Below are 144,179 nucleotides of genomic sequence, written 5' to 3'. Positions count from 1 at the left end.
ACGTTGTTCAATTAAAATGATACATATGGAAATTAAAATCGTGTTATACATTCTTTGATGATATGTATTATAATTCACAATTTTGTATTATCACTTATTACTCATCAGTTATCATTAGGTACCTAATAATAGTTATTAATTATTATATTATTATAGGAATCGACTAACGAGAATATAATATCATAAAACTTGATTAGGTATACCTATTACCCACTGAAAAAAAAAACAGAACTTAACCAATATGAAATGAAAATAAGGATATTATTAAAATGTTATTTGACGTAGTTTATGTATCTATGGGGTATTGTATTTTATAAAATCAATGATATTATATAATTTAACAGTTTTACGTTCGGAAACCAAATCAGATATTTTTATGATGACATAATTTATTAATGAGAAGAAATCGTTTATATGTACCTGCAATATTTTACCCAGTAACTAATTCCGTTATTATACACACTCAAAAAAATAGTTAAAATTACCTAGTTTACTTACTTAGTACCTATGCTAAGTTTATTTAAGTTACTAAAATGATAATTGTGCTCTAAACATAATCATATTTATTTATTTCACATATTATTAATTAATAATTTTTAAATTTTAAAATATATATTCATGACTAATGTTAACAATATGGAGTACCCCTATCTATATTAATTTATCTACCTACATAAGTATTAGTTCTTATCTAAAAGTATAGATTGGCACCTATATATATAATTATTAAGTAGGTACTGGTATGAATTATAATTTATAACTTTTAATGTTACTCAAGAAAATTATGTACCTAAATACCTAATTGAAGATATTATCAATTTAATACAAAATTTATAATAAATACCCATATTATAATTTATATTATTGTTGCAGGAAAAAATATCAGCTATTATAGTACTATACCGTGAATAAGAGGATATAAGATAATATAGAAGTCCCTATCAGTGTATTCTTCAACTAAGTTATGTTTTTTATTTAATCTCCAGCTGTTTTTTTTTATAAAATGTAAGTACCTACATCGTGAATATTTGATATTTTTACTTGAGTATAAAAATATATAATATTACATTATTACGTTTTTTACTTAAATGTTTTTTCAGCATAATTAACATGCAAGAACCACCAACTGATTGGCTTATGATCATCGCAATATGTTTCATAACTAGTTGTGTATTAATTGGAGTACTGTGTGTTGTTTGTTGTTTTTGGTCTAAATGCTTACTATTCAATTGTTGTCGACCAAACTATAACAACACTTTTATTATATCTTATGGTAAATATATATTATAAATATACAGTAAAGTAGTGACTCGTGATAACTCAAACCCGATAGCTTTATAATTCAAATTGTTTTTTGTCCCTTGAAGTGTTTTTGTATACAAGTAGGTATGCTTGGAATTTGTTTAAGTAGTTTTTTTCTCCTTTGAGATTTGAGTTATTGAGACTCGACTGTATTTTACAAAAAATAATTATATTTTCAGCTAAAATAATATATATTAGTTTAAGAATGAGTAGGTAGGTACCTATATTATGATCGATATATTTTTAGGTGAGTAGGTAAAAAATAAAGCGGGCTGCCATGGTGTACGGGTACGCTGTTCAAATCTTGACAAAATACGTAAAAGTCACGAAAATGTGCAAATTATTTTGAGTTAGAATTCATAAAAATTTTTCTTTTTAAATTTAAGATTGGAAAACATAGGTAATACAAGATTCGTCATAAGTTTGTCTACCTTTATCAAAAAAAAATCTTTATCTTCAGAAAGTCAAATTAAATGTTTATGAGCGTTTGAAGTTCATATTTTTAGAACATTGGATATTTACTCGATTTCTCATGTAGCGATTTTCTTATTTTGTTGTATAATTGTCAATACATTTTTATTGGTTCGGTAAAAATGTGTGAAAATTTAATACAAAGCTCCTGATGTATTGTTATTATAGTACCTAGTTGAAAAATATTATACTTTTTATAAGCATTTAAAATTTTAACAACATTTAATAATTATTTTGTAGTCGAAAGTTTATAAAATATTCAACTTTTATAGATGAGGATTAAAAATTTAAAACAAGGTTCCACGTAAACAGGTTATATATAAATTATTTTATGCACAATAATATAAATTAATCAAATATACTTAGTAATATCATAGGCTGACTGACCGTCTTCGCTCAGAATCGTTTTTCTTATACAATGATATTTTATCATTGAATTCAGATTTAATACCATCCTTTACAGTGACCCACTTGTAACCTACTGTACAGCAGAGCGACATCCAATTTCCCAACTTGTTTTTGTTTTAGTTTGTATTATTTAGTATGACATGAAACAACATTATAGTAGGCATTTTAAATTTTTATTTTATGTGTTTAATATTTTGAATTGAATTGAATTAATTAATTAAGTTTTATTGATCTTATAAGCATCGGTCACGGCAACTATGGCCATTTACTTCTTTTGTGGGGGGTTACGGTTGCTTGAGTAATACCTGTATGTGTGTCGAGGATTCGTCACTAAAAATCCGGGTGGTCACCTATCCGGGAACTAGCGACACCGGCCGATGCTTGATCGCAGAACACGGGTGTGCACTAAACACCTGGCCCCAATTTTATTTATTTATACTTATTATTTTATTGTTCTGGTTCTTTAAGAAAAATTGGTGAACGTAGTCTTGGTTATTAACAAGGTTGGGCAAGTCAACGATTTTTTTTAACTCGTTAAGTTGTTATTTAAAATAACAAAGTTAAGTAAAGTTAAAAGTTACTCGTATTTTTTTCGTTAACTCATCAAGTTCAAAGTTAACTTTTAAAAAAAAATAACTTAATTTAGTAGTAAGTTAAAATTTGCTAATTTGCAAAAATAAAAATTCCAAACACATAATATCGTTTATTAGATAGTTTTTCCTTACGCTTAAGAAAATTATTTGGGAAATTTAAAATGATACATCAAAGTATAAAAACCTCATTAAAAAATGTGTATTATTCTTCGGACGAAAATTAACTTAATTTAGGTACTTTTGTGAGTTAACATGGAGTTAACACGTTAATCTTGAAAAAAAGTAACTTATTAAGTTAAAAATTAATTTGAAAAAAAAGTAACGAGTTAATTAATTTAACGTTTTAACTTTTAACTTGCAGTTAATGCCCGGCTTTGGTTATTAATGCATTTTGTTAGAATGTCCTTACCAAAGACTGTAACAGTTGGGTTGGTCCTAGTTAAAAAAATCAGTTTCCTGTTCAGTCCATCGCAAGATAATGATAGTTTTTATCAACCGATTCTAAACTTTTGTTTATGCATCTATTTATTACCTTAATTATGTAATAACTTTTTCTAGACAAGCCGGAAGAAGCATTGAATTTACCACCAGAAGACACAAATAACAGTACTTGTTATTCACCCGTACGAATGAAAAAAATTAAAACATTTGATTATTAAATTTTAACGATTTTTAAGGTAAATAAAACAGTTTTGATTCCGATATTCTTAACAATTTATTACTTTCTATGTAAATTGTTTAGTAATTATTAACCTGATCTATTGTACCTATATAATATAATAATAATAATAACATATTGTATACAATTTGTTTTAAAATTTACATTTACAGTAAGATAAATGCTTGTGTTGCTAACATGTGACTTCAAAAAAATTTTTCAAAATGCAACGAATGTTCCTGATCTCAGTATTACATAGTACACATATAAATAATAATAAGACAAGTGAGTTATTTTTTTAATAAGTATAAAATAGGTATATCATTTGTATCCCAAACTTTAGACTTTAAAATTTATAATTTTCTTATAGTTAATAACGTACCGAACTGACTAGGTATAATACGCCGACTGATATGTCATTTTTATCAAAGCTTAGACTAGTATTAGTACAATTGTTCTATTATCCGACTATCCAAGCTGAGGGATACCATTTAGTATTTACGCCAAAAAAAAATTTATCCGTTTTGGGTACAGCTCATTTCCGGTAAATTTATCTGTGTAAACATTTTATTATAACGAATTGGTATTAAATTCATATATTTTAAAGATAAGACCTACGTTAAAATTAAAATTTAAATAAATCAAATATAAACAGTTATTAAATTTTACATGATAATAATATTTTTTTTTAAATCATAGTTAGTATAATTTACGATTTTTTTTCAAATAATCATCAAATATACACATTTTTTATAAATTATAATAAACTAATATATTATTTTCTAAATAATAAATAATTATACAATTATGTTTAAATCATAGTCATTAAATAGGATTATTTAAAAATAGTTATCAATAATACGCATTTTTTTCAATCTACCTGCGCAACAGGTAATGCACAAAACTGAAAACTAAAATCTATAGACTTATAAAAATAACTTAGTTTACTTAGTTATTAGTTATAACTCATAACGTACGTCTTTAAATATTTATTACACCAAGTTGTTATTGTAAAATGTTTACGCAGGTAAATTTGGCCCAAATAGGCTGTCGGAAAAAACATACTTTAACTTTGGCTCAAGTACCCAAAACAAATTAATTTTTTTTTGGCACAAATGGGTAATTTATGAGCTGAGTGTTTGATTCTCATTAAGGTTTTTTTATAAGAATTACTAATTTATATTTATTATACATTTATGCAGTGACATACACAGATATTTTATATGGGAGAGGTTACATAAAATCTATATAATATATAAAAGCTATCTGAACCCGTGCAATCCGTTGCCCGTAAAAATTGCAACTCTTAAAAAAATTATGTTACTTCAACTCCTTTTGGGTGTTACTCGCTACAATAAGTGCAAATCAAGCCACCCTGGTAGGCAATCCGACTACGTTATGTTCAACAATTTGATTTGATTTGATTTAGCTTTTAGCTGATCTTCCCAAATAACCAATGGAAACCAATAATAAATAAATACTAATTTATACTGTAGACTGTAACCAATGGCTACTATTTATAAAATAAATAAAAATACAATTTCCTATTTCCATCGTGAATCTCAAAATCCCTGTTTGAGCATCTCTTTTAATGCGAATTTCGGCAAATCCTTTCTTATTATACGGTTAAAGTGTTAGAGGAACCACTATTGCAAATTTCAAGTTTGTACGTTGAGTAGGTAGTTTTTGAGATACAGTGATCAGTAAGTCAGTTGTATTTGGATTTTATATTTATAGATATCGTGTCACGATATTCGTTAACGCTAATCTAGTAATCTCAAAAACCGATTTTCATGAAATTTTCAATTTTGTAAATGTCTCTTGCTTGCAGGTCCAACTGAGAGGAAGGATAATAGTTACCTCGATAAGTGGCCCTTAATTTTGTTTATTGCAAATTTAAGAAAGGATTTTGAGATTTACGATGGAAATTTTTGTTAATACCACCTATGTTAATATATTTAATATAAATGGTTGCTATTGGTTACATATTTATGTGATATAGTTGCAAGTTGGTTACCTAATTGATTGTTTCTTAAAAGCTCTACATCTACATCCCTGTCCATAATAACATTTATCAAATGGGTTGAGTTAGAGACTAGACTACTAGAGTCAGTGCCCCCGTCCACATTTGTTTTATAAATAATGGTGTCATAAAATAACAGAAAAAATATTATAGTTCTACAAAATGTCTATAGAAAAAAAAATAAACAAGGTTAGGCGGTAAGTGAAAAATACTATGTATTAAATATAATGTTTGATATTTTTTTCAGGATTCAGAAGCCAACTAGCTAGTTATTCAAAAACACACAATATTATAACAATCGATTGATGTATTGATCAACTATGAAGATCTCAGTAGTATAAAATATTTTTATTAGTTAGGTAGGTATTGGTGTATGTTGTATTATACTAGGTACCTACCTACTAATAATGGTTATATTATTATATAGGTTTTCGGTGGCTAGTCAAATGGGGGAATGAAGGGTTTGGATATTAATATTATCATCTTACAACGAACAATTATATTTTTTAATGATCAAATAATGCATGTTAACCTCCCCTCCACAATCGTGACAAAATCATTTGATCGCCACTGGGTACCTATATTGTATAATGCATGCTAGAAAGCCTTGAAGGTTAAAAGGTAAAAATTATTTGATGAAGTTGAAGAGTAATATTTTTTAATCATATAATATTATATTATACCTAATGATATTATATTATTACATTTTTAATAATATTATTCAATTACCTATATACCTATGATAAAAAGTAAAAACAGATTCTGTCTTAATGCTTATATATACTAACTTATAAATATCTTTGTGGTCAATTAAATTAATATTTGTCTAATATTGTCTTAATATTAATTCATTAACATTCATTAGTCAGTCCCAGATTTACTCTAATTACACAAAATAAAATAAAATAAATTTTATTTTTAAATAGCTAACCTACCTATGTAGTTTAGAACAGACTCCATTTATGACTATTAAATTATATTTACTTATTTTTTTAATAAAAAATTAATTATATTAGGTACCTACTTTAGAAGATTTTGTATTTGCCAACTATAGTTTTATTAATTAATGCTATTTTTTAAAACTATACTAAATTTATAATATCATTTATTTTATATGTCTATCTAAATAATAATATCTATTCTGAATAATTGGCGTACATAATCAATGTATATGTATAATATTTCAGGAATTTTCCCAAAGGGTACCTGCGTATTTATATTTAACTTTTTCTATATGTTGCCTTGCTTTATTTTATACTCTTAATAATTTTGCTTCTGTTCAAAAAAAAATTTATATCTTGAAAAAATAAAATGTTTATATAAACTGAATGTTTTACAATAAATGCGTGATATACTAAGACTCTTGCTTATTATTTATTTAAATATGTTAAGATTGTATACTTGTATTTTGTCTAGTTCATGGACTACCTATGCCTTGTGCATATAGTTGTTCAGACATTTTATATTATTATCTGTTCTTTTGCCGGGTCGCATGAACAATTAATTAATTTAATGTCCAATACAATTTAATGGAACAATCATGTTAATTAATGTTAATGTTAAAGTTAATCATGCCATTAAATCATGTTTAAGCGCACTATTGATTCATTAAATGTTTAGTGATTGTTCATGCAACCCGGCGTTAGAGTTGTTATTATTAGCATAAATATACATTTTAATTTATAAAAATGATACCTTGCCCGGCATATGCATACTATTTTATAGTAACTGAATTAAAAAACTATTTACATAGGTTACTATTTATTTATAGGTACTTACTACTTAGCTATAGCTACTGTATGTCTGACTACAGGGGCGGACTGGGACACAGTTGGCTCACTTTTAATGAAAAAAAAATCGGCCCTATAGGTACTACATTACAACTAAAACTTTTAGAACTTTATTTTTGAATTTTGGTAACTCACCAATCACCATAATCAACAGGTAATAAATGTTTTAGATTATGAGCAAAGCGATGAATGTATTGATTTTACAATGATGTGTGTTTTTTTTTAATTTTAATTTTTTTTTGTATCTGTCATCACCTTTTAGGACAGTAAAAGTGCTTGGATTTTCTTCAACAGTAACTTTTCTGATAGGAAAGTGAATCTAGTTGGTACCTACTTTGGTAGTGGGGTCAAAAGTAAAAATTTCCCAGTAGTTTTCAAAAGCGACGTGAAAAACAAAAGAAAAACTAAGGGAAAACGGGAATTTTTACGCAAAATCTGTTTTTGAGAAAATCGATTTTGGTTTTTGGTGCACCTCTAAAACAAATGACCGTATAGGTACATGAAATGTTGACTGAATGTCTATATTAGCATTTTCTATATACCATACAATTTAGAAAATATTTTGACTCTTTTTGAGCTACAAGAAATACAATGGTTAAAGATAAAAACAGTTCATAACTTATGAAACACTATATTTATACTAACTTAACTTATACTAATTTGAAAGACTTAATTGACAAAGCAAATAAAAAAAAAAACAAGACGAAGAATAAAAGAAATTTGAAAAAATAATATGAGCATTGAGCCTCAGTAGTTCGTATTAGAACCGCTAAATAAGGTTTAATACTCATTAGAGTTAGGTATTCAAATTGTGCATCAGTCTTAAAACGTAAAATCGTAAAATCACTGAACGTAATAATCCGGAATGTAAAATTCCAAAAAACAAACAGTAGGCAACACTCAAGAGTTGTACGTACTTATACGAGTGTACCTTTTAATTGAGTAAGTCTCTGTAACGTTCCGGATTATTACGTTCCGTGGTTTTACATTCCGGATTATTACGATCCGAGATTTTACGTTCCGGATTATTTATTTTCCGGACTTCAACCATTCCTGGTTCTAACATTCCGTAATATTATGATCAGGGATTTTACATTCCGGATTATTACGTTCCGGAATTTTTATTTTCCGTGTTTTTATCATTCCGGACAATTACGGCCCACTGACGGTGACAGCGGCAGCCACCGGTGGACGCGGGTCGAGTGTATTAACACTGCTGTGTGAGGTGGTCTGGGGGAATACATTGTTGGAAAATGTGTGTTTTTTTTTTATTTTTATTTTTTTTTGTGTCTTTCACCTTTTAGGACAGTAAAAGTGTTTGGATTTTCTTCAACAGTAACTTTTCTGATAGGAAAGTGAATCTAGTTGGTACTTTGGTACTGGGGTCAAAAGTAAAAATTCCCCAGTAGTTTTCAAAAGCGACGTGAAAAAACAAAAGAAAAATTAAGGAAAAACGGGAATTTTTACGCAAAATCTGTTTTCGAGAGAATCGATTTTGGTTTTTGATGCAACTCTATAACAAATGACCGTAGGTACATGAAATGTTGACTGAATGTCTATATTAGCATTTTCTATATACCATACAATTTTGAAAATATCTTGACTCTTTTTGAACTGTTTACGGACATTGTCAGTTTTTAATTTTTTTTAGTTTTTTTTTCTATAAATGTCAATAAAATTTTATTTGTTGGATAAAAAAGCGTGAAAATTTAATGCAAGGCTCCTGATATATTGTTACAATATAAGTTGAAAAATATTAAAAATACAAAGGCACAATTTTTTTTTATAAGCATTTAAAGTTCAAATTTTAACAAAATTTATAAAATTTAAAATTTAATAATTATTTTGTAGTTAAAAATGTATAAAATGTTCAACTTATATTGCTAAGGATTGAAAATTTAAAACAAGGCTCCACGTAAATAGGTTATATATAAATTATTACTTTATTCACAATAATATCATCAAATATAGTTTGTAATATCATAGGCTGACTCACCGTTTTCGCTCAGAATTGTTTTTCTTATACAATGATATTTTATCATTGAATTCAAATTTAACACCATCCATAAAGTGACCCACTTGTAACCTACTGTACAGCAGAGCGACATCCACTTATCCACCTTTTTTTAAATTAAAATGTATTAGAGGTAGATAATATTAATTCGTTTGTTATTCTTATTGTACTTAAAATCATAAATCATAAATACAATTTATAGTACGAATGTGATAGATAGATAGATCACTTTTACTGATGTACCTACACAATAATTTAAGGAATAATTAATTGTTTAAGTAGGTAACTCTTAGTAAGCTTATTTATAACCATTTATTTAGTTGTAAATGAAGCGACCGATCTCAATGATGATTGTATAGGTCATTGGTCATTGGCAATAAGCATATTTTTTTTTTACATATTTTTAAGTTGAAACTAATTTTTTCGTATTCTAAAGCAGTATATTTTTTGAAGTAGGTACTTCAATATATTAAAATTAAATTTTTAGTATTTCAATGACATCATCGATTTCTTTCCAGGTATTGTCCATTACCGATCCCTTTCACGTCCTTTGGGGAAAAAGTTCGTACAGGACGCTGTTCAGCACACGGGAAAATGGGGGGTGGGAGGGCATAGCCATAACTACATACCGGATAAGAAATAAAACTGTATACTTACTTAAGTTAAATAGTTCAAGGTCTTCAATTCACTTAACTGTCTTAACTTCACTACACTTACACTTCACGCTTCACTAAATTTACATAGGTATCCCTTAGGTCACAACTAAATAATACTGATGAATATACGTCCACGTCGTACCGAACTTCGCCTTTTATACCTTTTAAGATCGACATTTCTAGAACAAACTCAAAAAATAATTATTTTAAAAAGAAAAATTCATTAAAAAACAAATTTTCAAGCTTTCACTTTAGTTTTACCTATAGTTAGTATTGCATGCCCCCAGTATAGGTATATTAGGTGGGGTGCTTTAGAGGCTAAGCCCCCCAAAAAAGTGTCAATAGCCTACTCAAACTCTTCTAATTTTTTTAAGCTTAGACATTATTATTATATTATTGCTGCTAAAGCTCTAGGAGGCTTACCACCTCCACACAAAATCTCGTACGTTATTTGCGCCTATACTCGCCGCTTAACATGATCAAAAATGCAGTTGCGCAATCAGAAATTTGCGTCTGATCTAGAGTCTATAACACTTATTTTAAATTGAGAAATTTGGCGGCAAAATTGAAATAATTTTAAGGGAGCTCTAGTTGGCTCATGGCTTGCCAAGTGGTGGGCCGTGGGAACGATATGCCATTATATAGGCTCGTGTAATACAAAAATTACAGTGACCCACACGGCACCTAATGTACAGCAGAGTAGTACCCACTTGCTCACATTTTTAGGAGGATGTCAGCGCACTATTTGTTTTTTCTCTAGCCCACGCCCAACATTGACAAAACGCATTTACGCAGAATTATTTTTTTTATGTTTTTAAGTAATCAGAGTAATGTTAGAGTAAAATCACCCATTACAACAAAGTTAGATAACAATATTTTTGAGGGAATGTCATATCGATTTGTCTAAATATTGTTTCAAAACAATTTAAACATCATTTAAATGTACAAAATTTTTTTGTTTATTTTGAAAGTCGAAAACAAAGTCAAATAACAATAAAACATAAAATCGATATGTCATTCCCTCAAATATATTATTCTCTATCTTTTTTGTAATGGGTGATTTTACTCTAAGATTACTTAAAAACATAGAAAAAATGATTCTGCGTTATTGCGTTTTGTCTATGCTGCACGTGGGCCAGAGAGAGAAAACAAATAATGCGCTGACATCCTCAGCTAAACATATAGTATTATCATTTATTAAGCTCGAAAATTATTTATCAAAAATTAATTATTATCAAACCACTGTGTATCAAGGTTAGGTTTTTAGGAAATTTAAACTCAAATTTCAGATATTATTTCATATTATAAATTATAATATATATTATATAAATTATTATTATATATTTATATTTATATATATATCTGTGGGACATTTTCACCACATATAAAGTAGAATTTTGGCTGTGAAATATCTGAAATATCATTTTTATTTATTTGATATCACGTATACGAAAAAAGTTCTTGTTGTTTCAAAATCCGTTATTTTTGTGTTATTCAAACTTTTTTTATAGTTCCGATATCGAAAAAATAAAAACGATATTTCAGATATTTCACAGCCAAAGTTCTACTTTATATGTAGTGAACATTTCCCACAGATATATATATATATATTATATATAAATATAAATATATAACAATAATTCATATAATCCTATACTAAAAAATATATATTATAATTTATAATAGTAAGTAATATCTGAAATTTGAGTTTAAATTTCCCGAACACCAAACCTTGGTCCTTGATACCATAGATAATATAAGAATGGATAGGACATGCCTATACCAGTTCCATATGGGGCCGTGTGTTTTTTTGGGGAAGAGAGAACGTAAAGAGAGAAAGACGATATGGGGCTTTTTAAGGATATGTGCAAAACCATTTTATTAAATAATAATGATAACATGATAGTCAGTTATATTTAGATATTTGTCAGTTTTTATTTTGATTGTTGTGTCACTTGTGCCTGGAAAATTACTCTAAACTTTGTTAAATATTTAAAATATTTAAAATATTTATTATTATTTATCAATTATCATATCAATATATGCCCCATATAACCTTAAAAATAGTATCACTAAAGTTTCATGTGATAAGTTCTTATGTCCTATCCATTCTTATATTATCTATGCTTGATACACAGTGGTTTGATAATAATATTGATATCACATAAATGTGATTAGAGAAATATCGTTGGGAAGTAAAGATAATATGCATCGCCCATTTTGCATACTATAATATTATAGACATAATTATTAATATTATATTTTATTTGTTATACATTTATAATATAACCTATCATAGGTTTTGTTATATTTTAGAGTTTCGTCTCATAACAAAATAATCTCTTATGTACTCTATTATTGTTTCATCTTCTTTTTATTTTTGTGGTTCATAGAATGTTCGGATTTCAAATATTCAATTAATGATGCTCTTTTCTATTACCCGATAAATCATGTATTTTTTTTTAAATTGTAATAGGTACCTATAATTATTTACAGTAATTAGTATTTGAACATTATTAGGCATGGATCAGAGTGTATGTTACATTTCTGACAGTCAATTAATCAAAGAATGCTGCAAAATTCCAAATATTTCAAAAAGAGTAAGACCTGATAAGTAAAAATATAAATAATTATTATTATTTTAATTTGAATTATATAGTATTATAAGTGAATAAATATATATCGTTGATTTCAAATTAATTATCATGTTTACTGTTCTAACTGCAATATTTATTCATATATTTACCTAATAACTTACATTCTTAGGCGCTTAATCATGAATGGGATTAACATTTTTCAAATTAGGTACATTTATTTACACACTGAATTGGGAAAAATACAACACTTCATATATTTAAAATATAAAATACATCAAATTTGAAATAGTGAAATAAAAAATTAATAAAATTTTGATGAAGGATGCTGTTAAAAAAAAATTATATTAATAATAACAATTACAATATAGGTATGCATAGTAAATTTAGCAATATTAATGTTTCTTGAAAACAATGATTTAAAAATGAGAGTTTTTCATTATATTTCTCATCTTTGATTTATTATTCTGTTGTTCTATAGGAAAAAATAAAATTTTTTTCTAATTTACATACTTAATATTTTATTGTAAATAATAATTTACATCAATATACATTCTATAACCAACGTTTTATTTTCTTTAATCACACCATTTATTCACCAAAACTAAGTATTTTCATCAAATAAATGTTGTAAGTTATTTTATTTTATAATATATTATTTTACATTTTCAGGCTTATTTAGTTGATAGTCTCATTAAGGCATATCATCTATCTGATCACATGGATGTATTTAAAGTGAATCCTTCGTCATATGAAGATCTTATAGGATTCCATTCTAGTGCATATGTTGATTTCCTAAAAAAATTAAATGACAACAACAGTTCTCTCTCGGATATTGAAGATGAATATGGAATAGGTTATTAATATTATTGAATTATATTGAAAAAATAATAAAAATAACTAATATTATCATCTTTGTACTGAACACTAATATGTAATATTCTAATTACGAGTTGTATTTAAATTGTTTGATACTAAACTATTCTTAACTAAGACCATAAATATTATAACACTTCATAAATTGTTCAAATTATAAACTAATCGCATGCATAATTAATAAATCAATAAATAATTAATTAATATTTTGAAGGAAAATATAAACAGTTTTTTACTATTAGTTATATTAGCCAGATAATTAGATTTAAATTATATTATTAAAATATATATATATATTTTTTAGGTTATGATTGTCCAGTTGTAAAAGATATATGGCAATTCATAACATATATCTCAGGTGCTTCATTAACTGCTGCAAAAGCATTAACAACTATGCAATACAGATATTCTATCAACTGGTGTGGGGGTTGGCATCATGCTCTAAGGTTTAGATATATATACTATTAATCATTGTTAAAAATATACCTTCTTATAACACTTTTTTAATGCAATTTAATTTATGTTTTTCTATTTTTAATAGAGATTCTGCTCAAGGTTTTTGTTATGTAAATGATATAGTTCTTGCCATTGAAATATTAAGAAAAACATTTGGGAAGGTTTTATATATTGATATTGATGTTCATCATGGTAATAATTTTTGTATTCTAATTTATTTTCATGAATATTTCTTCCTTTGTTTATCAATCAATTTCCATATTAATAAAGATTTTGTATTTAGGCAATGGTGTTGAGTATGCATATATGGCTACAGACAAAGTTCTTACGCTTTCATTTCATCAATATGAACCAGGTTTTTATCCTACAAGTGGATCATTGGATGATATCGGAATAGATAAAGGAAAATATTATACTGTAAATGTTCCACTTAAAGAAGGGATAAATGATGATAAATACATAACAATGTTTCAAAAGTAATATGAACAACTTTTCAATTCACAATAATATGTTGAGACTAAAAAAAAATCATGTTTATTTGTTTTATTTAGAATTAGTAATATGGTGAATAGTTCCTATAATCCAAAATGTATTGTTGTCCAATGTGGAGCGGATAGTTTAGTCGGAGACCCAATTGGTGGATTTAACTTGACACCAAAAGCATTAGCGGAATGTGTGAAAAACGTAATGAAATGGGAAAAACCTACATTATTTCTTGGTGGAGGTAATAAATGTTTTAAAAATTTATCAAGTTAATTTTGTACTTAACATGAGTATCAAAAATATAAATTAGTTATTCCATTATTCTGATTACATTTAAACTACCTTTTAATGTACTGATGTTGCAGTGAATCTCTGAATATTAGTGAGGTGTTAGGTAATGTTACTATTTAATATTTGACTTTAAATTTGAAGAAATAATTATCTTTTGGTGTATAATATTTTAGAAATGCTGATTATTACCATTTAAAGTATTTATAATATAGGTATTATGTTTGTTTAAGGAATATTACTTGTTTTTATATTAAAATGTAAAACTTTGTATTAGGCGGATATAATGAAGCAAATGTTGCACGTTGTTGGACATATTTAACTGCAATTATTACTGGACAAGATGATTTATTGTCGAGTGATATACCAGATAATGAGGTAAATGTAAAAATATATATTAGCATAAAAGATATTAAGTTGATTGAAAAATAAAAATAAAAATATGTTTAATCGGTTTTTACCAATGTTTACAAACTTTCACTTTTTACTAATGCCATAATATGATTTATTATAAATAGGGCAGAGGACTTGTAGCTCTAAAAATCACTAAATATGCAATTACTTACGCACTTAAAAATCCTATAATATGTACTTAAAATGTTTTTTAAAATTGCGTATAAAAGTATAAAATATGCTCTAAAAACAAAAAGGACTCAAAATATGCATTTATATGCAAAATAAAATTTCAAAACTACCTTTGTGAAAGCATGAAATGTATTTGTTTCATACTCTGCTTTTTTGTAACTGTAAAAACTAATATGCAAATGCTACAAGTCATTTGCCCTAATTATAAATAATGTCTTGTTATAAGAACTAAATATATTTAAGAATTTTATTTTATTTAAAAACATTAATTATGTTTCAGTATTTTTCGGCTTATGGTCCAGACTTTACTTTTGATATCAATCCAGGAAATCGAAAAGATTTTAATTCATTCAATAATTTGAATCACATTTTCAGTGTTATTGCAAGTAATTATATTTTTTGTACTAATTTTGATTTTATATTAATTATATTTAAAAATCATTAATTTTCTTTATTTTTAAGATAACATGAAAATAGTAAAAGAATTAGTACGCAAGCAGGAAAAATAATTCAAGATTAAAACTGTATTTCTTAAAACAAATAAATATTTTAAAATAAAGTTGTGATATATATGAACATATTACTGTCACATACATTTTTTTTTAATACCCGATTTGATTTTAAATTTTGGTCCAAGACTCGATAAAAGTTAGCCACCCATTTATATTGTATAGAAATATAAAGATTTTATATTAATAACTTTGTCCGTTATAAATTTATCTTAATCACAAATAATACATTTACATTATGTACCTATCCTGCCGTCATAAGCAAAAACACTGTAGGTCACCGGAGAACGATTTTGAGAAAAATGCTTTTTTATGTTTTGTATTTTAATAAAAGTCAGTCTTATGTACTATACATACTCTAATGTTGCTATTATTTTAACAAATGTACAAAGTAACACAGACTTTAGCTGTTTTTATTACAATATTATTATGAATTGTTATTTATTTTATTAAAAAATTAGAAATTACAATATACCTTTAAAATTTATCTTAAAAATGTTTAACCAGTAAGCTGTGTTTTCCAAAAAAGTGGATGACAATTGAGTTTGAAAACAACTTCATCTTTGTAAACCCAACTGCAAAGTTGAGTCGAAACGTTTTGAGTGTTGATGTCCATTTAGTGTTTCTCACTGAATAGGATAGGCGTATGCCAATGGTCCTTCAACAAATGGTTACATTAGACGATGAATATTTACCACAAAATCCAGCAACTGTCATAAGAAAAGTGAAAAAAAAAGAAACCTGAAACTATTATTATAGAAGATTCTGTATCAAATTCTTCTTCTGACTCATTGCCAATAGAATCTACTATTGTTATCTAATATGTGCCCATTCAGAGACCTAAATGTAGTTAAGTGCAATATCAACAAAAATCTAGTAACATTAATAAATAAGAGACAGGCATTTATAATTACCATACTTCGTTCCATTACAAAAATACCTTGTCATAAAAATAAATCTTAATCATGTACCAAAATTATATTGCAGCTTAAGACAATATTGCACGGTTTTATTATTTCCACTGTCACAAGTTGTAAATTTGTAATCACTAAAGTTTTCCATTTTTTTAAAATTATTAATTTAATTTAACATATTTACATTTTTGATGTTGAACAAAATAATATTTTAATATTGTAGAAACCTATTATTTTATAGTTTACTATATTCTTATTATACATTTACTAATTTAGATATAAGATATAATCTTTGACATGTATAATTAATAAAATAGAAAGACAAAATATATAAAAGACTAACAAATAAAGGGTACATAATCAATAATCATAATATTATGTTGCTTACACTACAGCTATTTCCTTATATAGTGGTGCTATGTATAAGCTAGTTTATGTTTAGAAATAATCTTTATTTAAGTAGGTAATTTCATCACATTTATAAATATTGAAAAATATATAACTAAGTTTTTCCAATTTCCATCAAATATTAATTGGAATCTCCTTTATACTAAGTATTATTTTGAAAATTTAAAAACTATTGTTTAAGAATACATTTTGTAAAAACTATATTTATGTTTAAAAGTATTATCTTATAAATAAAATGTTTTTTTTTCATCTAGTCACAAACACCATCACAAAATAAATATTATATATAATTTGTACTAAAACTTGAATTATATTATTTACATTAGTTTAGTAATTTTAGACAAAATCAAACGTTATTGTTATTGTTACTGATTTGTATATTTTATTAATACATATATTCATATTTATTATGGTGACAAAATGTTTTGTTAGTAATTTATTTAGTTTTACCTATTAAAATTTAAGATTATCAAATATTACTTTTTGGTTAAAATTATATATTTTAATTTATAAAATAAAATCCTAGTAATTTGTTTATTGACATTATTAATCATCTTTAAAATAATGGGAATTCAAAAATGATCATAATGAATAGTCATATAAACATAAGTCTTAACAATTTATAGAGATGAAGAGGTTTAAATAGTTCAATGAATATTTTGCATATTATATGGTGTTGTTACTGTTCCAGACTTCCGAATTATAAATATTTTTGTAATTTTGTTGCAATAGTTTTTTCCTGTGATCACCTGGATAGAAGGATTATGTAGCAGTTTAGCACCTTATTGATGGTTGTTAATTGAAAATTGTTGGTATTTTTAAGAAGTCAACTAATGAAACTGTTTATACAGTCCATGTTGAAGAAACACAGCCATTGTGGTTATGTAATAAACAAAGGTCAGCATTATTTTGCAATACCATTATTGATATATTCCTTTCAAATTAAACATAACAAGTAACAACATCAGCTGTCCTTCACTATGGTGTCAAAAAGCAAGACAAGTGCCCTAACATTTAGTTTTTCTATCTTGTACAGTAAATTGTTTTGTTATATAAATATTCAAATTCTGGATAAGTACCTATGGTTATTAGTTAACAATAATTGTTTATATTTTAGTGGTAAATAGTGACTGGCGTGTTCTGGGATTATCACTCATAGAATTTATTAATATTTTCTTTTTAAGGGCAATTTTACATTCGAGAATAGTGACTACTGACTAGCAACATTGAATATAGTTCATGTAAATACTAAATTAACCATTGTAATTACCTATGTACATTTGTCAGTACAACAAAGTAATACGTTGGGGCCAGGTGTGGCTTAATAGTTGTTGGCCTCAGTCACTTACCAGTTCCGAGGTCAAGCATTGGCCGATATAGCTAGTTCCCGGATGGGTGTCCACCCGGATTTTTAGTTACGAATCCTCGACTTACATACACCTGTTCTTCATCCAACTGTAACCCCCTAAAAAATGCTAATGGCCATTGTTGCCAAAAATGTATGATTAATAAGAAAAAAAAATACATTATAAAATATTATAAATATTATAATACATTATAAAATATTATAAATATTATAATACATTTTTTTTTATATTATTATTTATTTTAATTTATAGGTACCTATACTATCTAACTATCTACCTACCTACTATCAAAGGAATAATTTTCCTAAATTAATAATTATTTGAATATTGAACTATCAGATAAAATTGTATGGAAATTGAAAATTCGAAATTATAAAAACTATAAAAGGTTTCGTGTAGGTAGTACCTAGGTACTAGGTACATTATCTCGTAGATGGTTAAAAAATAAAATGTATACCTACAGTATTTTAGTGAAATACCTACGTCAGTATACGAAATAACCAATAGCTGGTGTATACTGTATACTATATTACAGAGAAGATAACAAAGTTGAAAATGTTCAACGAAAAATAATAAAATTGAAGTTTTAGAAGTTTAAGAAAAATGCGTGATTATTGTTATATTATTAGTTTTGAATTTTTGATGGACGGATTTGGGTATATATTATATATCCACCATGCCAATTAAATTATAAATAATAATAATATAATATTAATTCAAAAATTTAACTTTATCAACCTATCAGTGGTTATCAATTACATGCCAACATTTTTTGTATTAATGATAACAAAACAATATTTAATATTATGTGAAAATTAGTGACAGTCATATTATTATCTAATAATATTATTAATATTATTCATAAAAAAATTATATAAAAGTGTAAAACAAGTATTCTATAATGTTCTGTCATTATGTTTGTGCCAGATGTTCTTCAAGATCTTAACATACTCAACTGCTTAATACTTGACTAAATTAACTCCAGATTTTGTGTTCGATTGTGAATACATAAGGTGGCTATTGCAATTTAGTAACAGCTTGTTCATCAACGAACAATATAATATAAGAAAATGCTTTCGAAGTACAAGCCATGGATCAACCCTCATTTAGTTGAAAAAGTGAGTGTTGCTGTCTTTGTTCAGTCATATAATACTTTAAAAAAAATATTAAATACATTAAACTTTCAATTTACGAGTCATGAACAATTTTATTTTAAAAAATGACTAATTATGTATGTTAAATTAAAGCTTAAAAATATATTTCAGAATAAATAAAATGTACTTTAATATTAATTGGTTATAGGACAATTAATATTGCACGTTTTTTTGAATATTTTGTTTGTTTAACATTAAAGACCTTAGTAGGTACATAATCATATTAATGATTATGAATAATAGTTATTTGTATTAACTAACTACAAATAAACTCAATTTTGTTACTATGCAAATAGTTTTGTAAGTACGAATGTACTAGGTACAACAAACCAAAACAGTTTGGATAAAAAGGTTGACATTTATTTAATGATACTTTTAAGTTTTACTTAATAATTTGAATTCATTTTTTATTCAAAATAAAATTTTACTCTATTCAGAATAAAAATGCCCACTTTTGTGCACGCATACTGTGCCATCCGAACAGTTGGACCCCTCAAGTGCTGCCAGGTGATTGGTCGCCAATCGATATTACTCTTTGTTTTCAACGACCACCACCATGTAAACGGAAGGGGCTGCTCGGCGTCGACCAGTTTTTGCCAGTCGAGTGAGCATTTTTATCCTGAATAGAGAGAGTATAGGAACATGATTCAGCCATCATTTCAGAAATATTGTTTATGAATTATTATTCCTATTTTTAAATAAATTAGGTATTTGATTTTTATTTAATAATTAAAAGACTTGACTAACGTGTACTTAATATAATTTAAAAAAATAAAGGTACCCGATAAGGTTGTTGCGATTACTTTATCCTTAATTTTTGTTTTGTTTTTCCCCGCGCTTATGTTAACTATTGAGAATTTAAAATTTTGTCCTTCCGAATGCACCAACTAGATACACTTTCCAACTCTTTCCAACATGGAAAACTTGAAAGGTGAAACACATTTGTAGCTTGAAAAGCATTGTGTAAGATATTCCAAAAAAAAGATGCAAATGCATAATTTATAAAGCATTAAAATAATAATTACATATTTTTGAGTTTGTACTTCGTATGATTATTTATATTAATTTATTTTATTATTATAGGTAATATTACAAAATACAGATTCAGCAATTAAAATATTGACACAAATAAGGTAAATATTACAAATTTGATGGCTCATTTAATTATTCTAAATTCTAAAAATACTATTATTTATATACTTCATAAATGTAAAACTGATGTTCGTCATAATTTATTAAGTAACTTATAAATTTCTTGGACGAACTTGAAAATTCTAATGAGGAAACTACGCTTATTACATGTAAAGCTAATAATTTACTGAATTGTATGTTGAAATTTGAATTTTTAACTATACAAGTTTTGGCAGAATTATTTTCAATTACTTTGCCTCTTCCTAAGTAACTGCAATTTGGAATATTTTCAATTATTGAAAATGGTTAAAACTATTGTAGAAGTGTTTGAAAATAAAATAAAGAATGATGTTCAAAGTTTTAATTTGATTTATACCAAATCATTAACATCAGCCTATATGCATAAGATAGAAGTTGAAAACCCCGAACGCGTTCAAAACAAATTAATCGCCAAAATATATTGTCCAACAACCCAAAAGAATATTTTTGTTTGACCTTATAATTATCATCTTTTAACGCAAAGATACAGATATCAAATAAATTATTAATTTGGCCAAATTCTTTGTTGATGATCTAATTGGCTCTATTGAATAAGTTAGAGGTGTGGTTACTTTGTAGAAACAATTTTGGAAATCCTAATTAGATAATACTGCTATAGAAGCGTTACCCATGCATCTAAATTTTATTCGAATATAAATGAATTGATAAAAATAATTTGAGTTATACCAGTTACCTCTTGCACTGCGGAAAGTACATTTTCCACAACTCGACGAACAAAAATATATTTAAGGTCAACAATAGGAGAAGATAGATTAAATGGACTTTATGCTCCTTGATATTATTAAAATATTACTCCAGAGGATGTTGTTCGAAAAAAAATTTGGCACTAACAAATTAGATAATAGAAAGCTATACCAATTTTTTTTTTGTGCATACTGTTAAAATTTTCTGGATCCGTTCCTAGTAGAGAGTGTCTTCAATAAAAGTCAAATCAAATAGTTTCTACATTAATAAAATAGAACTATATAATATATAAATTTTATAATAAAAATAATTTTTTTTTAATTTAGGTAATTCTAAATATTTAATGATTCATGTTTCATTTTTCAGATATCGATCTGATGATTATCAATATATTCAGAACAGTATTATACCTACAATGCATTTTCAACAATCTTTACCTAGACTTCCAGTTCCAGAATTAAAATCAACTTGTCAACGTTACCTTAAAGCACAACTACCTTTACTTTCCAAAAATGATTATTTGAGAACTAAAGATGTTGTAGAAAATTTTGAACAAAATGATGGACATTTATTACAAGAAATGTTAAAAAAAAAAAATAACTTAAACAAAGATACCAGTTATATTACTAAGGATTGGTTTAATATGTATTTGTCCGAAAGAACCCCATTACCAATTAATTACAATCCATTATTGGTATTTAAACAACTCGATAATGCATATAATAACCAATTACTAAGATCTACTAATTTGTTGATATCATCACTAAGGTGAGAATTAATTTATATAAGTTATTTAAAATAGATACCAATTACAAAATGCTTTTTAAAATTTTAATAATGATTAAATAATATAAATTATATTTATACACATACCTACTGGTAAAATGGATTTAAAAATTGTTTATTATAATGGATAACAAAATTAAAACTTTCGGTACACATTATTTCATGTTTATAATAATAACAATTAAAATAATAGAAAATCAAAAATTATACACTGTTAATTATAATTTATTTTTTGAAATTTTTCGAATTGAAAACTCCTACGATTATCTCGATGCATACTTTTGTACTTGGAAAAACTTCTTTCCACGTCACAAGATACAATTGGTGTATATTTAAAACTTGATAAATCTTCAACTGACAGTTCCTCGTCTTCACCACATTCAGTTACCTCGCCGTTGATTATATCATCGATTTTTTTCAATGTAGAATATCCACGATTTTTTGACAACACATTTGTAAATTTAGATCTAGTGAAATCTATTCCTGGCCCTCCTTCTTCGAATTTAATTTTAATATTTTCTATGAGCAATACACTATTTCTTAAAGTAACATTCGATTTCTCTAGTTTTGTTATTGTATCTATTAAACACTGAAAGTGTGTTGTAATAACGGCGAGCTCATTTTTTAACTATTTATTATGAAATAAACTACGTGCGTTTTTAATACACTTCGCTTCATTTTGGTTTATACTATACTGTTATCTAATGTGGACGTGTTTAGGTAATAATAAATTTACCATTAGAAAATCCAATATTTGTCGTCATTCGTCGGCCGTCGATAACGATGATGTCGATTGACATATGAACTTATCGATGTATAATGTGTTATTTATAAATTATAATCGACAGTAGGTATCTTTACAGACGTAAATTCTATGAATTGTAGAATATGCAACATTTATGCAACTATCAATAAATATGCATTTTCATTCAAATATGCAAAAATATGCAAAAAAAAAATTGAACCATAGAATCTACACATTACGAAACGTCGACATTTATAATCAAAATTATTCTAGGTGAATTGTAGAAGAACATGCATTTGCATATAAATCCGGGCCCTAATTATAATACAAAATTGATCTGTGAAAAATTAAAGGTTTTGAGGTACACTTAGTGCATTGGTAACCACTATAACCACTATATGGGGCATTGAAAATTTTTTCGTGGCAATGCACATTAAAATTTAATTTACTTTGTTGATATATTATTTGCGATAACTATTGCAAGAAATTGAGAGCTTCCATTTAAATAACATCAAATAAAAATAGGGTTAAAGTAGGTAACCACTCTGCTATATAGTAGGTGTCAAGTATATCTTGTCATTGAGTAGGTCACTGTAATGTATGCGTTAAATTTGAATTCAATGATGAGTCATTGTTCACAAAAAAACGTTTCTGAACAAAGACGGTCTGTCAGCCTATATTACTAAGGATATTGTATGATAGATTTATATTGGTATTATAATATCATAGTATTTGATATTACCATTAGAATACAATATAAATAGTCAGCTTAAAATTAATCTAAATACAGTAGAAACCCTATTAACTTTTTGAGTGGCAATATTCAGTATTTTACAGAGAAGTAAGACCTGTGTTGCATATGCTGGTTTTTTGGACGGATAACAGAGACTGGCAGTTAAAAGAGTGACAGTTAATCGAGTTGCTACTATACTTTGAAAATATGATTGCGTATTGTAATATATAATAATAAGCGTAAACATTTGAGGTATCGACAAATATATATTTTAATTCATACAAAATAACTAAAATCGTTATTCTTAAATTAAATTTTGAATTTCGTCTGTACAAAAAATTTTGCAGATATACTTTTTAAAATTTTTTGGTTTCAGTAAGAACTATACTCTATTCAGTATAAGAAAGGTACTGTGCAGCAACCGGTTTTCGTCCGGCGGCAGTTAGATGCTTCTCTTACCTGGTTATGCATTCAGAATGAAGCCACGTGTATGCTCAAACGTCAGCCGCCCAGTACCTTTCTTATTCCTAATAGAGTATATTTAAGCTTTTTGACTGTACAAACAACTTTTTTTAACAACATTCAAAGAAAAAAACTAAAATATATATATAATATAATATATATTTGTGGGATTACACTAAAATTTTTTTTCTTCCTATAATAACAGCTTATGATGAACTTATAAAACTTGTGTAACATTTTCAAATATTACATAATATGAATAACTTACATAATAATTAGTAATTCAAACATTTAAACTTAAAACGCTTGTAAAAAAATATTGTGAATTTATGTTTAATTTTTATTTATTTACATTTTTATTCCAGTAATAACAACTTATAGGGAACTGTGTGTTCAATTTTTAAGTTTTTGAACAAGCAAACTATTTTTTATCAACTTTTATAAATTATAGCAAATAATAAAGAATTTAGCTCAAAAACAATTAAAATATCTTGGAAATTATATGATGCATAGAAAATACTCATATAAATATTTAGTGAACATTTTAAATAGTTAAAAATGTCCCCTTTTTCCAATTATTTTGAATAGTCCTTAGAGTTTTTGATTAGCTATCAGAAACCACCTCAAAGTTGAAAACTGTAATTTTCTAATATGAATCGTGTACACGTACAGCAAAAAAAACTATACATCTTATAAAATCAATACATTCCTCCATCCGCTTAGAATCTAATATCAAATAATAAATAAATACAATTCCTTATTATTATTATATACAAAAATTATTTTTCTTATATTATGCTGAGAAATTTAATGATTTATATAAATTGTTTGTAAAATTAATTATTTATTTAAATTAGTAAGTATATTTAATAAAAAAATGTATGCAAATAATTATCAAAATTAATATAATCTTAGGGAGGACTGCTCATAGATGTGTCTAGGGGTGAGTATCATGTGTGGATATTAGCCCCCCATAATTATTGTTGACTATTTTGTGCATGTAAATAGTAATAACAGTAATAATTTAATGTCTAAAAAATCTAGATGATACTCGTGAATTAATAAGTATAATTCAATGATAATTCAATTATTAACTATATTTGTTAAAAAATAAGTCAATACAAACTACCCTACCCTGTATAATTGTATTTAACTTACCATCAATATGTTGAAACTGTCATAAATATTAAATATGTGTATTATATTATCATTTAAAATTTAGATTTTACAAATCATTAAATGCAAATATATTAGAACCAGAAATTTTTCATATCAGTCCAAAGAAAAGTGATACAATCCAATTTAGAAAATTAATGAAGTATCTTCCAGAATCAATTAGTTGGTATGGAGCCTACATGTATAATGTAAGTGTATTAAAGATTTGATACTGTGTGTAGAGTTGTAGCAAGGTTTATTAGCGCTCCTGGCCATTTAACATATTTCAGCCCTTGTACAATTTTTTAACCCCTTACTCACAACAATACACATGAAAGATTTATATATAAATTATTATCTTATATTTTTAAAAAGTAATAATAACTATATTGATATCTAACACAAATTCACATAACAGTCAATAACAGTTTAATAAAATATATGGTACCAACAAAGTTATGGACTTATTACATTTTCTATAACCAAGTATACAAACGTTATTTGTTTTGTTTTTTGAAAATATTTGTCTTCAAGTTAGATAGTTGTCTTGTTTACAACAATTCACATTACTACTTTTGCTCTTGATATAGGTACAAACAATTAAATTAAATTACAAATTAAAAATTACATAAATATCCATAAATATTGAAAATAATAAAATAAGTTGCCTTAATAAAATACAGAAAAATATTCTTAACAGTGAGTCTTGAGACTAGCAAGGTTACCCAGTCGTAGCACCCTACAAGGTGACAGTGTGAATACACAGAAAAAAAAACAATAAATAAAATATAACAATGGGTTAAGGTGGTGTTACCAGTGGTAAACATAATATTTAATATGCTAAAATATTTTTAGAAAATAAAATGTCCTGATTGAATTTAAGTTTAAATATTTACCAGGCTTAATCATATATCATATCTCTATCTAGCCAGTAGTTGTTCATATTACTCTACTGATCAATATCTGATAAATATCTAACTTTAGCTTATTAAGCGTAGGTTTAAAATAAATAAAATAGATACTTGTTGTGAAGATAAATAGTTAGACTAATATTATTTCTTTTTACTTTACTCCAAATAAGATGTAGGTATATGATTTTTATTTAATGTTTTTTTTTTAATGTGTCAATAAACTAAATGTTTTTACAATATTTAGATTAAAATGTGATCAATAAAAACCAACAAATAGTAAACTTCTGGTATAATATATATTTATTTACATTCTTGCAAATAATCAATTTGTATTAAAACCTTGGTTACAAACTTACAACTTTTATTAATATATAAATATTAGAATTAAGTAAATAAATAAATTAATATATTTTTTTATATAAGTATAATTATAACAATTAACAACTCACCTTAGAATTCCTAGAAGTACTTCCTTTCATGGACTTATATAAAATTATTATAAATATTGAAATATAACTAATACGAGTATCTACCAATCCATAAATATTAGATGGAAATATTAGAGATATAATATTATATATTGACGGAAGTCTTTAAATAAGAAATTTGGAATCCTATTTTCAACTTTAATATGTGCCTAATATTTATTAATAATGTAAATTATGTTTAACTAATATGTTGACTGTTAACGTGTGTGCTGAGGTATAAGAAAAATTATAAACTTTAAATGAAAATAAAAACACATTATCGGCCACTAATAAGTATCACTCGGACATTATTATTATAATAATATAATAACTTCTATAAAATTTAACTATTTAACTATTTTGTGGATATTCTAAATAAAATGTATATTATTAATAATAATATAGGTTAACGTTACATATTTATAACTCACTTTAAAATTAAAATATCGTAAAAAACCAACGAGGGAACACAGATAATGTTGTTAATTAAAAATTTGATGATAGGTCAATTTACTCTATTATCAAAACTGACATCATCCTATTGAAATTAGCGAACGAAAATTTCCTATATCAGACGCATGTAAGACGGAGACAACACATGCGGGTGCGTTGTCCTCTTAACTAATCTCGTTAACTGATAACATATCTGAAAACATATTTTAATTTGCTGTGAAGCTTAGTTAAATACAACTTTCTTACATTTTCATTTAAACTTTTTGAGATTTATGATTAATATGTTGAGCTTTCTAAATTCAAAAAAGTAGAAAACTCATTCTTTAGCGGACTTCATGACAAATTTAAATATGTTTTAAATATATTTTGAAGCTTATATAGGTATTAGTTGGATAGTTATATTTAAGTAGACAGCAGGGATAAAATTCCCTTTAGGTAAAACCATTTTGAGGTGAACAAAATTAACTTATTAATAGATTTAACACAAAACATTACAATATTATAGAGATATTTTTAGTTTTGATTTTGTTACTAGAGTTATCTACCAAGAACTCCACAAGAATTGAGATTATTTAAGTGTTATAGTAATTAAGTTTATTCATGATATTCAAAAAATATGTACCACCTATTATGTGTATTAAGTATTTAAGTGTTATATATTATTATTATAATATGCGCCTTATTCATTAAATATCTATGTTGAGCAATATATATGAGAAATACCTGTATAATTTACTGGTATATTCAGTGTATTATATTGTATTGATATTATTTAACATTTTTCAAAAAAATTGCAGGCTTATCCTTTAGATATGTCTCAGTATACGTCTTTATTTAATAATACTCGAATTCCAATGACTAATCAAGATATCTTACATAATAATACATCTGGAAAACATATTGTTGTTATGAGGCGAGGACATTTTTATAAATTTGATGTTCTGGATAATCAAGGTACTTATTCATAAATTCATAAGTAATAATTTAATTTAATTTGTGATCAATAATTATTGACTAATACTTTTATTTTACATAATATCTACATTTAGGCAATATATTAGAACCTCAGTTATTATTATCCAAAATTCAATATATTTTGAATGATGACATTGCTCCATCTAATCATCCAATTGGCATTTTAACAACCACTGAACGTGATAATTGGGCTGATTTAAGAAATCATCTTATCAAGTTAGGAAATGAAGAGTCGTTACGTATAATAGATGATAGTCTAATTATGATTGCTCTTGATGATGAAAAACCTGGTTCAGATCCAATATCTTGTGTTAAGCAATATCTGCATTCTGACGGAATCAACAGGTTGCAGCAATAATCAATTTAAAAATTATATGTATACAAAAGTTACATGTACATGTCTATTGAGAATATTTAATTACAGGTGGTTTGACAAGTCATTTACATTAATAGTATGTGCTGATGGAACATCAGGATTAAATTTTGAGCATTCGTGGGGCGATGGAGTTGCTGTGTTGAGATATTTTCAAGATATTTCTAAGGATACTACAGACTTTCCAAGATGTCATCCAGAAAATTTAAATCAAGTATTGATATCAGCAGATACATTAGGTGTGAAGAAATTAGGTGAATAATATATGCAGTATTTTGAGTATATACTTTAATACAATTAGTAGTTGTTAAGAAGATGCACCCAGTACCCATGTATTTGTTGTCTCTGTCTTACACATGTACGACATAGCAATTTTTCATTCACTAAGTTCAATGGTGTGCTGTTAGTTTTGATTTTAGAATGAATTCACCTATTATCAAACTTTTAGGTAAGAACATTATCTGTGCTTGAGCATTGGAAATTTTTCAATATTTTAATTTTCAACAAGGTATGAGTATTTTTAATTTGTAGTATTCTTATCTGAAAATTAAAATATTGAAAAATCTCCGACGCTTAAGGACAGATAATGTTCTTACATAAAAATTTAATAATATGTCAATGCATTCTAACATTAAAACTAACAGCACTCAATTGAAACTAGTGAATGAAAATTTGATAAGTCTTGCGTGTGTAAGATGAAGACAACAAATGTATGAGTAGTGTCCCCTTAACACTCCTACTAATACATTAGTTTTCATTGTATAATGCACTGCAATTGATTTACTTTTAATTATAATGCAAGTGTAACTTTGTACTGTGTAAGAAATTTTGAGAAAAGAAAACAGGTATCAGATTGTTGTGTACATTATTAAACTAATTCAATTAATATATGTTATCATAATTTTTTTTTAAATAGTATTACTGTTATTATTTAATTTTATCTATGAACGTTTCACAGTAATAATTCTAATAACGGATTGCATAAATAATAACTAAATATTTAATGAATCAATTTTGTCATTCAACTCGGCATTATAGTGTTATACTTTCAGTATGTTCTCTACTTAATTTTTATAAACATATTTTTTAATAATATTTACCTTAAGTAAAATATTTTTTTAAATTATTGATTGTACATTTTATAGGTTTTTGATTATTTTTAGTAATTGGACTGGATTGTTGAATGTTTGTTGTGTAATCCAAACTGTGATGTCCTGGTATAAAATGGTTTTTTCTCTAAAAATGTTTTTTTAGACATTTAATTAAAAGTTTCTCTAAGAGCTTATACCTACTTGAAAGGAGTGGAATTGATTGGTGGTGGACATGTGACATCATCCAGAGGGTTTCCTGGTTTAAATAACTTGATTATTTGTGCCCATTTCAGTTATTCTGGAACGCATTCTGAGAGCTAAATAGTATCATGGATACATTATGGCCTTGTTTGTAAGCTCAAAGTATTTTTGGACTGGTTTAATTCTTTGTCTGTAGCTTATTTTTAGTTTATGTCATATATTTCTCTGAAAATGTCTAATGGAGTGAAATATTTAATTTATTCACATATTACATTGAGCGATTGAGCTGTTGACATTTCAGTATTTTTGCAATGTCAAGCTTAGAGTCTATAGAGTTTGGTACAAATATATGTTCAAATTGATCAAGATTTGGAGTATATATTTAATCTTTTTCTTGTTTTCTCATTTTCCCCGTTTTCCTTGTGGATAGATGGTACTTTGACACAAGATCTCATATTATGTCTTTTATTTGTTGAAGAGAAAACACTCAGATATGATTTGAACTTTTCATTTTTCATGGAATAATAAATTAGGGAAATATTTTCCCATTATATTAAAATTTATTTATTCTTATGGAAAATAGTATTATAATGTTTTTTTTATGTTAATAATTTATAACCACTCTAATCACAATTTGATGTTGTAGAATTCAATTTGGACGAAAAAATCAAATGTGATATAATAAGAGTAAAGAACGAATTCAAATGTAAATATGAATCTTTGGATATTAATTACTTTGAATTTTTCAATGTTGGTAGAAAGATGTGTAAAAAATTTGGAATAAGTGCAGATTCTTTGATGCAATTATGTTTCCAGGTAAATGCAATACAATTGAACCCATATATGTTTTAATTAAAATCAACTACATAAATAATATAATGTAGTATATAAATTAATTTAAATGTATTTTAGCTAGGCCATTATAAATTGCATAAAAAACATGTTGGTACTTATGAGTCATGTAGTACAGCAGCATTCAAACAAGGACGAACAGAAACTGTAAGACCATGTACTACGAAGACCGCTGTAAGTTTAATTAATAAAATTCTAATTGAAATTAAAAAATATTTATTACACATTTCTGTGTAAAATATTTTTTAGGATTTTTGCTATGCTGTTTCAAGTAATAATAAGCCCTCTGACAATGACTTGGTGAACATGATAAAACAATGTTCGGTTGAACACAGTAAGCTTGTAAAAGAAGCTGCAATGGGTAATATTTTATTGAAAAAATTTAAATTGTTTAATATATTTTATATCTTTTTGTTTTCAGGGCAAGGGTTTGATCGTCATTTATTTGCTCTACGGTTATTAGCTAAAGAAAGCAATTTAAAGATTCCAGACTTGTTCACTGATCCCGCTTATGGTCGGATTAATCATAATATTCTATCTACTTCTAGTCTAACTTCAGATTATGTATGGTTAGGAGGGTTTGGGCCTGTTGTAAAAGATGGTTATGGTATTGGGTAAGTATATCAATAAATTATAATTTTTTCATGATGAACTTGATTTAAATTAATTTAAAATATTGGATTTTTGTATTCTATTTGGACTTCACATTTTAAATTTAGCAAAACTTATGTGGCTATGTTATAAATAATAAATCCACTACTTAAAACTATGTTTTAAATATGTTGCATATTGTTTATACTTCATTCCACATAGTTAAATTTACTTAAAATAGCAATAAGAGTAATGGGAATTTAGTTCCTCGTCATCATTAGTTCAAAAAAAAAGATATTTTGACATTTAATAAACATTTCTTTAATTTTAGATACACAATACTTGAAGACTACTCAGGTGCTATTATTACTAACTACAAGGAACATTCTGATGGAGATACATTCAGATGTGCATTAACTCAGAGTTTAAATCAAATTCTTGATATTTTAAAAACTTAGTTTATTGTACAAATTGATATTTCTTTGTTTGTGTTTAATGTCTTTACTCCTTATTTTCAATGGATTATTATTTTTATCAAATAGTATACATATTTTATACATATTTTCGATCATAAACTAATTTAATATAAATGCATAAATTCCTTCTTGAATAAACCAAGAAAGAACTTTTATACATTATAACTATTTCATTCTAACAATATACCATTAAAGGAAGATTTTTATAATAACTATAACAATACAAATTTGAATCTCTGGCATATAAAATGTAGACATAAATAATAGTATTAAATATCTTTCAATACAAAATACATAATATTTTACAGCATATGATATTAAATTTTGTATGCAATTTGCATATTTATAAGTATTGGACTCTATGTTTGTTTTTTTTTCTAAATATTGTGTATAAAATGAAAATTTATATTTTATGTGTATTGAATAGTTATTATCTGTATTAAGTTTGTTTAAGTAAGACATATTATAAGTTTGAACAATATTTGACCATACTTCATCCCTTTTAAATTAAGGGTCACTGAACAATTTTCATCAGATATTTGAGCTTATTATGTTTTTTCATCAAAACATGCATTAGATATATAAATTTGTTATATTAAATTATAATATTATTTTGATGACATTAGATTCACAAATATTTTTATAAAAAGAATTGTACCTACCATAATATTATTATCATTAGGGCTCGGGATTTTATGAAGTTATTATACTAAAATTATTTATATTTTAATTTTGAACAATGTATGGCATTATAGGTTTTTAATAAAAAAATTATATTAAAAAGATCCACTATATTTTTTATGAACATCTGAAGTTAATTCATCAAAATCACGGACATTTGCAAATGATTTTGACTTAGAAATAAGTTAAAATTTAAAAAGATAGAAGTTAGATAAAAATGTTTCTATTTATATCTAAGGTTTTAAAATTGAATACAAGATTCCTCATAAGTTGTTATAATATCAATCAAACAATTTTAAAGCTACATTGCTATGATTTTTTTTTATATGCATTTTAATTGAATTATTTTGTAGTTAAAAATTAAAAAATGTTAAAGATTAAAAATTCAAAATAAGGTTTATCTGTAATTAGTTCATATTTTAAACAAAAATCTGAAAAAAATAAAAATATATAAATATGCTTTTTTTATAAATATTCAAATTTCAAATTTGGATGAAATAAGATATTTAAACAATGAATTATGTTGTAATTTAAAAATATTGTTCGTGGGTACTTAAGACTTTTATTTAGTTAAATTATATTGTTTACACACAATTACAGTTTGATAGGTATTTTTTTCAGAAATTAATTCTACCCACATTATTATTAATGTCCAATAGTAAAATGAATTAGTTCTAATAGAAGATTTGTCTTCACTTGTTTTTGAACTTGTTTCTTGAATTGTTTTTCGTATATACTGATTTTATATAGTTGAATTAATATTTAACTTATTGATTACAGTGACCCACTTGACACCTATTGTACAACAGAGTGGTACGTGTTTTTTCACCTTTTTACCTTAGGCATTTATAATTTCACCAATAATGGTAAAAATTGGTTTTTCATCTTGAACATTTTCCAGTCTTTTTACCTCTTCTTATACTACACATAAACTTTCAATTAAAGTTAAGTCACAAATTTTGAAATGACATCCACCATAATAAAGTAATTAACAGAAATGTATATACTAATTAATTATTCAAATCATTTTTTTTAAAAAGAATTTCAGCTTTTTCAATACACATTGAAGTAGCTGGATCGAGTTTTTGATTTCTTAGAAGTGTTGGCGATAAAAATTTAACAAAATTTAACCAAGTACTGGAGTACCCCTTCTAGTTACAATTGGTTGTGGAAAAAGGCATAGATCTAGGTACATATTTTAAGATATGTATTTCGATAAGCCTAGAAGCTAAGCTTTTAGAAATGAATTTTTGACTGAAGATATTAATTTATTTATTAGTATGTATGTCCATTGTCCAATGTTTAGCTTTAATATAGTTAATTTACTGTAGTTAGTTAAAAAATCAAAAAATAAAAGCATAGTTATATTTTACAGGAATTTTAGATTCAAATTTGGCCGAAATTACATATTAAAACCAAGAATAATGTTTTTAGTTATTTGTTTTAATTTAAAAATATTATTCGTGGGTAAATGAAATTTTTAGAGTACCTATATTATTATACTTTATACACACAATGACATTTTAAAATGTAATTTTTTTTTGCAAAAAAGAATTTAACCTATTGTAGTTTAGATACTATTGCCTAATACTAAAATTAATTACCTACATTAATCACAATAATATCATAAAATAGGTATATCTACTGTTAAATACTTCTTCAGTTAAAATGTCTTATATGTTTTTATATGATGGGTGTACATCTCTCCCCCCACTAAAAGAGTTTATGTTAAAAGATTAATTTAAGATGATACTAATGTACGGTATGACCGTTGGTTGGAGACCTGCAGCAGAGTGAATTCTCGAGGGTTAGGATAGGTTAGGTAGTTAAAAATAGTTAACAGTAAGTGAGAAGTAGGATAGCTAAATGAGTATATTTACTCCGCCATAAAGTGGACCACGAGCTGAGCTGTGTGTGGAAAAAGAGCAGAATCACGGAACCTTGCGTCGCGCTCACTCACCCAGCAACACAGTGCAAGAAGAGAGTAACGCGTCGGCACCGAGCTGTAAAAAGAGGTATCCGAATTCAAACTTTATACTCAATTAGGTTTCAAGAAAAAAATGTGGTTTTGGATAAGAAGTGAAGAGATTAGTACGTCCATGAGATTAGTGGGACGATTATCGTTGGGAACGAGTTTGGCTGCAGTGTTGTGCGAACCCACCCAAAACGCGCCGGCTGGAGCTAATGTCTATCTCAAACCGTGGGATAAAGTTAATTGCCCCTGTTCGGAATAACAGTCTCGCAAGAAACAAAGAATAATGGGAATTATCTTTTTACTGGCAACACTGGTATTCCAACAGATGTTGTAAATCTGTGCCCCATAAGAACCATGTTAAACTCAAAAGGTGCTCCTTCTGGTTATTCTGTGCTAGTATCAAAAATTCAAAAATGAATCGCGGTCGGACACGTAAGATTACAGAGTACTTCAGGATCTGAACAAGGCAATTAAAACCTTCGATAGGTGCGAGTCAGCCTACGAGGCGGACGTTTGGCTCAAAACGATAGAAGGAATGGCGGAACTGAACCGTTAGCCCTACGCCCTTCGAATGAAATTTGTCCGATCCTACGTCGTCGGTGTGGAACGGAATTGGTTCGTCGAACGTGACTTTGAAAATTGGGACGAGTTCACAAAGAAATTCCCTAGTTTATTTGTAAGATAACTGCGAATGGCGGACAGGTAGGAAGCCATGCAGAAACGGCGACAAGCTCAAGACGAAGACATTATTATTTTTATTGTTATTATAATTAACACCAAAACGGCTTTTTGAAATACAACATAATAGATACAAGAAATACAATGGTTAAAGATAAAAACAGTTCATAACTTATGAAACACTATATGTATACTAACCTAACTTATACTAATTTGAAAGACTTAATTGACAAAGCAAATAAAAAAAAAACAAGACGAAGAATAAAAGAAATTTGAAAAAATAATATGAGCCTCCGTAGTTCGTATTAGAACCGCTAAATAAGGTTTAATACTCATTAGAGTTATTCAAATTGTGTATCAGTCTTAAAACGTAAAATCGTAAAATCACTGAACGTAATAATCCGAAATGTAAAATTCCAAAAAAACAAACAGTAGGCAACACTCTAGAGTTGTACGTACTTATACGAGTGTACCTTTTAATTGAGTAAGTCTCTGTAACGTTCCGGATTATTACATTCCGTGGTTTTACATTCCGGATTATTACGATCCGAGATTTTACGTTCCGGATTATTGATTTTCCGGACTTCAACCATTCCTGGTTCTTACATTCCGTAATATTATGATCAGGGATTTTACATTCCGGATTATTACGTTCCGGAATTTTTATTTTCCGTGTTTTTATCATTCCGGACAATTACGGCCCACTGACGGTGACAGCGGCAGCCACCGGTGGACGCGGGTCGAGTGTATTAACACTGCTGTGTGAGGTGGTCTGGAGGAAAACGTTACATAAAATTGTTATTGTTCTTGTTATTACATTCGCACTCAACTGATATTTGCAAGGTCCATGGAAAATAAAAAATTTTCCGTCGTATGTCCTGTTTTAGATTCTGAGTGGAACGATGAATGTATTGATTTTACAATGATGTGTGTTTTTTTTTAATTTTCAATTTTTTTTTTGTGTCTGTAATCACCTTTTAGGACAGTAAAAGTGCTTTGGTACTTTGGGGGGTCAAAAGTAAAAATTTCCCAGTAGTTTACAAAAGCGACGGGAAAAACAAAAGAAAAATTAAGAAAAAACGGGAATTTGTACGCAAAATCTGTTTTCGAGAAAATCGATTTTGGTTTTTGGTGTAACTCTAGAAAAAATGACCGTAGGGAAATGAAATTTTGACTGAATGTTTATAATTTTATTGCCTATACACCATAATATTTTCCAAATATTTTGACTCTTTTTGAGCTGTTTACGGACATTGTCAGTTTTCAATTTTTTTAGTTTTTTTTTCTATAAATATCAATAAAATTTTATTTGTTGGGTAAAAAAGCGTGAAAATTTAATGCAAGGCTTCTAATATATTGTTACAATAGAAGTTGAAAAATATTAAAAATACAAAGGCACAATTTTTTTTTTATAAGCATTTAAAGTTCAAATTTTAACAAAATTTATAAAATTTAAAATTTAATAATTATTTTGTAGTTAAAAATGATGAATGTATTGATTTTACAATGATGTGTGTTTTTTTTTAATTTTCAATTTTTTTTTTGTGTCTGTAATCACCTTTTAGGACAGTAAAAGTGCTTTGGTACTTTGGGGGGTCAAAAGTAAAAATTTCCCAGTAGTTTACAAAAGCGACGGGAAAAACAAAAGAAAAATTAAGAAAAAACGGGAATTTGTACGCAAAATCTGTTTTCGAGAAAATCGATTTTGGTTTTTGGTGTAACTCTAGAAAAAATGACCGTAGGGAAATGAAATTTTGACTGAATGTTTATAATTTTATTGCCTATACACCATAATATTTTCCAAATATTTTGACTCTTTTTGAGCTGTTTACGGACATTGTCAGTTTTCAATTTTTTTAGTTTTTTTTTCTATAAATATCAATAAAATTTTATTTGTTGGGTAAAAAAGCGTGAAAATTTAATGCAAGGCTTCTAATATATTGTTACAATAGAAGTTGAAAAATATTAAAAATACAAAGGCACAATTTTTTTTTTATAAGCATTTAAAGTTCAAATTTTAACAAAATTTATAAAATTTAAAATTTAATAATTATTTTGTAGTTAAAAATGTATAAAATGTTCAACTTTTATAGCTAAAGATTGAAAATTTAAAACAAGGCTCCACGTAAATAGGTTATATATAAATTACTTTATTCACAATAATATCATCAAATATACTTAGTAATATCATACGCTGACTGACTGTTTTCGCTCAGAATCGTTTTTCTTATACAATGATATTATTACATCATTGAATTCAAATTTAACACCATCCATTACAGTGACCCACTTGTGACCTACTGTACATCAGAGCGACATTCACTTACCCACCTTTTTTTAGATTGTATAAGTTCCCTAACCTTTAGCAAAAAAAATTATGCAATGAAGTAATATATGGTATGTGCAAAGATAACTAAATATTTATCTAGATAAAGATAAAAGATAGTTGGTTATAATTTATCTAGATACATTTGAAAGATAAAAATTATTTTTATTCTTAACTGCACTTGTTTTCCAAACTAACATATATTTTTCAGTTAGAATTATCATTTGGAATATATTTTCATTTAAATTTTAAGATTACATTTTATTGTTATAATTAAGTCATATTCATTTTTATTTTTGTCCAAAAATTATACTACTCTCATAATTTTTTTTTGCTTTAGGCTTCGACAGCTGAAGTCATTACTCTGTGGGTTTGTGGGGGAGGGTACTGTAGGTTTTGATTAATAATAATAATCTAGATTTCGATAGTGAAGTAGCACTACCATGTATTAAAATTACCTTGCTAATAACCAATTAATTGAAAAAAAAAATACCTACATTGTTTCGGGAAATCGCTAAAGCCATAATTCAGAAACATCTATTTATGTTTATTGTTAATTATATTAAGAATTTAACGGATAATATTAATAAAATATGCGAGCCAATCAAAATATCATTGTTTTGTCTATAATGTGTGTACGTGTGTGTGTGCGTTTGGTATGTCCGTATAATTATCCGTATCGGACCGTAATTATTAGAAATTACGTAAATAAGCAATACAGAAAATTATTATTATTTTAAATTCAAGCTTTATTTTTCATAATAAAAATTTACCATACCTTAGTTTTTGAGGCTCAAATAAAAAAAAGGTGAGTAATTGGATGTTGCTCTTCTGTACAGTAGGTTACAAGTAGGTCACTGTAATGGATGGTGTTAAATTTGAATTCAATGATATAATATCATTATATAAGAAAAACGATTCTGAGCGAAAACGGTCAGTCAGCCTATAGTATTACTAAGTATATTTGATGATATTATTGCGAATAAAGTAATTTATATATAACCTAGTTTACGTGGAGCCTTGTTTTAAATTTTCAATCCTTAACTATAAAAGTTGAACATTTTATACATTTTTAACTACAAAATAATTATTAAATTTTAAATTTGATAAATATTGTTAAAATTTGAACTTTAAATGCTTATAACGAAAAATTGTGGCTATGTATTTTTAATATTTTTCAACTGTTATTGTAACATTATATCAGGAGCCTTGCATTAAATTTTAACGCTTTTTACCCAACAAATAAAATTTTTTTGATATTTATAGAAAAAAAAACTAAAAAAAATTGAAAACTGACAATGTCCGTAAACCGCTCAAAAAGAGTCAAAATATTTTCAAAATTGTATGGTGTATTGGAAATGCTAATATAAACATTCAGTGAAATTTTCAAATATCTACAGTCATTCGTATTTCAATTACAATAAAATAAGAAAATTGTTAAATTTTCGTGATTTTTCCGTATTTTGTCAAAATTTGAACTTTAAATGCTTATAAATAAAAACTGTGACTATGGATTTTTAATTTTTTTCATCTGCTTTTGAAACAATAACCTAGGAGCCTTCTATTAAATTTTCAAGCTTTTTTACTCAACAGATAAAATTTTATTGATATTTATAGAAAAAAAAACTAAAAAAATTGAAAACTGACAATGTCCGTAAGCAGCTCAAAAAGAGTCAAAATATTTTCAAAATTGTATGGTGTATAGAAAATGCTAATATAAACATTCAGTCAAAATTTCATGTCCCTACAGTCATTTGTTTTAGAGTTACACCAAAAACCAAATAAATACCTATGTACTATGTAATAATAATTATTGAAGTTTTAATAGTTATACTTTTTCCACTTTATATCAATATCTCATTGTTCCAATATTAGGTGACTTTTACATTGACTTTTCTGTGTACTAATTTCAAAGTCCAGTCTTAATATTATTATGTTATTATAATATATAAGTATATAACATTAATTAGGTTCAACACACAAATCTAAATAATAAAATCATTTTAACATTATAAACTATTTTCAATTTATTCAAATTATTATTTTAATAGTTTGTATTACTAAAGAATACAGAAATGTATAATTCTAGAAATTAAAAAAAAAAATCAGAAACTTACCTGTTTGGGATGTATGGCAATCAGTCAAAAATGTTGAATTGTAGACTGAAGACAACAACTAATCAAAATATTTGGAAAATGTTATGGTGTATAATAGGAAATGCAATAATAAACATTCAGTCAAAATTTTATGTCCCTACGGTCATTTGTTCTAGAGTTACACCAAAAACCAAAATCGATTTTCTCGAAAACAGATTTTGCGTAAAAATTCCCGTTTTTCCTTAATTTTTCTTTAGTTTTTCACGTCACTTTTGAAAACTACTGGGAAATTTTTACTTTTGACCCCCCCAAAGTACCAACTAGATTCACTTTCCTATCAGAAAAGTTACTGTTGAAGAAAATCCAAGCACTTTTACTGTCCTAAAATGTGATGACAGACACAAAAATAAAAATTAAAAATTAAAAAAAATAAAATTAAAAAAAACACACATCATTGTAAAATCAATACATTCATCGCTTCGCTCAGAATCTAAAATTAGCTATTTAGTATTTTAATCATTAAGCAAAAGGATACTCTATGAACATGTTCAATTCTCAGTGGCGTACCCAGGAATTTAAAATGGGGGGGGGGACAACATTTGTTTTTTAAACAAGCGAAAAAAAGCGGGTAAGTGGAAATCGCTCTGCTGTACAGTAGGCTATATAAAAGTGGGTGACTGTAAATTTGAATTCAATTATATATCATATGTGTGCAAAAAAACGGTTCTGAGCAGAGATTGTTTGACAGCCTAAGATGTTTTATACTAGACTTTTATTGTTATTATTAATATATATACATTTGTAACTACAAAATAGAAAATATTACAAGATAGTTAGATAAAATTTTTTAAGAATTTCTAACTCAAAATAATTTGCACATTTTCGTGATTTTTACGTAATTTGTCAAAATTCGAAATAAATGCTTATAAAAAAAAATTGTGACTGTATTTTTAATATTTTTGAACTACCATTGTAAGAATATATTAGGAGCCTCGTATTAAATTTCAAGCTGGTTGACTCAAAGATGAAAATTGATAATTTAGAAAAATGAATGACAGCTGTACTAATAAGTGGTTTTCTATAGGTCGGTAAAAAAAAAGACAACGGGGGATATAACCCCTATCCCCCATCCTGAGCACGCCACTGTTGACAATTCCTGATTTTTATAACTATTAATATTAGGGTATCAACACATTGTTTGTTTTCTCGGGTGTTGACCAGTTGCCCCCACAACTGTTATCGGGATCTTATAATATACCAGTTGCCCTCGACCAAATGTACCAGTTGCCCCCAACCGAATGTACCAGTTGCCCTCATATGTTAATTTATACACGATTACAATATATAGCCTGTAAAATAGGGGAGGTAAATATACAAATAATAAATAAAATTATTTATAAAAATATAGTAAAATAGTATAAAATGAAAGAAAAAAATGCGTATACTTATAATAATTACTAATAAAATAATAAGAAAAAGTCAATGAAATAATAAATATTATAATTATGTGGCATTCAATATTATAATTTGACAAAAAAAAAATTGTGTTTGGGTTCGATAACCGATTTTAAAAGCACCGTTTCATCTTCACTCACAAACAGCTTTGAAGTACACAATTTTAATGTACATCGCCATTTCACACCCGCTTTTGATATGCGATCTTTATAAAAAGTATAATTATTTAAAACTAATAAAACCTTGCCCTTTTCACTATACACTCGCGTAATATTTTCTATCGTGTTTTACAACGTCAGTGCTTTTCGTCTACTAAAATGTACCTATGAAAGACGTAGGTTGTAGGTATAAACATCGTATCATATAATAATTTCTAACAACCATAAAAATACTAATAAAGATTGGTTTAATAAATGGTAATAACTAGCGTATTCTGATAAAGCCTAATATAATAAATTGTTTTTACTTGTTACCCACGCGATAAATCGCCTATCCACTTAGACGCGCCTAAATTTACGCGTTTTGGTAAAATCCTTGCTTTGCACCAAGTAGTAGGCAGCTATTATTATTAATACAATTTTCATTTTATCCACATTATTTGTATAATATATTATATTTATTATTTATTATAAAATACAATATCATATATAATTGCAAATATCAAAATTTGATTCTATCATTTTATACCTACTATTTTACATTATTTTTATAAATAATTTTATTTATTATTTGTATATTTACCTTCCCTATTTTACGGGTTATATATTGTAATCGTCAGGCCCGGCTCAAGGGGTAGGTGACATAGGCCCATGCCTAGGGCGGCACATAAGCTGCACATTAGTAAGAGGGCGGCATTTTCAAAATACTGATAATATTCTATTGTTAAGGGCGGCAAAATTTGAATTTGCCTAGTTCACTGTTTTCCCTTGAGCCGGTCCTGGTAATCGTGTATATATTAACATATGAGGGCGACTGTACATTCGGTTGAGGGCAACTGAAACATTTGGTTGAGGGCAACTGATACATTTTGCTGTAGGTAGTTTGGGGGGAATCGGTATAAAAAAAGGCACATTTGGGGGCAACTGGTACATGCCCGTTTTCTCAGTCTGGCTTATGCGCAACATATAGACAAAACATGTTTACGCAGAATCGTTTTTTTTTCGAATAATTTTCGAGTAAAATAACCTATTATAAAAACGATAGAGAATAATATTTTTGAGGGTATGATACATCCATTTGTCTAAATATTTTCTCAAAATATTTTTAACATCTTTAAATAACAAATTTTTATTCTTATTTGATAGTCAAATACAAAGTCAAATGATAAAAAATATTAAACTGATATTATGTCATACCTTTAAAAATATTATTCTCTATAATTTTTGTATAGGTAATTTTACTCTAAGATTACACAAAATCATAAACAACGATTTTCGGAAAAAGCGTTTTAGCTATGTTGCTCGTGGGCCTGAAAGAAAATAAATATTGCGCTGACATCCTCTTAATATATTATACAAATACGTAAAAACGACAATTACACTTACATTTGTTGTCTCTGTATAATTGAAAGATATCGAAGGAGAAGAAAATGTATTAAGTTTATTATAAGACAGTGTATAAATAATAGGAAAATATATATAGATATTAACAGATATTAACAGTTTAATTTATTTTTTTTATTTCTGGGAACTAATTATCATTGATTTGTAGATGAATTAAATTATTAAAATAAAGGTACTGACATTTTCCAATTGAGTAATTTAATGTATTTTGTTTGTATTTTGATCTTCAATCTTTATTTAGCCACTATAGAATAAAAACAAAAAATAAATGTTCTTTATACCTTACCACCACCGTTATAAATAACTGCATACAACAATATTTCTAGTGGGCGATTGTCCCACTAACTCTTCCACAATTTTATTACTCTATAACCTTGTTTACAATTAATATTTAAATTTTTACATGACGAAAAAGTTTTACATTTTGTAAATTCCCGTCCACAACAATATAATATAATTATTATTATGGTCCCGTGACTACTAGCGCTTTAGTTCATGAAAACACTGTTTAGGGGCCACAATTCTTATCTCGTCTTCCAACCTGAGTAGATAACCGTGGTCTTGATTCAAATATCTTGGTTCAAATCCACAGACTTCTATACTAGATATAGTATAGAAGTCTGTGTTCAAATCACGGTCTTAGAAGATAAGGTCGGACAACTATACATTACCAGCATTCCGCTTAGTGAGGTAAATCCATTTCAAAATTTGGCCGCTGTTCAATTGAGCGCTGCCCTGCAGACTTTTTTTTGAGGTAATGGCATTATACTATTATACAAGTTTAAAATAACCTTCGACCATATAAACTAGCTAGTATATTATAAACCAACTAGTTTATATGGTCGGAGAAAATAATATAATAATATAGTCCATAAAAATAAACCCGAATGCCATATAAATATTGTTCTTAACCTCAAAATAAGTCTAGCCGGCAGCGCTTTTGCAGCAAATTGGGAAATGTTTTTGCCTCATTAAGCGGAAATATTGAAATAGGCAGGAGGGTGGGGATTTGTCCGACGTCATCTTCTAATACCGTGGTTCAAATTATGATGATATAAACTTTGAATGAAAACTGTTCCATCACTACTATCCACCTAATACTCGCTACCAGCAAATAGCGACGAATGTATTACATTTATTGAACAATTATAACTTTGCCTTATAGGAAACACTAAAATATTTACCCTGTTATGAACAGTATGCTGGATTAGGGATGAGAAATGGCAATAATTTTGTTGCTACCTGCCAGTCGTTCAAACAAACAAATCTATAATATAATAGGTTGTAGTATTGCAATACATGGACATAATAATTAAGAGGACGCAATAGTGGACAAACTATGGCATAAAAACATGGTTTTGTAATTTAAGTAATACGGTTTATTAAAGCAGTTTACAGTAAAAAATAAAAATACATATAATAAAATTTTTTAAATAATCATAAGAAGCTCAATTTTTATTAATTAATTAAATAATTAATCGATAAAAAGTAAAAAAACTAGTTAATTTTAAATTTACCGTGTAATATTGTATAATCGGAGTATGATATTGAAAATCAGGCTTTTTACGGTTATTAAAAAAATTCTCCTATACAATTTTTATAATATGTATTTTAACTGTTAACTGCAGCTTCATATTTGAATTACAAAACCATGTTTTACGGTAAAAAAAAACGTTTGATTACAAAAACAATTTACAAATGATGGTATTGTATTGAATCATAAACATAAGTGTTTTAATCATAAAACCAAAAATTATTCAGTTTCATTAAGCGAACATCTTAATTTAATAACTGCGGCCAAATAGGGTGAAAGACCCAGCTGGCTGCCCACATTCTGGATGTATACACTGGTCATTGGATTTCAATATATCTGATCCCTTGGGCTGTTCAAATGGCACACATAACGACTTTGCTCCCATTGTCGAAGCACCAACATCTGCAGTACCATCGTCCCTACGAAATAATTAATACAAAAACATTAAATTATAGTAAATTATAAACTAATGAGTATATAATATTTTCATACAATGTGGTATCCCGTTTGATGTTATCCTCGCAAATAGGACGTCCACAAAACGGTATCAATAATAAACGTTTTGCTGCTAACTGCGCAGCACACTCAGACCATTTACGACATATCACAACATTTTCTTTCATCTCCTGTTCTGCTTTATTGTACATATCTTGTTGTATTTGATTCAATAACTCGGTTATTCTTACAACCATCTTGTCGTTTCCACCATCATTTGGACGTCCCTCTAAGGGAATAGTTAGTTTATCTCCATTATCTCGCCGCACAGCTACCATTTGGTTTCGATCCAAATCTTTTGGTCCAATTTCTAACCTCAATGGAACCCCCTAAAAATCAAATTTTACAATCACAACTATTTTAGATCAAACATAATTCAAAAATTAATAAATAAATACCTTCAACTCCCAGTGGTTGAACTTCCATCCAGGTGAATAATTATCTCGCAAGTCAGTATCCGCTCTTATCATTAAGGAAGAATTACGATGTTGGATAACGTTATTGTCATTTTCATCATCAGTTTCTATCAGACTATCTCCTTTTAATCTGTTACATACATCTAAACAAGTTCTAGTCAAATTATCTTTGACTTCGTTTGCTGTGCTAACGCCTACACCACATGGTACAATAATTACCTAAATTTAAATGTAATATGTTTAACAAAACAGCAACCGATAGCTAATTTGAAATTAATGATCAATTATTGAAAACTCTATATTTACTTGAATAGATGCTATGCGTGGAGGTAAAACCAGCCCGCGGTCATCACCATGAACCATTACCATAACACCAATAGTTCTAGTTGTCATTCCAAATGAAATCTGATGAACAAATGATTTCTCGTGTGTGTCTGGATGTTCAAAATGAACATCAAACATTTTAGCAAAATTGGTACCCAGATAATGTGAGGTGGCACCTTGAATTGCGCGACCGCTAGATGCTACATATGCTTCACAAGTAGTAGTAAATATTCCTCCAGCAAACTTTTCTTTTTCAGTTTTTTTACCTTTTATCACTGGTACTGCCAGCATATTCTTATATACATACTCATAATAACCTAAAAATATCGCAAATCAACAATCAACCAACAATATCATTAATTATAATAATTTTTTCCAACTAACCTAATGTTATTAATACATCACGTTCTGCTTCTTCTCTAGTTGCATACGCATTATGACCCTCTTGCCACAAAAACTCTCTAGTTCTCAAGAAGGGTTGAGGGTGTTTGAATTCCCACCTCTAAAATAAATAAATAAATTTAAACAGAAATTCTCCCTAATATTTTATAAATTAAATGGAAACAAATAATGCACCACAACGCTGTTCCATTGATTGAGTTTCAAAGGCAAGTCTCTGTACGACTGAATCCATTTCGCAAAAGCTGGATACATCCCAGTCTCACTAGTTGGTCTTATAGCAATAGGTTCAGCTAAATCCGTTTCACCAGATTTGGTAACCCAAGCTACCTATTAAGACATTAATTTCATTATATGAGTTAAATTTATCTTATTTCATATACTATGTTTTTGGAATTTTACCTCCGGTGCAAAATCTGCAATATGTTCTTTTTCTCTTTCTAATGCTCCTTGTGATACAAACATTGGGAAATAACAATTCCGCACATTAAGAGGCTTTCTCTTAATCCGTGCATCGAACCATTCTTGTATTAATTCCCATATTCTGTAAGCCCAAGGCCTGAGCACGTAACATCCACTTACATCATAATATTCAATCATTTCGCCTTTAACCAACACTTGAGAATACCATTCTCCAAGGTTTTCAGATACCTTTAGAACTTCCAACCCTAATTTTGTTACTTTTTTGGTGTTTGTACTATCTGAAGTTTTAGTAGTGGCCACAGCAATATTCTCTTTTTTCTTCGATTTTTTATCCTAAAATGTTTCATTTTTCATGTTCAAATTAAATAATATATTTTATAGATTGTGTTTTAATATATTTCTTCATTTGTATTTATTTATTGTTTTTGATTTTTCTATTATCTATTCATTAAACAATTTATTTATTTTGTTAATCTGAGTTTGAATTATTTTAATTAACAATAATTATCCTTATGCAATTTATTATTTTTTTTTTTAAATAATCTTAAGAATTAGGATTGGACATTTTCACTAACAATTAAAAGATTTAAACTAGATTATAATTTGATCAAATTCTTTGTTATTTTTCTTTTATACGACAATCAGAAACTATATACATACTTTTGAAGTATTACTGTTTTTCGTCAACATTGTTTTTTCACATTGTTCATTTATATGCCGTACTACAGCATCAGCAGAAGAAGGTTTACTTAACTCAGAGTTAGAATTATCTGCTTGTGGTGTGGGAATACCACCTGCAGGAAAATCAACCCCAGCAATACTTTTATACTCTGCTTTCAAAGCAAGCAAGACTTTGACAGCTTCCCCAATGTCTGCCTAAATCAATAAAAATTGAAATTAAAAAAAAAAAATTCTAGTTATAAGGCTTTTAGTGATTGGGAATGCTAAAAATTGTTTACGTACTTTAGAAGCTTTACTGTTTTTCATTGATCGCACTTTATCTCCTTGTTCGTTAATCTTCACAACAATTGCATCTACAGAAGGTTTACTTTGATCAGAATCAGCATTACTGACTAGCTGTGGTGTGGGAATACCACCTGCAGGAAAATCAACCCCAGCAATACTTTTATACTCTGCTTTCAAAGCAAGCAAGACTTTGACAGCTTCCCCAATGTCTGCCTAAATCAATAAAAATTGAAATTAAAAAAAAAAATTCTAGTTATAAGGCTTTTAGTGATTGGGAATGCTAAAAATTGTTTACGTACTTTAGAAGCTTTACTGTTTTTCATTGATCGCACTTTATCTCCTTGTTCGTTAATCTTCACAACAATTGCATCTACAGAAGGTTTACTTTGATCCAAATTAGTGTTACTGACTAGCTGTGGTGTGGGAATACCACCTGAAGGAAAATCAACTCCAGCAATACTTTTATACTCTGCTTTCAAAGCAAGCAAGACTTTGACAGCTTCCCCAATGTCTGCCTAAATCAATAAAAATTGAAATTAAAAAAATAAATTCTAATTATAAGGCTTTTAGTGATTGGGAATGCTAAAAATGGTTTACATACTTTAGAAGCTTTACTGTTTTTCATTGATCGCACTTTATCTCCTTGTTGGTTAATTTTCACAACTATTGCATCCACAGAAGGTTTATTTTGATCAGAATTAGTGTTACTGACTAGCTGTGGTGTGGGAATACCACCTGAAGGAAAATCAACTCCAGCAATACTTTTATATTCTGCTTTCAAAGAAAGTAAGACTTTGACAGCTTCCCCAATGTCTGCCTAAATCAATAAAAATTTGAATTAAAAAAAAAAATTTAGTTATAAGGCTTTTAGTGATTGGGAATGCTAAAAATTGTTTTCTTACTTTAGAAGCTTTACTGTTTTTCATTGATCGCACTTTATCTCCTTGTTCGTTAATTTTCACAACTATTGCATCTACAGAAGGTTTATTTTGATCAGAATTAGTGTTACTGACTAGCTGTGGTGTGGGAATACCACCTGAAGGAAAATCAACCCCAGCAATACTTTTATATTCTGCTTTCAAAGCAAGTAAGACTTTGACAGCTTCCCCTATGTCTGCCTAAATTAATAAAAATTACAATTAAAATTGACTATGAAGAGAAATTGAAAAAAAAATTCCGAGTTGTAAGGTTTTTAGTGATTGGGAATGCTAAAAATTGTTTACGTACTTTAGAAGCTTTACTGTTTTTCATTGATCGCACTTTATCTCCTTGTTCGTTAATCTTCACAACAATTGAATCTACAGAAGGTTTACTTTGATCAGAATCAGCATTACTGACTAGCTGTGGTGTGGGAATACCACCTGCAGGAAAATCAACCCCAGCAATACTTTTATACTCTGCTTTCAAAGCAAGCAAGACTTTGACAGCTTCCCCAATGTCTGCCTAAATCATTAAAAATTGGAATTAAAAAAAAAATTCTAGTTATAAGGCTTTTAGTGATTAGGAATGCTAAAAATTGTTTACACACTTTAGAAGCTTTACTGTTTTTCATTGATCGCACTTTATCTCCTTGTTCGTTAATTTTCACAACTATTGCATCTACAGAAGGTTTACTTTGATCCAAATTAGTGTTACTGACTAGCTGTGGTGTGGGAATACCACCTGAAGGAAAATCAACTCCAGCAATACTTTTATATTCTGCTTTTAATGCATGTAAGACTTTTCCAGCTTCTTCTAAGTCAGCCTATAGTTTAAAATATGTATCATTAGGACATTTATAATTGTTTTAACTATTAGTTGATTCAAAACTTTAAACTTATAAGTAGAGCCAGGACTTTCATGTTTTTGAATATTTTTTATGGTTGGTTATATGCTTAGAAAGTACAAAATACAATTCACGACTTTGTGATTAAAAGCTAAACATTTTTAGTTCATTTTGAAAATTTTTTGTATACATTTCATATTATTTAATGTAAGGTGATATTCTTATATTTTATTGCATATATAAAATATTTTTAAACACCTCAAATAAATAGTTAGTATTATAAATTGAACGCAACAATATTCTTATTATTATTTGGTGAAGTTTTTTTTTTTTTTAAACTTATATTTATATGCATAAGTGAATATTTTAAGAAATGTTGGTACATTAAGTTCTTGCTCTACATATGAGTATAAAAATAAATGTATGAATAGATACATCAACATTAAATAACTTAAAAAACATGTTTATTAATAGAAATATAATACACTTTTGTTATTCTGCAGTTAATTTAATAAATTTAAATACTGAGTGGTTATAAAATAACAATAAAAAATTCATCATACCGTCATAACATGTATTTTATTAGCTTGATCATTTATCTGGCTAATTACAGTGTCAATGTTCTTGTTTGTATTTTTCTGTAATGAAAGCAAAACTACAATTATTTTTGTGAAATGGTTGTACAGACTTATTTTTAATTAAGACTTCAGTGTATAATTTAAAAAGTTGAGCATGGTAAAATATTTTTGTAAATTACTTATAAAAAAAAGTTATAAGACGAGCTTGGTCGTAAAATAACACTTAACATATTTTATTCAATAAATGTTGACTGATGAACAGTTTTCCAAACTCCCAGTAAAATTCATAGAAAAATTAAAAAAAAAACTTATATGAGTAATAGAAATATAAAACAAATTGAACAAAAAAAAATAAATAGATATTCATAAATTTGGATGACAAAAATATAATTTTAAAAAACAAAGAAAACTATGTTTATGCAAATGATGCCAAAAATCCATCATGTATATCAAAAACTATGGTAAGCTGATGATTGGTGAACAGTTTTTTTTTTATTGATATAGGCATAATTAGTTTTAATTACCTTAATATTACTTGTGGTGATTGGTAAAGGAACGGTAGTTATTGGAGTTGCTGATTTAGTGTGACCATCAGGTATGTTAAACAATACTAGTGGCGTTTCTTTTCCCGTGTGAATGCTTCAAAAAATTATTTATTTTATCAAACATTGAAGACAAAAAAATGTCTATAACTAATTCTTACCTGTATGGCTGGTATGTAGAATCACATATAAAATAACCTCTACGTTGTAACTGAATCACATCTCCTTTTTTTAAATCTTTCAACTCTGAATCACCTATCATTTGCAATTCCCAACGACTATTTTCTGTATTTAAGTATTGCTTGAAATCATCATCTTTGGCTAATACTGCTTTACTAATTAAGTGATCAAAATAAACACAAACAACTGGTACCAGAATAGGCAAAACTTCTTCAGATTCTGAATAATCGGTTTTTGGTAACCACGTAACTTTGACTGTAGATTTAAAATCTGTGTTTTCAAGATCAGACACTGCATGAATTCTCTCTATTTTATTATTATTTTGGTTCCTAAAGAAGCAAAGATACAATTAATGATCTATATGTTATTATGATTTCCTATCAATAAGTATTACCTTTCTATACGGTTTATCAGGAGATTTCCCCAGTTAATAAATGTTGCTCTTCGTCCAGCTTCTAATAACTCTGCATCACTATAATCTATAAGAATTTTAGGTGCGGCCCAGACACAATTCTTTAATCCTAATTGAGAATTTTTAGGATGTTTAGGGACATTGTCAATTTTATATGGTTTTTCAACATTCTCTACAACAACTTCAACTGGTGGATAAGATAATGCTACATTTTCTTTATTTGAATTGGATAATAACAAAGCAGTATGTCTTGGTGCTATTGAATCAACGATACTGCGGTTCAATGACCAAATTTTATCCCATTGCATAGCTGTAACAGTTCTGGAAGATCCTTGGGCCACTATGAATTGTTTCAATGCTTCCACCTGCATTCCTCTCCTGAAGACACCACGGACAGTCGGCATTCGTGGATCATCCCTTAAACGTAAAAAAAAATGTATGTATAATTAAATGTTGTAATAAAATTAAGAACCTATCTGTAATTTCAATTAGTAAACTATAAAAGAAACTAATTATATACATACTAGGTAAATTATTAAAGTATTTATATTTATCAATTATACTAACCATCCATCTACGTGGCCTTGTTCAACAAACCAAGTTAACTTTCGTTTCGATAGAACAGTATTAGTCATATTTAATCTTGAATACGACCACACATAAGGTCGGGTTTCATTGCTGCGAGTACCAAGCTTTAATGCATCACAAAACCAATAATATTGAGCATCGCGATCAGTATACTCTGTGGTACGTAAACAATGAGTAACACCTTCAAAACTATCCACAATAGGACAAGCAAAGTCATAAGTTGGATATACCCTAAAAGAACATAAATAATAATTATTCAAATATATGTAATTCATACATAAACAACATATTAATGAACAATAATTAAACAAAATATAAATACTAATTTGTAAATTAAAGAAATAAGAATTTCAAATAAATATATTAGGTACATTTACCATTTTTTTTTTTAGTTTTACTGATTTTAATTATAATTATAATGAATTATATTTTTGCAACAGGTTTTAGATCAAATTATACAAATGAAAATACAATATTGCAGCATTCAGATTTTTCACATTTAGTTCTTTAAATATTATTGTTGTACTAGTTAAAATAGGCAGATTTAATAAAAATTGTATGATACAATTTATAGTAATATTAAGTTTATTTAATTATTATAAAAAGTTCCTCCCCAAATAGATATATCATATGAATAAAAAGATTGAATCAAAGTTAAATATATATTTCTTTTATAGGAATTATTAAATAGATAACTAGTTTCTTTGAAAATAAGAAAAATGTGCGTAATTTATTGTTAATTGAAATAATATGCTTATCCCATTTTAATTTATAATTTAAAACTAATCCTAGATATTTTATTTATTGTACTTCTTCAATATTAATACAATTTGAAGGGCATAAACAATTAAAATTGGATATACATTTCAATGAATAGACAGTTAAATTGTAATTTATAAGAATATTAGATGAATTTATTTCAAAAAACAAATAAATTGAAATTTAGATAAATTCAATTTTAATTTATTTTTACAGAACCAATAATACACATTATTTAGGACTTTATTTGATTCACTAAATAAATTATCAATTGATTTGTTAGTAACTAATATAGCTGTGTTGTCAGCAAAACTGAATAATTCAATATTAGTATTATTTTGTATTTTTAAAAGATCATTTAAAAAAATAATGAATAAAAGAGGACCAAGTACTGTACCTTGGGGAACACTACAAGTTATATTAAGTAATTCACTTAATTCACATAATATTATTCTGTTAATGAACTATATAGAATTGTTTTTTATTTTAGTATTATTATTTTTTGAATTCATAAGTTTGTGTTACAATTTACAACAGTTAAATATAGGTACACCAGTATGGCAGTATATCACCATATTATAGATTAAATATAACTATTACTTTTATTTGTTTTTTCAGTGTTTAATACATTTTTATGAAAAAGAATATTTTTGCATATAAAAGATTATTTTGATGAAATAATAGAGCACAGAAGCATCTCATTTTCAAGATTTTAAGCGCATATAAATCCAGTCTTTACTTATGATCTTATGATAATTGAATAGATCACATTGATTCTATAAAATAATATGTTTTAATATCCTTACTTATACTTATCACCAGTTCTAGGATGGTGTTCAGGCTTGCAACGATATATTGTTGGATCTCGCAAACATCCATTTGCAGATTGCATATCAATTTTAGCCCGAACACAACACTTAAGACCGATTTCTGTACCTAAAACCATTTGTTTCCACAATTCTAGGTTCTTCTCAATTGCTGAAATGTGAGTAAATTAATTTTAAAAATTGCATAACATAGTCGGAATCCAAACAATACGCTCCAATAACAAACTTTCTGATAAAGTTGGACTATTATAGACTATTATATTATAATTAAATTAATAGCCAAGACTTTTAGAATTGGCGTGCACAGACTTTTAAATAGCAGATTTGGCTATTTTTTTTTTACCACCCACTCCTTTATACTGTCCCAACTCTTATAAAAAGTAAACATACTAAAAAAATTATAAATAAAACCTACAATAACGGAAAGTTATCATGTATTATAATTTAATGAAACTTCCAAATTCCAGCAGTTTCGTAGAAGTTTTTAGAAAATTATTTAAGTCTTTTTTGACTCATTTTTTGGTTTGTTATAGGTACTAAAAAAAAAAAACTTCAAGTGTGTGTATATCCTTACAAGTCACTTCAATGTGCACGCCTGTGATATTTAGTCAATGCTATTGTTTATAATAACCAAGACATTAACTTTAATTCAAAACTCTGTAAGGTACTTAATTATTAAATATTTGAGTTCTTTACATTTTTTATAATTTTTAAATAGATTTAAATCATAAGACTTACAGTTGTTTCGATTTATTGAATCTATTCTTTGCTCGCGTTCCAAACGTATTTTATCTCCATCCGTGTCATCCACATAAGCTAAGCCTTCTTTCAACATTCCATTCTCACATATATCTAACATTTTATCAAAATGATCAGAAGTATATGTAAAAGTATCGGGCTTAATTTTTAACATATTAACGTCTTCTAATATAACCTTAAACAAAGTAAAATATTTATGATTAAATCTCATAACTCATTATTTAATATATGGTTTTTATTTTAATATTTGTTTTAAAATAGACAAAAAAAAAGCAAACCAGACAAATTAGTAAAAATAAGAAGATATTGAATTTGTTACATCATGTATATTATTTTCTTTTACCTTCTCAAAATCTTCCTTCTCCTTTGCTGGATTTGTATCATCAAAACGCATTATAAGACGTCCATTAAAAGCCAATTGATAGTGTTGATTTAATAGAGCAGCTTTTGCATGACCAATATGCAAATATCTGAAAACAATGTATTATTAATATTAAATTAACTATAAAGCATATAATATGAAAATATACATAACACATAGGCACTAACCCGCTTGCTTCTGGAGGAAATCTAACAACAACCTTTCCCATTTCAGCTCCCGGTAATTCCACAAACTTTCCTTGTTGTTTACTATTGTCTTCAACAGACTTTTGCGGTTTTGGGGCTCTTTCATTCTTTTTGGTTTCCGTTTTCTTACTTTTGAGAACAGAAGTAGATCCTATATAATAATCAATATATTATTAATTAAGACCTATATTACTTTAACAACTTATTTACCTACCTATTGTTTTTAATTTTTATTTAAATGAATTTAAAATTTTTGAATACTTAAAATTTAAGAATTATAATATAGACCATTTTTTTATGGAGTTAAGTGTCTATAATAAAACGTAAAAATTGTTACAATACAATATTACAATATATGTATTATAGATGTTGAATAAGGTATTGTATCTATCATTGTTATAAATTCATAATTAGTCATATTATTATAACTACAAAGAAATAAATACATTTATGAACTAAAGAAATATATTATCAAATGAATAGGCCATAGAACTAATTTACATAATATGTATATTATAACAACATTTCTAAGCTATTTACTGATAGAAGTTTTCTTTAAATAATTTTTTTTTTTAATTAGTTAATCAATAATACAATAACCAAATACCAAAAACATAAATCGATTTAAATTGACATTAAGCAAGTACAATTTACAAATGTTATAGACAGGTTAGGTATTATTTTAATAGACATTGTGTAATTATATCACAAAATATAAAAATGAATTATGTGCTTGGAGGCTAGTGCTGTAATAAAATTATTTAAGAAAACTTTTTTATTTTTATTTTTGAGAGCAAGTTGTGATTTAAATATTTTTCAAGTATTTGAAATTGTCATTCTTTTATGAAAGGTTTTTTTTATTATAAGTTATTATTGAAATTATAATGCTTAACGAAAATTGAAGCCAAAGGTTTGTCTGCCTAACCTGATTGGTAGCTATGTCAGAATACTAACATGGAAATACACTAATAAAATATTCATCAGTAAATAGTTATCGTCAGATACTAGAATAATTTGATTAAGATATTTGTATTTATATTAACACAAATAAAAAATATATATACAGTCTTGCAGCCAGATAAATAATCACAAAAATTAAAATGTCTAATATATTATGTCATAATAACTGCATTAAATACCAAAACTTACCTTGTTTTTTTGCATATGTATTTTGCAAGTCTGGAGCAGCCAACTACAACAAATAAAAAAAAACAGATAAATCATTATTATCTGTTTTTTATTTGTGTATAATGTAATAAATTGGACACAGATGACATCTTTCCAACAGACAAAACAATTACAGTAGACTCTCGATAATCGAGTCCAGTAATCTGGCTATTTTTTTTTTTTTTGCTATACTAATCATAAGTTTATTATCATGAATGATAAAACTAATAGATTTAATTTTGAATTAATCGATTAGACATTTAGTTTTCATTCCGTTAACGTTGATGTGTGTATTGTGTATCGGTTAGTTAATGTGTTGTATTAGGTACGTGTTCATTTAAAATGTTGAAGGGATTCAGGTTTTGCAATAAGTAAAAATGTTTTTATTTATGAACTTCAAATAATCCAGCGTTTCGTTATCTGCCGGATTACCGAGATATTACTGTACATATCAATTGGTAACTGTTATTTCAATGTCCCGATGAACAATACTTTTAGATTTCATCATGGTACAGCTAGTACCTGGATAACCTGACTAAAAATTAGCGTCAAAACTACTGTCTATTGCACATATTACATACATTGTCCACGTCATAATTAATATATTACTTTTTCCGGATTATAGATTTAATTATTTAAAAATGTTTAAAAAAAATGTATTATGAAATGCAGTTCGTCTTACCTGCTGCTCCAGACTGGCCAAATCTTTTTCAGGAGCGTTACTCATGTTCAATCGACCAACACGAACGAGAAATCACAAGAAACGAGAATACCACGAAAGGTATATTACGCTTCCCTCAATCGGCAAAAGCGGAAAAAAGAGAAAGCAATATTGAAAATAATGAATATAAAAATATCAAATTACAGCATGTTAATGTTAATTGCTTAAAAGTTATTATTGATAACAGCGACGCGTCGATGCACAAACATATAATGCACGTCGTCATGAAGTACTACGTACACACTACAAATCGTGTGCGGTTTGCCGTGTGGCAAAGGTGTTGACACAACTTCCACGTACTACTACTGCTACGACATTATACTACTCCGATATTTTATTATGACTACAACCTACATACGATGTAGAGAAAATGTAGGATCGATTCCAGTCTAGGAACAGAATTTTTTTGCTTTTTTTTCATTTTTGTGTCTTAGCGGACGACCGTATAACCAATAATCTATTATGTTAATAAAAATATTAATTATTATTATATTTATTATCCTAGCTAATTCAAACGTTGACTCCTAAAACCAAGGCTGGGCATTAACGAGTTAAAAAGTTAAAGTTAAGTTAAAAAGTTAATTTTATTTTAACTTTTTAACTTAACTAGTTACTTTTGGCTTTTCATTAACTTAACTGTTAACTTATTAAATTTCTTTCTTAATTAACGTGAAATTAACGAGTTAATTTTTCATTTTAAGAAGTAAGTTAAGTTAATTTATTTTGTTTTTAATTTTATAATATTTCACTGTTCCAGTCTATTTCGTTTTCATGTCAAAAAACGATTTTGACCCCAAAAAGGTCTTTCCCATAATACTTTATAATGTATAAGTATATGTATAATTTATAATTTGTTATTTATTCAAACATTTCAAACCAAAAAATGTATACATTCAAAAGCTCCAAAAAATAAATACAATTTCATTAAAACAAACCAAAAATATTACTATTACGTATTTACTAATTAGTTTTTGTTCTTCAATTGGATAGACAATATTTACACTCTCGTATGAGACTTATGTTTTAACCCAGTGGCGTAACTTGGGCTAATTTTTTGGTGGTCTAGTCGTGCAGAGAAATATTTGATTTCGGTACCCACTACCCACTACCCACTAATGCTCCGAGTTCCTTTGTAAAATGTTTACCTAGTGTCCTAATGGCCAATTTTACCTAATAATTAGTATACAAAATATAAGAAAAAAGAGTTAATTACAAATAACATTTTTGAAAAAAAAAAATGTAGAAATTGTATTCATTGGTGTAATGTTTAATTAATTAATATAGGTACATCATCCTTACTATAACTGTTTGAAAATCTTCAATATTTATATTATAAAACACTAAACAAAATAATAAGGTATCTACCCAGAAAAATATTATGATTTTTAGTTGTAGGCATAGTGATAACTGATAGCTAGCCTGAGCATAAACGAGTAATAAAAAGTTAAAGTTAAGTTAAAAGTTTTTAACTTAATTTTTTTTAATTTAATTTTCATTAACTTAATTTTTACCTTAACTGGTTTTATAGACATAAACTTAATAAATAACGAGTTACTTTTAATCAAATCCAAGTTACGTTAATTTATAAATAATTAAATAAAAAATATAATAAATTATTTATTGACGATGCATATAGCATGAACATTTACTTTTTATTATTTTAAACCATATTATTGGTTATTTACACATTAAAAAAGTAGGTATTGGAAATAATAAAAAAATAAAGTAATATTCAGTGTAAATTTCAAGTATCTACTGTTATTCGTTTTTAAATGCCAACAAACTTAGATAATATAAGACATAAAAGATTATTTATGTATTCGTTAATGTGTAAAAAATTTAAATGTTTTTTTTGTTTTTTACGAATGGTGATTTGTTATTTTATACTAGATTTACATTTGATGAAAAAATAAAAATAAATGACCCTGCAGTCATCACAACATAGTGAAATTTGTTGATTGTTGTGTTAATTTCACAGAAAACCACAGAATTTTTATTTAAGAATAATATTGTTAATAGTAGGTATTTTAATTATTTATTATTTATATTAAACTATATTTTTTAGTTGATATATTGATATTATACATTTCCTATTTTGGAAAAATGAGTTGCAAATTATTAATAATATAATATTTTTTATATGCTGAATATAATCTATACAATTTAGTGCATAATTTACACAGTAACAGTGATTAATGGAGATTTGGGAATCTTTGGTGGAACATAATTTTAGCGGTATTATTCTGATGTAAGATGTAATTATTTTAATTTAATTATTTAATATAATGTATTATTTTACCACAAGTGAGCAATCCATGTATTTTGTATAATATTGTTTATATAATTCTTACATTGAATATTTTGCATATTGGAGTGGCGTTTTTTGCAATCATTTATAAGAATATATTGTTCGCGCATTTGTTGTAACTTGCAGAAACCTGTCTTACTATTGCATAACATACCTAAATGTATGTTCAGCAGACCTAATTAGCCTAAATTTTGTGTATTGACCTATAATCAAACTTAAAGAAAAAACCATTATCTATGTTCTCTCGTTTGTTTTGTACAATATTTTAATTATTAATCAATTCATGAGTACCAGCCACTAGGTCTGGAATATTAATATTTAAAATTTAAATATTGTGAAAACCAAATGAGATACCTAACATAGATAATATTACAAAAGCTCTTACATGATCTTGAATTTGATAATAGTCAATTCACTATAATATCCAAGCTAACAACAAGAAATGGGAACTGCTGAAGGTGTTCAACCATATATTTTGGTATTGTATGTGTTAGATGAAGATAATACATTTGGGCTAGACATTCTATTATGTTTGAAGAGTAAAATTGAATTCTTTAATTAATTTTATTGGATGCTGACTAACATTTGAAATTTTTAGAAATATAACTAATTAATTATCTAAATACCAAAAAACATATTTAATTTAAGTAATTAACAACTTTGAGATCAAATTTCAGTGTTAATAATCAAATAATAATAAGATCATCTACAGAGTGTGACAGATGAAATAGCTTTTTCTCTAATCAACATTTCTTTATTTTTTTATATATATATTTAATGTATAGTCACTTGCAATACACAAATAATAATAAAAATTTTTTTTAATAGTGAAAATAAAAAATTTTAAATTTTATTCAATTTTTTTGGAAATATTGAAACTAGCCAATTTTTATATCTGATTATAAGAACAATTTTGATGTTAGAAACATTTATCTAAGTCAAGTAGTTTATTTTTTAAAACTTTTTTATACATAATTATTTTTTTGATTAGAACGTAGAACCTAACTTATAACGTAATAACTTTTTTCAAAATATTATTTTTGGGAATTTCCTGACATGAATATTTTTCATAAATTATTTATTAATCATATAATTTTTATAGTTTTTGTCATACATTTAAGTAGGTAGCATCATTTTTTGTCAGGTCTTTCTGTTACTCACTGTAAAATTTAAATAATTGTATTAAGATTAAATAATTATATAATTCAATTCAATTATTAAGACAGTAATGAATGTGTCAAAATAGGTACCCAAATGTATATATTTTTATTTGTCTTTATAATAGGCTTGTTTTATGTTACTGGTTACAATTGGATGCGATATGAATACAAATAAGTCAATTGACTGCCTCACTTCAACTATGACAAATTATGTACACCTACATAACTAAATTGTAAAAATGTATATTAAATGCTGAAATATTCAAAAGTTTTTACAAAAATATTTTAACTGTTGTAAATAAATACGGTATATCTATTATTGGTTTAATGTTAGTTGTTAGATTTTTTACAGATATTTTAAAAAACATTAATTAATCAAAACATTTAAAATGATAAATACCTAAGTAAAACTTAATTTATCAACTAATTCTAAATATTTTTTAGAATTATTAAAGAGCCATTCTCTGCCATCAATTGAAGGTGTATTAAAAAAATATGAATCAGTAATGTAACAAAATGCATGTAAACATACGTACAAAGCACAATCAGTGTTGCTTTGTAGTAATGACTCATTAGTGTACTTACATACATTGCCATTCACACAAATTAAAATTCAAACTTGTTTTGTTGCAATAGATTTAAAATATTATAACATAAATAATATGTGAAGTAAGCAAATAAAATGCTCTTTTCTTTCATCTAGGGAAAGAAGCGAGTATAAAATAATAACTGTTTTAAGTTTAAAATGAATTATACCTAAAATCCAATGTTCTCCTTTTAAAAGTGTGTTTATGGTTATCAAAATTAAATCCTTGTTTAAAGTATTAGTGTCTAAGATTTTTTGTAAAATATTAGTAGGTATTACCTTTCATGGTATAAAATTATAAAGGTAGACTTTTCTTTCCCATTATTAATAATTAAGTATCAGATCACATCATCAATTATTAATGAACTTAACAACTCACGAGGCAACAAAGTTGTATATTCATTTGAAAGAGTTAAAAATTTAGTTTCAATTTTGGCAATTCTACTTCAGCCGATTCAGTATTAATATTTACTTAAATTACTTTAATATCACTAAAATGTTGAAAATTACCTATTGATACTTTTTAACTTCTAAAATTTAAAATAGAATTATAATCTAAAATAAAATATGTATTTTATATAATTACAGATACTTTGAGAATTTTATATGCTTTGTCGAGGTGCTTTTTATTAAAAGTACCTGCTATTTAAAATCTGTATTTGAGTGCTTTTAAAGTATTTGAATAGTGAATACTATTACTGAAGTTATAGGTACTTTACTAGACGGCAACAGTAACCATTGGGTATACTGATGTGACACTGTGGTTAGTAAAAAAATAATATTAGGTATTCATATTACAAATTATACTTGCAATTGTACAACAATGAAATTATATTATATAAATAGGTTAAGCATAGGTACAATGAATAAAACTAGAATAACTGGAAAACATATATAATATATACCTACCTAATGTAAAGAAAATTGATAAGTATAATAAATACAACATTGAGGAATGAGATGCAACTACACTAGAGTTCAAAGCAGAAACGTTTTGAGAGGATGTCATCACAATATTTATGCGCAACATAACAAATTTACAGAACAGACCCTGTGCTATTACTTTTAATATTAGAGTGAATTCACCTATGTTACAACTTATAAGTTATAACTTTGTAAACGTGTTAATTATCACAATTTAAAAATGCTTAAAAATTGTATAAAAATAAAATATTGTAAAAAAGCAAACGTAGGGTAATGTACTTAAATTAAAATTTGACAATAAAAACTCTAATATTAAAAGTAACAAAACAGGGTTGGTTCTGCCAAACATTAATTGTCTCTGTTGTGCGTGCGCCAGAGAGAGAATAAATGGTGCGCTGACTCGTTTTAATTTTTATTTGCAAATCTATAGTTACTATTTACCACATTATTAATATATAATTACAAATACGTATATTATATTATAATATCATAATATATTATGTGTAATATGCCTCGTGTCTACATTTATTAAATTATTGTTTGATAATTATTATTATTATTACCTTTATTTTGTATACTATGTTTTTAACTTTATTATTTGACGTATCGATCATTCAAAATATTTTTATATGCTATATTTGTGAATTTGTTAAATTAATTAAGTTGAATTACACATAATATTTAAAACAAAGTATTATTTATAATGTATAATTTTTATAATATAATAATATAATATACGTATTTGTAATTGAATATTAATAATGTGGTAAATGATAATTATAGATGCTAATTGAGGGGTGACATTCCAAAACGTACTATTGCCAAAATATGCAAAATCGAGATACGCGTCGATTCTTGTACAAAAAAAGGCGGGAAGTCGATTGGCGCTATCAAAATTAAACTTTAATCATCTATTCCATGAAAAAAATCTGTTCATAAATGTATAAATCATCAAAAACGTACTTATTCACACAGTATCACTATTATAGGAGATAATATTAATATTTAACAAAACCAAAACTGCTCTTCCTGGAAAATCAACTTTATGACAATAGTACATTTTGGAATGTCACCCCTCAACTAACGTTTAAAAAATATTTGTTCATGTTGCATGTGGTTGTGAGTAATATTGTAATCTGGGGATTTTTTTTCCGGGATTCATATTTCTATAGGTACCAAAATAGCAAAGTGCAAAACTACCATGATACAAATAAAGCACTGTTAAACAAAATACATTTTATATTTTTGAAAAGCCATAAATATTGTTCTTACCTATCAAATTAAAAAAAAAAAACTATGAAAGTCGCTTTGCTGTATAGATTTTGACTTTTGAGTTTACCTTGTCATTAAATTGGCCACCGCAGTGACGTTTCTGGGAGGGGGTCAGCTACAGCCCCTTCTAACAATTTAAAACGGTTTTTTTTTAATTACTCATTTTGCCGTTATTATGGTTTTTATTTTGTAATGAAATATATAACTGATAAGCCCCTTCCTTCCAAAAAAATCCTGGATTTACCACTTTAATAGAAGTGTTAAATTTATACACGATTAGTGCACATTTTGAAAAATGATTCTGAATAGTGATTTGGTGTTTACCAGATGCACATAATGCATTTTGCCAATATGCAGCAATCATAATATTATTATAGAAAATTATATTATCTTACGGTTCATGGTTGGGTACGAAAGTTCTATTTATAACTTTGGTTATTACTTGGTTTTTACTAATATGCCTTTTTATTTATTCTGCGGGTTACGCTGAATCGAATAAATTCGGAATGACAAATATTATTAAGACTTAAGAGGATGCTACACCCGCATGTGTGGTCTCCGTTTTACAAAAATAAAACTTAGTAAAAACGGTTTTGCGCTGATAAGAACCACTCAGGCTATGGTTCAAGTTATGCAACCAAATGTTTCTACTAAAAAGAGGAGAACATTGACTGTGCAACATTGTTTTTAATTTTCGATATCACAAATACGAAAAAGTTCTTATAGTTTAAAAATTAAAAAATAATTATTTTTGAGTTTTTCAAACTTAAATAACTTTTTTTTAGTTCTGACATCGGAAATATAATAACAATGATGCACATTAAATTTTTTCATTTTTATTGTGTGGAATTTTAGTTGCTTAGCTTAGAGTACAGCCTGGGAGGTTCTTATACCCTTGCAAAACAGTTTTTCATTAACATTTGTAATACGGAGACAACACGGCATGTGGGTGTACCTAGCGTTTTCTTAACAATCATAGAGACTATTTGTTTCATTACTATTTACATATTATTGTATACAAATTTAAAACTAATGTAATGCAGTTTATTATAGTATTAGGATTTAGAGGGATGTGGGGCAAAGCCCCCCACGGATCTATGTAACATAAATTATTCCAGCACCCCTTAAATTCACACCCAATGTGCGCCTATGCGGATGCCTCTTTTTCTAATTTATTTTTCAATTAGTTGTAGGTATATACTTCAGTTTGAGTGGCGTAATTGTGAGGGTGGCAACCGGCTAAGGTATAATTTTGGTATATTTCTGTTTAACCGGACAACCCCTTTTTTGCAATTTTTTGTTTTATAGTACTCATCTATAGTTAAGAATGCTGAAAACGATGGATAGGTAAGTCAAAATTCGGCGAGCGGACTTGGTTTTGAAGTTATAGCCATTTAAACTCCATGACCCATCCGTGAATAGCTGGTTTTACATAACAAGTCGTGGGATGTTTTCGATTTATTTGTCTGTGCAAGCGCAGCGAGCCAGTGATCTGCAGTGGGCACCTATATGAAAATACTATACATTTCAATTAGCTATATGATATAAAAATGATTTGTTTTTAGGGAGAATATATTATTTAATATAATATTAATTATTTAAACTATCTATAAAAAATATAAATAAAAGGGGTTTGTATAGGCAATTTCAATGCATTTTATAAAATTAAAAATATAATAGTTCAATGAATAAAGTTATGTAATATGTTACACACTTACACTTATCACTTATCACTTCTAATATTTTCACAAGATTATACAAATTGGTTTGTTATAATAACCCAGACAGTTTTTGTTTAATAATATTATTATAACATTATAATAACGAATAATATTAGTATAACGTTATTATAACATTATTATAATATTATCATTACAAAATGTTAACTGGGAAGTAAATAACAGCTTCTGAGAAACCAGGTTATGAATGTCTTACCTACATTAACTTACATTGACTAGTGTTTTTAATCACAATCTGATTTAATTTTTTGTTAACCATCTAAAGTTTTTTTTACCCTTGAGGTTATTTTTAAACCTTTTAATTGTTAATGTTTTATAGTTAAGTGTTTTATACCAATTACTTATTATGGCAAATATTTATTGACAAAATGTTAACCATATTATACACACATAAATATTGAATATTCTAAATGTTATATATAATCGATTTGAAAAATACACAACTTACGTTATGTATGGTTAAAATTACAAATTAATTTAATATGGTTTTATTTAATCACGATGCATACAATGGTTTTAAATAAGAGTAAATAAATAATTATTTCTTAATTGATTAATTTAGTAGAAACATATATAGTTACTTAAATTGACTAAGACATAAAAGTGTTCAATAAAAAGGAATAAGATTAATTACTACAAAATAGTAAGTTATTTAAAAATTTTAGAAGTTGCTAACCACCAATCACCAATCAGCGATCCTGGGCATAAACGAGTCATAAAGTTAATTTTAACTTTTTAATAACTCAATTTTTAACTTAACTGATTTACTAGCTAACTTCCCTCAAAAACCGTTTAATTGGTCCTTGGAGTTTTTAGTCACAGACATGGTTGAGGGGCGTCGATTGGTACCAGCTGTTTTTGTGAGTCACTTGGAGGAGTAAATGTTAAATGAGGCTTTTGTGATGTGGGTGGTGGGGGTTTTTCGTCGCATACTAGCATCGTCGACCGTCGATCTCTGCTCCTCACCCCACGTCCCCCCAAAACACCCCAGAGGACTCAACTGCTCAAGGCTGTTGCCTGTTACAATAGACGTTATTCATTTCTTGTTATTCATCCGTCGACCTTTTTTATGTGCCGTAATTTAGTCGTTTCCGTTGTATACCTCGTGCGATCCTGCGTATCGTCGCCATTATTATCCATCCGTGAATCCGTGCTTTTTTAATTTTCTCGACCCATCATCGCTCATTATTGTTCCGTGCTTTTGCCGTAAGTTGCTATGATTTATAACCGTTATCACGCTCGTGAACGCCATCCGTACACGTGGGTTTGGTCCGTTCCGACGACGTGCCGCCGGCTACTGAATAATATAACATTTATACATATTATATATTTATACATAATATTATATATCCTTGGGATGTATTTCGATCGTTATCCGAATGAAAGTTGTGCCGACTTTTCTCACACAGTGTCGTTTTTGTCCGGAAGTTTCCGCTTGTAACCAACGTGGCATTACGTATTCGCGTCCCCGACACCCGCGTACGCACAATCCATGCAGCTGGTGTCCAATCATCGTCCGCAATTGCTACATCCTTTGATTTGGTCTGATCGAGACGACGAATATGACATCAACCGTTGGCCGTTATTATCGATTGGTAGCAACATAATAATGTAATCAGTCTTCACCGGCACATAGGTAATACACACGCTATGCATTTTGTTACCTACTTACCTACTATTATAACTATTATTTTATAATACTATTTTTCTTGACAGCACAGTTGTCAAGAAATTATTATTAATTGATAAGTTTGCATTCCGATTTCCTGCCGAACGCTTGTGGTCACCTTTCGTCCACTAGCTACCTAACATGAGGATGGTAGGAAAAAAAGTCTTTTTTTGGTGTGGGGGGGGGGGGGGTAAAAAGTCTGTTTTCTCAAAATAATATCTAATAATTATGTAATCATATTACAAGTAACTACTAAATACAAAACAGATGAAAACAAAAATAATAGCTAGTATTTATAAAATTATACAAAAAAAAAATGGGAGTGTGTGAGCACACCATTAGACTCTGGGTAAGTAAAACTTCTTTTATAGGTAATTGGGCCGTGAAATTATAAGTGAATTAGAGAGAGAGTGGGAACTAAAATAATAGCTAATAATTATAAAATTATAAAATAATAGGTATCTCATTGAATCTTAGTCAATAATATTATTAAAAAATTATATATGTCTATACGTCTATACCACTAAGTTAGAACTTAGATGTCAATAGAAAAATAAAATTTTACATAATTATAAAAATCCTAGTTATATAAATTGTTATTGCTGTAACTCGAGCTGTAACTTTATATTTTGTGCTATACCTTTTAAAAAATCTTTAAGTTCAATTTTATTTTCACATATTTAGTATAATATAATATAATATGTGAATAGTAGATTTTATCATTTTATTAACGTATCTTTTACACAAAATTAATATATTATACAAAGTGGTTATATTTTAATTTTATTTTAAATGTTCCAAATTGTATATTTCATTAGTTTTATGAATTTCTTTTGTCCTGAGACTTTTTCCGTTCCATAGTCCTGAGTTATTTTTGGGCAGGACCAAATAATATATCTTTAGCTTTGAGTTACCTATTACACAAAAAACAAATTGTTGTAAATATATATATATAGGTAGTACATAGTCAACACTTTTACCCATCATCTGACAATCGTAATTTATCCAATTCGTACCACCATTTACAAACATTACATTAATTGCTGGAATTGTCCTTTCCGAATAAAAAGAGAAGAAAAAAAATTGGTTAAAAATGGTTGCGTAAATATATTCTAGATTTTCTATAAATATTTTAGTTTATCCCAATTATAATGCATTTGGAATCTTAAGGGGACGCCACACTCTCATGTGTTGTCTCTGTCTTAGAAATGTACAACAAAGCAAAAACGGTTTTGCGAGGGACAACTTTTATCTTTCTGTGTTTGTAGTAGTGGCTCCAAAATTTCTGAACATATATGATGGAAAATTATCTATGCAACAACGTACCCATATTTTGGATAACATAAATACAATAAAAGTTTTTTGCTTCTAAACATTTGGTTTATTTGTTTTTTTCATTTGCTTATAAAAAATGATTGGATAGTACTATTAAAAAAAAAGAGCACGCTGTTGCATAGATAAAGTTTTTCTTTACGTGTTTTTTTAATTTGGTAGCTCTACAGCAAATATGGTACGAGAAAAGTTGTCCCGCGCATAACTGTTTTTGCTATGTTGTACATTTATAAGACGGAGACAACACATGCGGGTGTGACATACTCTTAACTTGAATTGTTTTATAACAAATTATCGATTCCACAAACGACGATGATCTTTCCTCTTGATTTAAGTTCAGATGCAGAACATGTTTATGTATGTAGGTAGGTAGGTGTATTTATGATTTTTAAGAGGTCAGCGATCAGACGTAGGTATTTTAACGAAATAAATATTATAGGCAAATATTGTTTTGGTAACTTGGTTATTAGTGCGTGTATCAACTAACAAATAATTACCATACATTTTTCTAATCTAGATATTTTTATTCTTAATTAATGATTTATTTTCAAAGTGGCAATTCTGTACGCACAGGCAGTACAAGTGACTGAATATAATAATGTTTATACTAGGGCTCGGAAGTTATAGGAGCTGAAAAAAGAAAAATGTGCATGTAAATATAAATGAAAAAAATTCTAAAATATGCTAAAAAGTTTAATAAATATCCATAAAAATTCAAAACTCCAAAAAAACCATTATAAGTTTTTATTTGCACTAAAAGAAACGTAAAATAACTATGAAAAAATAAATTTGTAATATATCTTAAAATACCATTTTGAGATTTTATTGAACTGAAAAAATTTATTCGGAATATTAGCGTGATATATATTAAATACGCATCGCACTATTGTTGTTAATTTAATAGTCAATAGCGACTATAACAATAAATACCTACCCTACATAAAATAATATTGAGTTATATTATTATTAAAATACACAGCTTAAGAAAGAAAAAGATCAATTGTTTGTAGAAAATATTAAATATAAGATAATAAGGGTATGAAAATCAAGAAATATGCAATTTTTCCTTAAAATTGACGAAACTTGTGAAATATGCATTTATAACGCTTATGATGGAGCCATGCAAATATTGTTTGAGATTTGGGGAGACCTGAAGCCCCACTATAATAAAATTAAATAAGATTAAAAAAAGTAGGAAGGAGATTGGTTGTATCTTGCATAAGAAAAGAAAGTTATATAAACATTATTTTGCACCATTACAAATTAAGACCCATAAAATCCACTGTAATGGTATGGTATATATGTGCATTATATATATTATAATTATTATATCTATAAGTTATCTTATAATAATAGTATTTGAATATAATTAATATTATCATAATTAATATTGGTATTGATAAGAATTATAGCTCAGTCTTCAGCATCTTACCTTCACCTAGGTACAGGCCTGACAAGAGGTTGGGAAATCCCCGCTAGGCATTCTCTTTTCTCTCCGTGGCCCTGCCTAGGTATTGTATTACGAATACAGAAATAAATTACTAATAGTACCTTATATAAACATATTATTAAATATCTTTTGAAACATAAGTCGACACATCATCTCTGCTCTGAATCAAATTTTACATAAAATGATTATCACCAAATTCAAATACATGACACATTATAGAATATTAGGACAGGGATAGAAAATCCATGGCACGCGAACAATTAAAATACTTATTATATTATATTTTATTTTATTTTACAATAAATAAGAAAACCATAATTTTTTTCTTATTTATACTGGGTAATTCTTTTATCATTGTACTCTCATTATTTGAAGAAAAAACAAATTTTTAAATATTTTTTATCCTTAACATTTTTTAAGTCTTGATTTTTAGAATGAAAAAATACAGTTATAATTTCATATTCCAAAACAGAACATGTTTTTCTATATATTTCGATACATAATAATCAAATTTATGCAGAGTAGTTTATGAGTTATAAACGAGGGTTAAAAATATTTAAAGTTTGGATGAGTAGAGTGAGTGGAGTATTACATGGTTACCCACGCAAAATGTTGGTCCACTACTCCGCTTTTCTTAACTTTATATACCTACTTATAACTCATAATATGCTCATCCTAAATTCAATTTTTATGTATCGAAATACTCGGGTAAATGTTTAGTTCACCAAGCACAATTTTAACAGTGAATATGTATACCTTGTGAGAAGGGTCAGAGAGCACTAAAGCAGAGTGGATTTACCCCTCCTATCATCAACCAAACATCACAACTTTATTTCCTATCATAATATCGATTTTGATATCATATTTAACTTAAGTTAAGTAATGTTATGATTAATATTAAATATTTTTAAAATTCTATACAATTTTAAAATACTAGGAATATAAACTGTACAGTTAGGCTTTATGCAGTCCTTTGCTTCTGGCAAAATCAAATTGTGAGCACACAACATCTAGATAATACCTACATAAAAGAAAAACATTTTCTGTATCAACACTATTTTTATTATTTTTTTTAATAATTAACAACAATTTAATGTTGATCTATCAATCATAATTTTATTTTTTATTATTATGAATTAAAACTATACATAAATATACAAACTCGTTTTCTAGCAATCAAATGTATTATATTAATCAGATATTATAAATGATATTTTTTACTTTTGATTATAAACATTATGTTGTTAGTAACTATTATTACCTACCTAATATTATTTTTCCACGCTAATTACATTTTTATTTTTTTATTTCCATTAAATGTTACTTGATAACTATATAATAATAATAATGGTACCTAAATACAATAGATGTAACAAACTATAACTGAATAAAAAAAAAATTTTAACATAAATAAATACACAATAAGTAATTACAATAATACCTAATATTATATGATAAAATAAAAATTATACAGTTACATATTATATATAAACAAATTTACCGTGAACAATTATGTAAGAATTATGGAATGACTGGAAGTTTGTATTAAATCGCTTTTAGTTCACAGTTTCACAATACCGTTGTTGAAATAATTGTTCAGTTAGTTTGGTCACAATGTATTATTATAATATCACAAATAATTGGAAAATTTGAGTTTGATTGATATTAGTTAAGATCTATACAGATATATTTACAAAAGAAAAAAAATTATTACTCTGGCTTGTAGCTCTCTAACTGGGTACAAAATTAATAATCATACTTATGTTTTAACAATTAAAATTTACATTATAATATAACAATACACAATATAGTGTGTTTTAACAATGAAGGTTATTAAAATAATAATAATTTAAAGATTAGTTGACTGATCCTGAATAAGTTCGTTGTGAATAAGTTCATAGGCAATTCTTTTTCGTAAAAGTTGACAATCTGGCTGTGCGAATTCGAGTATTTTCCCCAATAAAAAATATCTCGCATTGGTACATGTAAAAATGCCACAATCGAAAGTATTTTTTTGTTGGGGAGATTTCTCAATTTGATATTTCCAAATAGGCATGGTCCTATCCTCACTTGGTTTTTTTACTGAGTAATTATATGCCAGAGTTAAAAATTCAGACACTATATTATATTCCTTTATATGAGTTTTATTGAAACTATCAAAAGAATGTATTATCCCTTCCCAAATGTCGACCACAAATAAGGCCCAGTGATTTTGGTTTGGGTTTATGGGAATAACAATTCTTTTGAAATCATATAAATTATTTTTGTTGGCCCATCTCATAACAGTTTCATGCTTTCTGCGTCCAAAATCTATCCAAGTATCTGTGGATATCACTAATGTGTCTTCGCAGTTCTTAACCAGTAGAGAAATATAATTCATTATAATAACATCATTCAGCCAGGATTTAGGTGTAAGTAATTTAATTATATCTCTCATATGTAACTCATACCCATTGAGTTTAACATTTGAATTAACTAAATCATTTTCCCTCTGGCCAGTCAAAAAGTCTAAAGTTTTTTCCGTTTTTTTTCTATGTTTAGGAAGAATTTTTTTGACATTTTTAGGCCTTTTTATTAATTTAATGCCATCTAATTTCACTACTGGATTATTCGCTGATTGGTCAATATTCATATCTTCATCGTCACTGGAACAGAGATCAATTGTATTTGCTTGGACACTTTCTTGGGTACTATTTATATTGACAAAGCCCGTAGTTATTTCTGACTGATTTATTTCCGATGGATTATCTTGAGAAATTGCATGTATATCATTATCATTGACTGTTGTTGAAGAATCATTATCAACAACTTCCATTTGATGAGGTGATGCATTAATATTATTTAAGTTATGTGGTTCATTTTTGTCTTCAATTATAGAAGAAGAATTTTCTTCATCATCATCTTCAGTTAAGTCTATCATCATGTTTGAAAATATTTAATTTGTTTTAAGATCTACATTTTTTAGGGCCAGGGAAGTCTAAAAACAAAAACAAACACAATTATTTTAAAAAATAAAACTATAAACATAATAATTAAAATAAATATTAATAATTTTTTAGGTAGTAATTTTATATTAAGGGGATTCCATACCGTGATTTTCTGTTTTTGTCTAACACACGCGCGACATAGTATTTTAGACGTGTTTTTTGCCAAACATTCCAATCGATCTATTGAAGCGATGAGTATTCTGAAAACAGATTTGAATTCGTCGACAAGTCTACTTGAAATCGACTTTCCCACAATTTTGATTTTTTGATTTTAGCTTCTCCAAAAATTGAAATACAAAAATGTTTAAATACTCTTTTTTAATATGACGTTTTCTAGAATTTGGGGATAATATCAAAAATGTGGGAAAGTCGTTTTCAAGTAGACTTGATGACGAATTCAAATCAGTTTTCAGAATTCTTATCGCTTCAATAGATCAATTGGAATGTTTGGCAAAAAACACGTCTAAAATACTATGCCGCGCGTGTTTTAGACAAAAACAGAAAATCACATTATCGAATCCCCTTAAGTTATGAAGACACCTATAATCACATGGGAAAAATAACAGCAATAAATCATCTAAACGGCTAAAATGAATAGTCCACATGTGACAGTAATGCATTCAATCAATTAATTATTTTTTTACTTCTAGTCGTTGAAATAATGAGTGTAAGTATCTAATGTGTTGAAAATTTTAAAGAGTTATGAAAATGTATGTATTATAATAGGTAATGCCTAAGGGTCTACTGCGGTACATTGGCTGTTGGGGCCAAACGGTTCTACCGTTCGCGGATTTTACTACCAGCACCACACTACATTACTTTGCCGTTGATCCAATAAGGGTTATTACAAAAAATAAACCGCCACAGTGGGTTTTTTGTGGAAACAATGTGTTTAGTTTATGAACGGTGCGACGGCGCTTAAGTGTAATTGCTAAGTTTACTATTTTATAAAATTAATATTGGCAAAAATCTGAGGGCTCAAGAATTTTGGAGTACTGATGAACTAGATCACTTTATTATACATTAGTCATAACTTGGCTTATTTCCCCTATATTAAAACTACACAACCTCATTATACAAGTAAATCACAGGTTTTAATAGTTTCATCACACAATTAATGAAAAGTTAGGGGGATAAAATAAAATATTAGTCTCGTGATTAAATTATTGAAAATATTATTTACCTACATTAGGTAAATAGTTAAAATTTTAACTTATTTTAGTTTACTCTGTAGGATAAACATGATCTTTGTGGGTGTATAAATGTGACATTTGAAACAATTTATAGTATTTAACTGTATTATAAAAAATACCAACTAAGAAATAAAAAAAAATAGATAAATTAATTTTCTAAATGTTTAGTTGAGAAATTGAATTTTAAATAAATAAAAATAGTTTTAAATATTATGAATTTGTAAATCACTTACATTTAAATGGTTCTTAAGTTGTAGTCAATTGTCAAGTTGATGACCAGCAGTTTCATAACCTATAAAATCAGAATTTTTAATTGTAATTTTAAACAATAAATAAATAAATTTACATGTAACATTAATGTTTAATTCCCCTCACCATACATTAAATTATACACTTATAATGAATACTCTTAGTCTTAAATTTAGCTTCGAGCTTAAAACGGTTAAAAAGATGATACATCTTTCAAAAATTTTACAGTTTGAGCGTTTATTATTTAATATTGCAAAAAAAAAAAAACGGGTTAGTAGGTAATGTTCTGCTATACAGTAGGTATCTAGAGAATCATTGTAATGGATATATTAAATTTCAATTTAATAATCGTTGGATTTGAAAAACAATTCTGAGTGAAGATGGTCTGTCAGACTATAATATTACTAATACTTAAAGGCAATTTTAAGATATTATTGTTATTAAAGTTATTTGTTTTACTATCAGGTTTTAGTATTATAGAAGGTTGAGTACATTTTTGTCAAAAAAAATTCTTTTGAAAATGTCTGTGTGTATACTGTATATATTAATATATAACTTTTGACGCTCATAAAAAATTACTGTGGATTTACTCTTTTTTTTCCAATTTCCATTTAAAACAACTTAGAGGAACGTTGTACTATATTTTTAAGTTTTTTGATTAGGCAAACCATTTTTTATCTAAAAAAAAACTAATAAATCTCAAAATGTTCTTATGCCCATAAATAGCTCAAAAAGAATCGCAATATTTTATCATTGAACATTTTATGCTGCATACAAATTGACAATATTAAACATTCAGTGAAATTAAGTTATTTTTATGATATTATACAAATCACAAAGAATGCAAATAAATAAATGTACTGTTAACGAGATTTTTTATTAAATTTATATAATTCAATAATACTTTCACATAACTTTAGTTCATAAATCATTACCCATTTAATTGGGTAATAAATCCATAACCTGAAATGCCGTGAATGATGATAGTATATAAAGGGTAAGACCAAAGAACCTATTTTCCAATCTATTGTTATGTACTTATGTGTAAATAAAATATAAATTGATTCAGGGGAGAAATGTCTCGGTCCAGTACCGCTAAAATCCACAGTGGAAAACGCCCAAATATTGTTTCAACATACCCCAGTGGTCATACATTCAAATATGAAGTTGGCCGTCATAATATGCAGTTGAAAATGCTTACAAACTGATGTTAAATCATAGATAATAAAGATCTTAATTAGATAATTGATAAATATATAATAGTTTGAGTAACATTGTACAAAAGTACTTAATATTATATTTTAACAACGTGGATGAAAGTAGGATTTTCAGTATCTATTTTAAACATTTGATAAAAATATTTTCAAACTTAAGAAATTTGTGTTTGGCTATATGTATAATATTTTTGAAATTAATGAGGATGATTCCGAAACCGTTAAAATTAAGTTCCCAATAAAATTAACTTTGCTAAGTTTGAAATGTATACGGGAGGGAGCATAAGTCATCGACCCAATACGGTTTACGCATCACTGTGTAGTGTGTACAGTTGTGAACAAAAACCGCATTCACAGCTGCGTCGTGTTGATCCAACCGCATTTGGATGTTACATTTTTGGTATCATGTAATAACCAAGTTGCAGACATAAAACTTATATAAAGGGGGGTTCATTCAACACGGTGTAGTGTGAACCCCTTAACTTTAGTTATATGGTTGCAACCAAGTATACCAAGAATTTACAGGTCAACTTTTAAACCAATAGTTACCGTGCTGGCAACAACATACCATGACAAATCTAAATTACAAATTTTCCATGCAACACGATATATTTTTGCTATGAATCTGACTTTAAGTTCGTCAGAGCGAATAAATATTTGTGTACACGTCCTCATTTGGAACAATCCGAAGGGAAGGAACCATTCATACGTAATGACAAAATAATATACAGGTATGTCAGCAACTTTGTGATACGCATAAAATGGCTGTCGGCTTTCTCCTTTCAGTACATATTTTATTATCATTCATAAATCATAACTTATATTATTATATTTATTTTGATCAATTCTCGACTATTAAGAAGTGGAGCATGCCATATGCCATATTTGCGCAGAAAAATTATCATATTATATTGCTGACATAAACGTATTTTATTTTGTAGTTCATGCATTAATAAACTGACGCACGTCGAGTGTCCGGTTATGGCAGCTTGGCAGATGCTTACATAATAATAACTTAAGATATTTTTAAAAATAAAATCAATCACAGTTCATTACATATGCCCAACTAGAGTCAATACAACCAACTGACTACGAAATGACAACTAATGAACTAACTAAAATCACTAGAATCACGATATTGGATATGTACTACAAATGTGTTTATTTAATTTCAGAAAACCAACTGGATTGGATGGAAACTGGACGTTTTGAAGCTTGATTTAAATGTATGGGATTTATCTGTGATATCAACCATAATCAGTACAATATTTATCAAGAAAATGGTTTTAATATGATTATCAAATTAAATTAACCAATTGTCAGACATAATTATGATTTGACTATTCCCTGATTAATGATGCACGACATTTCATTTGAGACAAAATATTAAAATAAAAGGTAAGTCAGTAAAAGTATAATATACTATGTATATAGATAGGCATATATAAATATAAGTATTTTAATAAAAATAAAAATAAAATGCAGAATTGCAATGGAAATTAATAAAAAATAAACACGATGCTATTTACCTAATCTTACAAATTTATCAGGAACTGTAAAACATTTATATATATAGCATAAAAAAATAAGATAAGTTCATATTTAACTGTCTATAAGACCTACCTAAGAGAACAGTAGATTGTATTAAAATATAATTAGGTATAACAATATTGGTTGATTACGTTGTTAATCTTAAACACATGTTTACGCTTCAAATAGAAAATTCCAAAGTACAATGTATTTACTAGTGGAGAAGAAAATACAATTTTCTAAATAATAAAAGAAGAATATTATTTTGCGGCATGTAATAATTTAAATAATATAGTGGTTACAATAGAATACAGTCTATAGAATAATGGTGAGACCTACCGCCGAATACTTAAAAAAAATCTAATGTAGCTCATTTGTTCGAACAGTTTGGCAACTCATAATGTAGACTAATATAAAAGAAAAAAATTAAAAAACGAGTTTAAAATAGCCTTATCACATAAGAATCTAAAAAGCGCTCGTCTATCATAATCCCACAAAATAATTATAATCTTTGCCATATAATATTAGTAATAAATGAGCTCAAAATTGACACAATTTAAATTAATTTAATTAAAATCAGCCATATAAAAACCCACAATATTGAAATACTTTTAAGTTATTATATTTTTTAATTTGATTAATATCCACATGCATTCTACATTTGTAGTAAAAAATTGCAGCAACAGTGTTTATAATACGTATCAATTAATTAAATCAGTGGTTTCTCAAACCTTTATGCATCGCAGCTCTATATCTGAACTAAAAAATTCTCAGGGTGCACTCATACAAAATTATTGTGGATTTACTCTTTTTTTTAATTTCCTCTAACAACAACTTAAGAGCAGGGCCAGTGGCAATGGGGTATGGTGGGTCGTCACACCTCCCCTTTGAATTTTTCATAACTATCAGTTGGCATTTTCTTAATAACAGAAAGCAGTCAGAAATTATATGACTTGTTAAAAACTATTTTCTTAGGTTATAATTTTAATAATAAAAACGTGAACGGGTCCTCGGCAGTCAGCAGTGTTTTGATTTATAAATTGGTAATTGCAGAGATGTTAATGATGATACTATTAATCGTTTACTATGTTTTAACAAAATTAAAATATAAGTGGATATTTATTATTTAATCAATGACTATTGACTCCACAATAGTGTTAGTATATAAATAAGGGGTAGTAGAACTCCTGGTTTTCCTTATTCCCACTGACTTCGACTATACACACTTGACAATTAAAGAGTTTGCTGATTTAGAAATCAAAATACTACCGATTGCTATATGTATATAATACCTATAATAACTTTTTTAGTACCGTCATCCATTGGTATGTTATTGCTAATCGCTATCTCAAGCACCTATCTTAGATGTAGGGCTGTGGGTAGGCCTATATTGTTATTATTACAGTCAGTGGTGTCATTTCAGTTTTTAATAGATTTTAAAAGTTTAAATAATCCAGACAATCATGTATTTGTACGGCTAGCGGCTGTATGATATACAAGTAACAATAAGTAGTATAACAGGCTATATGCATAGAATTGTTCAAAATGTTTTAGTTCAATTTTTTTATAATGTTTTTTAGTATTATATTTACCAAATTGTAATTATTTTAGTGCACCTTACCTATTCCTGAAAAACCAGGAATTTTTATAGGTACTTCACATGATTTTTTTTAAGAAATAGCGGGTCAACAATTTTATTCGGCATAAATCATATTTCAGTCAGCAAATACTTGATCTTACCCCCCCCCACCCCTGTCAAAATGGTATAATGCCGTCCCTGCTTAAGAAAAATGTATTACATTTTTAAGTTTTTTATTATGCGAAAACATTTTTATCGACATTTTGAAAACCAAAAATTAAAAATAGTGGAGTTATAAATATTTTGGGACTTAACATAGACAGACACAAGTGTCTTATGTATACTATATTATAACGAACAAACACTTTTTTTTAATAAGTTTACTTCATTTGTTGTAGATATTCTATTTGTGTTCATGGACAAATAAAAATAAAATACCGACATAAAAAGATTAGATTTCAATATGAATATTTTTGCAATTTATAGATATGATTCTATTATTGCTTTTAAGATAATACCTGTTACTAATTGGTAAGACAGATTAACACTGGGAGCGCTGTCTGGCGGGTTCCTACCTATGTGGGTTGGGAAACAACCTATTTTCAGTTTGTATGTATTTTCACAATATTTCATATACGCTTTGGCTTAAAGTGTATTTGATTATATTAGTAGAAGTTGTACTTGCCAACATATACAGTTAGCTATACCAGCATATAAAGATTTGATAACAAAATTAATTTATTAGAAAAAGTAAAATAACCAATATAAAACTATATCTTAATATCCTGAATCTACAAAATGTTTCCACCAGAGCGCATTTTGTTAATCTGCTTCCCCAATATCTTATTTATTTCACATGACTTTGAGTATACATAGTTAACTATCTTAACTTTTAAATTGTTTATACGATCCATTAATTATAAATATTGTTTATACTATACTATTTTTCACGAGAGAACAGGACCGTTTCGCGCATGTAAAATAATTCGATTGGTGCGTTGAGAACCACGGATAGTTAGTGGGGGATGCGCGGCGGCGAACCAGTTTTGGTCGGCCGCCGGTTCCGTTCTCTCATGAAAAATAGTATAGAGGTACCTTCATTTTTTATAGGTAATATTTGTATGTAATAAAATAATAATTCAAATAACTTATTAAAATAATGTTTTATTGTTTCAATTTATTATGCATACAAAAAATGTATACAAATAATTAACTAATTTTATAAAGGTTTAGATACCAACATAAATTATAACTGAATAGTAAATATGCTCTTAAAATATTTACAAATTACTATAAAATATTCAAATATGAATAGTAAAATACACTTAAATATTTAATCATAGGCATTTATATATTACACAATATCAAAACAAATAACCTTACAACTCAAAAGACCGTGTCAAATCAATTATGAACATAATATCTAATAGGTCTATCAGCTGTAGTGTTATCAATATTATTTTATAATGTTGGCATACTAGGAAGGTTATTCATTTCCATATTTTACAATATATTAAATTCAGAACTTTGAAAAATGCGAGACACAAGAATACAATGCACATTTACTGTGTAAAATCACAGTCAGCACAATGAACAATAGTGTATTTGTATATAATCTTCATATTCTGCAAATTTCAAATAAACAATTTGACAGATTTGTCTGAATATATTGTTGTTATTTTTAATTTTGTAAGGCAATATTTACAAGGAATTTCTGAAACTAACATTTAGGTAATAGCTACTTTTTGTTCATTTTTTTTAGGCACATTTGTACAGATTTTTCTCAATAAAAATGTACATCATATACTTTTTTCTGAAACACGCTTAATATATGATTATAATTAGAGAGCAAATCTATATGCATTAAAAACCTACCAAATAAGTGCTAAAAAATCTTAAATATATTCACTAAAATGTTGAAATATGCATGAAAGATAAAAATATGCATACAAAAATTAGCGTAAAATTGAATTTTTTTTACATTTAATTAAAACAATATATTTAAAATTATGGAACACTACTATAAATACTTTTCTTTATTTTTTTCTGAAATAATGTCAATGGTTGTAATCAATATTTTCTTATCTTGATATAGATCTTTTATTTCACCGATTATTAATCTAAGGTTATCTATACCTACCTCATAGTTAGTTTATAAAAATAATCAAACGGCACAAAACAATACAAAATTAGGGTAAACATATTAAATTCCTATATACTAATAATGAAGTGTACAAAGCGGTGAGTCATTTAGTCCAAGTTTGAAAGAGTGACTAGGTAATAAGGAATGTCCTAAATGTAAACGATTAAATTGTACTATATGCGATCTTTGTAAATTTAGGTTGTTAAACCAGGTTTATTTTTGATATCAGGTGTTGTATGTCTATATCTCGAAGCAAACTCAGCCGGTAAGTTATGCCAATAGGAAGACCATAGACGAGATAAGTAGCGTTTTAAAAATGGAATAAAGTCAGATTGTGGTAGATGTGTAAGAGAGGGACAAATTTAACGGGAGGTGGATTTAGTCAAATTATCGGCAATCTCGTTACCAAGTATACAAGTGTGACTGGGAATCCAAAGAAAGTGAATAATGTTGTTTGAGGTTGAAAACAAGAGATTTAATACGAAGAACAAGTGGGGAGAGGTGAGAGTTGAAAGGGTTGGAAACTAAACCTTGTAGGCAAGACATAGAGTAAGTGGCTATTAAATATTTATTCGGGGTGAAGAATTAATTAATGTTAGGGCTTCAATGATGGCATAGCATTCAGCTGAGAAGGAGAAAGACGATGGAGGGAGGTTGTCTGTGAAAGATACATGTAATTCTAGAATGTGGAATGTATAACCAGCAGAAAGGGGTGGAACTGATCCATCAGTATAAATAATAATAAAATCAGGAAAATTAATATTAAGATAGTTTGAAAAAGCTGCATTGACCATGGAATAAAGACATCGATTTAAAGTCATTGGAGGAAAGGTCAGAAAACTGATGACCCACTTGAACATGACGGAAACATAGTAAAGAGTCATATGGAACCTCATAAAAAGGAAGTTTGACTGAGTTGATGGTGAATTGGTGGAAACACGAAACAGAATTAGCGATAATAGATAAGACAGGAGTGGATTTGGAGACATAGCGCCAATTGAGATATAAAGAATAATAAATGTCAAAAATTAAGTGATTACTATGAGATAAGGATTTCAAAATAAATTTACCAGCAAGCCAACGACATCTGATATTGAAGGATGGGCAAATAGATTCGACTTCAATGGCAGGGCATGGAGTGGAATTTACATACCCCATAATGGTTCTAAGGCAGGAGATCTGAAGTTTGTTAAGTTTCTTCTAATTAGAAAAAGAAGCTGACCCAAAAAGGAAACAACCATAATCTAGTTTAGAGCGTATAATTGAGAGGTAAATGAATAATAAACATGAGGGATGAGAGCCCCACCACGTACCAGTTATTGATTGAAGGAAGTTAGACCAACGAGAAGCGAATGCTGTGAGTGAAGTAATATGAGGTAACCAACAAAGTTTGGGGTCAAGGATGATGTCTAAATAAGTGATGTTAGATACAAAAGGTATAATATTATTATCAAAATATATATTAAGATGGTTTCAGTATCTGCGTCGAGTGAAAATGACGGATTTGCATTTTTCACGAGCAACTTCAAATGACAATTTGGTTAGGATAATTCTTAGGTCCTTCAGGGCACAATTTATGTTATCAATGGAAACATTGAGGGACTTATTGGAAGAGAAAATAACTAGATCATCAGCATAAATAAGGCATTTATGACCGAGCGATGAGAGATGCTTATCAACAATGTTCATATAAACATTAAATAATATTAAGCTGAGACAACCCTGGGGGAGGCCAGTAAAGGTAGAACGGGTAGTAGATCCAAAGGAAGAAGAGAAAGTAAGTTTTCTAAATTTAAAAAGAGAAAACAAAATATCACAAAATTTGGAAGGAACATTCAAAGAGAGGAGATGGGAGATAAGTATAGGAATATTGACAGAATCACACATGGGATATAATGAATCATCAGTTTATATGATGGGGTTACAACAGATTTAAATACAAGAATACTTGCTTCATACAAATAGCTTTGAGTAATTTTATTTACCAGTAATAATACAATACATGTATCCGTAGATATAAAACCGTTTTAATACCATCCATATACAGGCAAGTTGCCAATGTGCACGTGTGCGTTGTGCAGTATACACAAAAAATGTTCGGTTATGTCCACCATCAAAGTAATGTGGTTAATTGTGTGATAATGTGTGGTAACTTAACCTAACCAACCAATCACAGCAAAGGAATTTTATGTACGCGTACTTGTATAGTGGAAACCCACCTTAAACTTATAAAATGATTTATTCAGAAGGTCAACATTTAATGTACAACTTTGGGCATTCAAAAAACATTAAAATGTATTAAGTAAATTGTTAGCATACTGTTAGCTAAATCACTGAACCATGTAATTCCATTTTCTATGAAATCGAGATTATCTTAAAATATCATGTAGATTGTTTACGTGTACTTTTGTTATAGAATAGAATATGAGGTTTCATTCCTCCAAAGAATTAAGTTTTAGTGTTTTCATAAATACGTATTTATGTTTATTAGATATTCAAGTATTTTAAAATTTAATATTTTGTTGTGTAGTTAGTGTAAATAGTATGTATTCTTAATTTAAGTATTTATAATATTTAATAATCTAATAGTTTTTGTATGTATTTAAAAGTTATTTCATCTCCTAAAAAGTATAAAACTTCAGTACGACGGTACTGTGATTTAGCTAACGATACAATTTTATTTCTAGTCATGTCACCTTATAACCTTGTTTTTTAATAGTGAATGTAAATGTTTAGAGGTTTGTAGAACTAATTTTATTATTTTTGTTGTTGTCTTGATCAACACATAAATCATAAACTAATTAATGATTTATTTATTTTTGGAAATTATTGATTACTATAAATCATGGGAAGAATTAATAATTTAAACACATGTCTAAATGGTTAAAGATTATAAGAAAGTCATTCACTTTATTCTGTTTTTAAATGCAAATAATTACTTATCCAATTCTGTTGAACACCAAGACTACCTACTAATATATATACTAAAATGTAATTCCATACACAACATTTAAAAAAACACTAAGGTGTAACAGTTTTTTTATTTCAATGCCATTAAACATTTATGTATTTCAATATATAGTATCAGCAAACTTTTTTTGAGAAAAACATAATGATAAGTTTTCAAATCATGATTTATATGACACAATTTTTAAGTAATTATTGACATAAATAAAAAAAATTTTAAAACATTTCTTGAGTTGATATTGAATGCATGCAGTATTGAGGCTATGTTGACATTCATCATCAAGTTCTTAAATTTAACCAATGAAAAAAAAAAAGAACAAAACATCAGCTATAAAATGTAAAATGTAAAACTATTATTAAATACCTAATAATTGAAGGAAACGGGTTTAACAAAAATTGCATAATAAAAAAGAAAATCCTAAAAGAATTGAATATTATTAAAAATTATTGTTCTAAATAAACCACTTGAAGGCAGTAAGTTATAGATACTTAATTGTTTAAATTATAATATACTAGACAATTTAATAGGAACTATTTTGATATTAAAAAGTTCTGAAATGTAATTAGATAATAGTTATTTTACAAAACGTTTTATAATTTGAGACTGAAATATTCAAAATAATATTGAGTTAATAGAGTACTTTATAATTATAAAATGTAAAAAAAAAAATCAGAAATCTGTTGGTATAATAATTTAGGTTTTCTTACATAATTTAGAATGTCATAACTATATCCCAAATTTGTATACAATTTCATATTTTTTTATATGCTGGAATTGCATTATTCTTTGTAGATTTGAATGTTTGAAAAATTTAAGATTAGCAATAACACAAAATTTCCCACTAGAGTGCTAGTATGCTAAAATATTGAAATTAATTCTCAAGCAAACATGGGCATGCAACAATATTAAATAATAAATATAAATTCCATAAATACAAAATAGTGGACATTAACATTTTATTTTAGAGCTGAATCCCAGGTTCATGAACAATTTATTAATTTAATGCTTAAATAGAATGTAGGCATTAACTATCAGCCACTAAATCATGTTTAAGGGACCATAATCCCTAGATCACTAGATTAGTTAAATTATGTTTAGTGATTATTCGTGCAATCGGGCATAATACAGATATCTATCATTGATATTAAACACATAGATTCCTATCTTCACTAACATACACTTCAGGCCAATATAACAAAGACAAACAATAGTTCTGACTTATATGGTAGCTTCTGAGTGATAAAGAAACTTACATTCCGACAATAAAGAAAAAAGATGAAATTACGTTTTGTCTAACAATAGTATCGTTGTGGTACATACACACTTTTATACATAAGATAATATATCAATTAATACGAACAAAATAAACTCTACTTGTGTTTAGTCAATTTAAAAAAATGAAAATTCTATTGCAAGAAATGTATGAGACATATCACGGACATTTAATTGAAGTCTAGGCACCTGGTGCATATACAAATACACAAATCTGATGATAATTGTATCAATTTCATACAATATATTTGTAAAGTTACTGTTAGATTTGAAAAATTAGAATTGTGCCATTTAAACATTTTTAATTAATATTATACTAGTTTATTTTATAAACATTTTAATGATTTATTGACAAGCAATTACCTTTTGCATTCTTATGAAGCTCTGAGGAAATTAATAAAACTTTATTTGTACTATTAACTATTTGATCTAAATTCCATTTTTTAAAGCTTTGTTAAGCTGTCCAGAAAAAATATAATTTTGTTGATCAATTTTTTTGTTTTGTCTGTTGGTTGTGACTGAACTGGCATTAACCATGCGTGTATTGTGATTATTATCTAACCAAATTTGAGATCGTTAATATTATTTTAATAAGATATTTAATCGTATATCATAATGTCTAAATATTGTTATTATTAAACAAATAATTAACTACAAAATTGAACTAACCATATAAAAATATAAAATATATACAAAACTATATATTATGGAATAAAGAAATAAGTTGGTTACTTAATTGATAAGTTATTTAATTTAAAGTATTTAATACAATATATGTTAGTTCATTAATTATTTATGAATGTTAATTAGTCACATTTTTTTCAGCAAATTACATCAAAATATGCACAGAGGATTGGGCCAGAATGTTCACGTTGGAAAGGAGTCAGATAGATAGATGATAAATCACTGGGTATGCCATATAGAAAATAATATTTAGTTATAGTTTTAGTATAGTGATAAGTTAGGTTTTAACCACTTTAAGAAATAATTGATTTCCATGTAGTTTAATATTATTTTAGGAATATTATTCTCCCTAATAATGATGTATTTCAATAGATTTAAGGATACAGGAAGTTAGTAATATTAAATGGAAATTGGCTCAAGCCAAATACTCAAGCGCAGTTCATTACAAAATTAAGTAGAATCTGAAATGTATAAGACTTAGTATCCAATTAAAAATAAAAAACTAACCATTTGATACAATTAATAATATATTTTACCTAATTTATATTTATAATGTTCTTAGTAAGAAATAAGGTACATGTGAAAGCATTATTTAATTATTTGATTTTGACATGTTTAGCTATTTGTTAACATCTGGCCCCCCCTAGTTATAACCAAGTATTGGAAAGAGTGAATAAACCTTGAATTTGGTTAGGACTGTATGGATAGCAGATTAACAGCTATGAAACATACTATTAAAAGTAATGTACTTCCATACACAACACACAATAAAATACTTACATACAATTATTTCCATAACCCAATTTTCTTTTTTGTCCCGGACCAATTCAAGTAATTTTGAACATAAATTAAAATAAATATTATTATAGTCATAGGTAATCACATAGGTTAGGCATATTAATTTTATAAGCGTTGCAATCTGGTTTGAAATTTTCCATTTTGAGCACTGATTATAATACATTAAACTATATATAGGGAACACAGTGTATCAATTTATACATTAAAAAGTCACCTTATAAGAAGTTAACATTTAGGTACCATCAGCTAAATAATGATGAATAATATACTATTATTTACTAAATTTTATTGAAATCATGAACAATTAGGTATAACATGTTGGTAATAATAAAACATTGAAAATGAAATCAATATGGTGCTGTCCAATTGTGGTACACGGTCCTAAGCGTGTTCCACATTTACAATTCTAGTTATATTTACAGCTTCAACGTCTAGTTATTATCATTAATCATGATAGATTACAGTAAAATCAGATTAGGTATATTAAGAAAGCATAATGTTTCGATTAGGTATTTTACGATGATAAAAGATATGTCATTCAAGCATCTACATACAAGATTTACGAGAAGAAAAAATTGACATGTATCAACTTGTATCGAAGTCTGATTCTGATACAGGTCAGTTAAGTATCAGTAGAATACTGTATAGATTGTCACTTTTTTAACGCTCAAAATTGATCAGATATGTATCTGTAATTTTTCCCTTGAAAATCTTGATCGTTAAGACTAAAAGGTGGAACACAGATGGAATGAACGATCTCAAATTTGATTAGATAATAATCACAATACACGCATGGTTAATGCCAGTTCAGTCACAAAAAACAGACAAAACAAAAAAATTGATCAACCAAATGTTTAACTCCATTAATTGTGGCTCACATTACAACAATAACTATCAAACTAGTCAGAGATAAAATATACATGAATGTTTAAAACGTCAAAAGTGACAGTTCTTAATACTCAAAATTTGGTGTAGAGGGCCACTAAGACACAGGATCAATAACAACAAATAATTGATTATACTAGAGGGAAGGCGGAATCTTGCAGTGTATACTGTATATTAATTAAACTAAAGGCTAAGTCAAACCCAGAGTGGGCTGCCATGATGTACGGGTATGCTGACCGCGGTCGGTTGTATTATGTTACAGTGCCCCCACGAGCAGACCGCTTTCTGTTTGTCTGAGCATTTAACTAACATTTGATTAAAATACACTTAACAATAAACCTATAAACTAATGGACAGGTTAGGTGATCATATAATGATATAACTGATAGAGAAAGAACATAACGTAGAGCCCGCATAAATCCCACGTGAGGAACTGTATAAATTTTACTACTTTGTGTCTTTTCTCGCTCACTCTATATCGTACCCCTGACCTCTGTAAGTGCTGTCCATTAGTTCATAGGCAAAAAACACACAAACAAAATAATGCGTTTTACACGACGTCTGGCTAACCGGCAATAACAAATGTCAGACATATCGACGATAATTAAACGCGGACGCACGAGAACAAACACGCGCAGGAGATAATAATATTAACGCGGTACAAAGTAATTAAGGGTTACCCTGCCGTGCGTAATGGCGGACGGGCGTACCGACAACATGGTGTAATGACATGGGCTGAAGGAACAACTTACGGTTGATGGAGTATTCCGACGACGCAGTGTTGAGCACTTTAGCGGTGGAGATGAGGAAACCAAACGGCTGAAGTGTAGCGGTGAACAACGATTAATCGATATCACGTACCTACGGTTCTGTAATGAGCCCGGCGGCCACCGGGTTTTTAGTCGTTCATTGTACGTTGAAAAACGAGTGCAACGTAAAAACGAATGCCGTGTGACTTGCGAACAAGTCAAACGGTAAATAAAATTACAACGACGATGTTAATATGTTATTACTTATTAAATATGATGTTCACCGACAAAGAGCGCATAAGGTAAATGCGGGATGACGCCATGATGACAGATAACGTGGTATGACGAAACGCGTACGCCAGACGGAGCTGCTGGTTCACCGAGAAACGTGATTATAGGTTAGCATTTTTTTATTGTCTGTGAGCGCGAGCGACGCGTCGTCACCGAAGGCGTCGGTTATCAATTGCTAGTACTAAACGTCACTTGTACACCGCCGCCCATGGACGTAATGATAAGTGATAACAGTTCTATAACACGATGTAGAGAAGTCGATAAAACCCACAGAATATATATACTATAATACTAGATAGCCGTCTTCGTATACACCACCACAAAATAAACTGAAACGCGACGCCATATGCAAAGAATACAACTCGATAAACAAATGTTATTAATATTAGACTATTATCAATATAATACATATTAATATTATAGATTTATTATTTTATTATTATTATTTAAAAATGAGAAGTTACCTATATTTTGTTATTTCTCAGTTCTCTGTTTTCTAATTCAATAATATGTTTTATATTATTAAACGGAGCCATTAATTATTACTACCTATGTGGCTGTGTAGTATGTACGTATATATTAATATACATACATTTAAAAAATACTAAGAAATAAATTGCAGTTACTACATTATTTTAATTACCTATATTATTAACAAAAATTACAATTAGTAATGCCAATATAAGTGGGTAGGTACGTACATTATTATAAATATACTATCAAAAAAAAGGTGGGTAAGTGGATGTCGCTCTGCTGTACATTAGGTGACAAGTGGGTCACTGTAATGGATGGTGTTAAATTTGAATTCAATGATATAATATCATTGTATATGAAAAACGATTCTGAGCGAAAACGGTTAGTCAGCCTATGATATTACCAAGAATATTTTATGATATTATTGTGAATAAAGTAATTTATATATAACCTATTTACGTGAAACCTTGTTTTAAATATTCAATCCTTAGCTATAAAATTTGAACATTTTATAAATTTTCAACTACAAAATAATTATTAAATTTTGTCAAAATTCGAACTTTAAATGCAAATAAAAAAAAATTGTGCCTATGTATTTTTAATATTTTCAACTGCTATTAGAACGATATATCAGGAGCCTTATATTAAATTTTCACCCTTTTTTACCCAACAAATAGAATTTAATTGATATTTATAGAAAAAAAAAACTAAAAAAATTGAAAACTGACAATGTCCGTATACAGCTCAAAAAAATTTAAATATTTTCAAAATTGTATGGTGTATAGCAAATGCTAATATAAACATTCAGTGAAATTTTCAAATATCTACAGTCGTTCGTTTTTTATTTACAATAAAATAAGAAAATTGTTACATGAGAAATCAAGTGAATATCAAATGTTGTAAAAATATAAATTTCAGACGCTCATAAAAATGTAATTTAAGTTTCTTGTAGACATTTTTTTTTTTGATAAAGGTAGACAAACTTATGAAGAATCTTGTATTATATTTTCAAATCTTAGAAATTCATAAAAAGTTTTCTAATTTAAATCTAAACTCAAAATAATTTGAAAATTTTCGTCATTTTTACGTATTTGTCAATATTTGAACTTTAAATGCTTATAAAAAAAATTTGTGACTATGGATTTTTTAATTTTTTTCATCTGTCTTTAAAACAGTAACCTAGGAACCTTCTATTAAATTTTCAAGCTTTTTTAACCAACAAATAAAATTTTATTGATAATAATAGAAAATAAAAACTTAAAAAAATGGTAACTGAAAATGTCCGTAAACAGCTCAAAATAAGTCAAAATATTTGGAAAACGTTATGATGTATAGAAAATGCTAATATTAACATTCAGTCAAAATTGCATGTCCCTACACGGTCATTTGTTGTAGAGTTACACCAAAAACAATATCGATTTTTTCGAAAACAGATTTTGCGTCAAAATTCCCGTTTTTTCTTCATTTTTCACGTCGCTTTTGAAAACTACTGTGAAATTTTTACTTTTGACCCACCAAAGTACCAACTAGATTCACTTTTCTATCAGAAAAGTTACTGTTGAAGAAAATCCAAGCACTTTTACTGTCCTAAAAGGTGATGACAGACACAAAAAAAAAATAAATAAATAAAAAACGCACATCATTGTAAAATCAATACATTCATCGTTCCACTCAGAATCTAAAACTTATAAAATAGTAGGTAATTAAAAAAAAGGTAAGTACAAAACATTGTTATAAAAAAAAACAAAATTGTACAGTAAGCTAAAAAACGTAGAGTAGGTAGTATAGTATGCATATGACTATTGACTATAAAAAAGAATAGTTTTCGTTAATTTTTGATTTTACTCACGGGGTTTAACAAGTCTGATGAAAACTGTTTACCATAGGAATGTTAACGAACACTTTGTTAACGATCCTGAGCGAAGGCAGTCTGCCAGTCTGAATTTTTGATATTGTTATTATTTATTATAGACTATTAGTTGAATAATATTATAATTTTTTATTCGATGCAACGGAGATAAACAAATCATTAGAAATTGAAATCCCATTTTAAGCGGTTTTTCGTAATTTGTCAGTAGTTTTTCCCGTGGCATTAAATAACTATTGAGAAAATCAAAAAATGACCTCTCTAAAGTACCATCTTGATTCAATTTGCTAAAAGATAAGGTACTATATGCTTAAATCGAAGCACCCCTTCTGGTAGAAATGTTGTATAAAGGATATAAAAAAAATAAACGCAATTGTAAAACCACTAGCTTCCTTGTCCCGCTCAGAATCTAAAATGGTACCCACCTATTAGTGGACGATCTACAAACAGAACTATTATAATAATACATATATTATATTTAAGTATAATTATTAATAAAACATCATCTATGGACAAGGCTTGGAACTTCGTGCATCTGCATAATAGTATTTATTCTTTAAGTAAATGTGATAATAAATATTGGTTATACATTTATAATACAAGTGTTAAGCTGTCCAGAAAAATATAATTTTGTTGATCAATTTTTTTGTTTTGTCTGTTGGTTGTGACTGAACTGGCATTAACCATGCGTGTATTGTGATTATTATCTAACCAAATTTGAGATCGTTAATATTATTTTAATAAGATATTTAATCGTATATCATAATGTCTAAATATTGTTATTATTAAACAAATAATTAACTACAAAATTGAACTAACCATATAAAAATATAAAATATATACAAAACTATATATTATGGAATAAAGAAATAAGTTGGTTACTTAATTGATAAGTTATTTAATTTAAAGTATTTAATACAATATATGTTAGTTCATTAATTATTTATGAATGTTAATTAGTCACATTTTTTTCAGCAAATTACATCAAAATATGCTCAGAGGATTGGGCCAGAATGTTCACGTTGGAAAGGAGTCAGATAGATAGATGATAAGTCACTGGGTATGCCATATAGAAAATAATATTTAGTTATAGTTTTAGTATAGTGATAAGTTAGGTTTTAACCACTTTAAGAAATAATTGATTTCCATGTAGTTTAATATTATTTTAGGAATATTATTCTCCCTAATAATGATGTATTTCAATAGATTTAAGGATACAGGAAGTTAGTAATATTAAATGGAAATTGGCTCAAGCCAAATACTCAAGCGCAGTTCATTACAAAATTAAGTAGAATCTGAAATGTATAAGACCTTAGTATCCAATTAAAAATAAAAAACTAACCATTTGATACGATTAATAATATATTTTACCTAATTTATATTTATAATGTTCTTAGTAAGAAATAAGGTACATGTGAAAGCATTATTTAATTATTTGGTTTTGACATGTTTAGCTATTTGTTAACATCTGGCCCCCTCTAGTTATAACCAAGTATTGGAAAGAGTGAATAAACCTTGAATTTGGTTAGGACTGTATGGATAGCAGATTAACAGCTATGAAACATACTATTAAAAGTAATGTACTTCCATACACAACACACAATAAAATACTTACATACAATTATTTCCATAACCCAATTTTCTTTTTTGTCCAGGACCAATTCAAGTAATTTTGAACATAAATTAAAATAAATATTATTATAGTCATAGGTAATTACATAGGTTAGGCATATTAATTTTATAAGCGTTGCAATCTGGTAATTTTCCATTTTGAGCACTGATTATAATACATTAAACTATATATAGGGAACACAGTGTATCAATTTATACATTAAAAAGTCACCTTATAAGAAGTTAACATTTAGGTACCATCAGCTAAATAATGATGAATAATATACTATTATTTACTAAATTTTATTGAAATCATGAACAATTAGGTATAACATGTTGGTAATAATAAAACATTGAAAATGAAATCAATATGGTGCTGTCCAATTGTGGTACACGGTCCTAAGCGTGTTCCACATTTACAATTCTAGTTATATTTACAGCTTCAACGTCTAGTTATTATCATTAATCATGATAGATTACAGTAAAATCAGATTAGGTATATTAAGAAAGCATAATGTTTCGATTAGGTATTTTACGATGATAAAAGATATGTCATTCAAGCATCTACATACAAGATTTACGAGAAGAAAAAATTGACATGTATCAACTTGTATCGAAGTCTGATTCTGATACAGGTCAGTTAAGTATCAGTAGAATACTGTATAGATTGTCACTTTTTTAACTCTCAAAATTGATCAGATATGTATCTGTAATTTTTCCCTTGAAAATCTTGATCGTTAAGACTAAAAGGTGGAACACAGATGGAATGAACGATCTCAAATTTGATTAGATAATAATCACAATACACGCATGGTTAATGCCAGTTCAGTCACAAAAAACAGACAAAACAAAAAAATTGATCAACCAAATGTTTAACTCCATTAATTGTGGCTCACATTACAACAATAACTATCAAACTAGTCAGAGATAAAATATACATGAATGTTTAAAACGTCAAAAGTGACAGTTCTTAATACTCAAAATTTGGTGTAGAGGGCCACTAAGACACAGGATCAATAACAACAAATAATTGATTATACTAGTGGGAAGACGGAATCTTGCAGTGTATACTGTATATTAATTAAACTAAAGGCTAAGTCAAACCCAGAGTGGGCTGCCATGATGTACGGGTATGCTGACCGCGGTCGGTTGTATTATGTTACAGTGCCCCCACGGGCAGACCGCTTTCTGTTTGACTGAGCATTTAACTAACATTTGATTAAAATACACTTAACAATAAACCTATAAACTAATGGACAGGTTAGGTGATCATATAATGATATAACTGATAGAGAAAGAACATAACGTAGAGCCCGCATAAATCCCACGTGAGGAACTGTATAATTTTTACTACTTCTTTTCTCGCTCACTCTATATCGTACCCCTGACCTCTGTAAGTGCTGTCCATTAGTTCATAGGCAAAAAACACACAAACAAAATAATGCGTTTTACACGACGTCTGGCTAACCGGCAATAACAAATGTCAGACATATCGACGATAATTAAACGCGGACGCACGAGAACAAACACGCGCAGGTATCCTGCCGTGCGTAATGGCGGACGGGAGTACCGACAACATGGTGTAATGACATGGGTTGAAGGAACAACTTACGTTTGATGGAGTATTCCGACGACACAGTGTTGAGCACTTGAGCAGTGGAGATGAGGAAACCAAACGGCTGAAGTGTAGCGGTAAACAACGATTAATCGATATCACGTACCTACGGTTCTGTAATGAGCCCGGCGGCCACCGGGTTTTTAGTCGTTCATTGTACGTTGAAAAACGAGTGCAACGTAAAAACGAATGCCGTGTGACTTGCGAACAAGTCAAACGGTAAATAAAATTACAACGACGATGTTAATATGTTATTACTTATTAAATATGATGTTCACCGACAAAGAGCGCAGAAGGTAAATGCGGGATGACGCCATGATGACAGATAACGTGGTATGACGAAACGCGTACGCCAGACGGAGCTGCTGGTTCATCGAGAAACGTGATTGTAGGTTAGCATTTTTTTATTGTCTGTGAGCGCGAGCGACGCGTCGTCACCGATGGCGTCGGTTATCAATTGCTAGTACTAAACGTCACTTGTACACCGCCGCCCAAGGACGTAATGATAAGTGATAACAGTTCTATAACACGATGTAGAGAAGTCGATATAACCCACAGAATATATATTATACTATAATACTAGATAGCCGTCTTCGTATACACCACCACAAAATAAACTGAAATGCGACGCCATATGCAAAGAATACAACTCGATAAACAAATGTTATCAATATAATGCATATTAATATTATAGATTTATTATTTAAAAATGAGAACTTACCTATATTTTGTTATTTCTCAGTTCTCTGTTTTCTAATTCAATAATATGTTTTATATTATTAAACAGAGCCATTAATTATAACTACCTATGTGGCTATGTAGTATGTAGTATGTACGTATATATTAATATACATAAATTTAAAAAATACTAAGAAATAAATTACAGTTACTACATTATTTTAATTACCTATATTGTTAACAAAAATTACAATTAGTAATGCAAATATAAGTAGGTAGGTACGTACAACATTATTATAAATATATTATTAAAAAAACTTATAAAATAGTAGGTAATTAAAAAAAGGTAGGTACATAACATTGTTATAAAAAAAAACAAAATTGTACAGTAAGCTAAAAAACGTAGAGTAGGTCGTATAGTATGCATATGACTATTGACTATAAAAAAGAATAATTTTCGTTAATTTTTGACTTTACTCACTGGGTTTAACAAGTCTGATGAAAACTGTTTACAATAGGAATGTTAACGAACACTTAAAAAATTTTTAACAAGCAAAGTTATTAAAACTAATTTATACAGTTTTTCTAAAATACCAACATTTTCACAACTTAAATCTTTAAATATAGAATGATTGTATTAGTATATATCTGTGGATACTAATGATACTTCCCTAATCCCTATCACACAATGTAACAAAACGGATGTCAAAATGTACGGCAGACGGCCTGAGTCGGGCACTCGGGCAGTCCCAGAGTACGCTACTTACTGTTCGGGGACCATTTTATTTAAAGTTGTAATGCATATAAATGCAGTGGCGTATTTAGGCCGGGGCCTCCAAGGTATGTCCAAGTTGGGTGGGCACAGGACATTTATATCATTACATAAAAAAGTCAAAATATTTTCAAAATTGTATGGTGTATAGCAAATGCTAATATAAACATTCAGTGAAATTTTCAAATATCTACAGTCGTTCGTTTTTTAATTACAATAAAATAAGAAAATTGTTACATGAGAAATCAAGTGAATATCAAATGTTGTAAAAATATAAATTTCAGACGCTCATAAAAATGTAATTTAAGTTTCTTTTAGACATTTTTTTTTTTGATAAAGGTAGACAAACTTATGAAGAATCTTGTATTATATTTTCAAATCTTAGAAATTCATAAAAAGTTTTCTTTTTAAATCTAAACACAAAATAATTTGAAAATTTTCGTCATTTTTACGTATTTGTCAATATTTGAACTTTAAATGCTTATAAAAAAAAATTGTCACTGGATTTTTAATTTTTTTCATCTGCCTTTAAAACAGTAATCAGCTAGGAACCTTCTATTAAATTTTCAAGCTTTTTTAACCAACAAATAAAATTTTATTGATAATAATAGAAAATAAAAACTTAAAAAAATGGTAACTGAAAATGTCCGTAAACAGCTCAAAATAAGTCAAAATATTTGGAAAACGTTATGATGTATAGAAAATGCTAATATTAACATTCAGTCAAAATTGCATGTCCCTACACGGTCATTTGTTGTAGAGTTACACCAAGAACAATATCGATTTTTTCGAAAACAGATTTTGCGTAAAAATTCCCGTTTTTTCTTAATTTTTTCTTTGTTTTTCATGGTGCTTTTGAAAATTACTAGGTAATTTTTACTTTTGACCTCAAAGTACCAACTAGATTCACTTTCCTATCAGAAAAGTTACTATTGAAGAAAATCCAAGCATTTTTACTGTCCTAAAAGGTAATAACAGACAAAAAAAAAAAATAAAAATAAAAAATAAAAAAAAAACACATCATTATAACATCAATACGTTCATCGCTTCGCTCAGAATCTTAAAATCAAGTACCTAGTGCTAAGAACGAAGATGACCTAAAAAAAATTATGGTTTATATTAAATTTTGGTTTTAGGGGACTTTTGTAACAACTAAATTACAGTGAATATTATAAGGGGAGCGTGGGGGCTTTTCCATTCACGTGTTATTTTACACTTTGGTTTTGTAGGACTCTAGCCCCTGTAACTATCCAATCCTAGTTACGCCCATGGTGAACTGTGCTAAATGTATGTCCCCCTTAAATTCCCATCAAGAGCGACATTTGTTTGTTTAATATGTTTATGTTTTACCTTGTAACTATTAATAACATAATTTAAATTTGTTAAATTAATTTCAGAACCTATGACAGTCAAAACAGTGAGTGAAGTCCATCAAAACGATTGCGAAGGTTCTATATAAGTTACAGATTTAAGGCCCTACACCTTATACTTAATAGCCATTGCAATTGTTACGAGCAACGGTGAAACTATACGTTTTGATATCAACATCAAAACATTAAGTGGACAGTGGACCAATATTAAAATGACTATCAAATTGTAATAAAGTATACATCATATTATTATTATTTTAACTACTGTTTTAACCTTCTGTTTGTCAGAATCTTACTATTTTTACTATTATTATTAGTATTATATGTAAGTACTTAAAAAAATATTAGGCTTCATTTAGGGAAATGTTATAATTAGGGCCCGGATGTTGATGACTTTCGCATCTTTTGGGACATTAAAATTAGTTTCAATAACATACAAATCTATACAACTAAATTTTATTTTGCAGTTTTCGCGTTTTATTCATTCTTAAAACATCTGTGTGGCTTTCAGGGTAATTTTTTGAAGTTTAAGGGCATTTTTTATTGTTTTGTCATTATTATATTATTTTCCACAAATTTGTAGCGTAGATATGTTTATAAGTTGTAATTTTTAATATAAAATCAATAAATAATTGTATTAACTTCAATAGCTTGATGAACGTTTTTAAAGTATTTAGGTCATTAACATATTATACAAAACTGTAGAGCATTTTTATAGGTTTTTAGGGCATCAACATCCGGGACCTAGTTATGATTAACTATTTAAATTTCGTACATATCATTATTTCAATATTGATAATTTAATGTATATTATATTGTATTGTATTCTAATTATATTAATATTATAACGTTCATTAAACGTTGCATTTTTATATTATTAATTATTCATTTTTTACTAAGACTTTTATATTGTCGTATACGCTGTTCGCTAATGACGTAGATTAATAAACAAACACAGTTAAAATATTATAACACTTTATTACTGTTTTGTTTTACAGTGACCGTATCAAGCGATCACTGCTGAAAACCAATTTTTACCAACTCCTATCTCATATATATATATATATATATATATATATATATTATAGCTTAACCTAGTGTCTATGTTACTACATCTTGTTATTAGTCTACTAACACTTACTGGCTCTAAGACTTAATATTATATTTTGTTACATATATATTACATAATGTTTTCTTAATCTAGTTAATAGTTTTAGTAATAAAGGGGCATGTTTTAAGGAGTAATATTTAGGCAATTCATATGACATCTTCACCTGGGCTATAACAATGTGTGAGAAACTCAGAAGCACGTGCAGGCACATATCAAATAATTGCGGACAAATGAAATATATTTTCGGTCGCATAAGTGCATAATTATAGAAACTACTAAAAACAATAGTAAATGAAACAAACCTCCTGAAGTTCGAAAAAATTATGGAATTATTGTAGACCAGACCATTTAGGAATCACTTTTAGATTCTGAGCGAAGCCATGAATGTATTGATTTTACAATGATGTGTGTTTTTTTTTTATTTTTTTTTTTTATTTTTGTGTCTGTCATCACCTTTTAGGACAGTAAAAGTGCTTGGATTTTCTTCAATAGTAACTTTTCTGATAGGAAAGTGAATCTAGTTGGTACTGTGGGGGGTCAAAAGTAAAAATTTCCCAGTAGTTTTCACAATCGACGTGAAAAAAAAAAGAAAAATGAAGGAAAAACGGGAATTTTTACGCAAAATCTGTTTTCGAAAAAATCGATTTTGGTTTTTGGTGTAACTCTAAAACAAATGACCGTGAGGACATGAAATTTTGACTGAATGTTTATATTAGCATTTTCTATAAACCATACAATTTACAAAATATTTTGACGCTGTTAACGGCCATTGTCGGTTTTCAATTTTTTTAGTTTTTTTTTCTATAAACATCAATAAAATTTTATCTGTTGAGTAAAAAAGCTTGAAAATTTAATAGAAGGCTCCTAGGTTATTGTTTCAAAGGCAGATGAAAAAAAATTAAAAATCCATTATCACAGTTTTTATTTATAAGCATTTAAAGTTCAAATTTTGACAAAATACGGAAAAATCACGAAAAATAGCAAATTATTTTGAGTTGAGAATTCATAAAAGTTTTTCTTTTTAAATCTAAGATTTGAAAATGTAATATAAGATTACTCATAAGTTTGTCTACCTTTATCAAAAAAAAAATGTCTAGAAGAAACTTAAATTAAATTTTTATGAGCGTCTGAAATTTATATTTTTACAACATTTGATATTTACTCGATTTCTCATGTACAATTTTCTTATTTTATTGTAATTGAAAAACGAATGACTGTAGATACTTGAAAATTTTACTGAATGTTTATATTAGCATTTTCTATACACCATAAAATGTTGAAAATATTTTGACTCTTTTTGAGCTGTTTACAGACATTGTCAGTTTTCAATTTTTTTAGTTTTTTTTTTCTATAAATATCAGTAAATTTTTATTTGTTGGGTAAAAAAGCGTGAAAATTTAATATAAGGCTCCTGATATATCGTTCTAAAAGCAGTTGAAAAAAATTAAAAATCCTTAGTCACAGTTTTTTTTATAAGCATTTAAAGTTCAAATTTTGACAACATTTATCAAATTTATAATTTAATAATAAATTACTTTGTAGTTAAAAATGTATAAAATGTTTAACTTTTATGGCTAAGGATTAAAAATTTAAAACAAGGCTTCATGTAAATAGGTTATATATAAATTACTTTATTCACAATAATATCATCAAATATACTTGGTAAAATCATAGGCTGACTGACCGTTTTCGCTCAGAATCGTTTTTCTTATACAATGATATTATATCATTGAATTCAAATTTAACACCATCCATTACAGTGACCCACTTGTAACCTACTGTACAGCAGATCGACAAACAACTGCGAATCAGGTAAGGCATATAATATAATATTTTATGTTGATTGCAGTTAATACATTCTATGTGCTTTTTTCCATAAAATTATATTGTACGGTGTATTGTATTTGATGTAATTTTCGAATATACGATCCCGAGAGCCCTCCGAACACCTGGAGGAAGGTAATAGCGTAATTTTAGTACTCTAACATTTTAATATTTTAATATAACTATCGACAGGAGTCGTATTTCTATTTTATCTCATTTCTACGTTATTACAAAGTACATACAGTATAGCAAATTTACGTTCAGCAGAACTAATTTCGTGTTGTTAACTTTAATATGTTTTACCTACTTTTGCATACAACATAATATGATTGAGATCATTATTCAATTACATTAATATTTAATTGCAATTTACAAGAACATCACACTATATTACAGTATAATAAATCTCTTGTTATGTGATTAATGCATTGCTTATGATTCATGATATTAATTAAAATGGATACTAAAAAAGTGTATTGGACTGTTAAAAATATTGTTATTTATAAAAGTTTATTGTTAAGATTTAAATACGCGCTATAAGATTTTGTACACATATTTGTAATTTAGAGGACATACAGAGGAGACTGATGATAATAACATAAGCATTTGATGACAGCGGAACGGACGCGGATCATTCGAATACGAAACAATTGTAATAACATTAATAATAATAATATACAAAAATACTTCAAATAACAACAATACAGACGTGCATAACTAAATATTGGTGAACAAAATAACAATTGTGATATTTGTAATTTAATTTTAGATTCTGAGCGAAGCGATGAATGTATTGATTTTACAATGATGTGTGTTTTTTTTAAATTTTTTAAATTTTTTAATTTATTTTTGTGTCTGTCATCACCTTTTAGGACAGTAAAAGTGTTTGGATTTTCTTCAACAGTAACTTTTCTGATAGGAAAGTGAATCTAGTTGGTACTTTGGGGGGTCAAAAGTAAAAATTTCACAGTAGTTTTCAAAAGCAACGTGAAAAACAAAAGAAAAATGAAGGAAAAACGGGAATTTTTACGCAAAATCTGTTTTCGAAAAAATCGATTTTGGTTTTTGGTGTAACTCTACAACAAATGACCGTAGGGACATGCAATTTTGACTGAATGTTTATATTAGCATTTTCTATACATCATAACGTTTTCCAAATATTTTGACTTATTTTGAGCTGTTTACGGACATTTTCAGTTACCATTTTTTTTAGGTTTTTTTTTCTATAAATATCAATAAAATTTTATTTGTTGGTTAAAAAAGCTTGAAAATTTAATAGAAGGTTCCTAGGTTACTGTTTTGAAGGCAGATGAAAAAAATTAAAAATCCATACCCACAATTTTTTTTTATAAGCATTTAAAGTTCAAATATTGACAAAATACGTAAAAATGACGACAATTTTCAAATTATTTTGAGTTAGAAATTCATAAAAAGTTTTCTTTTTAAATCTAAGATTTAAAAATATAATACAAGATTCCTCATAAGTTTGTCTACCTGTATCATAAAATGTTTATATTAGCATTTTCTATACACCATAAAATTTTGAAAATATTTTGACTCTTTTTGAGCTGTTTACGGACATTGTTAGTTATCAATTTTTTTAGTTTTTTTTTCTATAAATATCAATAAAATTTTATCTGTTGAGTAAAAAAGCTTGAAAATTTAATAGAAGGCTCCTAGGTTATTGTTTCAAAGGCAGATGAAAAAAATTAAAAATCCTTAGTCACAGTTTTTATTTATAAGCATTTAAAGTTCAAATTTTGACAACATTTATCAAATTTATAATTTAATAATTATTTTGTAGTTAAAAATGTATAAAATGTTTAACTTTTATGGCTAAGGATTAAAAATTTAAAACAAGGCTTCACGTAAATAGGTTATATATAAATTACTTTTTTCACAATAATATCATAAAATATACTTCGTAATATCATAGGCTGACTGACCGTTTTCGCTCAGAATCGTTTTTCTTATACAATGATATCATATAATTGAATTCAAATTTAACAACATCCATTACAGTGACCCATTTGTAACCTACTGTACAGCAGAACGACATCCACTTATCCACCTTTTTTTTAATTAATAAGTATAGTAATAATATTATACAATATAAATAAAATAATATTCGTATTACCTATTAATATTTCGTAATACTCAGTACCTATATACTATATATTTTACATAATAAAATTGTTCTATCGTAACTGTATATAGATTTTTAAATTATTTGAAGAAAAAAAAGTATATTTAAGTAGTTAAAGGATTATTATATTTTAAGGTTTTTTTAGAGCATATTAAAATCTTATTTTAAACTTTTAAGATCCTAATTATCCGCTATTAACTCTTTACTTATAAGAAAATATTACAGAGAATCTAATAAGTAATAATCTATAGTATTCGTTATAAGTAGGGCTGTAAATTTGTAGGAAAATGAATTTTTTTTTTGCGGTTGTGAAACATAGCTTTGTACCTAAGAACATAATTTGAATTACCTATGCGTAACTACGAATCCATTTATGAAACTTTTATTTTGCATATTTTTCATTTTTTAACGTTTTTAATTTTTTAGGTTATTGTTTTGCATTTTTAAGTCATATTTTCTTTGTTTAGTTCATTCTCCTTTTTTTTTGATAAAATTCTGTCAATTAACATGTTTGAAAAACATTTTTTTGGTTCTTTTTTTCCAATGCAATAGTCAAGACAAGATCAATAAAGTACCTGCAAATAAATATATTTAAGTTCGTTTTATTATTTTAACAAAATAAATACATAAACAATTTTTTTTTAAATATTTTTGTTGTTTAGCATTAGGTAGGTATACAAAATTCGAATTCAATCAATATTCTTATTTTTTTTTTTTATTAAATTAACACATTTTTATGCATGTAAAATGTAATGTACTAATAATGTATAATATCCTATAATATCAATGTATAAATGAAATTAAAAACTATTTTAAGTGAATTTTACACTATAATTTTTGGCATTTATATTGCGTTTTTAGTGCATATTTTATTGCTTTTTTTTTACATTTTTAAAGTTTTTAGTGCATTTAATTCACAGCCCTGGTTATAAGCATGAAAACTAGAATTCTTGTCTTCATGGTTATAACTTATAAGTTATACTGTTAACTGTTATACATAGAGATAGATAGATGGTTAAAAATAGTAATAGATAGATAATAGAATAGATTGTTGATAAAATAGTAAATACACACACAAAAATAGGTCAGGTTGCAGGTAGCTGGAAACCAAGGTGGATTTATAATCCACCTTGCTGGAAACCCTCGGGCCGCAGTGCCGTATCGTATTATCCGTTATCGGCCGACTGCCATTGTTATTATCATATGAATATAGATATACAAATTACACGTAAAAATTCATTTTTACCGATTTCAACCCTTTAAAGTCAAAATTTTGAAAATCGGGCGATGTGGTGACACTCGGGAAGGTATTTGGAACAACTCTGTGAAAAAAAAATTGGAAAAAAGTTTAATAGTGACGTCACAAAATGGGAACATAAAAAAGTCTTGTTCTTTTATATATATACTGTTCTTTTATAATTTATATATATATATATATATATATAAGGATATTTATATCTGTGGTCTTGCCTTATCTCAGATCAAACAGTATAGCATAACCTGCAGCTACCACACTTAAAATACTGGTACACTCACGACTACGGTTCTCAGACCGTGCTCACGACGATGCCACAGCAGCTGCTGCTTCCGCATACGCTATCAAGGAAAACCTTCACTGATAATGCCTTTTGTGATACGAAATGTGCATAAGCATAATAAATAATAATAATAATAATATTATTATACATACGGTCGTGTCTTGTATTTTCTTTTTGTCCCCTATGGTGTTCTAAACATTCACGCTGATAGACAATGGTACAACAAAGGCCTTTTATTTATTAGTTTAAAACTCCCCCGTTGTCGCGTTACGTAGCACAAACATTATTATTATTATTATTGGACATCCATTATTTTCCACTGTACACCACCCCCGCTCGATACAACACCATTTGATCCTTCTGTGCGCACAGTAAATGGCCGAAAAATCGTCGACATTTTTTTAATCAATTTATTGTATTATTATGGCCAATTGGATGGTCTAAAGTACATATTGCAACGAAAAAGGTTGGTCAATTTATGTTGTGTTTAATGTTATTGCTTATGCCCATCAACGGTGTGTGAGGTTGCTCTTTATAATGTTTTGCATAACAGTTGTTTTTATTCTAATATATTTTTATAGTCGAGTCTTTATTTATAATTTACCTATACCTACATTAACAAGTTAAATGGTTAAAATATTGCTAGCCATACTAACATAAAAAAAAATAAATATTTTTAAGTTGAGAATAAATTAAATGTATTATAAGTTTTTTTTTTTTTATCGCTATAATATTTATGATGGTATTTTTGTAAGCTAAAAAAAAGGTAAGTTATAGCTTAGTATGTTGTTCCTATTATAAAAAAAAGGGTCTATTATTTCGTTGTTACCTTATATACTTAAGTATGTACCTTAATTTTTTAAATATCAAGAAAGGTAAGATACCTTCAGGCTTTTGTTGCATAAACTTACTGTTTCAATTTTCAAATATCAAAAATGTAGGTAATCACAAAAACATTATTTTGCATTTCTTTTGCATCTTTTACATTTCCAAAGTTACCATTTAATTGTTAGGTATATACAGATTTAGTATTCATTGTTTAAGAACTTAATATGTTAAATACCTATTAATAAATTAGGTTGTAAATTTTTGCCACTGCTTAAATAGGCAACAATTTGTTGAAGACAATGAAATATGGTCTACCTAACAATATGTTTTAGCAAAACGTTCATAATAGATAATTGTTTAATCATTTAATAATAGTGCATAATATTAAATTACAACTACTTACCCATTTCTATTCCCCATCAAAAACTACAATAACTAATATGCTGACAGAATAACAATTACTAAAATAACAAATATTATCCAAAGTAGATAATAGGTATTAGAATTTAATAATAATTAAATTTAGGTATATTAATAATATTTGTTCATTGTATTATATATCACAGAATATATAATATAATGGGTGTGTTTAATTATAACGTGTATTGCATCCACATAACGTATAGCGGCACAACTACTGGGGCAGATGATGAAGCCTAACACCGGTTCAGAGGAGGCCCTATGTTTTGTGCTTCCTACTGCAAAATGAGAATGAGAATAAATAAATGTATGGATCTAAAATAATGTTATAGAATTTTTTATTCTGTTTAAATTTGTATTTATTAAAAAAAATTGAATATGTCCATATTAGAGTAACTAATCATTAATAATAATAATAAAAATAATTAATATTAGGTACTATAAATCTCTAAACATTACATTGCTCATAATATTAGGTACATAAAACTGCTAATAACTACAAACTACACAACATAAAAATATCAATGACTTAACATGATAAAACTAATTGCATTTTTAAATACCCATATAAACATCAAAGCATTTATTTTACTAAAAAATAAAAGATTTGTATACTTGATTAGATTATATTTTAACAAATTAAGATTTACCTATCAATACTATACCTAATTTAAAAAATAAACAATACAAATTATTTTGATACATGATAATCTTTTAATTCTTAGTGAAATTAAAGTGCACAATGTAAGTTATGATCGAGTGAAGTAAAAACAATTTTGTTAAGATTCATTTTTAGAAAATGGAGTATATACAAAAAAAAATAAAATATTTACTAATAGATCCAAAAAATCCTTTTCATTGTGGTCACCAAATTCTTGTCTCTCCACTGTTAACGTAATCACTATTTTAATAAAATGAGGATTTAGTTTGTAAGAAATCGATCATATTAGGTAATTGTTATCTTGCTGAATCATCTCAAATCTCAATAAGAAATTACATCTGAATATTGTGTTGGTTTTTATCTAACAAATGTATAACATTGGAAATTTGTGTTTATCAAAATCCATTTTGTATTGTTAATTTTAATATTGCAATATTGACAATATTGACCATACAAATTTTAGATAAGAATATTATCTGTGTTGCTTTGTTGTATTTTTTTTGTTAATATTTTAACTTTAAAGTAAGTTACTTATAAGTATGCAAAATAAAATACGAAAAAAAAGCTATCAAAATAACACTAATAATATTCTTACCTTTAAATTTAAAATGTTGTCAATTAATTGTAACATTTAGACTAACTACACAAGATTTAAATTTTTCACAAATTTGAGATGTTTGTATGACAGAAACAACTCAAAATGCGGGCATTGTGTTAGTCATTAACTAAGAACTAAGGTAGCTTTTTTTATAATTTTTAAATATATGTAAATTTAATTATTTAATTAATTGACGATTAAAAAAATAAAATAAAACATTTTAATATTTCCAGTTACTCAGTTTCAACAATTTAAAAATGGAGGAAAGTCACCCAACATCGTCGTCTGATATAACAGAAAACAATGAAGACGATTGTAAAGTAACTTGGACACATCCAAGTCATATTTTTCAACGACTTATAGCATTATTTTTGATGTGTTTAATTGGATTTGGTAAAAATTTATTTAGTTTTATTCATAGTAATAAGCGGTAGTAAGTTTGAAAAATATTAAAAATTATATTTATTATTTTTAGGTTCATATTTTTGTTTTGATAATCCTGGAGCATTACAAGATAATTTTATTCAAGACATGAACTTAACAACTTCTCAATTTGTCTATCTGTATTCGTGGTATTCATGGCCGAATGTTATAATGTGTTTCATTGGTGGATTTTTGATTGACAGGTTTTAAGTTTATTATTCTGTAATATGCTTGATGTTGATTCATTTACAACCAATATATATCTTGGGATTTACACTATAATGACATCGGTCATTTACAAAAAGAAAATATTATTTTTTTTTCATTTTTCAGTATTTACATAAATTATATTTATTCAAATATGTGATATATATATAAATTTAATTAACAAAAAATTCTTGTTATTATTTTATTAATGTTTTTATAGTAAAATGTGCATTTTATATTTTTTTATAATAAAACTTCTGTAGTGAAAATATTAAGGTTAAATTAAAATTGATTAACTTATAAGATTATCTACATATTATATTCTAATGACAATATTTTAAAGTTATAAACATTGTTTATTTTGATAAATTTTAGTTGCATTGATTTCTCATACATTTATAAATTGATAAATTAATTTAAAAATAATTAATTAATCTTACAAAAAAATGGTTTTAGTGTTTTTGGAATACGATTAGGTACTGTCATCTACGCATTATTGGTTGTTCTTGGTCAAATAGTATTTGCTGCTGGAGCATATTTGAACGCCCTCTGGATTATGATACTTGGCCGTCTGATATTTGGGTAATTATAATTTGGTATCATATATATTTTTTTTTACTTACCCGCGGCAACTTAGGCTATTGGGTGGATTTTTTACTGTGGGGGAGTGGGGAGTGTGCTGTAGGTAAACACGTGCGTTTGATATTTTGGCAGATTTTTGAGTAGGGACCCGTAGGTATCTGCCATGCCTGGGTGGGGGATGGCAGAACTTGTTTTCCGGACACCGTGACTTTACCAAAGAAAAATGCCGCCGCGGACGAGGTTTAACCGGTGTCGGTGCACGTTGCAACCGACGCCTTAGTCCGCTCGGCCACTCCGTCCCCCTTAGTATTATATTATGATAGTTGGATAATATAATTTAAGTAAGCTTTGTCTTTTTTTAACAAAAAACTAATTGAATACATTAAAATAACTTTATATTAAGCATGCATAAACTATATTATTATGTGTATTTTAGAAATACATCTAATAAGAAGGTTAAATTTAGTATTATACAAATTACATTATAATTTAGTTTGAGCTTTCTTTTTTATAAATTAAATTAATGTATATATTTAAACATGCTATAAAACAAAGTTAAAATAAATAATTTATATTTTTATGCTTAATTATAGATATAGTTTAATAATTTTATTGACCATAAATTTACCAAATCTTTTATTTTAGTTATAAACTAAAAATTGTCATACTCAATTTTGAATAACATTTAAATTAATTTTTTGTATTTTTTTATAACCAACATATTCACTGCGCTCACTTTGTATATGCTGAATGGTGCCAATTGGTATAATGTATATTTTAATTAAATGCACTACAATTTGGTCAGTGTTATGATTAAACTATATAATTTTTGTTACCGTCTCCTATAAGTATTATATCATGCATGTCGAACATTGGTATTTTAATTTCAAATTAAAATTAACAGGTTCCTACAAGATTATTATAAAAATTAAAAATATGTTTTAACACAGAATTGGTGGAGAGTCATTGGCTGTTGCTCAAAATAACTATGCAGTATTGTGGTTTAAAGGAAAAGAACTTAATATGGTGTTTGGATTTCAAATAAGTTTTGCCAGAGTTGGTTCAACAGTGAATTTCATAATTATGGAACCATTATATCGATATATAAAAAATCAAATAAATGTCCCTAACTATCAAAGTTTATCAATTGCTTTGTTAGTTGGTATGTATTTAATAAAAATCATAATTTTACAGAAATCTATTAATTTATATTATTTTCATTAGCAAGTTTAACCTGTGTCTTATCATTGGTAAGTGCCTTATTACTTGCTTGGCAAGATAAAAGAGCCGAAAAACTACTACACCGAAAAACACCTGATGCTACTGAAGTCGTAAAAATGTCTGATGTGCGATACTTTCCAAAAGTCTTTTGGCTAGTTACATTCATTATTGTTTTCTATTATACATCAATTTTTCCATTTGTTGCATTAGGAAAGTAAGATGATTGTATTATTATATTTATCAGCAATAATATTATGATTTATAAAATACTACTTAACATAAGTTAAATCATTGATATTGAGTCATTTATTTCAATATGTTATTTCTTTAATTTGAAATAATTGTGCATAATATGTCTTAATTAACTTTTAAATAATTACACTCACTACTAATTGTAGTTTAAATTACTACATTTAAAAAATTATTTCTGAATCAATATTAACCAAATTTCCTTGCTGTGTACTTTTGAATAAATTTCTTAATAAAACGATTTAACTTAGGGTTTAGATTTAATTTTGTTCAACTAAAGAAATCTTGTTATTTTTAAGTAACACATTAAATTATCTAATAATTATTTTGATTAGATTTATTATTGTAAATGTTTATTTTTCAGAGTATTCTTTGAAAAAAAGTATAACTTTTCACCCGATTCAGCCAATTTGATTAATGGCATTATTTACATCATATCATCTATATGTGCACCAGGACTTGGTTTAGTCATTGATAAAACTGGAAGAAACCTATTTTGGGTATTCTTATCAATTCTTGGTACCTTGGTTTCACATATGTTCTTGGCATTTACATTTGTGAACCCTTATATTGCCATGGTAAGATAATTTAACTCACATTTTAAACACAAAATATACTCTGTTCAAGTTAAGAAACGTAGTTGCCGGAAACCAGTTTTTCTGTTTGTCATCCCCGCCCATTAAATTATCTGTATATAATTATCAGCAGTGTAGTATTGCCGCTGATTACGTTTCTTAACCTGAACAGAGTATATGTATTAAGATAATTATATTTGAAATTTCTTATAGTTCACAATGGGATTGTCTTACTCAATGTTGGCAAGTGCATTATGGCCTCTGATTGCAATGGTTATTCCTGAACATCAAATGGGAACAGCATATGGCATGCAAGTGTTTTGTGTATTATAATGTTGTACTTATGCTAGTTTATTATCTTGCCTATTTATTAAAAAGATAAAAATGGGACAGTCATAAAATGAAAATAAATGTATATGTTTGAATTAAACATATAACCAAATCATTGTATATCGTTAATACCGCTTAGATATAAATTCAATTTTTTTGTTATTCATTTAAGATTTTTTATTCAGATGTTAATTTAATTTTAAACTCAAAGCAAAATCTAAATCTAATATATTGTGTAAAACAGTGGTTCCTAACTTAATATGAGGGGACTAATATTTTTAATTCAATTTTTATCATCCTTTAAAATAATCACAATAATTAAAAAACATAAAATTCGGATATTTTTTTAACAATAAAATATAGTATGAAATAATAAAAAATAGAAATTACGAGTATCTATAACAATTATTTATAATTTTCATGATAATTTTCTTCCACGGTATTTTTTGCTATTCAATTAAAAAAGGATAATATTTTTTTTACAAAAATCATGCTGAAATAACATGTGAATTATGCACTATCACGGCCCTTCATAAAAAACCTCTTAGAGTCGTGACCCCTAATTTAGGTTTTGGGAATCGCTGGTGTAAAATAATAAAATATACAAACAATGTTTTTCAATTTCAATCATGATGAACCATTGATTATATTATTGAGGAAAAATTAATTCTGTTTTAGTCAATGATATGTGATAACAAATATGACAGTATATTGATTTCTCATTTTATTTTTATGATTGTATAGAGCACAATCCGTTGAAAATCTTGGTCTTGCTGTTGTTGCTTTGTTAAGTGGTATAATAGTTGATTCAGATGGTTACTATATGGTGGAATTATTTTTCTGTCTTTTATTATCTGGTAAATATTATTTTTATTAGTCATAGAATATAACATTGTAAAATTTATCTTTTACTAATTAAGTATTTATTTGTATAGTTTAGTTTAACATAACTACGCAATAAATAATTATGTGTGTTGTTTTTGTCTTAAATGTTTCCTAATACATTTGAGTTAGTAAATTATAGACATATTTATATTTTATAAGTTCCCAGTGGTTAATTATAAAAATTGAAGATAACTTATTCATTTTAAAACATATTTATCTTCTTAATTTTAAATTTCTATACACATTAAAAATCTTACATTCTATTTTTTTAAATGGAAGAAAAACAGATTAATTTAAATAATTAATATTTATATATTTCAAGTTAATAATATAGACTTCAATTAATAATATGTTTTTTCCCTTACATTTTAATTATTTAATTTATCCATTAAACTTATTTTGTTATAGATACAATTATTTCAAATAATTATGTGATGATTCCCTTATTACGGTTTTAAATATTTGTGCTACCTAATTTAAATAAAACAGTTATTTGTAATTTTTTCTATTTCTAATTAACCTATATAATTTTAGCTGCTTTGTTGCTGACGGCTATTTTGTGGACATGGGATTCAATGAGTAATGGAATATTAAATATGAGTATTAAACAAAGAAATCAACTTGAATCAAACAAGTAAAGAACCCTTTTTATTTTCTACCAGAAATTGTTTATTAATACTATTTTGAGTTTTTAATAAACCTTTTTTTTTGTTACAGAACTCCTTCTCCGGAAAAACAAAATCTTTTACACAATAATGACACCTATACCGAAGACTAAATATTAACCTTAACTTTTAAGTAAACTTTTATATATTATGTAAGAAATTAATCTTTGAACAATATGTTATCTTTAAATAAATAATTAAATCATAACTTATACTGATTTATAACAAATATATTCATAAACCAAATTATATTAAATTCATACTTAAACATTACATGTGCATATTGTTTGTACATGCATGTCGCATATGTAAATGATCAGTATAAACAGTATGATTTTTTTAAACATAGAAGACTAATTATTTTGAAATATTAATTTTTTTTTTTTATGATTTTAAATACATCAAACTATATTTTTAAATGTTTATTTGTGTATTATATTATTATAAACCTAACCATGTAAAATTGATACCAGGATAATTGTATGGAGTATAATAAATGATAATTGATAACAAACTTCAAATAATTAACTTAGGCTTCTTACATTGACTATTCTTTAAATTCTTACATAATTGAGCATACATTTTTTCCAATTATTAACTAAAATATTTATTTATTTTTAGTTTTTTATTATATATAATATTAGTATTTAATATACCTAATATAAAATATTATATTGTATATTATAACAGCAATTATAAATATTAATTTACTGTTAAAAACAACTGATTTTGTGTTCATTTCTTGTTTAACATAACTCAGTATGCTAAAATTAAAGTTTTCAACTTTTAATGACCTACATTTTAATTAAAAATATTATTTCCAAGTTTTCTGATCGTTTTAACTTTAGAAAATTAGTTTGAATACTTGTTTATTATTAATAATAATTATTTTAGTTAAAAAAATAAGGACTGCAAATATTAATATGAAACAATATGCAATAATTTTCTGCTCTTCTACTATAAGTTTAAAACAATTGCAAAACTCCATGTTATTTAAGAAAAGAAATGAAAAATTAATAATTATTCTGCAATACGACTATTGTTAAAAACTTCAGCTGTATAACTTAATCAAAAAAATCTATTTCATAATTTTGTTACCCATTTATTATAAAACATTTTTATGAAAATAACATGATCGAAATTAAGTTTTTGTTAATTAAAACAAATTATTATAATTTGGTTTAATAAGTTCAACACTAGATTGTTATTATATTTATACAAATACCTTGTAATCAAAAGTCTGTATAACATTTATCTATAAGAAAACAATATGTGCAAAGTACCTGATCATTATAATATAAATATATAATGTTTTAAACACTTGCACATCAGATTTCATAGACTAATTGAATATGTGTTACCTATTATTATTAGGAAACATATTATTTTTATCATTGTATTATTGTCATTCCTTTTTTATATGTTACATATTATTAATATGTTAATAATATTATGTGATGAGTTTTAATAATTTTACTTATGTGTTATACATTTTAAACTATAAAATAAAATAGGTGTGTAGTGATATTATTTAAAATTACTACCTATAATTCTATATTTTTAATTTGTAATCTATAGTTTTTCATAGAAGTACCTAATTGGTTGTCTCATTAAGAAGTAAAGTGTATGATTTGCTTAAAGTTGATTAAAAATGTACACTAAATAATTTAATTATAAGATTACTATTATATACTATTGATGATAAGACTTTGTTGGTCGAATATACAAAATACAATAATACATATTATATTTACCTGTAATAGGTAATACACAAAATAAAAAAAATTCATGCGTAATACAATTTGTTCTTTTTTACATATTTTATTAATTTGTTCTAATACTAAACAGTAAAAACTGAATAAGAAAATAAGTAAATTAATCATCCATTAAAAGGTAATTTCTTGAAATACCTACCATAAGTTAGAAGTTCTGAAACCAAATTTTTATCTTATTCGCCATTCTTCATCATTGTACCTATATTTCATTGATAAACAAACTTGTTAAGTTTAGTGACTAAGCCTAATTTGCTATTGAATTAACAAAATCTCTGTAACTTGAGAACTAAACAGCCTACCTGTCAAAATCTTGTTCAAGTAAAAATTTGCAGTTTTCACAAGTTTAAATGACCACATCATATTATTGTTATAACATCACAAAAGCAAAATAAGTCTGATATTTCAACTAATTTATTTATAGTAAAAAATACTGTGTAATACTATTATCCCCAATATATTATTTTATTTTTGTATAATTTGTATTAATTAAAATACATTTCGAACAAACATTTTATTTTAGGACATGGTTTATCTTGCCCCATTGTATTTTATCCGTCTTACCCCAAATAGAGTAATGTTTTAATTTAATGTGTCTATTATTCTTAAAAAAAGGATAAACTCTACCAAAGTAGCATTAATTGAAACCTAACAAGACTAGCCATTAAAAGTTATACAAGAGTAATAATTACTTAGTAATTACTTCTCATTATTAAGAATAAACAGTTATTTACTTACTTATTCATTATTTGATGTTCCCAAAATATTACATCGCATATTGCCGTTAAATTCAAAGCATCCGTGTACCTTATCAGTTGAATTATTTGTTAATATAAAATAATATTATTTATTTAATATTTCTGAAATAATAAGTGTTCTCATTGATAAAAGAATCACCCGTTATTTTATGATGTAGGTACCTACCTATAATGTATAAATTAATGCGTAGATAATAGGCAGATATGCACATAATAATTAACGGGTATATATAGAGTATATGTCTATAATATGTATACAAGTACCTAATTAATATAAATGTAATAAATCGGTTAATTGCTCACACGCACTATGTCATATGACAATCCATTGTAATCAGATAATAAATTTGTCGATTAGGATTAAACGTTTGTAGTTTTTAAACGATATAGTTCTAAATTTAATATCTGTTATTTGATAACCGTAGCACACAAGTAGGTAGGTACCTAGGATTTTGGCGCATTCGTACGATACGATTTTGGCGCTTTAGTACGATACGACTTTTTTTCTTATCTCATTTTGGTGCTTATGTCTTCCACAGTTCCACCCAGTATTTTAGTATTCTTGTCTACGGTTCCACCGCTCAATAAATAATACCAGATCATATACCCTCATTCGACCCAAAATAAATGAGCAAATAATTAGATTTTCTCAATGGTATCTGCAGACATCTGCGCCTTAAAATTATTATAGGATACAACCAAATCTTCGGTATGTATGCCTTTAGGACACTCTCTTTTTGAAGAATTGGTTATTTTGAGTAGAGATGATGAGTTCGATACCGACTGTTTTCAAGTAGTTAAATGAAAGCAATTTTCTAAATGTTTGCGTAATAGGTAAGTAAGTTATCATTAGTGTGTGTGTCACGTTTATACACGGTATATATAATAGATATTACCCGTTGGCATACACATCTCGTTTGTGCAATCACTACATAACAATATACTTTTAGCGTATCTACTGCAATAAAATTATCCAAGTCCAAACATATTATATTAAAGTTAATATAGTAGGTACTTATATTCAAAAGGAAAATAACAAAAACAAACGTCGAAGATAAAATGTCAAGGTATACCTAATAACAGTTACAATTACACAAAATGGAACCGGCATATGAAAATATTCATCTCAATGTATATTATTTTATCATTTAAATGTGTTCAACACTTAATGGTTTGTTTTTGCCTATTTATTATAGATGCAATCAATCAAAGAAATCGATCAAATCAAGTTTCAACAATTTAGCAAGACGAATTTTCAACACATAAATGTACCTATGTATTATATTGTATATTCTATGTCTAGTAAGTACAAAATATTTAATTTTTTTTTTATTTGTATTTGTATTAATCACTATTTTGTACCTACTATTTTATTATTTGAATTAAATAAAATATCGATAGTATGGCCTACTTTTTGCTACACATTTGACGGCGTAAAATATGTATAACTTTGAAATTTGTGATAAATCATCCGGTGCAAAAGAATAAATACTACTTACCTATATAATTCAGATAGTCTAAGAAAATCGGAAGCAATTGACGATCACTGTAATATTAGTTTCTAATATAGTTTCAAAAACATATAATACACGGACAATTCCTTTGTTTATACATTTAGTAGAGGCGATATTATTTACATCTATTGATATTTAAAAACATTTTTATGGATCATATATTATGGTTGATATAATATACATTATTAATGGTTAATTGACTCAATTAATAGGAGGTTAGACGACATAACGCTTTGGTTCAAGTTACTCTTGATAAAGAAAGGGGAAAGTTTTAATAGTATAAAATATTAATTATTCAAAAAGCCATCCTTGCACTCACTAATTAATTAATTAATTTGCTTTGGGCTCTTAACTATTGTAACACTGCCTTAAGTATTAGATTCGGCTGTTCCTAGCAGGCCAAAAAATATAGTACGGAATTTTAAGTATACAAATGTATACTCTGCGTACCGCAAATTACGCCCCTGATCTAAATATTCCAATGGTATTGGTTCTCATATTTGAAACAAATTAGTTTTTTTATCTATTCACCCAAGTATATGATTTATTAGATACTTCTTAAATTGTATACAAATTTGATTAGATTAATCTAAATAATTTAAAATGTATAGTAGGTATACCTACTTAAAAATTCCAAAAATCAGAATATGTATAGATAAATTATTATTAAAGGAAAAAATGGGTATGAGTTTGGTGAATCACTCTGTAGTCTGTACCTATATACTATCTATATTGACTATTTCCTATTACGTACCTATTAAACCAAACACTTTAAGTATGGTTATACCTGCAGTTAGGTTATACAATATAGCAATTGTATAAATGTTTTTTAAGAAAATAAGCGTGCACATTTTTTTTAGGTACCTAGGTATAATTAATTATTTTATAATGTTACCCTCTCTCCACTATAATGTTATCCAATTCTCATCTGCGAATCGTAATATAAAAATAACCAACAAATTATAATTTCAAGTAATAATAAGACCATTGCTAATGTACTGCCGATAATTAGGTAGGTATTATTATATAGACACGAAACGTAGATTCTATGGATTTTCCGTCAGTATAATATTATAATTTATAACTACACGCCACGGCACACCCAAAAATGCATTAGGCGCCTCAACTTACATCAAACTAACGTAAGTTTATAGACAAACAAAACAACTTGAGCCACGTCTTCCTTACATCGTGTCCGTAGGTTAGCTGTTACACGGTATCTGCTAGTAAAAGCCTATCGATTTTAAAAGCGTTTATTCCAATTTAATTCCCTTTTTATGTATATTATTTATACCAAGTACCAGGTCTAGACTGACCACGACGGCGGCAATGGCCACATAATCCGAGTATGTAATAAGACAAATTTTAATCAAAACTAGTTTTTGGACGAATTTTAAAAATGTTAAAAGTTTTTAACAAATAGCTACTATACCAAAATTGTCCTTCAAATCCGCCCCTGATTTATACGAGTGCTTTTGTAGATTGTTTAGATTGATTGTAGACATAGTAGTTATATTCTCTTGCTCCTGAAATTATTAGTACCTATACCCTACCTATATACATATATCATTCTTCATATTTTAATTATTACTATAAATTATAAGTTAAGTGTCTTTAAACTGTTGGGTAATTATAATAAGTACCAATGACCATTATTGCAAATTCATATTCACATATTATAATCAAATCTGAGATCGAGAATGTTATTTAAAAACCATCGATCTTTGACAAAAGTATAATCTTCATCGAAGTTCATTTAAATAACTTAGGTCCTGGTATACTAACGTTATTTAAATTTCTTACTGGGGTACTAATTATTATACTTACCTACTCATATATTCATTATAGAATTAAAAATTAAATATTAATAAGAAATTAAAAATATCGATTTATTGTACTTTAATAAGTTAGAATAGTTAGATAGTAGTATAGTACCTAGGTATTATTGTTTTTAATTTTAATGTATATAGATACCTACTTAATATAATAAGACATAGCCACACAGGTGAACTAGCGTAACAGCAGTGGCTTATATAGATATAGGACCTGAACAATATTTTCATTATTATTATATAAGTTTAATGAACAAAAATGTAATAAATTCCTATGAAATTAAAACATGGACAGTTAATATTTTAATTCCAGTTTTGCACTTGGTAAATCTAGAAAACACGTATTTGACATGCCATCTACCTATGCGTATAGATAATACACGAAGCTTATCGGGAATTAATGGATAATTACCTATACCGATACGTACATATTATATTGGTAGGTAGGTATTAAGAAATGGGTTATTTAATTAATATAGATGACGAACCCACATGTTTCATACTTTGTTATTTTAACATCGAAAAATCCAATGAATACTTATTATTTGAATCTCAATGTTATTGTTTAATATAAGTTTAATTATTCGTTATACAATTGTGTTTGAAGTTTATATACTACTATGTACCTGTATATGGACTATATTATTATTATTTATTACTTTTCAGTAATAAAAATAAAATGTATATAGGTACAACACTATACCTATAGTGACTATAGATTATTATTTTTAGGTATATTAACAGTTTTATTTTAATTATTTTTACTGAACATTTATGATTTGTTCACACATAAATACTAGCTGAAATACACAATAATAAATTACCTACAATATTACTACAATAATGAGCCAATATAATACATTGTAATATAATATAATGTAATTATACCTATCATTATACATTTAAGTGGACTGTAGAGTACTTATCTATATTACAGTACTGCTATCTATATTAATAATAATACCTATGCCTACTACAAACATATTGTAGAAAGATGTTTGTTTGGGCCATAATATTGTGTTATACATATATAGCAAATATGCATTATCTTTTTATCTTATCTAGATAAATAAAACTGTTATTTGATTATCTGCAGATAATTAGATAATATTTTTTATTAATTTCACTTGATTTTTCCTATTTTTCTATAACTTTTAATCAGGGCTTGCAAACTTTTTAATAACGTTATGATTATAACGTCATATTTGACAAAAGACGATTGAAATTTGTAAACGTTATTAAACGGAAAGTGATAATAAATAATTATAAATACCGCAAAACAAAACATAATGACTAACAAAATATATTATATATCATTAAACGAAAAATAACGCAAAACGTAAATTATAGCATACTTATCGTTGAACGAAAAATAACACAAAACGAAATATTTTAAAATTTATATATTTAAAAGGTGTATTGGTTTTGTAGAAACATTTATTTCATGCGAACAATCTAAGAATCTAAGAATCCAAGAACTGATTATATTATATTCTGTGTCCGGGCCATAACCTACCCGCGTTAGTTATTATTTTTAAATTTAACAGGTACCTAATATTTAATAACATTATTATAAATAACGATAAACCCAAAACTTGTATAACGTTTTAATTGTAAATAACATAAAACGGAATTTTTCAAATGCAAGCTCTGCTTTTAATACTAATTTGAAATTTAAAACAACGCATGCCACAATAATTATTAGTTCACAGGGAACTCATCCGAACTGCCTAATAATTTTAAATATTAGTATGTTTGAAAACAAAACAAAATAAATTGTCTTTTTTTTTAGATTTAATCATCTTCATTGATTATTAATTATTATATTTGTTTGCAATGAATTAATTTTTGTCAGCAAAATTAAGTGACTAAATGGTTTAAAATGTATAATATGCGTTAAATGTTCCTTTTTTTTATCCAAATTTATTCTTTTAATCTATATTGTAATTTGATGTAAAATAATATTAACTAAAAAATTATAAATATGCGTATTATAATTTATTTTCTAAAGTCTTGAAAAAACCTAAAAAGACTGTATATAATTATCTGTTTTTTTATCTAGATAAAAAGGAGGTTACCTTATCTTTTATTTCGATACATTTTTTATTCAATTAAATTACCTATACCTATACGTACATATTATATTGGTAGGTAGGTATTAGGAAATGGGTTATTTAATTAATATAGATGACTAACTCACGTGTTTCATACTTTGTTATTTTAACATCGAAAAATCCAATGATAACTTATTATTTGAATCTCAATGTTATTGTTTAATATAAGTTTAATTATTCGTTATGCAATTGTGTTTGAAGTTTATACAGTATACGTCTATATACTACTATGTACCTGAATATGGACTATATTATTATTATTTATTACTTTTCAGTAATAAAAATAAAATATATATAGGTACAACACTATACCTATAGTGTCTATATATTATTATTTTTAGGTATATTAACAGTTTTATTTTAATTATTTTTACTGAACATTTATGATTTGTTCACACATAAATACTGAAATACACAATAATAAATTACCTACAATATTACTACAATAATGAGCCAATATAATACATTGTAATATAATATAATATAATTATACCTTTTTTTTTTTTCTGTTTATAACCGACGGTGCCGCGGGAACTGCTTTCGCATTACTACCGCGACGCCGCCATCGTTTATTATACTTACAATGATATAGAATTTATGTATAAATGTTTTACACCTATTTTTTGGGTCCTCTAAGGGCGCACATTTAAATTAGTTTTACATGTTATCAGATAAGATACATTTTGGCTGAAGGCCTGCTGTTTGCATTGTGGGTTCTCGACCCGGCTTCGCTGTCCGCCGGTCTTGTCTTCTCGTTCTGGTGATTCTCGGCCCGGATTGATAGTCGGCCGGCTTCTAACTCGTTTGTCGCGTCTTCTCCTTGATGTTCTGGAGTGTGCGTGTCGCCGTTGTTGGTTTGCTAGTTTTAATATAATTATACCTATCATTCTACATTTAAATGGACTGTAGAGTACTTATCTATATTACAGTACTGCTATCTATATTAATAATAATACCTATACCTACTACAAACATATTGTAGAAAGATGTTTGTTTGGGCCATAATATTGTGTTATACATATATAGCAAATATGCATTATTTTTTTATCTTATCTAGATAAATAAAACTGTTATTTGATTATCTGCAGATAAATAGATAATATTTTTTATTAATTTCACTTGATTTTTCCTATTTTTCTATAACTTTTAATCAGGGCTTGCAAACTTTATAATAACGTTATGATTATAACGTCATATTTGACAAAAAACGATTGAAATTTGTAAACGTTATTAAACGGAAAGTGATAATAAATAATTATAAATACCGCAAAACAAAACATAATGACTAACAAAATATATTATATATCATTAAACAAAAAATAACGCAAAACGTAAATTATAGCATTCTTATCGTTGAACGAAAAATAACACAAAACGAAATATTTTAAAATTTATTTATTTAAAAGGTGTATTGGTTTCGTAGAAACATTTATTTCATGCAAACAATCTAAGAATCTAAGAATCCAAGAACTGATTATATTATATTCTGTGTCCGGGCCATAACCTACCCGCGTTAGTTATTATTTTTAAATTTAACAGGTACCTAATATTTAATAACATTATTATAAATAACGATAAACCCAAAACTTGTATAACGTTTTAATTGTAAATAACATAAAACGGAATTTTTCAAATGCAAGCTCTGCTTTTAATACTAATTTGAAATTTAAAACAACGCATGCCACAATAATTATTAGTTCACAGGAAACTCTCCGAACTGCCTAATAATTTTGAATATTAGTATGTTTAAAACCAAACAAAATAAATTGTCTTTTTTTAGATTTAATCATCTTCATTGATTATTGATTATTATATTTTTTTGCAATGAATTAATTTTTGTCAACAAAATTAAGTGACTAAATGGTTTAAAATGTATAATATGCGTTAAACGTTCCTATTTTTAACCAAATTTATTCTTTTAATCTATACTGTAATTTGATGTAAAATAATATTAACTAAAAAATTATAAATATGCGTATTATAATTTAATTTCTAAAGTCTTGAAAAAACCTAAAAAGACTGTAGGTATATAATTATCTGTTTTTTATCTAGATAAAAAGGATGTTATCTTATCTTTTATTTCGATACATTTTGTATTCAATTATCTGTTACTTTATCTAGATAATTGTAAAGTTACCTGTGCAAAACACTGCACATATGTCATATACATAGCAAATTGTCGAGTGCATTATTAATAAATTAATATTATAAAATACAGCACAATAATTTTGAACCTAATAAGTAATAACAGTTATATAATAAATCGAAATTGTTTAATATGTAAAATGTAGATTTAACTAATATCAATGCATGAGTTTAATAAAAATTGTTGAGTTGCGGAAATAATAGACGCGCGGGTGTGTACGCATTATGTAGGTAGGTACCAACATATAATATAGGTATCATATTTACGGTTGATCTTAATGCATGACATACCGATTTCGACGTTCGCGATTATATAGGCTTTAAAGAAGTAAAAACACAATAGCCTTCTAACGTAACATGGAATAAATTACATAATAATATATATTTTTTACTGGAGAAGCCAAACAAACTGTGGTGGTATACAGGAATACAATCTACCGTGTCGCACATATTTTTATTTGGAATATTGAACTAGATTTTTTAATTCAATTAGATACATAAAGTATATTGATTAGATATTTTACCAGGTGCTCATTACAGTTATATACCACCGCATTCGAGTATCCACCGTAGTGACGATAAAGGCGTGTCTCGACGTTCTAACTTCCATAAAGCCTTAAAATAAATACAATTTTTTAAAGACTACCTATACTTTGATTGTATACAAGAAAAATAAATTTCATCACTATGGTAAGCTATAAAGTAGGTAACATGGTTATATTATTATTAATCAGATCTGCGTTAACAATTATTTATTAATGACTAATGAGATGTTACAAAATGTATGTAATTGCTTACATATTTTTTCAAGAAGCTTTTTTATGCGTTCTAGTTGAATGTGAAGTCATTGCTTTCGTCATCTTCTTTCGTCGGCCGTTTGGCCACGTCAAATTCAACGCTAAACACCCGAAGCCTTTCTTCGTTGCGACAAGCCGAAGTAAGATATCAAACTGATAAAATGTGGAATATTGAATATTATATGTTGACAGAATAACTTTAAGTGGGTGTTTTTTTAAATTTAAAGATAATTTAATGGCTTATAATATACAACTATAAAAGTAGTTACTAGGTATACATTAGGTACATATTTTTCTATAATTATTAAAAACAAAATTACCATTGACAAAATGTATTATACACAATAAATACAAATATACCTACTTAGGTAATTACAGTAAACTGTTAATAATTTATTTTATCTGTCATTAGTCGTTATAATATAATAGCAAGTTTTGTGAGGTCTCGTGCATAACATTCCTAAATATTATATTTTGTCGTTAAAAGAAAATAACTTGTACCTACCTAGTTTATAGAATTGTATTTTGTTCGTGATATTTGATTTAAGTATTTGAAGTTTTAGTTATTATTTATGTATTATTAACTATATATTAAACAGTAGATACCTAATAAATATAATAACTCACTTTTTTGAATGATCAAAAATATTTATTGTTTTCAAAGATATAAAAAAATATGCTTCGATATTTTTTGCGTGAGATAGGTAGCCAGGTAGGTATATTTTTTTAGGAAATAATAACTATATACCATAAAACATTGTTTAAAATAGGTCGATTACAGTAATACTATAGTCCCTTGTATATCGTATCTATTATGATTATAGTACAGTACTATATTATATAAAATTCAATTGAATGTATCTATTGGAAATAAGTGCTTACTTTGGATTTTAAGCCCTCCACTGTGATAATGGCTACCATTGCATCACGATCACACGCATCACTCTATTTGTCTGTATATCTTTATCATCCATTTTCAAAATTCTAAAGTCTTTCGTGGATTTTATCAATCCCCCATAATATTTAGGTCTTCCCAAATTTCTGTTGGTTTTAATTTCCAGTTGAAGGCCTCCTGCGTTAATGAACTAGACGTCGGTATACAATAATTTTTTTGAATATGAAGTACCTATCTGCGTAGTACCTACCTATACTTTAAAAGTTTAAACAGACTGCAGCTTTAGCAAATCCTAAGTAGTTTTTGAAAAAATCAGCAAAGAAACAGTCATGTTTTCAGTACGCATAACTGTTCAAATATGTCTTCTACTAATGTAGCTTGTCCATGTTTCGATTTTAAATGCCTCGAAGATTATCTCTAATCTCTATATGTAAATGTACCCACCTACGCGTATATATAATATTACTAATTATAACAGTATACTTTTACGTTAAAAATATATGTATATTAATTATTATGACGTAGGTATATGGTTAAATATTTACATAATTACATAAAATATATTATAATACCTTTATAACGTACCTACTATGCATGGTTAATTATCAGTATAGCTTCAGATGATATAATGTTACATTATATATTATAAGATACCATAGGTATAGGTGGTTAATATGTTTTCATCTGAAAAAAACACTTGCACGTTCAACATAGAATGTATTAGGTTAGGATACGTGTCATGGTATCTTCTTGCTGGTCTTCTACTCTTCTATCTAACCGCTCGGTTGTATTTTCAGTTTATTTCATATTACTATATTAGTAGGTATAATAAGGTACCTATATTTTAATATTTTACTCGTAATTAAACAGTTCATCGGTAAATTGTTGTCTTTAAATCATATAGTTATAAAACATATAATTTTTGTCTTTTTGTTATTTCGGTTCAAATAATATTATATTGCTTAATATACCTAAGTAAAAAAACCGTTAATTTTTTCTTATGATCGTGTCATTGATATGATTATGCTCGAAAAACGTAGTTTTAAAAATGTATTGGTGAACCGTGAACACGATTTTTAAGCATGGAAGCTGAAATCGGACATAACAATATACAGCCATTGGTAAACATTTGTTGTTAAATGTTAAAAATAGTATATATATCAAACGATATAGTGTCTAATTAATTATTATTGTCGATCGCCATAATTCATAAATTGGGTCAGTAAGGCAGTTAGATTTATTTAAGTATGGGCGTTGAACTCGATCGATATTTTTTTGGTAGACTGTTGTTATTTGTTGGGAATATTAAAAGTCAAACAAAGAAATTATAGTACCTAAAGGGCTAAATATAAATAAGGTTAAAGTATTAAGTTTAATGTACAATAATAATACTTATACATTATCAATTTCTTAATTCAATTAAAGGGAAAAACGCGTTTCCTTAAAAATAAATTTGAAATGTTTATCCTTTAAAGTCTGTATACAATACCTATAATAAAATATCAATAATAAAACAAGGAAAACTATTACTACCTGTATATACCTACCTAGTACCTACCTATAAATAACTAATAAGTAGGTATTATTAAGTGGTTTTTTTAACATACACGCAACATTAACTATATTATATTATGCACTATAAACTTTTATTTTGCCTTGTATTAATATTTATTTTATATTATATAAAACCTCGACATAAATATTGACGTATTGTAAATTGTTTATACATTTATAATATTACGTATTATATAACAAGCATAAACGCATGATTAATTAATATAGGTATATAGGCATTTATTTTTAAATATATTTATGACAATATTAATATATTATAGGTACAGTAGCATTACTAGAATATAATTCGAATATAATACTAAGTATAATGTATCAACAAATATATATTATATATAACATAATATAGGTAACTGTTTAGATATAAATAAATGGTTTAAGAAAAAAAAGGATGAATACATCATAGAGCTATTATGAATGTAAAAACTTTCTGTCACGATCTTTAACGAATATTTTACTAAATATGGATCTCGTCTATATTCAGTAATCAGTAATCACTATAAGTATTAGGTACCAGGTAAAATATTCATCTTCATTAATAATATTTTTTTTCCTTGACAACTGATTTTATTTTTCGTATATTCTCAATCGTTTTAGTGTACGATCGTCGATGATTCATTAAAATGAAGCAGTTACAACCGACAATAACTTATTTAATTTAAAATAATGCTATAATGCATTTTTTTTTTAAATATTTGGTTCGATAAATGTAAATAATCATGATTATTGACAGCTGATGTGTTGAAATTATAATATATATATATTGTGCTGTATTTACGTAATGTACACTGTACCCAATTAAAAATTTTTTTTGATTTGTACTAAATATTGGCACCCTTACGGCCTTATATTTATTTTATTCTACAAAATTCAAATAGGTAATAAATAATAATATTATTTGATCGTGAAAAACATTAGTTATTTTTAGTACCTGTATTGATTAATATGCTATTTTATAATTGTATCCTAAATGGCTAAATAATACCATTTAAACTCTGTTTCAGTTTAAACCTGCATAGGTAGCTAAAGCCTAAATGTACCTACTAATTATTACGTTACACAAATAAAAAAAAACTTGTACCTTTTATAGTTTATAAGATATTTTACTCTAAAACTATTTTAATTGTAAAACTAAAAATTAAACTGGCTAGATATACAATTCAACAATTGTCGGGATTTAAGAGTTCATAAACTATGTAATATTAATTCCACAATTTAATCAATTTTAAAGTCTATGACCTAAGTGGATTCAAAACATAAATTTAATATGAAGAATCTGTTTTAAAATGTATCATACAAGACACAAATGATCCATACTCTTCTAAATGTAATAAAATAAATAATATACTTACAAGTTACAACCATACTAAATAAGGAAGCCAACTTTGTTTCATACCTGTATTAATAAGAATAATAATATTATATATTGTAATCATAAACGTAATATGATAATTACGTAGGTAGGTACAACCATTGAATATAATATATTGTATAAATGTACAGTATATATTATACTCAATGGATAATGGTACCTACATTTTATTATTGTAAATATTTGTTCACAGGTCGAATCTTTTCATGAACATAGTGGTCTGCATAAAATAAATACATCTTCGAAAAATCCTATTGACATTTTTAGTAAATGGTACAGCGAACACATGGCAGCTAATGCATCCATGACTTCTGCTAAAGCATTTAGCTTGGCCACCGTTTCTAAGTAAGATGCCATAATATACCAATTTAAAAATATTATATTCAGTACACCTAGTCTAAGAGTCTACAGATTTAAAAAAACAGAATATATTATATAAAATGTATTAAAACATGACTGTAACTTAGGTTGCTGGTGTGTTGTAACTGTATGTAAAACTATCGAACAGCTTTGATATTAGTTATTGTGACAACACTTATCTATAATATTTTAGTACAGAGTAAAGAATTATTATTAAATACTGTGATAGTGTGATGGATAGTATGACACAGGGCGATGTTATTACTGTTGTTTTATGAACAAATCTCTGAAAATCTTTACATACTTGCATTATAGGTATGTAGCATAACTATTATTAGTGCATTAAAAATAAATAGTTTATTGTCATATTGATGTAATAATTATATATTTATATCATTAATTTGCATGCATTACTATTTGTATTCAATAAAAAACCGAAACATTTGCCAAAAGGCATAAACATAACTATAACAACTATCCCATCTAACGCAACCTATAACATGAAGTAAACCTAACCTAAAATTTAACGTTGGCAGTTAATGTACAAGTTTTTGGTTTTGATCTTATAATAAATGGATTTAAATATGATTTGTTAAGTTTGTTCCAGTAGGACCGAAAATTAAAAATGTTAATTTTAGAAATTGGCTATTTTACAAAACAAATGAGCACAGTAGCACTGGGAAATTAAATTTACCTTATGTTCAATACCTACTTTGCAATCATATGAATTTTAGTAATTTTACAGAAATGTATAGATTCATATTTAAATGTAGCACCTATAGTCAAAGAATATCTTCTTGCACGACAATTTGTTTTTTGGAATAATAATCACTATTACTGGGGATCGATCTCTACATTTTTTCTGAGATATGGAATTTTCAAAATTTATTTTTTATTCATCTATTATATCTCATTATCATTAAAAAAATTGACTGAGTCACAGTTATAATATATAAAGTTGGAAAATAAATTTATATTTTTCAAAAAATTAAAAAAAAAAGTACTAAGTAATTTTTTATGGATTCAGTTTTTTTTTATAATCAGATGTGACAAAAATTCATAAATTTACTAAACCAAACAATAACTGCCCTTCCAACTGAAACTCTAAAATTGCACGACTTTAAAAATTAAGTTAAGGCATTTTAAAATTTAAATATTTATATATCTGTTTTGGTTAGAATCTTTCAAAATACCAATGGAAAATAATAATATGAATATTAAAAACAAAAGCAATTTATTTTTAAAAACTATTGCAAAAACTAAATATAAAGCAAAACAAATTAGGTACAATAATATAATTAGATACTTAATAATAAAGTTATAATTTTATCAGTTGTGTAATGAGTGTAATTGAAAATTGAATAGAAATGAGTCATAATAATGAATAAAGCATATTACATATTATTAAATAGTCTTTAAATCACTCAGTCAAAATATGCAACAATTTCATAAATTATAATATTATTAAACATACCTACCTACAAATATTTTCCCATAACCACGGGCGATAGATAAGTACCTACATGTTTTTATTATAAATATATTACGTAAGTGTCCATATTATGTTAACCAGCTTCATTTCTTTTTTAATTAGTGGTATCCTCATGTTACTAACTTCAAGCTGGGCGTTTTGTGCGAGTTAAGAATATATAATAAACTTTGTTTCAAGACTTTGATGATTGTGTAGTACCTACAGATCTATTGTGTATACAGTCGTACAGAGAGAATTGTAATATATAGTATCTGGCATCTGCTATCTACTTATTTAAATTCTAAAAATTATTAATACGGATTTACGAGCTAAACGTCTAATACCTACTATATTATGCATTTATGCTTAATACATAATAATTCATTTACAGTCTTAGAAATACCTAGATAATTCTAAATTTTCATAACGTACCTAATAAAATAGATAAGTTTTAGTTAATTCAGTTTAAAATTTTAATCGAGATTGAAAATAATTTCTGATTAGCTGTTATAAATATATTAATTAGTCTTATAATGAACAACCGTCAATAATAATTTATTTTCGTCTTGGGTTTCAGCACTGGAAAGGTATCTTGTCGTAGTTTAATATTACGACGCTTGGATGAAGACGGATTTGTGATGATGACTGATGGAAGAAGTAGAAAATCAAAGGATTTGGTAATTTAACACCAAACCTAATATTATAATATACCTTCACCTAATACGTTGTTGTATTAACATACCAATAAGTTAATAAAAAAAAAACCCATCTAAGTTATAATATTATAAGAAAATATAAGAACAAGATTAATGTGATGGATCTTAACTAAAAAAATATAATGAATGTTCGAAATAATTGTATCAGACAAACGTATAGTATAACAGTACAAGTGATAGGTATACCTAATACTTATAGTTTAACTGTTTTGTTATAATAATACATAAATTAGTACTATTTAGTACTTTAACTCATATGACAATTTATAATAGGTATGTAATGGCAAGACATAGGTTATTATATAATATGACGTTCAATTTCAAAATCTTTCTAGAAATCACGTTAAATGCAATGTAGGTAGTAGGTACAATAGGTACGGTTTACAATATTCACCAAAAAATTTAAAATACTAACTATAGCTAAAATGAAAGTTTGAAATGAAAATGTAATGTATTTTCAGTTTGTTACAATAAAGTATCAAATTTGAATAGTAAGAAAAATTAAATAACTTTATAACTTACCTACATTCTACATTTCTACTAGTATAAAATAGTTAATAATATTAATATAATATATTATATAATAAAAGTTACATATATAGGTAGGTATATAGATAATTAATATAAATATTAAATATCTCATATTGGATAATATTATAAATTATATTAATATATCAATGGTGATTTCTTACTGATGGAAATTTATCATTCTTAAAGCGTTAGAGTATATAATTATTATTTGATTATATCGTATTTATTTTTAACTATTAAAATAATTACCAATAATAAAATAACCTATTATAATTTATCTATTGGTTAGGTTAGGAGGCTTCGATCTATATGGCCCCCGGTTCCTTTATATAAGACATTAACGCCCACGATTAATGGTTTTGATTTTTGATAGTAAAGAATCACGTGAACATATTTTTTCATGTATGATAATAAAATTATTAAATAAAACATGAAAACTCAGTGGCCCAATAAACACGAACACTATTTCTTAGCATAATTTAAATTAAAACTGCGCTATTTAGGTAGATATTAAAAAATGATTAAAACTAAAACAATATCAAAAATTATACTAACCATTTAAACAGTTACCAAATAGGTACCTACTTAAATTTAAAATACTAACTACCTATAGCTAAAATGAAAGTTTGAAATGAAAATGTACCACCTATTTACTAACAATATTATTTTCTTATCTTCAAAGAACTATTGGTTGGCCCACACAGCAAAAAAATATTTTCAGGAAAATAATATAGCAGTCAAAATATTTTAAAAAGTTACGTAAATAATTAGGAAATATTGTAGTTATATTCTTTGGCCAAGACGTTCATATTTTTGTAAATATTTTATAAAAAACATTTACAAAACATTTTAATCGTAATATATTTTTCAAAAATATTTTTTCGAAAACTTTATAAAAATATTAAGTCAACCATATTTTATACAATCACATAATACAATATTTTGTTATAATGAGAATAAAATATTTATAAAATATTATGATACAAATATTCATTATTCAAGTACTTTATAATATTCACAAAATATTATCATTTCCCAAATACTGTATGGGAGGTTAAGTACTTAGTACCTACATATATATACATATATATTATTATTACTTGTGTGTGTATGCCTTATGGCTCATTATACATTTATAACGGACGTAGACTGTTTGGGCGAATAGTGTTATATAGGTACCGAAAGGGAGAGTGTTTATTCCACGAAAAATACCGTTTGGGCGAATAACTGAATAAGTATGAATTCCTATGTTTATAGGAAAATTAATTTATATATTGTAATATTGTATAGTGGTTTGCATTGCCAATTGAAAAATAAAGTCATATACAAAATACATAATAAATAAATTATCAATAAACTCTTATCTTTAAAAATATATTGTACAGTCAATATAAATAATCATTTTTTCAATTAATAAAACAAAACCATATACGATATACATAATAGATATAATTAATAATGAACCCTATTTTGAAAATGTACACATGTACACATCTTACGCATGTAAATATAATTTCACTCGCCCAAACATACTAATAAGTTTTTGATAAAAATTATTACTTTCGCCCAAACGTGAAACGACCACTGTCCTTTATAACAAACATTTAATATAATATATTATAATACTTGCTGAATAATTCAGCTTAGCTCATAGAACCTTCTCCTAGCCGAAAATGGGAGTACCGGGCGATGCTAAACGACATTTGAAGGCGGAATGTTTAGTACTGTGTGAAATAAATCGTGAAATTATTCAAAAGTTTCGTCGGAAAAGTAGAAAAATAAAATACAATGCGTGACCTAGACTGGCCAAAAAATGGGAGGAAATACATAGGAGGACACTCGGAAGGGTACTTGGAATAACTTTATAAAAAAAACTGTATAAGTTCCATAGTGTCGTCAGAATCATGGTTCATGAAAAAAGTCCTGTATTATTTTAGATACGTAAAATATTAGTATTCATAGGTACGCATCATACAAATAATAGGTATATAAGGATACTATTACATTATATAATAATATCGATTTCAACATGTTACATTTTAAATACTTTATTTAAGTCTATAGATTTAATTGGTTTAAATATTGAATGCATAATTAAGTTATAATGTATGTGTAATTGTGTGCATAGGCGGAAAATCCTCAGGCTTCCATGCTGTTTTTATGGTTAGACCAAACATCAGATAACTTGCCCCAGACCAGGCAGGTTCGTATCGAAGGCACCGTCAACCAGTTGACCACAGACAACATGAAAGAACTATACGACATTGAACCGCTGTTTTGTAAAATCCGTGCACAGATCTGTGAACAAGGAAAGGTGGTAGAGTGGGAGCAACTAAAGCGCGACCACGATCAGTTGTTCGACAAAGTGTCCAAGTATAATGTCCAGCTCCCTAAGCCCGACCACGTGTAAGTACCCATATGTTTAAAATATATCTACTACGCGCAGAGTATTTAATGAAGGGTCCACTAAAAGAGTGCATAGCTCTGAGCATATAATAAGACTGGCTATACAACTTATAGAGGATAGATTGAGTGGAAACGCGTGAATTTAAACATTATTGGGTAATGGAAAATCAAAATATTAGTAGAACAGTAGTTGGTATTTATCAATCATTTATATTTGAGCACATATTTTACAGCTCAATACAATTTAACTTTTTTAAAATTAATTAATTTAATTGATAAGCATTAAAAAAAGTAAGTATTATGACTTATGAGTTGTTACCTATATGTAGTATATTACAATTTAAAATACCTATTTATGATTAGCTTGAAAAATAAAAATATCGTAAAAAATCAACATAGCTAATGTTCTTAGCTAATTTGTATAATAAATCAAATTCCCTCTAATTTTAAAGATGACAAAACAAAATTGGTCTAGATGAACGAAAATGAACTGTTTGTACATTTGTAAGATGAAGACAACATGCGTCATGCGGATGTTACCTCAATTTAACGCTATGAATAGGTATAACATTTGTGTGCATTTTTGAATAACAACAAAATAAGAAAATCGAGTGAATATCTAATGTTGTAAATATTTGAACTTCAAACGCTTATAAAAATTTAATTTGACTTTCTTATAGACTTTTTTTTTTGATAAAGGCAGATAATAAGTTACAAGGAATCTTGTGTTAGATTTTAAAAATAATTAGTTTTGGAGCCCTATTCATTTTATTGATGCATATTTTATGGCGTGTAAACAATAATATGCATTATAGTGTATACAGACTTCATCTAACTATCTAAGCCCTAAGTTAATAAAGTGGTGGGACGAGGTTAACGTAAAAAAGCCAAAAGAGCTGGTCATGCTTGTAAATTGTTACAAAAATATATTATTTCATTAATCGATGCAGCTCAAAATCTAGATAGGAAACTGCAGTTGGGTGTTATTATCCAATAATAATATTGATCTAAAACTGTATTATAGGTGTGTACATACAAATACAACTTAGGTATATTATAAGTTTTATCGTTTTTGTGTAGGTATACGCTTAAGTCGTAAGTTATTAGTCGTACTCAAGTTTTGTGCTCAAAACAATCTAAATGAATTGAAAAATAATTTGTTGTATACTGTGGTTCTATAGATACGAGTAAACTTATAAATTCAAAACTGGTAGATGAAAATGTGTCACGTTGATTATGGATTAATATTACATTATTATTTATTATACTCACTATTAACTCACAAGTCACAACCAAACTTAATATATAGGTACCTAATATAATATATATTCATATCATTCCCCAAGTGATAACTGATTGACTGAAATTGTTTTTATAACTATAATAGGTACCTACTATGAAAATTAAATAAAACCAAATTATAATTGTAATCAAGCTGTTACTATATCATGAGGTTAAGTTATGTTGTTAAACACTATAAAAAAAAATTCAATAGGAATAACTTATAAGTAACGACTATTGACGTGGTATTATTTATATGTATTTTTTTTAATTACAGTGTTGCATATAAACTCGTGCCCAACGTGATTGAATTTTATGAAGCGATTGGTCAGAAAATCGGTGACAGACTGTTGTTCACCAAAGATGGCATTTCATGGCAACCAAAACATATAGCTGCATAATAATAGCAACACTTATTTTATTACAGGAAATGATTTTAAAAAATGATATGAGTGAATCACGCACCACGTTTGTTTATTTTTTGTACACTATAGCTGATCATGAAAAATTCATTTTCTAATGATATACAATTTTTTTAATTTGAAAATATTATTCACTTTTTAAACGAAGTACTTATGTGTTAAATATTATTTGAAATTCAAGAACATAATATTGTTTTGCAGGTTGAATAATACATTGTACAGCAGGCTTGACAGATAATAATTTTCCCAATATGCAGATTATAATTTAACTGTACCTATACGGCTATAATATATTACTATTATAGTCATAGCATTAGTATGGTAGGTACCTAGTTATATATTTAGTTTAATATTACCCTAATACACCGCATCCGCACCTATGGTACGCGGAAGGCCGTAAATTTCCGGAAAATAATAGGGCAGAACGATAAAAATCCGGAAGGTAAAATGTGCGGAATGTAGGATTCTGGAAAGTAAAACGCCGGAAAGTAAGATCCCGGACCGTAAAAATCCGGAACGTAACACTCCGGAAAGTAAAAGATCCGGGAAGTAAAATATGCGGACCGTAAAAATCCGGAATATAAAATCCCGGACAGTAAAAATTAGGAATGTAAAATCCCGGACCGTAATATTCCGGAACGTAAAATCCCGGACCGTAATATTCCGGAACGTAAAATTCCGGAATGTTAAATCCCGGAACGTAATTTCCCGGAAAGTAATGTTGCGGAATATAATGTTCCGGAAAGTAAAAATCCGAAAAAAAAATAAAAACAATGATTCCCAAAATTGTTTGGTTATATAATTACTAAATACCTTTCATTTCATATGTAACTAACGTAGTAACTAAAATGAGTAAAAAGTATGATAAAAAGGTGAACAAGTGGGTACCTTCTGCTGTATACATCAGAGTATACAACTATTCAAAAAACGATTCAGAGAGGTGACGGTGTGACAGTCTGCATACCTATACTTTGAATAAATAATCAAATATACAAATTTAACAACTAAAAAAAAAATCCTAGCCTAAAAAATGGCCATAAATAGAATTTCTTGGAAGTAAACTTGTTTTTTTGTTAAAAGTAGAAAAATCTTGAAGAACGTTGTACTACATTTTCTAATGTTGGCTATGAAAGAAAACGAATTGAGATAGGTCAAAATTCTAAAATCAGATTATCAGAAAAAATGATTGTGGTTTTCCATTTTCCGCACAACTTTTTTACAGTATTAACAACTTATGTGGAATTTTCTGGTTTTTTAATGGAGCGAAAAATGATTTGTCGACTTTAAAATGTTGATATTAACATCTGGTGAAAATGTATCCATGATTATTGGTTTTTGAGTTACCTACACCAAAAAATAAAATTGATTTGGTCAAAAATCGGATTTGCGTAAAAATTCTGATTTTCTGATTTTTTTGTTTTTCCGTACGCTTTCGGAATGTATTGACCACAAGATTCAGCAACTATAGATTTATGTTTCTATCAGAAAAGATTCTATAGTTGAAAATTGGAGTATTTTTACTACCTAAAAAGTTGATTAAAACATTGTGAAACCAAATTCGCTTTGCTCAGAATTTAAACCATACTATTTAGAAACAATACATATTAATTTAGAATAGGTACAGTTTATATTATTATTAAGAGTATAATAATATCCACGCACATTGACCCACGTTCCACATAAAGTAAATTGGCGTTCAACAGATCCAATTTCGTGTTTTTAGCTTTTATATTAGAGTAAATTGACCTGTTATTTAGCTAATAGGTAAAAATATTTTCAAGGGCACCTAAATTCGATTTTATAAGTTATTATTTAGATATTATTTTACGTGAAACTATCAGTATAGCCAGAAATATTTGAATTTCTTTAGTCCTAGTAAACCGATTTGCTTAATTCAAAAAAAAAGTAAGTGTTTGTTTTTTATACCCGCCAAAAATTGTGAAACGTTCAAAAAAATAATTACTTAAGTTGCTTGGTGTTTTATTTTTTATTCTGTGAATAATAAATGTCATATTACTATTAATAAGTACCTCAAAATGTTTATAATGTTTAAGGCCAGTTGTTGAAGAATTATGAGTTGTGTTTTACAACACACGACGATTTATATAATTATACCTAGTACCTATTATTGTTATAAACATTTTATTATTCCGTTCACTTCAGCGTGTACTGTTTTAGACGAATTTTTTTTTTTTTTTTTTTTTTTTTTATTGAGTAACCCGCGGCAACATAGGCCATTGGGTGTGGGGAGGGTACTGTAGGTTTTATATTGGGTAGGTTTGGTAGGTTTTATATTGGGTAGGTTGGTACACGTGTGTGTTGTGTTTGGCAGAATTTCTAATGGGGCACCCGTAGGTTTCTGCCGTGCCCCGGGGTGGGGGGATGGCGGCACTTGTTCTCCGGACACCGTGACTTGCCCGAAGAAAAATGCCGCCCAGTGGCCGGGAGTCGAACCCGCGACTGCCAGCGCCGCAGTCGACGCGTTAGACCGCTCGGCCACCTCGTCCCCCTAGACGAATTTTACTATATACATAAACACAACATATATCTCTAATAATTATTTCTTATATAATATTAGATGCATTTAATAATAAGAACATATTATAGTATTTTCAATTTTGTATATCGTGAAATTCCCATGCAAATATACGGGTGTGTTTCGTAGACTGCCCGCAGACGACTACTGCAGCTATACATTATATTATATTAATATAAATTATGATATACCTATTATATTAGGCACCATTATCATTTATCAATGTGAAATGATTATCATTATAAATGAGAAATCGAGTGAATACCCAATCTTAGAAAAAATATGAACTTTAAACGCTCATAAAAATTTAATTTGATTTGCTTGTAGACATTTTTTTTTTGATATAAAGGTAGACAAACTTATGAGAAATCTTGTATTACATTTTCAAATCTTAGATTTAAAAAGAAAATTTTTTATGAATTCTCAACTCAAAATAATTTGCTAATTTTCGTGATTTTTCCGTATTTTGTCAATATATTAACTTTAAATGCTTATAAAAAAAAACTGTGACTAAGGATTTTTAATATTTTTCAAACTTCATTGTAACAACATAATAGGAGCTTTGTATTAAATTTTCAAGGTTTTTCACCTAACAAATAAAGTTTTATTGACATTTATAGAAAAAAAACCTAAAAGAGTTGGAAACTGAGTATATCCGTAAACAGCTCAAAACAAGTCAAAATATTTTAAAAAAATTTCCATGTATAGAAAAGGCTAATATAAACATTCAGTGAAAATAATGTCATGTATTTACGATCATTTGTTTTAGAGTTACACCAAAAGCCAAAATCAATTTTGTCAAAAACCGATTTTGCGTAAAAATTCCCGTTTTTCTTAATTTTTATTTTGTTTTCCGGGCGCTTTTGAAAACAATTGGGAATTATAAATTTTGACCTCCCAAAAGTACCAACTAGATTCACTTTCCCATCGAACAAGATACTGAAGTTGAAAATCGGATCATTATTTCGACTACTAATCGTGTACACAGACACAAGAATAAAAAAAAAATAAAAAATCACACATCATTGTAAAATCAATACATTCATCGTTCCACTCAGAATCTAAAATATCTATATAGGTACTTCAGAGTTTATATTTTGGAATCAGATTATCAACACACAAAACAATACGTCAACGGGGGCAGTATCTGTCATTATTTACTCATTAATCATTATCATTATATCTTGTGTTTTTGTAACCTAACCAATTTGTTTATTATAATTTATAATATATTTTAATTACTGGACAATATTTTAGGATATTTTATTGAATTTGAGTAAAAGCATTAGTTATATATATATATATGTGCAACACAGACTACAGATATTGATTTTTTAAAGATTTTTTTTAATTGTTTAAAGTCTGTTGATAAATCGTTATACTCATAGTTGCAGTGGCGTATTTTGGATATTCGAGGGGTCCGGTCACACCTCTTGGTTTGTGTAGTATACAGGCAAGGGTATATAGTATATATAGTTCCCCTCACCTTGGGAGGTTTCTAGAAAAGCCACCGCATAGTTTTTGTTAAGCATAAACAAAATACAAAAAAATGATTATCTATTTTTTTATCTAGATAAATTCCTATCAATAATCTATTATCTTTATCTGGATAATATTTTAGTTATCTATTCCTAACACTGAATTTATTAAAATTAATTCACAAAGTTTTCCGAAAACTATTATATTAGAAGTTATACCTGTTTTAAATTTGCGGTTAGGTATTATATTCTCAAATAGTACGTATTATAATATCGTGCGTAATTATGTTTGTTTTTAGCTTTAGAACATTTTATACACGCATTTGTAGTTATACTGACTAGTATGGTAGTTGCCTACGTTTGACAAACTTACAAAATAAAAAATTGGTGTACACCAATACAGATTAGGGTAGGGAAAATTTGCTATTGTAAGACCTGATATACCTGACATTCCTGTGTAGTGTGTAACATAGTTACTCTTCTTAATAACTATTCAGAAAATAAAAAAAAATTATTTTTAAATAATATCAGTATAATTTATAACACAATAATATTATCTTCAAAAATATATGAATCAGTGCTCAAATTTAATACTTATCATATCATATCCACTTTGAAGGTGGTTTTGCTAGCAAATTCAATGTAATTGGTGGGTGTCAAATATGAAATGAAAATAAAACTCATACTTATAAAGCCAACAAAAATAATATATTATATACTACTATAGTAATTAAAATATATTTATATAATTATTTATATGTATATTTAATATATTTATTAATACATAATTAAATTGTTAAGCTATATTAATCATTATACTAAACGCTAAAAAATAAAAATAATAATAATATAATATATTGAATAATAATATACAATAAACAAAAACTAGTTTTTTGAATATAACTGATTCAACCTACAGTGTTAGTGTGTTACATAAAAATATCCTTAGGAGTAAAGGCTAACACCGACTGCAATAAGAATTGTTTTTAGCTATTCATTTAATTCAAATTTAACAGATTCATAACATTGCTCTATGCTGAATGATGATATCCACTGGAAATCTATGCATATAGCAAAGTCAGTTCATATAATTTTTATTTATAACATATTATGTTCAATTTAAATAAACAGTATTAAATACTCACTTAAATATTTAAATTTTGTATCAAACCCTTTAATTTTTGATAGTTAGGTGCTCTACCTACCCTGTTTTATTTAATGTTAAACTTATGTATATTTATCACATTTATTTATTGAATCAATATTTTTTTTTTTATACCTACTTATTTATAATTTTGAACGATAAGTGTTTTTTTCCCTTATGTTTACATTTACCTATTTTATGAATTGTATTTTATTAATTTGTTTAGGTCAGTTAAGCGGGCTAATTAAAAATTATCATAATGTTGTAACTCAGCTAAATAATGGACTGCAGCCGTCAAGGAATTTAAAGTCAAAGTTTTTGATAAATTCCAAATTTATAAAAACAGCGACTGAACATTATGATGCTGGTTTAATAAGCATTTGGTAATTTCTCAATAAATGTTCCTATGCTTGTTCTTCCTACGAACAGAGACAAAGACAGTGGGCTTTAGCCTTTAGGTGTAGATGTAGTCAATGACATTGATGATAACATCATTGGTGACGGACAAGAAGTTTTGCCGTTATCACCAATCGTAGAAGATCCACAAGTTAATGTTGATAACAATGTATCGACTTGTATGACATGTTTGACACAAATTGAAGAACACACAGTTCAATTTATTGTACTTCCATGTGGCCATGCATGGGTTTGTGGAGTTTGTGTTGCAGTGCTAAACGACCAGTTCCCGAGGAGATGTCCCATGTGTCGTTCTGGTGTCGATACATTTCAACAAATTTTTTATGACTAATTTATTTATTATTTTTTGTATTCCCTAGTTCACAAGATGAAGGTACAGAGAATTGCTATACAATATAACTTACAAAAAATAAATGTAATGGTGACCCTTGGATAACTTTTTGTTAATTATTTTTACACGCACAGGTCTGACAGTAATTTCAGGTTCAAAAATACTGACAATAATAAGTAGAATCATCATAAATAAAACTAACCTTCTAAATTTAATGAATTACAATTTACTAGATTGGTACCTAGCTTTTATTCTAATATATACATAGGTATTTGCCAATTTATTGTCAGTTAAGATACTTAATATTTCTTTTAATTTTGAATACACTTCTTAGTTCATAATATAGGTAATTATATAAAATGTTAAACTCACTGTATGTTTAAGTGCATCTCCATAATTTAATATTTTATTTCTAACATGTTTTCTCGATTTTGAAATTATATATGATTGACTATTTCATCTGCTTTGCTTTATCTTAATAATAATAAAGTTAATATTTAATGTTATAAACATTTATTAGAAGACTATCATAAAAATTGACGGCTAGACATATCTCAATAAAGATACCAGATATTTTTCACTGTAGTTACTAAAATGTTTGTTTTTTTTTTAATAGAGGGGGGCTTGGGTCTAACTTTACCATCGCCTTTGGTCGTAAGCCTTGTGATTTCTATATCTATATCTACACCTATAATAATTAATCTATTCCTGAATCCTGGCCACTTAGTATTAGAATAAATATTTAAAAATCCAAACTAAAACATAGTAGGTAGGTACCTAAAGTTAAAATACACAAAACAAATATTATTTCACAGATGGCAGAATAATATTTTCAAATAAGGTACCTAATTACAAGAATGTAACTAAAATTGTTATTATTCGTTCAAATATCCAACTTCATCAACATTTTCACTTAAAATGTCTATAAAAATAAATTGTAGGTATGTATTTTCAATATTTTAAGAACGACTTATAAAAGATCATTGATACTTGGTCGAATAAACAATGTCAAATGCATATAAATAGCTCAAAATTAATCTAAATATTTTAAAAATATCGTTGCGTATAGAAAATAGTGCCGCTCTAACCACCAATAACGCTCTAGGGCAACAATATTTGACACCCTTCTCCCCCCCCCCCCACAAAAAAATATTGACTTCAGATTTTCAGCTTATAATTAACCACGTATCTACATTAAATATGTTTAATATTTATTAATTAAAGGTTTCTACTTATTTTTTTATCATTATTATTGGAATCATATTTATTTAGTTAATGTATTTATTTTGTTTCTATGATTTTTTCGAAGTTGACACCGATTTCATTAGTCTGGGTACATTACAGAAAGAAATATATAACTATTTTCACAAATTAATAGATATTATAAATCATACGTTCTGCGTTTCTGCGTGTGGCGTGTGTAACAGTCAACATTGTAAATTGTACAAGTGAATATAATTTACAGAATTCAGTCAAACTACTCTAACTCGATTTATCTTAAGAAGCAAGTAAAATTGATAGTGAGTTGGTTATTAATTATAAACATACTTATAAGGTATATACCCTATGTACTTGTATTATAGTAATAGTGAAATGTTTCAAGTTCTTACGATTTATAATTTTTGAATAATAACAAAAATTGTTATAATAGTAACTTTTTACTAATCATATTGGGAACCATTATTTTTATTCCGGATTATTACGGTCCGGGATTTTACATTCCGGAATCTTACGTTCCGCATTATTACGGTCCGGGCTTTTAAATTCCGCAATATTACGTTCCGGGGTATTATGTTCTGAAATTTTACTTTCCGGTAAATTACGATCCGGGATTTTACATTCCGGAATTTTACGTTCCGGAATATTACGGTCCGGGATATTAAATTCCGGCATTGAACGTTCCGTATTATTACTTTCCGGACTTTTATAGCCCCCCCACGTGTGTGTTGTGTTTTGGCAGAATTTCTAATGGGGCACCCGTAGGTTTCTGCCATGCCCCGGGTGGGGGGATGGCGGCACTTGTTCTCCGGACACCGTGACTCGCCCGAAGAAAAATGCCGCTCGCGGCCAAGGTATCGAACTCGGGTCGGCCACTCCGTCCCCCCAAAAATAATATTGTAAACAGCACTCAGCTGCAGTATAGATTTATTTATTATTTTATTCTGATGGTAATTTTTTTAGAAATTATAATCTGTATTATTATTATTACTATTAATATTTCATCGTGACCGAAGCCTGTCATCGGGCTTATTACCACTGATGTTGACGAAAGCGTCAGTCATCACTGCATGATCAGTCAGTCGATATCGCGACATTAACCAGGGGACGCAGGAGCACTCATTCCTACCTCTGACGGCGGTTAAAAAGCGTTCCTTTTAACAAATTAGGATTTTATACATTAGACATTAAACATAAAATTATATATGGAACGCTTAAAACTATATAGAGACATTAGTCCCCTCTGGAATTTTTTCCCACTTTGACCCCCGGGCTTCACGAGAAATTATTATTGAAATTAATTATTCAACTGTGTTGACTGTTGTCTGCGATATTAGTATAATGACTGAAAATATTGCAGAAATAATGAGGACCTTATAATGTGTGCGGATTATGCTAATTTACAAAAAAATGTTAATTTAACCATGCGTATACTGTATATACATCTCATTATCTCAAAATTACATTTCGTGACTGAGTATAATACTTATATTACCTACTTATATACTGATTATATTATTTTTAATATTTTAATTTTTTATTTTGACACTAAAATAGTGATCTTGATAATATGCCATAGAGTAATAGAGATCATAGGCACAATTTGGATAACTGTTTTGGGGGGGCTACATTTATAAGATCAATACAGACCCGATTTCGGGCCGATCCGTCCAATGGTTTGAGTTGTGCGTTGATAGATCAGTCAGTCAGTTTAATGTTTTATATAATATACAGATGAACATCTCCGTAAATTACATATTCTAAAAATAACTAATAGGCAGTAATAATATTTATTATTTATACCTGTGTTACTTCTATGATAGCAAGTTATCTATACTCATAGAACAATACTATACCCAAGCTGCAGTTATACAACACGATTATAAAGAACTTATATAAAGTTCTTTATAATCGTGTATACAACGATGTATCATATTATATTCATATCATTAAAACGAACATTAACAACAACAATTGATTATATATTCTATAAATTTATATTAATTATTACTTATTAGTTATTACTTATCAGTTATCACTTATTAGACAAACGTAGGTACACTGATTATCAAGTTGGCTAAAAAATCCCATATTTAATTTTTTTTTTTTAATTTGATAATTATTTTATTAGTTGGATTAAAGAATGAATATATTTAAAACTTAGGGGGGCTTAAATAAAACTAGAGGGGACTAAGCCCCCCTAGACCCCCCCCCCCAAATTGCGCCTATGATAGAGATACGATACGATTTGAGGTAACTAAGTGAGCGTATATCAATATCATTACCATTTGATGGATTTAGGTAGGGGTTCTTAAAAAATATCTAAAATAATACATACATTTTTTTGGCTGAATCGGAATGTGCTGGAATGTACTTAAGGGTTAAGGTGGTCTAATTTAATTGAATTTGGTTTAAAATTATTTTATTTCAAATTTCACCTAAATTAAATCGCTTAATATGTATGCACCAGCAAAGCTTACAGCTGCGAAAAATAGACAGCTTATTTCGATGTTCTAAGTTTTAACTAAAATAAATAGTTGTGTGAATTTAACTCTTAAAAGAAATAAGTAATAACGATTCAATTCAATATTATATTTGATTACATTTTCACTGATAACACGGAATCAAACTTTATTTTAGTTTACAACTAGGTTAAACAAATATTCGACATTATTGGATTATCATATTTTTATTTGAAATCACAAAATATTACTACAAGGCTAATTTATAAGTTCCGTTTCCGGCATGAAGTTATTTATTTTTCGCCTGTGAGCTTGCCAAAACACCGGAGTAACCGTACACTGCATGTTTATTTATTTCATAAGTCTAAAATAGGTAGACATTATTTTTTTCCAGTTCTAAATATGTAAACTAAATCTTAATATAGTTGTTTTCGAGTAAATAATTGTCGTCATTAAAGCTGTATTATATTATGTATATTACTTATTTCAATATCCTAACTAATATTATATAATTATTGATCGTCTGAATAATGGCTACAGTATTAAAATACAAAATGTTCGACCTAAACGATTATGTGCAAGGGCAATTCAAAATCGTGTATTTGTATATCATGCCCTTACATATATTTGTAGATAAAGGGGCGGACTATTAAAAAGAGCGAGAGGATAAATGCAATTTGCTTCAGGGCCCAGATAATTCTGTATCCGGGTATGTAATCATACTTTCATACATTTTGTCATTACTTATTAGTTATAGGAATACTCGAATACAGATGCCTACTTGCTAAAACTGCATTTAAGATTTAAACGAAAAACATCGATTTCTTTAAAACTATTTCAATTATTTTGTTTTAATTCAAAAATTATTAATCGTCGTAACTTGACACTTTTTATCATTATACGTGCCTATATTATTATTCTCTATATTGTACACGTTATACTGAAATTTTTTTTAATATTTTGACTTATTTAAAGCTATTTATACCACAAATCTAGAATTCACATATCGCCATTACACGGCACCTACATCGGTATCGCCTTTTAACTCTCATAAGAATTTTAATCGCCACGGCCCACGATTGGTATGTATAATAAATAATCACTAACACGTATTATAGTTACCGTGCCGCAGTGTTAATATAGTTATTAATTGTCAGATTGTCTCATAGATTAAATTATATATTTTAAATAGGTATAGTTCAATGGGCAATGACCCTTACCTACCAATACTATATTACACAAACACTTTATTCAATGACCTACTGCTGGAAGCTGCAGGCTGCAGCTTAACTTCGGTGTTTATACGTCGGTTGTGGGTATTTGCTATCGATGACAGATTTGGAACGACATGAGTCGGGAATGGTTTGAAAATAGCCTTTACAAATAATCATAATCTAAGAGTTTAACGGTTAGAAACCGATCAAATAATATTGTCACTTATTAATTCTAGTAATCGGCTAAAATATAAAACACCAATACGGTTATATTTTTGATAAGTATTTAATTCAACGGTATATTACATAATATTTAGGTATATTTTATAGCATATGTACTATTTACATTGTACACTATAATTTATAGATCCTCCTCCATAGTGGCGTGGCCAGGAATTTTGTTTAGGGGGGGGGGGGGAGTGGCTGTGGCTCTGGTCCGCATTGTAAGCTTCTGAATTTATACACGCTTGTAGAAAAATATTACAAACGTATAATATAATGTAATATATCATTTTTATTTTAACAGTATAGTTGTTGATACAATAGTATTAAATAAAAAGTGTCTTACTCAAGATGTAGAATCCGGTGTTCCTCTTTCTAGACAGTCCTTAAGTCCTTAATTCTGAAGTGTGAAGGAATTTGTGTAGTTAAAAACTGAAGTCGTTTGGGAATTGTCATTTTTGGGAGAAATGGAGCCAAATAGGCTATAGGCGTAGGGGCATGTACAGAGAATTACCAGAAATTCTTATGACATTTAGCACACCTACGAGTTACGACACTGGGTCAGCTTTAATAAGCATATAAATTACTATAGTGGATCTATACCTCATCGAAGGGAAAGTGACAATACTGACAATTATATAATAACAGCCCAATTAGTGCGCAGGTGTACCTACCTTTTTTGTAATTTTTAAGTCTTAGTTGTTATTAAACAATTGTTTAAAAATTGTTATAAAACAATAGAAAAATTCGAAAAATGTACTGACTTCTGCAGTCTGCCGGCAAGTTTGATCGGTGTTAAATTTCAGATTTATAAAAAGCTTTTTGAGCTTTAAAATAATTAATAATCTTGAATTTTGAGAATAGGCTGTAAATAATATAATATAATATATTTATATATATCTAATACATAATATTAATATTTTTTTAATGTTCCTAATAATTTAAATTTAAATAGGTACCTATAATTAAGGTATATATTAGTTTATACCTAACTATAGAGACGTAACCTTGACATTTTTTTTATTATTGAAATTTTCATCTTTCTTTGAAAATTTGAAAGTTGAAAATAGTCTTACTTATGTATTTTTTAACATAATTAATGTTTATGGTTGTACGCGGTGATATGTTGGTTAAATGTGTATTATTTTATCATGAATTGAATTAATGTGAACATGAACTAATTAAAGTATTAAGTAGGTATGTAGTATGTACTATTGTATATTATGTACCTTAAGTACATACATGTTAAATAAAACATATAGCAATCATAAAATATATTTCTGCCTTATGATCTTGTGTTGAAACTAAGTACAATGTAATTACTAATTTATAATAACTTATAAAGTTACCTACCTACTCATTAAAAAAAGTAGTCAGTGTAAAATTGTGTTAATAACTCAAACAATAAATAACAAAAAATGGAAAAATCAATAAATGTAGGAAAACGTTTACACACTCAACAACCCAGATAAATTTATTTGTATTTTGGATTTCCTTTATTATGTTTAAGACTTTAAGAGGACGCTACCTATGCGATTATCGCCCCCGTCTTATACCTATGTACGACATGGCAAATTTTCGTTTACTAGTTTTAATAGTGACTAGTGTGCAGTTAGTTTTGATATTAGAGTGAACTAACTTATTATCAAACTTTTAGGTAAGAACTACAGATCTGTG

At 27.3% G+C, this 144,179-nt stretch overlaps 7 protein-coding genes, 2 long non-coding RNA genes and 1 pseudogene across 14 annotated transcripts in view; 7 read left to right on the top strand and 3 right to left on the bottom strand.

Moving 5' to 3' along the window:
• LOC132949339 (uncharacterized) overlaps window positions 1-3,412 on the top strand; it is a gene marked incomplete at its 3' end in the record, with an annotated part of 9,673 nt that extends 6,261 nt beyond the window's left edge. Inside the window, exons 2-4 of the mRNA XM_061020191.1 lie at window positions 874-1,005; window positions 1,101-1,273; window positions 3,333-3,412. Coding sequence (XP_060876174.1) covers window positions 1,111-1,273; window positions 3,333-3,412 — 243 coding nt within the window. The remainder of the gene's footprint in view (window positions 1-873; window positions 1,006-1,100; window positions 1,274-3,332) is intronic.
• Window positions 3,413-3,423: 11 nt separating this feature from the next.
• Window positions 3,424-6,825, top strand: LOC132936404 (uncharacterized). The gene is made up of 3 exons (XR_009663450.1): window positions 3,424-3,451; window positions 3,606-3,717; window positions 5,703-6,825. It is a non-coding gene; the product is annotated as an uncharacterized LOC132936404 (long non-coding RNA).
• Window positions 6,826-12,133: 5,308 nt separating this feature from the next.
• On the top strand, window positions 12,134-16,058 carry LOC132936750 (histone deacetylase 8-like). 3 transcript variants are annotated; one of them, XM_061003508.1, is made up of 9 exons: window positions 12,134-12,515; window positions 13,182-13,365; window positions 13,690-13,831; window positions 13,927-14,033; window positions 14,125-14,317; window positions 14,393-14,565; window positions 14,890-14,990; window positions 15,478-15,583; window positions 15,660-16,058. In XM_061003508.1, the coding sequence occupies exons 1-9, from the start codon at window positions 12,438-12,440 to the stop codon at window positions 15,704-15,706; spliced, it is 1,131 nt and encodes a 376-aa protein (XP_060859491.1). In that variant the 5' UTR covers window positions 12,134-12,437; the 3' UTR covers window positions 15,707-16,058. The 3 variants fall into 3 exon arrangements, with proteins under 3 accessions (XP_060859491.1, XP_060859492.1, XP_060859493.1); XM_061003509.1 differs by having other exon boundaries at window positions 12,134-12,529; XM_061003510.1 differs by lacking the exon at window positions 13,182-13,365.
• Window positions 16,059-19,197: 3,139 nt separating this feature from the next.
• On the top strand, window positions 19,198-31,852 carry LOC132935177 (carnitine O-palmitoyltransferase 2, mitochondrial-like). 2 transcript variants are annotated; one of them, XM_061001649.1, is made up of 12 exons: window positions 19,198-19,513; window positions 20,633-20,682; window positions 21,791-22,192; window positions 25,373-25,514; window positions 27,934-28,090; window positions 28,186-28,456; window positions 28,536-28,723; window positions 30,423-30,592; window positions 30,689-30,802; window positions 30,878-30,989; window positions 31,050-31,242; window positions 31,551-31,852. In XM_061001649.1, the coding sequence occupies exons 1-12, from the start codon at window positions 19,466-19,468 to the stop codon at window positions 31,675-31,677; spliced, it is 1,974 nt and encodes a 657-aa protein (XP_060857632.1). In that variant the 5' UTR covers window positions 19,198-19,465; the 3' UTR covers window positions 31,678-31,852. The 2 variants fall into 2 exon arrangements, with proteins under 2 accessions (XP_060857632.1, XP_060857631.1); XM_061001648.1 differs by having other exon boundaries at window positions 28,536-28,738.
• Window positions 31,853-44,159: 12,307 nt separating this feature from the next.
• Window positions 44,160-56,332, bottom strand: LOC132953634 (bifunctional glutamate/proline--tRNA ligase-like). Of its 2 annotated transcripts, XM_061026008.1 has the most exons (25): window positions 55,852-56,330; window positions 55,152-55,194; window positions 53,985-54,153; window positions 53,779-53,905; window positions 53,415-53,610; window positions 52,656-52,827; window positions 51,070-51,321; window positions 50,485-50,919; window positions 50,072-50,419; window positions 49,893-50,007; window positions 49,354-49,428; window positions 48,554-48,769; window positions 48,253-48,468; window positions 47,928-48,143; window positions 47,627-47,842; window positions 47,325-47,540; window positions 47,023-47,238; window positions 46,720-46,935; window positions 46,039-46,392; window positions 45,814-45,966; window positions 45,622-45,739; window positions 45,220-45,554; window positions 44,896-45,132; window positions 44,495-44,826; window positions 44,160-44,421 (listed from the first exon to the last, which is right to left on the bottom strand). In XM_061026008.1, the coding sequence occupies exons 1-25, from the start codon at window positions 55,894-55,896 to the stop codon at window positions 44,253-44,255; spliced, it is 5,187 nt and encodes a 1,728-aa protein (XP_060881991.1). In that variant the 5' UTR covers window positions 55,897-56,330; the 3' UTR covers window positions 44,160-44,252. The 2 variants fall into 2 exon arrangements, with proteins under 2 accessions (XP_060881991.1, XP_060881992.1); XM_061026009.1 differs by lacking the exon at window positions 48,253-48,468 and having other exon boundaries at window positions 55,852-56,332.
• An 8,472-nt stretch (window positions 56,333-64,804) lies between these two features.
• LOC132936825 (uncharacterized) lies at window positions 64,805-96,231 on the top strand. The gene is made up of 5 exons (XR_009663544.1): window positions 64,805-65,515; window positions 75,149-75,371; window positions 84,291-84,375; window positions 90,189-90,273; window positions 95,287-96,231. It is a non-coding gene; the product is annotated as an uncharacterized LOC132936825 (long non-coding RNA).
• LOC132936824 (uncharacterized) lies at window positions 68,998-90,146 on the bottom strand. The gene is made up of 3 exons (XM_061003603.1): window positions 86,585-90,146; window positions 72,744-72,802; window positions 68,998-71,307 (listed from the first exon to the last, which is right to left on the bottom strand). The coding sequence occupies exon 3, from the start codon at window positions 71,251-71,253 to the stop codon at window positions 70,180-70,182; it is 1,074 nt and encodes a 357-aa protein (XP_060859586.1). The 5' UTR covers window positions 71,254-71,307; window positions 72,744-72,802; window positions 86,585-90,146; the 3' UTR covers window positions 68,998-70,179.
• Window positions 78,233-93,023, bottom strand: LOC132936823 (uncharacterized; annotated as a pseudogene).
• Window positions 96,232-101,995: 5,764 nt separating the features above from the next.
• On the top strand, window positions 101,996-109,941 carry LOC132936170 (major facilitator superfamily domain-containing protein 1-like). Its single transcript, XM_061002860.1, has 11 exons — window positions 101,996-102,344; window positions 104,619-104,778; window positions 104,861-105,011; window positions 105,472-105,597; window positions 106,548-106,759; window positions 106,822-107,032; window positions 107,432-107,645; window positions 107,856-107,953; window positions 108,717-108,829; window positions 109,392-109,491; window positions 109,575-109,941. The coding sequence occupies exons 2-11, from the start codon at window positions 104,643-104,645 to the stop codon at window positions 109,633-109,635; spliced, it is 1,422 nt and encodes a 473-aa protein (XP_060858843.1). The 5' UTR covers window positions 101,996-102,344; window positions 104,619-104,642; the 3' UTR covers window positions 109,636-109,941.
• Window positions 109,942-120,188: 10,247 nt separating this feature from the next.
• On the top strand, window positions 120,189-131,627 carry LOC132934834 (pyridoxine/pyridoxamine 5'-phosphate oxidase-like). 2 transcript variants are annotated; one of them, XM_061001218.1, is made up of 6 exons: window positions 120,189-120,347; window positions 120,490-120,594; window positions 124,487-124,638; window positions 126,702-126,801; window positions 129,500-129,777; window positions 131,336-131,627. In XM_061001218.1, the coding sequence occupies exons 1-6, from the start codon at window positions 120,345-120,347 to the stop codon at window positions 131,457-131,459; spliced, it is 762 nt and encodes a 253-aa protein (XP_060857201.1). In that variant the 5' UTR covers window positions 120,189-120,344; the 3' UTR covers window positions 131,460-131,627. The 2 variants fall into 2 exon arrangements, with proteins under 2 accessions (XP_060857201.1, XP_060857200.1); XM_061001217.1 differs by having other exon boundaries at window positions 120,199-120,359.
• Window positions 131,628-144,179: the final 12,552 nt, after the last annotated feature.

Source organism: Metopolophium dirhodum, chromosome 1, assembly GCF_019925205.1.
Source record: "Metopolophium dirhodum isolate CAU chromosome 1, ASM1992520v1, whole genome shotgun sequence".
Lineage (NCBI taxonomy): Eukaryota > Metazoa > Arthropoda > Insecta > Hemiptera > Aphididae > Metopolophium > Metopolophium dirhodum.
The sequence above is the reverse complement of the archived record's forward strand: the minus strand, read 5'-3'. Positions and strand labels throughout refer to the sequence as shown.

Bases quoted from the DNA above. Each gene is read 5' to 3' on its own strand.
- LOC132934834 (XM_061001217.1), top strand. The intron at 126,802-129,499 runs GTAATTTAACAC...TTGTGTGCATAG, and splicing joins GTAGAAAATCAAAGGATTTG to GCGGAAAATCCTCAGGCTTC. The intron at 129,778-131,335 runs GTAAGTACCCAT...TTTTAATTACAG, and splicing joins CTCCCTAAGCCCGACCACGT to TGTTGCATATAAACTCGTGC.
- LOC132936170 (XM_061002860.1), top strand. From the start codon at position 104,643: ATGGAGGAAAGTCACCCAACATCGTCGTCTGATATAACAGAAAACAAT. The intron at 105,598-106,547 runs GTAATTATAATT...GTTTTAACACAG, and splicing joins CTTGGCCGTCTGATATTTGG to AATTGGTGGAGAGTCATTGG. The intron at 107,954-108,716 runs GCAAGTGTTTTG...ATGATTGTATAG, and splicing joins ATGGGAACAGCATATGGCAT to AGCACAATCCGTTGAAAATC.
- LOC132936824 (XM_061003603.1), bottom strand. From the start codon at position 71,253: ATGATGATAGACTTAACTGAAGATGATGATGAAGAAAATTCTTCTTCT.
- LOC132935177 (XM_061001648.1), top strand. From the start codon at position 19,466: ATGCTTTCGAAGTACAAGCCATGGATCAACCCTCATTTAGTTGAAAAA. The intron at 20,683-21,790 runs GTAAATATTACA...TTCATTTTTCAG, and splicing joins AAAATATTGACACAAATAAG to ATATCGATCTGATGATTATC. The intron at 28,457-28,535 runs GTTGCAGCAATA...ATTTAATTACAG, and splicing joins CATTCTGACGGAATCAACAG to GTGGTTTGACAAGTCATTTA.
- LOC132936750 (XM_061003508.1), top strand. From the start codon at position 12,438: ATGGATCAGAGTGTATGTTACATTTCTGACAGTCAATTAATCAAAGAA. The intron at 13,366-13,689 runs GTTATTAATATT...TATATTTTTTAG, and splicing joins TGAAGATGAATATGGAATAG to GTTATGATTGTCCAGTTGTA. The intron at 15,584-15,659 runs GTAATTATATTT...TTTATTTTTAAG, and splicing joins CATTTTCAGTGTTATTGCAA to ATAACATGAAAATAGTAAAA.
- LOC132953634 (XM_061026008.1), bottom strand. From the start codon at position 55,896: ATGAGTAACGCTCCTGAAAAAGATTTGGCCAGTCTGGAGCAGCAG. The intron at 53,906-53,984 runs GTTAGTGCCTAT...CATTGTTTTCAG, and splicing joins TTTCCTCCAGAAGCAAGCGG to ATATTTGCATATTGGTCATG. The intron at 51,322-52,655 runs GTAAGGATATTA...ATGTTCTTTTAG, and splicing joins AGAACTGGTGATAAGTATAA to GGTATATCCAACTTATGACT.